The sequence below is a fragment of the Sceloporus occidentalis genome, unplaced genomic scaffold, assembly GCF_023333645.1.
Source record: "Sceloporus occidentalis isolate IW3139 unplaced genomic scaffold, rSceOcc1.0.p SCAF_55, whole genome shotgun sequence".
Taxonomy (NCBI): Eukaryota; Metazoa; Chordata; class Lepidosauria; order Squamata; family Phrynosomatidae; genus Sceloporus; species Sceloporus occidentalis.
Genome location: NW_028317035.1, coordinates 1,890,517 through 2,034,695, shown reverse-complemented (window position 1 = coordinate 2,034,695; position 144,179 = coordinate 1,890,517). Strand labels below are relative to the sequence as shown.

The 144,179-nt window shown below is 40.1% G+C and overlaps 3 protein-coding genes and 2 non-coding genes across 5 annotated transcripts; 2 read left to right on the top strand and 3 right to left on the bottom strand.

Moving 5' to 3' along the window:
- Positions 1 to 25,829: 25,829 nt before the first annotated feature.
- LOC149287903 (phosphatidylinositol 4-phosphate 3-kinase C2 domain-containing subunit beta-like) lies at positions 25,830 to 85,123 on the bottom strand. The gene is made up of 34 exons (XM_089492271.1): positions 84,676 to 85,123; positions 62,708 to 63,459; positions 60,884 to 60,984; positions 60,634 to 60,788; positions 60,044 to 60,164; positions 58,072 to 58,183; positions 57,729 to 57,808; positions 57,353 to 57,416; positions 56,293 to 56,439; positions 54,864 to 54,897; positions 53,972 to 54,167; positions 52,326 to 52,448; positions 46,168 to 46,335; positions 45,044 to 45,152; positions 43,434 to 43,576; positions 41,324 to 41,381; positions 41,193 to 41,239; positions 40,299 to 40,392; positions 39,864 to 39,958; positions 39,531 to 39,711; positions 37,908 to 38,015; positions 37,065 to 37,157; positions 35,286 to 35,415; positions 34,692 to 34,828; positions 34,370 to 34,539; positions 33,938 to 34,094; positions 33,608 to 33,717; positions 33,098 to 33,299; positions 32,651 to 32,775; positions 30,659 to 30,776; positions 28,416 to 28,497; positions 27,699 to 27,811; positions 27,126 to 27,251; positions 25,830 to 26,018 (listed from the first exon to the last, which is right to left on the bottom strand). The coding sequence occupies exons 1-34, from the start codon at positions 85,121 to 85,123 to the stop codon at positions 25,830 to 25,832; spliced, it is 5,088 nt and encodes a 1,695-aa protein (XP_089348397.1).
- Positions 85,124 to 100,087: 14,964 nt separating this feature from the next.
- Positions 100,088 to 122,057, top strand: LOC149287900 (protein Mdm4-like). The gene is made up of 11 exons (XM_089492270.1): positions 100,088 to 100,187; positions 104,750 to 104,859; positions 106,720 to 106,794; positions 115,526 to 115,659; positions 115,906 to 115,955; positions 117,320 to 117,381; positions 117,930 to 118,029; positions 118,688 to 118,839; positions 119,215 to 119,367; positions 119,914 to 119,994; positions 121,521 to 122,057. The coding sequence occupies exons 1-11, from the start codon at positions 100,088 to 100,090 to the stop codon at positions 122,055 to 122,057; spliced, it is 1,554 nt and encodes a 517-aa protein (XP_089348396.1).
- TRNAK-UUU (transfer RNA lysine (anticodon UUU)) lies at positions 101,408 to 101,480 on the top strand. The gene has a single exon. It is a non-coding gene; the product is annotated as a tRNA-Lys (tRNA).
- Positions 101,811 to 101,883, bottom strand: TRNAK-UUU (transfer RNA lysine (anticodon UUU)). Its single transcript has one exon. It is a non-coding gene; the product is annotated as a tRNA-Lys (tRNA).
- Positions 122,058 to 135,539: 13,482 nt separating the features above from the next.
- LOC149287899 (leucine-rich repeat neuronal protein 2-like) lies at positions 135,540 to 137,615 on the bottom strand. The gene has a single exon (XM_089492269.1). The coding sequence runs from the start codon at positions 137,613 to 137,615 to the stop codon at positions 135,540 to 135,542; it is 2,076 nt and encodes a 691-aa protein (XP_089348395.1).
- Positions 137,616 to 144,179: the final 6,564 nt, after the last annotated feature.

Sequence of the window (144,179 nt, the reverse complement as noted above, 5' to 3'; positions counted from 1 at the left end):
GCGTGCTCAGCATTTCTTTTTGGGGAAGTAAGCAGTGACAGTGCCCCTGTTCAAGCTGTGCTGAGGAGGGCCTGGTGATGTCATTAACAGAAGAAATGGGCTAATTTATGTAAAAAAAAATAAAAAATTGGGGGACTATTATGACCTGTGCTATACCCATGGAAATAAGACTGTTGAAATTACAACCCTCCTTAAAACTCTCCTATATATCCCAGTCCAAAGGCTGCTAAATAATAATTATTATTTATATAGCTAAATTTTTGGCTAATAAAGACAGTTAAATACCCATTTTAGCATGTAGTGCATTTTTCTAGTTCTTAAACTGGTATCTGCATCACATTTTATTGAATTTCACCACTTCCATTTTTTTCTTTTTCCAGTCGTTTTGGAAGGCTGTATTATAAACATTTTGAGTGGCTGCAGAAGTACAAGGGAGGTAATTAATCAAGAGCAGGTATACTGCAAGAACCCAGTTACCCAGCAAAATATTTAGACTTGCTCACTCACTTAATGAAAAAAACTCTCCCGTCGCTCATCACTCCATAGGTCCAGTTATCGGGCAGGTCCAGCCACCCCATATCTTCAGACATGGCTGATACCTTTTATTAATGATGTAAAAAGCCGTCAGCCACAGTCTTCATCTGAAGTCTCCCACTTGTGCGTTTGCCTACAGAAAGATTGTTCTATAGCCCCTTTTTTAAGCAAGAGACCGGACTCTGAAGATCTCCTTTCTGGTCTAGATCACTGTAGACAACTCAGCGTGTCTGCCTAAAACAATAAAAATCCATTCTGTAGATTTCATAAAGCAAGGTTACATACATTAAAGTTCTTAGTTATGTTTATGTGATCCTATTCAAAAAACAACAGGTCACTAAAAGGTATTATGAATTCCTTTATATTAAACAAATATAGACTGTGTTTGATGACTTCTTTGAAGAAACATAACTTTAAAAGTCTCCAATTTTTCATACGCAATGCCTATAAAAAAACATATTCAGACCTTTCACGAATTATCTCATATTACTGGGACATTGGTTTTATTTTATTTTGTGACATGATAACAAAAAGAGTGCAAGCAGCAGTAAAGACAGGTGTTCATGAGATGTAGGTGGGAGAGGGGAGGGCAGCAATGTGAGCTGCATGGTTGAGGGGAGAGGGGGGCGAGTAGTAGTGTGCCTGTATGTATAGTTTTAAAGTCAATGTGTGTGCGTATACATGTATAGTATGTCTATAGTGTTAGATAGTGTGTGTATGTGTATTAGAATGTGCTGAGTGTTTGGGTGTGTGTGTCAGCACATGGTAATAGAGTGTGTGTTAGTGTTGTTTGTTTGCGTGGTGTGTTACTGTAAGATTAGTGTCTGAGGCTGAGCGCATATTGTGTTAGCATACGTTTATGTTACCTTATTGGTGTTAGGGTGTGTATAATGTCAATATATGTGTTCGCATGTGTGTGGGTGTCAACATATGGTGCTAGCATGCGTGTGTGTCAGCATGTAGTTGAGCTTAGGGGATTTAGGAGAGGGACATGAGGATAGGGGAAAGTGTGTGTAAGTTTATGGTGTGGATGTAACAACAGGTTTACACATTAGTACAGTATGTGGGCGGGTTAGTTACGGGGGCATTGAAGAAATAATGTGCCCAGACGGTGCTAACCCTAGGTTTACCCCTGCATCTGATAAACATAATGAATTTCACAATTAATAAATAACCCATGCCTGTATATAGTAATATATTTATATATAACAGAAGGACTGTTTTTGCTTTTATTGTCAGGGGTACCTGTTCATATATAAAGGGCACTCCAGCCATCATATGCACTTTAATCATATAATAGCGGAGTTATCCCTTTAAATTTTCATGGTGTCCCCTTGCAAATTCTCTTTAGAATCACATTTTTAGAGCGAAATTTGGTAGTGCAGATCCATAGATTTAGGATATAAATTAATAAAGATAAATTACCTAAATAATGAAAAAAGGTGGATTTACATGATCCAATTTTAAACCAGCTACATCCAAAAATCATAACATACTATAACCCTTGTTATGAAAGCAGATGCTGGGTTAGTAACCATATGATTACATGATTTATAAGATTTACATGAACCCAGTAAGATGATACCAAGGATTCCTTTTTAATTTATGGGGGCATTTGGGCATTTTTTTATTTGTCAGGAAAAGACAACTGACGTTGAATGAATCTGTTGGGTAACACCCATGCCAACTTTAATTAGCTTTAACCTACCAATGAAAAAGAAGAACCAGTGCTACCTTGGCTCACTCATCAAAGAATGAAAGAGACCACTAAGGTAGGGTGACCAGGCGTCTCTGGTTTCCGGGGAAAGTTCCGGAATGCAGGGCCGTATTAACATTCACTCCTGCAGGAGCCCTGCTGCTACCTACGGAAGTCTGCGAGCGGGTAAGCGGGTGGGGGAGGTGTATGAAAGAGTATGTGTGATTGAGGGAATGAATCAGTATCTGTGAATTAGTGAATGAATGAGCATCTGTAAATGAGTATATGAATTAATTAATTAATGTTTGTGAATAAGTAAATAAATATATTTGTGTGATAGCACTGATATGTAAGTGGGGGGCACGGCACAGAGAGGCTGTTTGAGGCTAGGATGCCACATGGAGGCTGTTTGAGGTTAGGCTGTTTGAGGGCAAAGATGGTAAGTCCTATGCTTCCAATCTGGGTATAAGACAGTTTCTGTGGATGCAATCTGGGTGCCAGGGTTGACATGATACTAAAGGGGAGGCAATATGCAAGGGTGTGGGGGCATTAATTCACAAGGTGATGGTGGCTGGGGCCATCTCATAAATCAATACTAAAGGGGGGCTGGGTGTTGGGATGAATATACAATGTGGGGCTAGCTAGAGGCCCTCCTGCTTTATTACCCTGCCTCCCTTACCTGAAGCCTATGTCATTCACACCTGACCTAATGACCAGGCCTATATCTGGACACTCCCCTGTTTGTTAAGTGCCTTTACATTAAGACTACGATGACCTTACAGGCTGTGTAATCTGGCTCCTGATATCCTGTGATTAAACCTGCATTTACCTGACTAAAGAACCTGGTTCCATTGGAATTAAGATTACCAGACTCAACTACAGAAGCCTGTGTATCTTTATAAGAAGTCTTATTGGAACATCAACTCTGCTTCATTGATTCTGCTCATTAACTCTGCTTCATTGATTCTGCTCGTCATAGTTACACCTGCTACAGATTCCAATACTCCAATAGCTCCAATATCTCTTGCACTTTAGCTATTAATTCTGGGGTACGAGAACTGTAATCATCGGTGTATATCTGCCTACCTGCTTTCATAAACTATTGTTACTACAACAGCTCTAATTGGATTTTCTCATAGACTTCACGCTATGAACCTGCATGTTGGTTATCTTATGCTTTGCTTTATGAATTGTCTGCAACAAAAGATATAACTCACCTGCCTTGGATTAACTCATCTGTCTCTGGACTATTGTATGCCTTATTTTCCTTTTGTACTTGGTTCTCATTATGAATAAAGACAATCTGAATTAACCGTAAACCCTGATCTGAGACTCTTTCCTGACCTGATAAGGTTCATAACACTCCGATCAGCAGCAATATAGATCAAAGTGAAAAGGGGAAGAAACAGTGTTTCATCCTCTTTAAAAAAAAACATTTTAAACAAAAAAATATTAAAATGAATCAGTGGTATCTAATTTTGTGGAAGAAATCCTAATTAAAATAGTTTTTACTGTTTTTTTATATATTATTCATAACTAATGACAGAGTATACAAAAAAGTGGTAGAAAGTGCAAGCCCTATCTGTCCATGAAAAACTATTTCTGTGGATACATTAAACATGGAAAAGGGGAATGATGGTTGAACAAAGATATGCTAAATGTGACAAAAATGCTCCAGTGAAACACCTAGTAACATAGGGGTTAAAGGCATACATCCTCTTTACTTAGGGCTTGTTTCCACTTATCAAATTTTGGTATGTGACAGGAATTTAAATTGTTGAGTGAATTTATGTTTATGTAATATTTGAATTTAATGTTATTTTCCATTAACTCCTTAAACCCTTCTTTTACCGCAGCTGTTTTAACATTTCTGCTGTGTTTGTGTTTATTTATTTTTTCTTTCTCATTTAGCATACCCCCATACATTTAGGACAAAAAAGACTTTCTTTAGATACTATTATTTTAATCATATCATCTAATTTAATATAAATAAGAAAAATAAAATATGGTGAAAAATTTTATTGGAAAAATGTTTTACTCAACTACAAAAGCTAAAGAAAAAAATGTGAAATAGATTCTAAAAATTGCTCTGAATTTAGGGAAATAAGTAGCATATTGCTATTTTAAAAACTTTTTTAAAAAATATTGTCATTCTGCTTCCTATTTAGGACATCTTTGAAGATATCACCCACGCATAGATTTTTTTGAATTGTTTGCGGACTAAAAGGCCACATTTGGGAGACGCGTATTTCAGTTTTCAACTTGGAATTTTGACATCTGGTCATTCTGCCCCCATGGGACATATTTGAAGCTGGTCAATTCAATTTACCGCATCAAACCATTTATATTTTAAAACATAGACACTCCCAGGGTATTTCAAATGATGGTAGCTTAAAACTCTTCATACACTAATTCTACCACCAGCCATTGTCAAAGTTTGTGGTAGTATTTTTTTCTATTCTTTTCACACATTGTGTTTCAGGTATGACTGTACAGCTCCTAGTATATGTCCCTGCCAAATAACACCACAATCTGTATTCATCAACATCTTCAACATTCAGACACATCAAATTCAGTGATACCACCCATGCATAGGTTTGTCGGATTGTTTGGGAATTAAAAGGCAAGATTTCGGAGGTAAACTCTTTTCAATTTGGAATTTTGACATCTGGCCACTTTCCACCCATGTCCTATTTAGGACATATTTCAAGCTGGTCAATTTAATTTACCACAGTCAAACCAGCACCATAAGTTGCGCTGCATCACACTACCCGAGCGGGTAAAAAATTTGTATTATTTTTTAAATTGTTTTGAAACTTACATGGATGGTTCTCCTTATGATGCCATGGTGACATTACTGGAGTCTTTATCATTTTTAAACCTTATAAAAAAAATTTATTTTTTAACTTTTTATTTTATTAGATATATTTTATAGACTCAATCCAGTACCTGTGATGAACCTGAAGGGGTAGCTCAGAAGTCTCAGGAGGCCTCTGAGCCTCAAGATCAAGGAATTTGAGCAACCCCAGCTGTGTGAAAGTAGGGATAGTTGATCACTTCCTAAGCTCTTTGCAGCAGCCGTGGCACCTCCATCCTCAATATGGCAATTGTGATCTCTCCGGATGGTGATCACAGGGCCCTGCAGATATTTTGGTGTTGCTAAACACTTTGATATCGAGGCATTGTGCAATATCGCCTGAGCTAAGAAAGCGTTTTTTGATCCTTTACAGCATGTTTTTCTGTGATGTTTACTAAACATGTTGCAGTGTTTAGTAAAATGCTGCAGCCTTTACAGTCCAACACCTGCCTCTATGGATTTATTTTAATGAGTTTCATTAATTTCAAAATCTTTAGTCAAAGGCAGTCACCTAAAAATGATGTAGCCATAAAAATAAAGATACTTGCACCACCAATATGCTTTTTAGGAGCTATGCAGAGTATCCAAGAAGCTGGGCCACAGTGCATGCCACGCTGTTTAGGCACTCAAAGGTTAAACATATAAAGCCCTTTATGTGAATCCCTTAAATAGCATAGATTAACTGAAGATCACTGTTGAGATAAAATCTCCACCTAAAGGATTTGCTCTCAAGAAGAAAAAACACAAAAATGTTGACAATTACAGATTACAAATATGCATTTAGCTTTTCATTGCTATGGTTAATATTGCCACATATAATAATACCCTCAGTTTTAAGATATGGCTTTGGAATAGTCAAACTCATTTTATCATTTCAACAGTAATAATAATTCTAATTAATAATAATCTGTCCTGGGTAATTCACTAAGGATGAAGGTGTAGATCACTTCCATGGAGTTGATACATTAACCCCTTCGCGACCTTTGCCGGTTCAGGACCGTCATAACAAGAAGGTCACTAAATGACCTTTGACGGTCCTGAACCGTCAAAAAATTAAATAAGCTTAGAAAGTGATCAAGGATCACTTTCTTCGCTTAAACGGCCTTGCTGCAATGCCTCGATGTCGAGGCATTCAGCAAGGCCGAGATCGGCATCGGGGGCCATGTCTGGCCCCTCCCCGGGGCGTCAACAGCCGCCATACATTGTATGGCGGCGGACGCCCGTTTTAAAAGCGTTTAAATGGTGTCGCTGGAATGCCTCGATCAGGATGGGGTGGGCTGGGTGGGCTGTGACCGCTCCGGAGAGCGGTCACAGCCGCCGCTGCCGGTGATCTTCGCCATCAAGCAAGATGGCGGCGGCCCGGGAAATAAAACAATAAAGACGAAAAAGTTCGCTAGAGGACTCTAGAGAACTGGCTCCACTTGCTGGTTGAATACAGGTACTGCATTCAACCATGCAAGTCAATGGAGCCCAGCTTTCTAATCACTATGTGATTAGTAAAATATTAAAAAAAAATAAAAATAAATAAAAAATGGAAAAAAAAAAAAAAATGTGCTAACATTTAAAAATAATTATGCAGTGATGTCACTAGATGAACCATCCAGTACCAGCAAAATGTGTAAAAAAAAATATAAAAAGAGTATTAAAAAAATAAAATAAAATTAAAAAATAAAGTTTATTATTTTGAGCAAGTGCTAAAAATTCTCAAAAATCTCAACAAAGAGTTAAAATAAAAGCACTTCAAATACCCAAGGGGTGTCTAATATATAAAAAAATGGCTGATGGGGTAAATTGGAGTGGCCTAGCTCAAATATAGGGCATAGGTACAGACTGACCAAAATGGAGAAAATAAGCGCACTTCCCAAATGTGGCATTTTAAATCTGAAACAACCCGACAAACCCATGCATGTCGGGTATCACTGCACTCAGGAGATGTTCCTGAACACACATTGGCGTGTTGTTTGACAGTGGCATATACCAGGACCTGTATATCTATAACTAAAGTACAATTTGTGTGAAAAAAAAAAAAAAAAAATACTATTACAAAGTTTGACAAAGTGTAGTTCTATAATTGGTGCATGGAAAGGGTTAAAATAACAGCATTTGGAATACCCTGGGGTGTCTAGTTTTCAAAAATATATGGTTTGAATGGGTTAAATTGAGTTAACCGGCTTCAAAGATATTCCAAAGAGGAGAGGGAGGCACAATGACCAAATGACCACCTGAATTACGCATGCCCCAAAAGTAGCCTTTTACCAGCCAAACAATCTGACAAACCCATGCATGTGGGGTATCGCTGTACTCAGGAGATGTTGCTGAACACATATTGGGGTGTTGTTTGACAGTGACATATACCAGCACCTGTATATCTATAACTAAAGTACAATTTGTGTGGAAAAAAAATTAAAAAAAATTACTATTACAAAGTTTGACAAAGTGTAGTTGTATAATTGGTGCATGGAAAGGGTTAAAATAACAGCATTTGGAATACCCTGGGGTGTCTAGTTTTCAAAAATATATGGTTTGAATGGGTTAAATTGAGTTAACCGGCTTCAAAGATGTTCCAAAGAGGAGATGGAGGCAGACTGACCAGATTTGTTAAAAAAGATTTGGAAATCATAAAACGCTGCTTGTACTTATTGCCCTATAACTTACAAAAAACAGCAAAAAAACATAAAAACATTGGGTATTTCTAAACTCAGGACAAGTAGTAGAATCTATTTAGCTAGTTTTTTTACTTGCTTTTTTAGGTGAGTAAAAGATTTTTCAAATAAAAGTCATAAAATGTGTTTTTTTTTCAATTTTTCACCATGTTTTTTTTATTTTTTTTATAGTAAATAAGATGATACGATCAAAATAATGGTATCTGAAGAAAGCCCATCTTGTCCTGAAAAAAACAATATATAACTTATGTGGGTACACTAAATGGGTGAGGAGAAAATTACAGCTGAACACAAGCACCACAAAAGTGTCAAAACAGCCTCGGTCCCACAGGGTACAAAACGAAAAATGAGCCCGGTCCTTAAGGGGTTAAGTTTTACATTTGTTATATTTGTTTTACAGAGGTCACAATTTAAAAAAAGAAGTGAGCTGAACTAAACGTAAAGAAAATGTACTGATGTGAAATCATATACAAAATAAGACTAGTGATTTACAGAAGTAATGCTTTGACTTCCTACAGAAAAGATAACAGTAATTTTGCTTGAATTCTCACAACAGTGTATAAATAATATAGAACAACAATTACAGTGCTGCTACCACAACATGGATCTGAAAGTCACAACAATGGTAGAAAGGTATACCAGATTGAGTATAGGGGATTTTTGTAAAAAGGACTTAAAATTGATGCGGACACAAATAAACCCTATTGCACAAAATAAAAGCAATATAAAGCAAGGAATTATTGAAGTTTAAATGACATTGTGTTAAAAGTACATGGCACCTAAAGCGGTTTTATATAATCTATATTATGTATATTATGCACAAAAGATGACATGCACCACTACAGATAGTTTCTGAAAGTTATGAATCCTGCCACGAGGTTAACTAACATCAAATTATACGATTACCCTGTAATTCATTACATATATTAAGATTTTTACCCCAATAGGAACCTTTACACTAAACCAGGGGTTTGGGTTAAAACATTTCAATATACTGTCTCGTTATACCCACTTAGTTCCTTTCTCTGCCAGAAGGGATGGATAAAATGAATCCATTACTAAACATTTAAATTACTGACATTACTTGAATGTCACCCCGTCATTAGGGACGCCAACTCTCATAATAATATATTGTGGAATTGGGGAACTTTCATCCCAGTAGGAATCTATCCAAACAAAATACTGCGTACAGTAATTGGTAAGAAGATAAAAGTTATCATAAACATATAACCTCTTCCTTCTAAATGTTGTTCTGAAAGTCCCTTTAAAATACAAGGAATATTTTGAATGTTTCCTACTTACCGGGCCATCAAAACAATATATTAGGGAAATGTTTGGTGCCAAGTTGTCTGCAGTTTTTTACACTGTGAAAGGTTTTGCGGCTAGCATAGTTCTAACTACTTATTTTGCACCTGGGGCAAATTCCTAGAGTTTCCACCCCTATTGACAAAACACATACATAAACCTATGTTATGCGCAGTAACCTAGACATATGTAGATCTCTAAATAGATCACAAAATTATACGCCAGTATTTGGGCTAAAAAAGGCAGAAAAATATAGTTGAAATATTAGGAGAGGTAGAAGCCCTTAGAACAGATAGACTGAAACATAGTTTAGTTTCCATGTCTGGTACCTGGGTAGAGAGATGAAGCGTCCTCCTTAGATGAGAAAGTATCCGATGAATATCTTGTCATGGAAGTATACCGATCAGAAATTTGGTAATGAAAGAGCTGTGTGTGACCACAATCTGTGTGTATAGGGTGTGAGTCATGGATGCCCTATTTGCCACACAGAGGTGACAGGCATACCTTATCCTACACCTTTCCAAGACACTCCTCCCATTTTAATTACAGGCTTCTGCCTTCTTCAAAATTCCCTCCACCCTTGGCCCTGATATTCTGGATTTTATTTCCAGGTCATTACAAACATGGAGGAGGTTAATGACCTGTATTAGATTTTTATAAGAACAGTGGATTTTGATATCACATAAACCTTGTGATTTGACACATTTCCAACTATTATTTTATTATGTATTTTTTTTATAATATCAGCATTGTTGTGACTTTTGAGAAAACTCATCTATTGCTCCAGATTTAGTAAAACACAATCATATTTTAATTCTCAATGCCTAAGGAAAAAGCTCTCCGGCTGAGGAATCCACATGTTAGTACTGCAGCAGCACAGGAATGAATCTCTAATGACATGCTTCAATTAAACACCCTTCGGGTTTGTGCAGGATAGGAATTCAAAATCAGCAGTAAAGCAGTTCTGCCACATTCCTGACAGTCATACATCGCCCCCTTGCGTTTGCCAGTGTGTAATACATGTTAGAGACAGTACAGACTTTCCCTTCTAGCTGCAGGATGGTATTTTTGCACGGTACACCGATGTATACCTTACAAACAGTCTCTTATGTGCTACATAACATTTTGAATTCAGCACAAGTTCCAAATAGCCCGATAAACATCATAACCACCAAGCCATTAAATAGGCCTATTTTCATACAATCAACTTGTTGTAAGAACACCTTTTTTCGCTATTATAGCTGTTTTACTGTTTTTTGTTGCAAATGTATATTGTTATTGCATATTGCAATGAACTTGTGTAGAATAGCATATGATAATGATACAGTAAACAAAACATATTTAAAACATCTATTGACTATAAATAAGCCATTAAAAAAAATACTGGTGACAAGCAGAAATAACAAAAAATGTTTAAAACAAAGGTGTTGATTAAGGAAACCTTAGGATACCAGTTCAGACACTAAGGCTGTGGAAAGTCTTTCAAATATGGGATAGTTTGTTAAACTTGAATCAAACAATTCTCCCCATCTCCAAATTGCATGACAAGTGACTGGATAAGTAGTGATTAAAACATAGATTTTGAAATACAATCATAGAGATACAATGTACCCATCTCACCCGAGACTGGATTCTAGTCTGCTAACAGGTCAGCGTTGACCAACCGTCAGCCGGTTTTTCCAATATGCCATCAGCAAGCACCTCTTATGCCTATCTTAATTAGGACTTTATGACTTTAGCATTTATTATGTGTGTAGACATGCCTGAACTGGCCATCTGGCACACAGTGGAAATGCCTTGTGGGCCCCTGGCCTTATACAATATACAGAGTGTTGCACTATACAGCTACTGGCTGGAATGGCCATGCACCACGCTAAGCGGGCATAAAAATGTAACGTTTGACCATACATATGCAGCCATCAGCAGTACTTTCGTGATCAGGGGACCGCTGGCTTTAGAGTGGGTTGTGATTTGATTAGGTAACATTAAACATAATAAACAGCGACGCTCATAATTATTACATTTAACTTCAACGGAATGTAGAGTGTAGGGTTTAATCATGCTAATAATTGCGCGCTTCCTGGTATGTACAGATGCTTGGTGTTGCATAATGTTTAATTGAATTATTTTAATTATTGGTTTATACAAGTAATAGTAAAAAATAGTTGCACATTTACTGGTATGACAACCGATGTTAGTTGCACAATCTTTATTTCAATCATTTTGTACTATTATTACCATTTATTGATTTATATAAATAGTAGTAAAAGTAATTTGAGTTTGTCCTGGTATGTACAGCAGATGTTAGCTGTTGCACAATGTTTACTTCAATTATTTTTTACTAGAGTGATATTTTGAGATGCTGTATAGTTATATTAATAATCTCGCACTTTTAACTAACCGGAAGGTAGTAACAATCTTGGTATTTACTTGAACGTCCAGTTTTGGGGCATAAGTCCCTAAACACATCAGATGGTACAGTAGCCGCACCACATATTTGTGACGTGTGCATATGTGCCCCCAACTTTACAGAACGTGCCACACTGGCTTCAGAATTCCTTGATAGGAAATAGGATTCTTCATAAATTGCATCCTTTTCTTCTGAGGACAGGTCTTCATAAGGAACCGGATGAAGGCTCCCCTAAAGACATCCGGGTGATTTGCAGCAGAATGTTAAGGCTGAGAAGTGGCCGCTATAGCTTGAATATGGAGAAATGTAGACGTTAACTCAAAATTTTAACCACTGTATTTCATTCCTTTAAGAATCCTGATGGGTCTTCTTGCAGATGGAGCAGGCAGAATGCTTAGCCATGGCAGATGCTTGACGTGGAATCCTGCAGGCTTAATCTACATCTTTAAAATAAGTAGCTATTATCATGCACAAGAAAACAAAATATGACAGAAGATGGTTTCAAAAAAAATGTGCAAAAATCATAGCCTACGCGGGCATTAGCAAAAATAAAAATGCAGAAAAAATTGATATGGAGACACAAGGACATGGGTGTACTCCTGACTGCAGCACGACCAGCAAAAACAGGGTGAAGTAAAAAAACCCTAATATTTGTGCATGCACAGAAGCTGAAAAACCACACGCACAGATTTAACCAGGCTAAATAGGGAAGCGACATAGCTCCATTCTATAATGAAGCAGATGTACAGTTCCCACCAGGAAACCAGATAAGAGGCGAAGGTTACCTATCTGCTAAGGCAGGAAAAGACACGTGGGTGAAGAGAAATGGAAGGGTTGTATTGATTTTTTTTGTCCTAACTGAATGGGGTTAGGAGTCTCTCACCCGTCAATGCTGCCATGGATGGCAAGAGAAAGGTCATTAACATTAAAATAGAATCACACCTTTTCTGAAATCTAAGCCAACTGAAGAAACCTGTGTCTAGGGGTACTTTCTGTAAAGGGAACCAGACCAATATAACATTCTTACTGCCATATTCTTTAATTGGAAAAAGGAATTAAGATGCCCTCTGACAGTGGACACTGGGATCAAGTTATCTTACATACCACTAAATTGTTTAGCTGCACGACTCATCTGAAGTCTCTAAAAAGGGGTTATTAAGGTGGTGCCTTGTTCCCTCTATCACACTTGCCATTTTCTGGAGAAATACTTTTCTTTTTAATATGGCATTGTAAAGACAGGCAACCACAAGTAATAATGGAGTGTTTGCATAAAAAAATTCAAGATGTTTATGACAAAACATGAGCATACTGGGCAAATTCCTAACACCTTACCTCTTTATGATATGGGTTTAGGTCCAGGGCAGGTTTGTTAGGTGTTCATATTCAAATGGCTTAGCACAGTCTTTTTTTGTTGACACTAGACTTGTGCGTTCACATTGGTACAAATTTTATATGAATTGACAAAATTTTGTTAAATGTCCAAACACGAGGTCTCCCTACCTTCTCCACTGACTTCTTCCGGGGGGTATAGAAGCTAAAAACATTTAACATAAAAGTTACTGTGAAAAAGATATATATATATATTATAACCAAGTCCAAAAATGTTTACCAACCTTAGATTCTATAGAGAAGATAAAGGAGACAAGCACAACTACAGAGTGTCTTCATTTGCAAAATCAAAGTGCCTTGTTACATTTCAAGAAGCAAACCAGTCAGGTAGTTTCTGATGCGATACTTGTTGCCATAAAATACACATAACTACTGCAGCAGCTGCTTCAAAAAAAAAGTCAGATGGCATTCCAGGTATGATTTTCTTAGTGCATTTAATCCACCCTGAACCCCTGATCTCCTGCTATGACAGCTTGTTTTCACCTGGTGTGTCTTTATCCTACCTGTCACCATACCCTGCTGACTTCCAAGGGTTAACTTTGGCACACTCTTGTTTAGCTTGCTTGCAATAGTTAAGGTGATTTCATGTAGGATGCAGATGTTTCACACCTTATCTGACCACTTGTGAGGTAGCCCTATAAAATTCCTAAGCTTCACTTGGAAACATAGCTGCAGGGGCCTCATCCCCAATGGACGCCTTATAAACAGAAAGGAGAGTTACAACGGAGTTAAACTGGAGGGAAACTGCAACACCATCATCCCGTGCAATCCTCAGGGTAACCCAAACACCCTAATCCCCCCTACTCTAAATATATTTTAACCCCCTTTCCACTTAACACCTACATAGTCCACATCTCTTGATCCCTTCTCCCATCACCCTACCTTCTCTCCTTTTCTCATAGCTTCCCCACCACTAACCACTCAGGTGAAGGCATCCCCATCATTGGTTTTTATTTTAATTATTGTGATTAAAACAACGCTACACTGCTGGCACTATATAAAATATAATGTAGAGTTCCCATTTTGTCTTCTAAAGCCCACCTCATTGAAAGTACAACCCATTTATAATTTATTTATTTTTTTGGGGGGGGGGAAGGAGTTGAACAGGAGACAGATACTACAAATACTCGAATACTAAGCAGAGGTTTATTAAATTAGAATTATTTTTACAAAGAAATATCTTTAACACTTTTTTGTAAAGTTTCTCTTGCAAAATATAAAAAAATTCAGGGATTTCATTTCATTTTTCTAAACATGCACTGCTTGATCCTGAAGGGATATACAGAGGATGTGGGCTACGATAGCTAGTGGCCAATGACGCAAAGTCAGTGTATACACAAAAATTTTACTGAGCTTATGTTTATGTCATACTTTCCTGCTGCATTTACACTAAAGGAAACAGTGTATTAAAGAGATATATTTAAAACAAGTAACTCCTAGATTTGCCTGGAATCTACCCTGTAAATCCAGAACCATGAATGTAGGCAACTGTTACGGAAGAAACGAGAACACAAATAGAAAGCTAGAACATAGTTTTGTTCTTTTAACTTTAGGTTGGTATTTTTATTTGTATATCTTAATTACTTGCTACTGAATAGGAAAAAACACAGCGTGATACTAATTATATATATATATATATATATATATACATATACACACACACACACACATCTATTGCCAAGTCACCAATGTACATTAGTTACATAAAAATACAGTTGCATCTAGGCAACATGATAGTTTGTCATAGATGAACAAAACCTTCAAGGCGCATTGTGAAATGTGAAGTTCTGGTAAGGGTAACCAAGTAGTATAAAGTGCTCCAAACAGTGCAGTTAAAGGATGTTCTGCAAGGCAGTTCTATCCTACTATAGGTTTTCATAACACAGGACAAAATGCCCCGCCACAAAGTTTGTCCATACAGCCATGACCGTTTCACTGTTTAGGAAACCTAACATCTGGTGGAGCTCCTGTACTTCATCTATGAGAAACTAATGGTGCAAGAACCCGAGGGCCAATTCTGCATGGCTAAAAACAACTATCCCGGGCCAATATGGCATGCATTCTTTTGCACAATAGACATGTTTATATATATTATACACATGTACATATAGACATCTGTGTGTAAAATAACCTGCTGTGGAAAGGGGATAATCTAATTTCCATTAGCGAGTCTGTCCCCACTGTTTGATTATCAAGCACATATCCTCCAAAGATATTTGCATGGCAAACAGAACTGGTTTGTATTCAGTAAACAAGTTTGTACGCAACAGCTGCTAGATTACCGTGCATACAAGTCTCAAGGGTTGATATGTTCTATAAATTTAAAATGGATTAGATTTTTTTTACTTGTGTCTTAAAAAGTACAGTTAATGGCAACTGTACTATGTTTTGCCTTTTCATATTTGTCCCATCTATGCAAAGAATGCATATTCAGGATTGCCTGATCAGCCGCTTTTAACAGGACACCTAAGCATTCTACACGGTGCAGGCAAACCTACAACAAATACTGTTTGCCAGTAAGTAGAATTGTTGCCATGATATTAAGGCAATATAAAATATATGTACTGCCATTCGGAATACAACAGAATAAAATAAATAGGGTCTTCAGTTTTATAGGAAGGCTCTAGGCTTAAATCTCCTTTTCACTCGGCACTTTGACAGGGAAATGTGAAATCAAAAAGGGTATAAAGCATATAGATGCATAGAGTTTAATCCGGCATCAATGAGACACTTTAAATGGCGATCACCGCTTTAAATTATAAAAATATAAGTCAGGCTTTAATTTCAGTTGTGAAAAGTGTAAAGCACCACTGGTAGTTTGCGGACTACAAAAATAAAAATAGATTTTCTTCTAATATGGCTCCCTTTCTTCCCAAAATATGCCTTTTAGCCACTTAAATATTAAATTTACTATCATAAATAATTAAAAATCAAACTAACCTAACATCCCAAACCTAGGAATCGTATTTAAATCAAGACACGGTAAGCAATACACAGTTCAGGCTTCTCTTTTAGATTCAGAGAGTAGCCTGATATACAGTGTATGATTTTAACTGTAATCGCCATGCTTTAAAATTTAGAAGCAATGCAGGGTTCATAGATTACATGACAGATTTGTACAGAATAGTGAAGCATCAGAAGGTGCTATTTTGGAAAGCAAAGAAAAAGTAGTAACATTGCCATGACCGACATTACAGTTCGTAAACAAAAGTGCCTGAAGTAAAACGGGCAATTCTTCCATTTCTGGCTGCTGGAGGAATATACGTTTACTCCTTCCCTCTACGCAGAGATTTCAGAACGAGATGTAAAATTTTAAAATGGCAGAAGGGAAAAAACTTCTGCAAGGAGCCTAATGATTACGGTCTGCTAACTACCCCATGTCTCTCTCATACTGTCCCAAATTTTTTGTCTGTGATCTGAAGTCAAGCAGTGTCCAATCACAGCTTCTGTTTCTTGTATGCGCCTCTGGAATCTGCATCGATCCCTGGCAAATTCCTCCCAGGGGCCTTTCCGGTCCTCTTCGCTGCACAGGTTGTACACAGTAACTTCATCGTTGAAGGTCACCTATAAAAGACAACATACATGGTGAGAGAAGCAAGACCAAAAGATGCCTCTCAAACATGTTAACATCACACAGCCCCACAGGTGACAGGATTAGTAATTCTACAGCAAATGCCGATTATGTATTGCACAGTCGGACTCTAGTCATAGGAGTCTTCTGTAGGTTTAACAGTCGTGTATACCTGCGAGTTGCTCCGTTTTCAGGGGAGTTACTCTTATAAGAAAACCACATTATCTTTTCCATCAAGTTGTTGGAGAGGCCTCAAAATTGCAGCGTCACGCAACAGCTTGGTTAGGAGGATAAGCTTAACTGTTCAAAATAATGCTGACTAAACCATGTTGTACCAATCTGCAGTCATCAACTCCCGATATTAAAAAGCTCAAGTGACGCTCCAATCAAACCAGGCAGTAACCTACAATGCGTAACATCTTCGTACAGCCACAGGTTTTGGGAGATAATGGATGGGAGGTGTACTGCAACAGATGGCCAGTCAGGGAGAACACACACACTTAACACTTTTCACTAATTTCAGCAACAATGCCCCCTACTGTCATTAGTACACGTTAGGGCAGATATTATAGGTACCTTCGCTCACATCCCTTAAGGCTTAGGTTTGGCATATTTCTTACTACTCGTAACACACCTCTGTTGACTTTGCATTTTGCCCGTTTGCACGCAGAGCGCTATATCCCTGCGGAGTTCCGTGTCTGTCCTATAGTTACATCAGCCTTCTCCCACCGTGGGTTTTCGGTTTCAGTCCTTTGCATCAGTCTGTGGTTTACCTCTTGGGACATTATTACCAGGGACTCTGTATCATGGCTTCTAGAGTTACAATAATAACTACTTGGCAGCAGAGTTGCTTCCACCGAGAACAATTCCAAGCCGTCAATGGCTAAACATGGCCTACCAATTGTCAACAATGAGGACTTTATTGTATCTGAGAGAGCCTTACCCCATGCCCCAAGTCCACTTAAATGGTCAGGGCAACGTATATGGCTTCAAACAGCAAAATTAAACATAATGCACACAACTGATCACCAATTTAGAGAAAGTCAGGGTTTTAAATACATTTAAGGGATGTGTAAGCGTGATTTATATTGTGAGAATCTCCTCTGGTAAATTCCATTTTCTGAATTGAACTACAATTAGCATTATATCAAAACACATGAGTATCTGTCACAAGACCAACTGCTTATAAAAGCTCCAAACATCATGACGGATGCCGGTTTCACCAAAAGAAATCTGCTACTTCAGCAAGACTAAGAAGAGCTGCCGTTAGTATAATGACAGCCCTATTACACATATACTAAATAAAATGTAGCAATATTGTGATTGTATAATACTGTGAAACTGGTTTAAGCTTAAAAACCTCCGTGAGTCACAGTCTGGCATCTGGAATAAAGAATATGCCTATAGCTGGTTTAGTATCTCATGTTACCCCTGTCGCCAAAATGTGTCAAAGCAAAAAAAAAATAAAAAAACCTGGTATCTCACTTCTTTTGCTAGCAAAGAAGGTTACTAACGACTTTAGAAAAAAAAAAAAAAAAGCCTAAAATATCCACTATATTAACAAGGCTTGTTATAACGAGTTCAATTGCTTTATTTTTTTTTTAACACTATGGAGAAGGATTGCTTTAAATTATGCATAGCGCCAAATAAATTTTGTGACAAGGCAACATGCATAAACTTACGTTAAATTAAAAAAATAAAAATGAAGCAACGTCCTTTTAAAAGTAACAATTCCACTGATTAGGTAACATCGTTAGATAATGTCTCATAAAGAAGAACATATGAGCAGGTCCCACGGTCATTCAAGTAATTCTGTCATACCCTTTCAATGTATGTATGGTAAGAATTGCAACATAAATAAAAAAGTATTTCTTCATTTAACATTTTGTCTAGAATTAGGAAAAATAGAAACTATAAGCTTACCGTTCTGTTAATGTTTCACCTACTATGGCAGATGAGTCAAACATATGTTACAAATGCCATCACCACCAAGCCTAAACCTCATTTTAACTAACCTTCATCATAAAACTATAATTAGCACTATTAGCCACAAGACTAAACAAGAAATGTCTTAGCACTAAGACAAATATAGTGGATTGGAATGTCCTCAAAGTTATTCACAATCCATCAATTTGTGGCACACTTGACGCTCAGTCGCCTGAATGCTCTTTAGAATGCTGATAGCTTAGGCTTCCTACAAATACTTAACCCACGTGATAATTCACATTTTGGAACATTATGCCACACATCAAGAGGGTCCTCGAGCTGCATGCTGTATAGTAGATGAATATTTAACACAAAGAATAGGATATAAGCAAAATGCTATATGGCTAGAATTGGATAATAATTCTTAGCTTGCTCATTAGGTATTACAACTGTGTGACTGCTAACTGCTGCATGCAAGACCGGCATGCTGGCATTTTCATTGCATTGATACATTTTTCTAACATCAAAATAATCTATTCCAACCAAATGACTTGAAAGGTTATGCATACCTTTTTCTGCGGAGGATTGGCACTATTAGCGTCCACTTGCTGGACATGCTTGTTATCAGTCTGCGGAAACAGGGAGACATCAGCGTGGCAAAAACTTGACAGCGTGCTGTTCTGGGGGCTTGCAGAGGTAAATTCTGTGTATTTGCTAATGGTTTCTGTGTTGTGATTCTTTTTCACGAAAGACTGAACGGAGGCCTTAAAGCATAAAGGATTATAAGGGTCATCGAAGTTGTTGAAAGCGTTCCAAAGTTTGAGATTCTCCTCTTCATCTGCACTATATTCATCCTCACTGTCACTTGCAGACAGAGCATCACTGTCACACCACGACTCCTGATCAGAAGGGATGTCCTCGTTTTCCACTGCCAGGTGGGATACTTCCTCTGCTGTAGTACCTGTATGCAATATGGCAGTGAAGTTTTGAGGGTTATAGGGGTCCATTGTGTAAAAGGAATTCCAGAGTTCCACTCCTTCTGCATCTTGATCCTCGCAATCTGTTTCAGACACTGACCCTTCACTGTCAAAGCCATCATCATCATCCTCAGCAGCTACAGAGTGTTCACTGTCAGAGCAAGAGCTTTTATCATCATCATCATCCTCATCACTGGATACTGTCCCCAAAATATATCTGATATGCTTGTTGGCACACACAGGACGGGTAAAACCAGGTAGTTCTTCAAGATCAGAATCATCCCCATCACAATCACTAGAATTGGATAGCTCTGTTGTGCTTGCACAAGGATTTTGATGTTCATAGTCTGCCACAATTGTGCATGACTGGTGGATTGGAATATTCTCACAATTAATATTTGACCAATCTTCCAAGCTAAAGTACCCTTGGTCTTGGTCTGGGCTAGGCAGATCCTTTACCAGGCCACTTTCGGCAAGATCTCGATTGTGCAACAGAACTGACAACCGGGGGCAACTTTTAAGCTCCTTGTATGTTTCTAGTTCACCAGCTTCTAAAATATTAGGCAGCAATGGTTTGTGTGTCATATCTTGTAGGGTTCCAGGATGGTGAGGCACTGAAGTCTCCACACTTTGGTCATATGCTGGCGGCTCAGAATACTGCTCCCAGTCACAAGAAAGTGGGTCTTTATTACAGTTATATTGTTTTGGGACCTCTTCCTGACACTTGGAATTTTCTTTCGGTTGTTCGTGCTGGTGTTGTTGGTCTATTACATGTTTAACACCATCCGAAGCCTGGTTCTGCTGCAGGAACCAGAGCCTTTTATCACGAATATGTTGAAAATCAACCGTAGATTTACTTCCACAAGAGATTTCAGAAAAAGAATCTTTAATGTGCAGCATGTCTTCGTTTCCAGATGAAACCCAGGTAAACAGAGCAGCTTGGCCTGCACCGAGAATGCACGACACTATGCCGAAGTTAGGTAGATGGGAGCTGTTCATTTCACTGTGCGTTATGTATACGTTACGATCATGAAATTGTGGGTCAAGGTTAAAAGCAGACAGCGGAGCTTTAAAAGAGCCATCACTTTCCTCTATAGGAGGGCCCTCAAAATCCTTGCAGGAACCCACACCTGGCTCCCATGTTTCTTGCATGGTTACCTTTTGCCGGGAGCGATCTTCACAACAGGTTTTCCATGCATTCTGACCTTTGCTTCCAGACACAAAACCAAAGGAACTAAGCAGTTCTTCCTCCCATGAACTCTGTGCCGAGGATGGGACCACCAGCTCCTTCCAAGGGCCAAGATCTTCAAGACATTCCTCCAGCTCCTCCCAGGGCCCTGGACCCAAACCTTTCAACATCTCGGGGAACTCCGTGGCAGTTACCTGCCTATGAACGATCCATCCAGGGGTCAGGAAGGAAGAGATGGAGGTGCCCCATGCTCCCGTCAGGTAAGACCAAGCTGCCCCTACCAGCTGGAAGAGGCGGTACTGGAGCAGGCCGTACAGGAAGCGGCCTACTAGCGCCCGGAGCCCCCGCGAGGAGACTGTGCCTCGGTCAGCAGACATCAGGCTGGATCTACACACCGGCGAGATTTGAAGAATCGGATATGCGCCGCCATGAAGAATTCATGGACACACCGCGAGCCCCAATACCGGCCCGAAACCAGACATGACAGTGAGTGCAGCAGCAGGGAGGAAGCGGCTAAAGAAAGCGTATGACGAGCGGGCGTGGGGAAGCAACGCAAGGTCACGCCCAGTGGCGTATTGTGGGGGCGTGGAGAATATTTAGCGCTCCCCTGTGTCACTTTAGGGCAAATTGCCAGCGAGCGCGAGGGGGAGGGGAAAATGCACCATGTTTATAAAATAATATAATAAATAGCAGAGAGGCAAAGCATTGGTTTCCAAAGGTCTGTCTAGACAACGCCAGCTGACTTGTTTTTTCCTTTGAACTGTATAGTTTGTTTTTTTGTGTGAAATACATACATGCGGGTGTAGTATATTAATAGCTATTTTAATTGAACAGAAAAACGTTTATAACACGATGCCGCCCTAAACCCGCCCTCCTGCTCAATATTTCTCGTGTCGCCGCCCGCACTTATATTGTAAAGTTGCATCAGCCGGGGAGAGCGAGCATGCGCAGTTCACCGTGGGCGCCTGTACATGACGCTGTGTACTGTAGGAGGTGAAATGAGGTGTTGGCGTTTACCGGCATAAGAGGATCTGTCGTTATGGATTTACGCTTCTCTTCCCGCCGCTTCTCTCAAACTTCGATCAATCCAGATTCGGTTCATGGTTGACCACGTCCTCATTAACTCCCATCAACATTTTATTTTATTGCTAGTATCACCTTATAAAGTATTTTTTTCCCCCTCAGCCTATTTCACCTGATGTGTTATCTAAGCCCAATGTACTAGACCAACGCAATAATTCCCTTTCATATTGCCTGTAGTAAACCATAGAATTCATTTATCTTAATTTCCCAGCTGGAACTCTAACGTCGATGTAGGAAAGGATTTTATTGGGCAAGACTCGATTAGCAGAGCCATAAAGAATTGACTCAATGTGATGGTCGATGAGGGAAAGTCACCCAAATCCAGAATGAGGTGGCAGCCTCCAGTTTTGCCAATTCAAGGAAGTTTACTGGAACAAAGTTAAATTAAATGAAAGTGTTACTTACAGAGTACTTTAATATGTACTCTATAGCAGGAGTATCTGGCACATTACACTTACTAGTATTTAATCCCCTTTTTTTTTTTAAATTACTGGCACGAGTTAAGAAAAAAAAAAAAGTTTCCAATGGAAATTGCTAAAGGGCTCACCTGTTGATAGCACATTCTTTGGCTCCAGTATTAACCAAAGCAAACCGTATGTAAAGATGTATTTCTCCTCGACCCCATTAAATGCAACGTATAATACACACATCCATATTTTATACATAACAATTCTGTTGGTTAAGTGCTAAAATGTGTCAGATAATACAATATATTTATAGTACAAGATCAGGGGGACTGTTGCTGGGTGCATTAACCACATGTAATAAACAACTGTCTGCTTTATGTATCCAAATACATTGTCTTTTGTATAAATCACACGGTGCAAATGCCAGAACAGATTCATCATTGAAACCGATATGGTTATTGTTCCCCCATGATAACATTGCTTTAATTGACAAACAATACATGACCGTGTGAATAATAAAGGCATCTGTTTAATTTGCAGAACTCAAATTAAGGATTTAATGATGTGCCTATGCTGTGTATAAAAAGTGTGTGAATAAGCAATTAACGGATCTAAGCAAGAGAAGTCTAAATTAAATTAATTAGTAAATTGTACACTCGTTTGACAAAGGCCCTCAACACTTGTTTCCGTGAGTGAAATTGTTATGTTATGCACTACCGTACTTGTTTTGTCATGTCTGCCCATTGTACAGCACTGCAAAATATGATGGTGCTATAATAAGTAACAATAATACAACCTAATCAGTGTATTTTCTGTTTAAAATGTTGTGCAGAATATTATTTATACCCATTGTATGTATTTAGTGTTTGAACCACTTTGGTTTTATTCCTTTGACATCACATAATCTCCTTTTTTTTTTTTTTTTTTTGCTTACACAGTTTACACAAAAGAAAAAATATCTTCAGATACTCTTGAGCAAGAAGCACTGCTAAATCCTTCAATACTCATGGTTGTTTGTCCAGCACTTACATATTAGTGCTTGGGTTTAATTTTTTGTGCTGGAGGAAGTTTATACCGTATTTGCTCGATTATAAGACGACCCTGATTATAAGACGACCCCCCAAAATCTGAATATTAACTTAGGAAAAAAGAAAAAGCCTGAATATAAGACGACCCTAAAGGAAAAAAGTTTTACCAGTAAATGTTAATTCATGTAAACTATTTTTTTTAATAAAAGCTATGATTGAGAAAAATATTTTTTTTGTTTTTATTTCTTGTATTTTCCAGCCTGTCCCCCAGTTACGCACATCTGCCCCCAGGCTTGCCACACCAATATGGCACTGTGGCCCATGATATGCCTTTTAACCCTCTATATGCCACTGTGCCCCATGGTATGCCTTTTGACCCCCTATATGCCACTCTGCCTCCAGAAATGCCTTATACCCCTATATCCCATTCTGGCATTTAGGGGGTTAAAATGCATATTATGGGGCAGAGTGGCATATAGGGAGGTATAAGGCATTTCAGGAGGCAGAGTGGCATTAAGGGAGTTAAAAGGCATTGTATAGAGCACTCTGCCTCCAGAAATGCCTTATACCCCTATATGCCACTCTGGCATTTAGGGGGTTAAAAGGCATATTATGGGGCAGAGTGGCATATAGGGAGGTATAAGGCATTTCAGGAGGCAGAGTGCTCTATTAAATGCCCCCTTAACGCCACTCCAGAAATGCCCTATGCCCCCATTTAACTAACACACACACACACACTCTCTCCCCCCCCTCCCCTCCCCTCCCCTCCCCTCCCCTCCCCTCCCCTCCCTCTCCTCTCTCCTCTCTCCCCTCTCAGCCCTCTCTTACCGGTGCTTCCAGCCGGGGCAGCGGGTTGACATCGCCTTCTGCTGCAGCCGGAAGGAGGTGGAGTTGGCAGCGGGGGTTTGTATGCGTCCGTCGCGTATACTTTCCCCGGCTGTCAGAGATCAGAGATCTCTGACAGTCGGGGAAGGTCTACGCGACGGACGCAGACAACCCCCGCTGCTAGCCACACCTCCTTCCGGCTGCAGCAGACGTTGTCTACGCGGATCGCGTAGACGTCAACCCGCTGCCCCGGCAATACAGCAGGAAGCACCGGTAAGTGTGTATGATGGGGGGGGGGGGGTGAGACAGGAGGATCCAGGTCCCCTGCAGCGGTGCGGGGGATCTGGATCTTAGTCTCCTAATCAGACTCTATTTGAGGTCTGATTAGAAGACGACCCCGATTAGAAGACGAGGGGTATTTTTCAGAGCATTTGCTCTGAAAAAAACCTCGTCTTATAATCGAGCAAATACGGTAATTCAAAACGCACTAATAATTACACAAATAACATGACAACAAGAACAGATCAAGTAATTTATTCAGCACATACACATTCCAAAGACATAACATTTGTGGTCAGTATTAGGCAGGGGCAGATGAATTACTACCCTCATTAAAACCAGCTCTCCTTGGGAAGCAATTTGTTTAAATTGTACAGTGGAACAGTATGTGAGCCTCATCTCTAACCTTTGGAGAATCACAGATGTCCCTCCCTCAGGCTCCACCATACTTTGGTGAATAAAACATGCTGGAAATGCACTGCACATTGTTTCAAAGAATAGATTAGGATTATCTATCCTTATTCAACATCTGAGGACGTAGTCCATGAAATTCCTTATTTCTTGGCATCATGCAGGAGTGTGCACATAGGATATCACTCTATTGAAACATTCTACGTACCCTATGTTTATTTGTACACTATACATATAATTTTAATGGGGGGATTGAGGAATTTTTACGTATTTAGGTGGAAATACATCTGCAATATTATGTCAGCTTATAAAGCTTCATTGATCAACCGGAAGAGTCGTCATCATCACAAAAAAGTTAAGGTAAATTGTGATTTGATGACCCTCTATCCCACAATTATGTTTATTGTTTAGCACCTACAGATATAAATCATAGGAGTTCAGACATATCTGAAAATAATTATTCCCTCTATCATCTACAGGGAACAAGATTATATTAAAAAAAACCAAAAACATCACTTTTTGCGTTTTAATAGTAAAACAAATATAACATTTCTCAGTGCCTTAATGGGTCTAGTTTAGCTCCTGCTCTTACTATTTTTTTTCAATGATACTGGGTTACTTGATAATGTCTACAGGCTCTCTCTTTTTACTTCTATTAGTTACAAATAAGTGTTTGATTACAAGGAAGACAGATGTGCAAGGGAGTCCTTAAAATTCGATTCTTTGTCATTAAATAAATATGAACAAAATATGGAGAGGAAAATGAAAAGCATGTACACCCGTCATACTCCTGTAATCTACATTCAAATGTTAAATCATTGTTAATTAAATTGTCCATTAATTTAATTCCTTTAATTGAATTACTTCACCCACCCTAATAATTGCCTCTTGGATATTTAATTTTTATTTAAAAAAACAAACAAAAAAACCAAACTGGTATACCAATCTACTACAAGACTCCCATAATTTCCTCTGAACCAAAACTGCCCCACATATATTTCCACAGCCCATCATCTCCTAATCTGGTTCCCTTGACACAAGGTAAACTTAAACTAAATAATTCCAGTCTTTCTCCAAAACCCTTCTCTAGAAGGAAGTCTGTATTTGCAGTGTTTCTAATTCCCTTTTAAAAAGAAAATACTCATATTAGCTGTCAGTTAAAATAAAAACTCCTTGAGCTTGTTTCTGAATCGCCTTATTTAAAACTAAAACAAGGTGTTGTGAAGCCGTCACCGATTGGTGACACACGCTTATTTTTATGATAAGTTACAGATTGCAATTAGACAGCTGCCTGGCTGGCAAAACCCAGCTGAAACCAGCAGACCTTTGCTCGGGTGAGGTCCAGGTCTCGCAGCTTGATGCTGACTTCCCCAAGCAGTATATTTTCCCAGAACCCCACCTCACTCAGTACAGAAAGATGAATCTCACGTCGTTGGAGGTCACCTTTAGGAATCCCATCGTAAACCAACTGTAAGAAAAAAATGGCAAATATTAGAAAAACATAGCTAGTGATTATGTAAATAAATAAAATCAGACTTTGGAGATTCTAGCCCCACTAAACAGTTTGAAGAGAAATCCAGGAAAATACTTATAACCTATTTTGCATACAGACCAATGTTACAGCTGTGTTAGAACAAAGGGCAAGGATTATTTATCATGACAGTTATGTCGAAGAAGCAGATTTTTATAGGACAAAATGGAAGAAAGTATTGTGTATTCTTCCTTTTTATTAGTGGTAGATTTATTCACGTTTCACTCCATAGCAAAGAAGTAGTGTGGTGAATAAAACACCCCCTTCTAATTAATCAAATAGAACCAATTTAAGAAGAATGTATTGTTTATCAACTTATTACTAGCTTTGCACTACCACACTTGGTGATAAAATGTTATTCTCAAACATCTGCAACTGGCAATAGAAAGGGAAAAGGAGAGCCTTTCACAAAACTGTGTAATGTAGAGGAATGGGTTGCATAAAACACATAGCATCCCCCTGAACTGCTGTTGGAGCCAGTTGGTTAGATCACAGAATCTCTGCAGACTAGCTTCTGCTCTGTAGAAACAATTGAGGTTTGTGCTTTTGCAGCACATATACCAGTCACAGGCCACCTCGCCATCTATTAAGACTGCGGGGATAGGACTTGGTATCTCTGAGCTCCACATCAAGGAACTGTCCCTTTAAATGTTTCCATCTGCTTACATCTTAAAGGGCTATTATATTATCAAAATATCTATAAAATACCTGCTTTTTAACAGCATCAGTAGTACTTACTGTGTAGAGGAAGTCTTAATCACAGTTAATTTAGTATAGTTTTTTTTTTGTTTTTTTTACATATTACCACTAATAATTATTGTGTTTTAAGTATTTCTATGACTTTAAAAGAAGTCATGACCAAAACAATATATACTTTGTGTCGGTACCTCAAATATGGAAAAGGGAAATCATGGTTTAACAGACATAGGGTAAAAATGACTAAAGAGTCCAGTCATTAGGGCAAGAAAAAACCCTGGTCGCGAAGGAGTTAAATAGTAAGCCCAAAGAACAGTTTAATATTTATTTTCATAGACTGCTTTGTACCATTTCATTGTATGTGGGGTTGCAAGTTTTTCGAGCTACTTTAGTCTTCCTCTTGGTGGTCTTCTGTGGGTCCGGCAAGAGGTAAATCTTAACATAAGGATTCGGCTCATTGTTATCCTGAAGAGGCTGTTAAAGAATGTTGACATTACTTGATTTTCTTTAAACATTTTATTAAAATAGTAGGCAGTGTAATACTTGGAAAGATGTACATAGGCTGGTATTAAAAAAAAAAAATATTATCAAAATGAATATTAAAAGGAGGAATATCACATAAAGAAGCCCAACAGGAGCATTTATTTGGTGCAAGGGGCGCTAAAAAATTAGCTCCAGATCAGCAAATCAAATCAAATGTGACAATAAGTAGCAAAATCTGTCTTTAGGTTTGTACCGGCAGCAAGATTTCCGATTATTCCCTTGTTGCACGTTTTTTCTTTAAAGACTGAGCTCTAGTTTTCAACTATGCATAATCAAATTTATTTGGTGTACTCATCAAGATATTGGGGCTGCATCTTGACGATATCATGAGTTAAACAGCTCTAGATGTCTGAATATGAATAGAGACCAAAGGCAGACAATTACCAGACCACGGATGTGCATAACCATAATAAACAGCTTGTCATTCTTGTATGATATGGAGAGTTTAACCTCTCCTCCAACTGTACCAACCGGTACAGACCAAGTTGCATCTGAAAAATAAAACAAAGTTCAACAGACCGTAATTTCCAGATCCGACTACAAAATTGACATGTTGAGGATTAACAATATTTAAACTATAGCAAATTACCACCAACCAAAGCAGTACTGAAAATCGGTTAATTCAACGGGAGTAGAATTGGACATGTGAAAAAGTAAGCTTTTTAATAATTTCAATTACAAGTAAAGCAGCACAGCCTTGGCTGATCCCTGACTGCCTGTCACAATGAACTAGCACTGGAGGCGCATATTCATGTGATCCAGAGCGTACGTTCCCCTTGTGGAACCATGCTCCACTGGGTCATTGGCCAACTGTATGCGTCCCTCACTTACAGATTCCCACTGCATTGGTGTCTCATCACAACACACTGGAAATGTAGGACAACTTCCATTTGTTATACATAAATGTAAAACACAGTGATATCGTTTTGGGCCCGCACTGATAAGATGGTGGGGTGGCAGCACTAATAGATCATCTTCTATGTTACTAAGGAAGTAGGGGTAGGAGAAGAAATAGTTGCACTAGGTCATTAAAAGCCCCAGGGACGGCCAGGTTCTGGATCAAACTCAGGAATAAAATAAGATTTAATATTTTACCTGAAGGCCTCTGAGCTGCAGCATTACCAATGTTTTTCTCATCACGAGGAAGTGGATGGAAGAAGGTATAAACCAAATCACACTGTAGAAAGAACACAGACATATATATATATGGCTATATATTTGCACACAACATGTGTTTTCCCGTTATCTATCAAGTCAGCGATAGGTATCGATAAACCTTTATTCAGGTACTGATAAAATCTAGAATATTACATTCTTCCATTGTTTTAATTCTTGTCTGGTTCATATCCATCTTAATTTGTTAGCCAATCTCCCATATGGCTGTATACTGGCATTTCAGTGTTAAGCACATCATATATACATACTGCAAATCTTCTACACAAAATAATATCAGGTTTTTTTTTTGTATTGGTAAACAATAATAAAATACATCTTACAAAAAAAAAATGGTGAGTAAAATCAGTAGCGACTCAACTTACTACAAAGAGTAATCAGTCTAATATGTTTGAGTAAAAAAAAAATATTACTTTTGTAACTTTCTTCATTTTACAATATTATATATACACACATACATACATAAATATTATTCAATTGATGTTTGATTGTGGCAAGATGTTTTACAGCAAGTTCTTGAATGCTAAGTTGTTGAAGTATATTGTGCTTTATTTCTATGAAAGTGAAATTATATACACTATCTACTGATCTCGATTTATGTGATTTTTAGCCTCAAGGGTAAAATCCTTGATGGATTATATTGCCTCAGCTGCAACACACTGTGGTAGTTCATATCATTTGTGTTGCTCTAACACTCAGTTACCACTAATATTGATTAAAATAAGTGATTATAATAAAGGAGAGCAATCTCTTCAAAATGAATTCATTATATGGCAGAATCAAAGCAATGTATGCGACACAGTGATCATACGAACTAAACGACAGATTAGATGGTAAAATGTTACCAAGCTGACAGCAGTGCATTATGGGTGCTCAGCACAAGCTAATGGCCAGGAGCGCTGAACTGCAAACAATGTAACAGGTTTAGTGTACACTAGCAGGTGGCTGCACCATGGTGAAACATTAACCTCTAATCACCCTTTTCCAGGTACAGCTAGTACACAATAAAGGAGGTCGTAAAGGTCAATGCATAATTAAAGGAACCATATATAGTAAGTTGACCAGATTTTAATAAATAATCACACATGCATCACACAATAGACGCCCCTGAATACATAACAAGAAGCCTAAATAGCCTTACCGCAGTCATTCCCTTATTTGCCTTTGAGCACACCTGCTATATGCACCATCATCGTTATCTGTGCACTCTGTATGACACATGCTTACATCAGCCTCGCTTCCATGCAATACTGACTCCCTCGACACACAATTAATTTCCCTCGTTTTACATCAGTCATTTCAGCTCACATAAACCGGACACTTATGTTTAAAAGGAACCTACCAACAAAACATTGTATAAAACACAGCTTCATATTGGATATTAAAAAAAAAAGTTGTTCACAGTTTTATAGGTATATAAAATTATACACAACTAGCATAAAAAATATCAAAAATATATTTGTTAACTTGCCCTGATTTGGAAGCCAAGCTTTATTCCTATATATGTTTATTTTAAGTTTTCTATTTTTTAAATCCTTTTAGGGTCAGATTACACAAAAAAAATAAACACAAGCCTTGAGACCCAGGGAATCACTGTTTCTTACTGTTCGCTATCTCTCTCCAAAGTGGTACTTTTCTGGGCTCAGACTGCTATATTTGGAGCCAAATCCCCTATTTTCTCCCTGATGTCCCTGCTTTGTAGAAGGCCGGAATCCTTACTGAGCATGACTGTATCAGTGCTCTACAGCCCTAAATCTCACAATAATATTTACAGAAACAGCAGGAAATGGGTTTATAAATAAAACTGTGTAAGCACACTAAAATGAAAATAAAATGGGGATGGGGGGCACCTGTGCCTGTGTTGCCATTTCGTTTAAGACCGGCCCTGCATAAGAGTGTGGCTCATTTTCAATATAAAACACATATATTACTATATATATATATCTATGAACATGGGAACACTACTTCCATAATGTACTGTTTTTTTCACAATAATAATAGGTATGCCTGCAAGGATAAGGACAATTTCACTGCATCTGCCACAAAACTAAAAAAAAAACAATTATGTGAGACCATGTATCTCATTAGTGGGTGCTCCAAACCAATATGGAATACTTATTTTATCTCATCGGTGTATAATGATCAGCTACAGGCTGCTGTCTCACCTCTGCCACCTCAGGAGTTGCATGGATCAAGTGCCAGATGTAACCATTCAACTCTTCCTTCCTGCGCTCTGCTGCTGCCTCCCCACGTGACCGACCAATCACAAAGCGACTAGGAAAACTGAAAGAGTATAAATATGCCCAGACATTAAAAAAAAAAAATATATATATATACACACACACATACATACATAATATATACACATATATATATATATATATATACACACACACACATATATATATATATATACACACACATAAATACATATATATATATATATATACACACACACAAAAATATTCACAAACAATTGAGCATTGAGTGTCTGGTGGACACTCACCAGATTCTCTTTATTTACCTTTCTTTTAACAATAAAATATATGATCTATGCAACCTATTTGGTCCTATTCTTGCTGGGAAACTTATTCAATGTATATTCTAAGCACAAAGAATAATTTTTTTCCACATTAATATTTATGTGAAAAAAGAAATGTTTTCTTTAAAAATGGCCAAATAACCTATACTCTCAACCAACTTCCTCCTTAACGTAAAAATGTCAATATCAAGGCTCACAACTTCCCAAGAAAACACTGCTTGGGAATCACTGATGTAAAAATACTTGATGTAAAAACTGGATATTCTAATCTATGAACAATCATCTACCTTAACTGTATCATATATGTTCACTTAATGTTGCGTTTTTAAACATGGCTTGGTTAATCAAAGAAGTTACTTAAAAATGATCAGGAAGGACTAAAAGAAAGCAGTGACAAAACATTTAAATAGTTAAAAGGATTTCACAGGGTACAGGATTGAAGTTTATTTTAAAAAAAAACAAAAAAAGGACTTGTTAGTAAAAGAGGTCAACCTACTACCAGAAAGTCAGAGGCTTAGATGTAATGTGAGGAAGTTTTACATTAAGAGGTTGGTACATAAATGGAACAGCCTTTCACAAAAAAGTCAGCGGGATAGGTATAAAGCTATCCTGAATGTATCACGAGAACTGATTAAGGTTTGAGTCTTTAAGAGAAACAATGGGCAGACTAAATGAGCCGAATTCAAATTCTATGTTTCGAGTTCTTCTGTTCCGGCATACTGTGTTTATATGTAAACATGGAACTATAAAGTCTTTGTATACACGTGAATGTTTACTGCCATGCTATTATGAAATATACAAGTAATAGGAGTTGCAATACATTTGAATATCAGGGCCCTGAGGATTGTATGTTTCGGGAACCTGGCGGAGACCAAGTTTCCAATGTGACAATCTATACTGTTGCAATGGTAATTAATAGAACATTAGGTTATACAAATGAATTACCCTTATATGATTTGCTGCTTTCCTGCGCCGGCAGGTGTGCCCCAACTATATTATAAATATGAAAAACGCTAAAACACAGCTCGGGCTGTCTTTAGGTAGATGAAGCGTCCCACTATAAATGACTGTGCAATACATTGGTGCTCTGTAACAACCCCTATATCTGCAGGGTACACAGGACCGGCCCAAGGCAAAATGCCGCCTGGGGCGAATTTTTAAATGCCGCCCCCCCCTTTTTTACCCATCCTCTCCCTCCGTCCCCCCCATTATCTACCCCCCCAATATTATCTACCCTTCCCCCCCCCCTTGTACTTACCTTTCAGCAGTCCTGCGGCAAATCTCCCTGTTCAGTCTCGGTGCCGGCTTGTAATGCTGAGCGCCGGAAATCTTCCGGCACTCAGCATTACAAGCCGGCACCGAGACTGAACAGGAAGACTCGCCGCAGAGGAGAGAGAGAGGGGCGCCGAGCGGGTACTGACAGCTTGGTAAGCGAAAACCACTCAGCGCCCCTTTCTCTCTCTTTCGCTTTAGAAAGAAAGAAAAAAAAAAAAAAGGGCTTGGGGCGGCGAAGTGCCGCCCCTTCAAAAGTGCCGCCTGGAGCGGGTGCCCCACTCGGCTCCATTGTCGGGCCGGCCCTGAGGGTACACATCAAATCACTCAGGTTAAGACCTACCTGGGGAGCTGTGATGATGGGAAGAGAAGCCTAAGCTTGGTGTGCAATTCTTGGAACTCTTCAAAAGATCTTTGAATGTGGGAGGTCTCTTGTGGGCTTTCTCTCACCACCCTAATGACAAAAACCTGTAGAGAGCAACATGGGTGCATATTACATACATAGCATAATATAAGATATAGGAGAGCAAAGTTAAGAATAAGTGCCATCGTTGATTTGTACTTTGGAGGTGGGATTGAGAGTTCAGGGTGAGGTCATGTAAATCATGGAAAAAGCATTTTCTCTTCTTAGTGCAGAATATTATTTGATTGGTGGGATTTAATTAGTACCCAATGTACAGACCTTAAATTTTATGTGTTAACATAACCACAGTTGGCAATCTTATTGGATGTGATCCTACAAACCTGTTAAGAGATATTGACGGACAAATGTTGAGGAAATGAAACTTACGTATCCTTTGTTGGGAGTGAAGATTTTCTTGTATCTTGTCAGGAACACATCACAGATCCTACCATCTGTCTTTATTGTGTATGTTCGTGGGGCAAAGGAGAGCACCAGTCGCTCATCTGAGCTGCTAAACTTCAGCTGTGCCAGGTTGTGAAAGAAAAAATTCAGTTTGGTAGCCACCGAACCAAGACTGGACTCAATAAGTCTGAGAGGATGAAGTGATAAAGAATTATTATAATACGTTACCCCAAGTCATTAACATTTATGGTCAATGGCCCAATCTATTGCTACTGCTGAGGCAATACTATGTAATTGTATTTTGCTTATTTCAAGTAATTTCTCAGATTACACCATATCTACCATTGCCTTTTGTATGATGTTATGTGCTCCCAACAATCTCTTTTATTCTATTATCTTTTTTTTTTACGCCAAGAACATCTTGACAAGTGTCTTCCTGACCAAAATCAGAATGCACAACATTCAAAAGAAAGCACAATAGTACACTACGATTACCTTGTAAAGTAGGTAGTGGCATCGGACTCTGAATCCTGAGGACGCAATGCATCGTACACATATTTCAGATCCTGCAAGTCTGAGAGCTCTGGAATCCCACAGGACAACATCTAAAGAACACAATGAGAAATGGCAGGTCCTCAGAGTAGTGCCTACATGGACTACTATAGTTAGGATTTTTTACATCAACCACCAAGAACAACATAGCAAAATCTATGTACGCCAGAAGACTTCATTCATTCAGACAGCCTTGTTCAGGAGCTGAATTAGTGAAAAAGCAGAATTAGAGATACTCAAGAGTGTGAGCAGACACTTTCCACTTTTACTCACCAGTCCCAGTAGATTGAGGAAGAGGTGGGTATGCTTTCGGATGAGATTGTATGCCTGGCAGCAGAGATCCACAAAGTCATGGAAGCGACTCGAAGTTTTGTCTCCGCCATTAATGACATATGCCATGTCTGATGTAAACACAAAGGGGGCCCGGTCGCTATAGAGCCGGAAGGTGTCAGTGAGAAGAGTAGAACAATAAACATTTATGCTTAATGTACTATATAAAGTGTGGTTTTTGAACAATTCTATAGAAACATGGTGGAACACTTAGTGAAATCTCTATCGCAAAATGTGTGCTATTGCCTATCCCTGGCGATAATGGGTGAATGCTAAAATCAGTATAACTACAAAAAGACAGAGACAAAAACATGTGAATGTGACATATGATGGTTATATCAAGAGGGAAAGCACCATTAAGCTTTCAAATCTTACCGTTTTATGTTTCCAAACATCTGTGCATGGCCCAGGAATCGCCCAAAGTCGATGTGAAACATGTGTCCACTGGTCTTAAGCATGATGTTGTCATTATGTCGATCGCAGATACCTAGGACATATGTTGCTACACAGCACCCAGCACATGAATAAATGAAATTTTCCACTGCCTAGATAAAAATAATGACTGCATCAGATATGACGTTTAGAGACACGGATATATAATGAAATATTAGCACATTAGCACCTTTCAGGTCTTTAAGTAAAATTTGTGAATCTCAACTACACTGATAATGAGCTTTACTACATTACAGATTTTTACCTTATCATACTCATCCTCTGTGGGATTGTGCTTTTTTAGCCATTCTGCCAGTGGGCGGTCTTTAAACGAGCCGGTCACCCCATGCTCCACTTGAATCTTTCTCAAGGTCTCAGCTGTTGGAATCATCTCCACCATCCCTGAAACAGACATCTCAGTGTTCAAGATACACAAAACAGGCAATTTCATTTCTACTAATAACACACATATACATGCTCCGTGATAAAAGTGAAGACGGGCAAATTTTCTGTGTGTGAGATGGCAAACCAGCAACCCAGTGTGCTACAAAAAAATGGCGCCTTCCTGAAACTGAAGGTTTTGCTTGGCTTCACAGTATGATCTATAATGCTCTAAACCTCCATATAAGCAACAAGAAATACTATAATACTGCATTTGCAATATATATCAAAATAGTGTTTTATTAGTATACTAATAAAAGCTATGTAATGTGCCAAGTCATAAGGGGGGCAGCAGCTTTGTGTACACATCTCCTTGCAAGGACAGCCAATGAGTTGCTCCAAGCAGAAATCCTCTTGAATATGTACTGCACAGATACATTTTGCAGGGGTGAAGGTTATACGAGCAGTTTGTACTCACCTCGCCCACGGCCTGTAGAGAAGCAGCGGAAGATCACCATGCGCATGTCAAGTCCTTCCTGTATCCAGATCTTATTCATGATGCGTATCATCTGCAAAGTCAACATGTCCTGTCTGAGGTCATCCCCACACTATAAAAAAAAATATATAGTGAGCCATTCTATTGTACAAGATAGCATGATAAAAGGGGTCAGCTTTTTTGCCTAGTAGATTGAGCTAAGATAACAGAGCTAGAACAGATACAAATGCAGCTGCCTAATAAACATTATGCTAAAACGTTTAACTCTTTGGTAAACAAATACAATAGCTTTGAAAACTTACTGTTAATATGATACTAGCACAGTGGAGGCTCCTCCATAGGAGCACATGCACACGTGAACCCCCACATGCAAAAGGAAAGAAAAATTTGTAAAATTCATCAAAAATCCATTTTAATTTAATTTAGATTAAAATGGATTTTGCTAATTTTTTTTTCCTTTTTTGCTTTGGGGTTCACGTGTGCATGAAGCCTCCTGTCCCCTCATGTAGCCTGTCTATGCCAAGAAAGAGCTATGAACAGGCAGCCTGTTCACAGTTCTTTCTTCTATCGCACTGCTGCAGCACACATGTGATAGAAGAAAGACCCTATTTGCTCAATTGCTGCGGCGCCGGCTGAGCCGCCCATTTTCCCCGTTTGCGCAGTAAAGGCTGTGCCAACAGGGGAGGAGCTCCCAGCCAACACACTCACCGAGCTCCGAGTCTCCCCGCCCTCCCCAGTGACTGACGCCAGCGGGGAGGCGGGGCTAGCAATGCAAGGCGTGAAGCGCCATTATTCTGTGTGTTCGTGGAGAGGGAACAGCAGCATGTGAACCCCCATTGGAATTACCCACCAGCCGCCACTGTTCTAGTAATTAAAAAATGATGGGCGTTTCCCCTTTAAGACATTTGTCACATAAAGACCAATTTTTTTCTTCTATTCCGTATTTTTTTTTCATTGTACCAAATCTCACTAAACACCCCTAAAGCCACATTCTCATGTTATCACTGCAGCATGCTTAGGGAAATTGTACTATTGCTCTAAATCTACTGTTGTTTAACCTATGTGTCACTGATATAAACTTGTCCAATTCATCAACTTAATGGTGTGGGGAGCACGTACATTTAACCTGTAGAGCCTTCAAGACAACTGTCCATGTAGGATAAGTATAAGAAGTTATAAAATTTACTTTGGGCTGTACTACACAGTTAGCGCTATAGTATCCATATTATGCAACACAATAACTTACATGAGTGAATGCCTGCCCAGCCCACAATGAATGAATGCATGAATGAATGTCTATGACAACAGTCACAAACTGATCACCACCTAGCAGCTAAACAATGTGTTTGGTAACCTTGACCACATTGTCAAGCCAGACAAATGTTTTAAGACGCAATGAGCCATAACAAATTACAATATAAAATGTTAATAAAAGGTGGTTTCTGTTATTTAAGTGATTCAAATGTAAACTGATAGATGTCAGAGACTTAAAATGCAAACTTTGTTCTCCCCTTTAAAACTTAAGCATTCAAACAGGATGTATGCCTCATCATCAAATGCAACATTTATATGCATAAACAAATTAACATAGTCCTATTGTCACAAATTAGAGGCAAAAGGCAATGGCGTGCATACATTTATAGGATTATGTAAGGGTTTTGTGTATCTTTTGTGTATATGAAAATAAATGTAGATGACACATTTTATCAAGTAAATCTTCAAGTTTCTCTCTACATCCTAATATACAAGATGGACAGGTACCTTAAATATAATGCGGATATTCTCCCCCAGTGGATCCACATTCTGGAAGGTGAGTTTGAGTGGCACAGCATTTGAGTTGAAGTGTGAGCAATCCTAGTGGATGTAAAAAAGAAGAGTCTAAGGTTATTAATCTTTAGTGAAAAATAATCTTATAATTAAGATAATTATACAATATCTTAACTACAACCATGGTCAGGCTTCAGCCTATCAACCTGTCACTTTGAACAAATAATACACAACGCAACAAGACCGGTTTGTCTGCAAGCCAGATCTTATGTGTGTAAAGGAGGCATGCATCTTACCAAATGACTCACCATGCATATTAACGTATTTGCTCGATTATAAGACAAGGTGTTTTTCAGAGCAAACAGAGGTCTGACTGTAAGACTAAGATCCAGATCCTCTCCTCCTCCCTTATAACCTCCGCTGCTGCCGGGACACTTCCGCCGGGGCTTGTATGACGGAGCGTCGGTGTGACATGACCTTCTGGTGCTCCATCATAGAAGCCCCGTTACTAACGGGCAGCAGAGGATGTTTACGCGCATGGCGCAGACGTTCACTGGCTGCCCCCACTAGACACCAGGGAGTCTGAAGCACGGGGGACAAGTCTAGGGATGCATTGGTAAGTCGGGGGGGGGCCTAATGATTACTCAGGAGTGTTTGGGGTGGCAACCCGCTGATAGAACTACTTAAAGAACAATTGCGAGTAGCCCTCTTGAGAAATTGGTACAGTTTAATGTATAGGTGAAAACAGACTATCGCGTTCCATCTAGTATCTGACTGCTGTCCAATGTGTAGTTCAAGAGGCAAGGTAAGATGTAGCTGAAAACAGAGGTAATTTACCTGTGGCACAATCCCTTTCACAAGGAGGCTGGGGCTCAGCGGTAGGCGACAGGAGCCACTGATGTTGAAAAACTGCTTGACATCTTCTAAACCATTCCTGAGAATATCCTACACAACACAAACACATGTTTGAGCCATCATCATCAAAAGCATATAACATCATCAATGTTAAGGATGAAAAAAAGAACCATTTTGGGATTTATTCACTTAATGGAGAGTTTACAGGGCAGGTGTTGTTTCAACTACTTGACGTCACCATACAGTAAAAAGGTCCTTCCCCAGTGAGATTCTACATCAGGAAGAGTTTTGCTGGCTCTGTGTAATGCATAGCTGAATTTGTGAGATTTCACAAAACCACAACACAATAAATTGCATTATATAGGGCCAGCTCAGCCCTTCGTGCTGGAGAAACTTGCCAGTGTTTACAATGAATAGTGAAATGAGTGTTAATTAGTGAATTTACTCCTTTGAGTGCCACACTCTCAATATCACGTACCCTCAAAATAAATCAAATAAGGGTTGTTGTGGTACATAGTAACCATATGCATGCTTCAATTCTTAGTATTTCTAAACATGTTTTAAGAAAAGTACACAATTATTCATATTCAGATTTATTAAGATGAGAAACATAAAAATAAGTTCTATAACGTGTTATGTATGCACAGGGGAATGAACTCTGCACTTAGTAGTGTCATAGGCCTCTGCTTCTAGATTGTTAGCTTCGTTGAGCCGGGTTTATGTCCTGTGTACCCACTGTGGAAAATGATGGCATTATATAAATCAATATTTATTATAGTATACTTCTCAGTATATATAAATATATGATCTAAAGTGCTTGTAATGTTCTTGTTGACATGCTTTTCTGGTATAAAACATACCAAATACTCTGTGTGATGTTGTTTCATCAGAAAAGAAAAGAAAAACGAATGACTGGAGTATCTCCCTTACCTAATGTCAAAACTTTTCTGGTATAAATTTGTTGTGTTGTAGGTTATAGTGATGCCAACCAGAGGAACCAGAAGCAGTTATATATGTTTCACATGATTAGGCAATGAATTAATATATTAAATATGTCAAGATTATTATTATTATTTAGTGTTTTATATAGCACCATCAGATTCCGCAGCACTGAACAAAAGGTAGACGGGACATAACAATTAGTATATAACTTATCAAGATGACATACAGAAAAAAAACAGGTGAGGAGATCTTGTCATATTTTGGTAGGTGCTGCCCAAGCACAGTCAGGCGTCGGAACATGTATGGAATATCATCTTATTGGTAGCTGGGGTAAATAATCTCTTTTCAGAAAAAGACATCTATTGAAGAGGGTGGAGGGATTTATTCTGAATAGTTTTAGAATATGTAAATTTGTTTTAAAACTGCTGGAATACTCAGGACAGTTAAAAACCATGTCATATATACCAAACAAACCACAATTTGTAAATAGTTTGAAATGGTTGAAATTGTTTAAAACTGCTTTAACAAATTATCTTGATATTTGGAATGATGATTAAAAGCCATGTTAGCGTCCTACCTAGAGGGTCACATTTCCAGGGGCAGACAAGAAATCATTAGCAATTCCTGAAAAGGGACAACCAGAACATATACACCATCTCTTACCGATCTGGAGGAGGGAGCACCTTCTCTGACTTTTTGAGCAAGCTTAGTTAAGGTATTTACAAGTCCACACTGACGGTCAAACTCCTCCCGCAGTCCTTTCCCGCAACAGCAAAGAAGAGCAGCCAGTAGATACTGGTAGCGAATACTGAACTGTGAATCTTTTAAGCAGTCTTTCAATAACCTGGACACATGGGTACACAAAGAATACCATGAGCAAAGGAGGTGTACACATCTTTACAACCAGGGAAACGTATGATGATACTAAAACCATTATTTAGGCCTTGACTGAAACAAAATAAATAACTGTTATCCGGCTCCATATTTCTTACTCACCAGAAAAAATAATGCGTGATTCTCAAGTCACAGATAGCTCGTTTGAGAAGGAACCGGACGAGCGGACTGTCCAGATAACACTCATATTTCAGAGCCTGTATAGACAGACAACAGAATAATAAAAAAAGACGGAGAAAAACAAACAAATGCTGACAATCTTTTATTTACTAAATACAATTCCTAGATAATTGATCCAATCTCAGATCGTAGCAAATAAAATTCATCAGATGCACTCTGTTGCATAATTATAGACTATAATGATTTCACCTCTATCAGTAAACATTCCCATGGCAACCAAAATATATCTCGCTAATTAATAAATCAACATTGCATTAGCTTCATAGCATTGATTTCAAGCTTAAGAACATCTCAGGGAGACAAATCTGTGCAATGTTAGGGGTACAAGTATTTTATAAGGTGACGTGCCATCCTCACCTGCACAAGCTGTGGAAGATAATCCAGGAGTTCACTGTCAGATATGGAATCGATCCACTGGACTGCTGTACGCCGAACATCCTGATCAGGGAATCTAGGTATAAATATAACTTGTGATTTCTTGCTGAGGTTCCCTGATGTCTGGACATTTCAATTTACACGTTTTCTAGATATTTTATTCCCAAGACACAACATTACTTATTTCTTCAACATATGAACTGCCTGTTATCAGAGTTATCAAAACTAACCAACATTTTTCAGCATAAAAAAAATTATCTTACAAAACTATTTGCAACATGTTGTTGAAGCCTAAAAGATAAGTGGGGAAGGATCACAATTGTGGTATATTATCAATCCTAATTCATTTTTGACAAAAAAACATGTTACATTGGAAAATGTTTAAAAAGTGAACGGTATATTCTAGCAAAATATTTTCTCTTTTTAAACATTACATTATTTATTTCATTTGAGAACTTTGGTTGAAAGAGCTATTTCTAAGAAGAGCAGTGTTCACTCTGAACAAAATGGCTCACTTGAAAAATTGGTGAAAAGTAGAGTCATGGCCATAAAGTGACAGAATCCTCAATATTTATGGCTTAGATAGGTTTTTTGAATGGTATTCACCCAGTATGTGCCAAATTCTTGCTTTGTTTTGTAAAGGAGAGCCAACTAGGTTTTCTAAAGGAGAGCCAACTATGTCTAATATACAATTAGAATAAAGTCTGGGTTATACAATTATATGAACTGATACAACTATTATAAACACCTGATGAACTTCTGGACAGCAGGAGTCAAAGATATGTTGCAGATCTTCAGAATAGTATTGATTACCGCTAGATATAACATAACAGTAGCAAAATAAAATAAGTGGCCCAAATCAATCCAAATACATACGTAGCATGAAGTAACCCCAGGGCATCCTGATGTTTCATGTGCGTCCACTGGCCCAGCAGGGCATAAATATCGGGCAGACAGGCCCATTCCCAACTAGGGGCACTTGCCAGTAACAAAGGCAGGGAGCTGACCTCAGAGTGGCAGTAATACCGCTTCTCCCATAAGCGCTTCTTATCTTGTTCTGTCAGCCTGAAATAATTCAACACAACATAACCATTAGGTACACAAACTATGCAGGCTGACCACAGAAAGCTCAGCGTAACGGTCCAGTATATAATAGCCAACAAACATTTGGTAGGCATTTAAAAAAACTCAACGCCAACCATTCCCGAAACTCAAACAGTGAACCAAATAATGTGATTATTTAAGGAATGCCTGCTTGGAAACTTTGCTTTATCCCTAGATTCCATGAGGCCACAAAAATAGTAGCCCGTGTTTTGTAACAACATAGAATTTGACAGCAGATAACCACTTGGCCCATCTAGTCTGCCCACTCCATGTATGTGCCTCCCTATTTACGACAATACAGTGCATATAGTAGTTAATGTCAATGACTGTTAATCCTTTTTTCGTGCAATACAATACACCTTTATTTTATTGGTCTATTCGACATTGCAGCAGTCAAGCGTTTCAATTTAATAGTGATTGCAGGAAAATTTAGTCTTGGTCTGTGAAGTAAAAGTCCATCTAAAGTAAATATACATATATTCAGTAAACAGTAATTGTAATTTTTGTCCAAGAGAGGGCAGTAGCAATGCATGCCAGTAGGATTGTGCTTGTGTTTATAGCAGCCTGGAGAGGCTTGTGACAGGTTTGTCCAACAATGCCTCACATCCAGGAAGTGACTGTTACCAATACTAATTTGGAGCGTGTGTACAGCGGTAACATATCTAACCCACCGTACTCCTACATTGCAACAGAAAGATAAAGGTATCATGGGCTGTTACATTTTAACGTAATAGTTACAAATGTTGAAAACGCATTTAACGTTTCCTTAAAAGCATCATTTCATAAAATATTTAGCTACACTAGAAATACTGTAAACTAAAACAGAACCATTCTATAGTAATATATATTTTATAACAATTCTGTATATATATATATATATTATATATATATATTTAAATTTTTTTTTTATTTGTTTTAAGTTAAAGCTCCATATTGAACCTATGTTTTGTATATTTCATTAACAGCATCTAAACATCAATTGTAATACAGAATATTCCTGACGGTATTCTGGTATTAGATACCAGGATATATCACCACATTCACGAAAACCAATTTAAATTTGAAAAAATAAAAATAACCGAACATTTATAATTTAAAAGAAAATTCACAATTCCTATGAATACATGATGTCTACCCTTAGTGAGTATGGTGGAATTCCATCTAATGTAGGTAGGTGTATTGCTATTATACAAGCTGAATATAAGCATTGTGACTTGTGGCTCCCTTGAGATCAAAGATCTGTGTACATCACTTTGTCAGTCTCAGGGTCTTAGAGGGTCTCGTATGACAATTTTGAAGTGACCAGACAGGTCCCTTTGTGAAATGTATTCCCATGCAGATAGAGGTGTTGAGTTACAGTCCGACAGCTGCAACATGTATGGGACTGTGTAGAACAACTACACTCACGTATTTACACACAACCTGACATCTGTACGGCGTAGGTCAAGTTAAGCAGTTTGGGGTAAAGTGACCATAGTCTCAAAGAGAGCAACCGTTTCTAATATAGAATGATTGGGTGTTGTGTTACATACTAGATGAGCACAGCAAGAGACAAAGTGGGGGAAAGCAATTCTTCATAATATTTCTGCAAAAACAGCCTCCACTGACATAAGATATAGCAGGTTATGGATACAGTGTATATTACATTCAAGAAAAAAGGGAAAACCAGAGTATTAAATAAAAGCATTTTTTTTTTTTTTTTACTAAACTCCGGTAGTACCCCCCCTTGCTGCAACACTTTGCTCTATGGCCTTCAGAAAGCCAGTGTGCCAAGGGCATGGACAAGCAGACCCCGCAGCGAGGCCTGCTAGGAAGTGAGGATGGACAGCCAGCACAGTGAAACAAGCTGGGTTTCTGAAGGAAACACCGCGGAAAGAAGGGCATAAGTACAGTTTAGTTTACACACTAAATGTAGCAAAACACCAAATGTCACACAATAATAGGTTTCCCAAACCAATGTGCCAAAGGCAATGTCCCTTTGTCTCAATAACATAACATGAACCATATCCTCACCAGTACAAAGACTCCTTTTGCATAGCTTCTTGAAGTTTGGAACGGTCTTCCTCACTCAGGCTGGAAAACTCGTATTTGGGACTAAAAGCCTCGATTTCTGGTTTTGTGAATTTTACATTAAAAGCAGAGGTGGGAAAATCAATCTGTGAAAATACCAAAAAAAAAATAAAAAAATCAGTGTAGGTAAGGAAAGAAAAGTTATAAAATGAACAAACTAAAGAGGAAACATCTCACAGCCCCCCTTCGATGCTGGTTTATATGATAAAATTAGAATAAATAACTGGAGACTGGCATTTGCTATCTAAACGGAAACTTCTTGCCTTTAAGAAAAAGACCTAAAAAAAAATATTAAAAATGCTTTGTCTGCATCATTTTTTTCAGTACATTCTTTAATTTTTTCTTCGACTGATTGTGGCAGTGTGATTACTTTAAACAGAGCCAGCAAACTTTGGATTAAGAAAAAGATTCATATTGTCGGTGACTGTGCGGTGGTTAAGGGAGGGCAGACTAATTCCACAGTAATAAGATTCTGGTTTTGTCAGAAATTTCTGTTATTAAAATCAGAAGACTTTGCACTCTCCAAGTTTCCTGGCACAGGGACCCCAGCAGCTGTTTTTTATTCTATTGATTAAAAAAAAAAAGAAAAAAAGCCGGTTCCCTTTTTCTCAATCCAAGGAATTGCTGCTCTTCTTCCAAATCCAGAGACCAGAGGACGTGGCAGAGTGCTGGCTTGATTCAAACACAAATTGGTAACCAATTAAAGCAGCAAGACCTATTTCAGTTTACAGTCCAATATTGATTTTTATTATATCATCGCAAAGTAAAATTACCCAACCCTTATACTATTTGCATCTTTACTCTACTGGTAACCTAATTTCTTAGTACCACTGTTTTTATAATTATCCATCAGTTTTTTCCTTTTTATTTCATGTAACTAAAGCACAAATCCCGTTCTGTACCTTTGTGATTAGGCAAACATTTACAGAAAAGCCAAGAACAATACCAACACATTTATTAATGGAGAACATGTCTTGTAGTGGTTGCGGTGAGAACTAACATAGGAGAGGCAAATATTTTCTGGAACCAAGCTCATTGACATTATGTGACATTATTTGTTCAATATGACAACAGCCCCCCCCACACACACACACACACATTGTATCTTGACCATCTCTGAAACGTGCGTTATGGAGAAGCTTCAGGACTTCCATTTTAAATCACTTTTACAGTGTAACATTTGATTAAAGTTGTGGAATATTAATGTTTTATTTCCCCATCACCGCCAGCAACAGAAACATTAAATATAAAACTTCACTGAAGGCAGAGGCCTCCTGGTTAAAACAAACCAGACACACAAAGCTCTTCCAGGTTTAGAACAGAGCAGCAAAACCATGAAAACTATAAACGGGCAGGCAGAAGTCAAGAATGCTTCTTTGAGATGTTTTTATCAAGACTGCTGAAATGCTATAACATGATAAAAAGAATCTCCATGCTATCAATGCAAATGAACATTTCACATGGCTTTTGTTCTACAGACTTGCACTAAGCAGCATAGTATGCTTCAAAGCAGACACGTCTGTAGATCTTTTGCCTTTGAATGTAAGCTTTACCTGCAGAATGATGCTATCGGGTTGGTTCACATTTGGTGTGCTGAAGTTGGTACTGCCATGCTTTGTAGTTGGCCACAATCCAAATAAACGCCGACCACAGGTTAAAAGTCTTCAGGGGAGAAGAATTACACGGTTATTTTTAAAGCCGATATTTAAAACAGTTACAAAGCGCTATTATGCTACTGATTACCTTGATCACAACAGAATATCTGTCTATACTTAGGTGACAACTTTATGAACAGGCTTCTACTATGGGAAATGATAGATGTATTTTATGGATGTTATCCATAGATGCCTAGTTTCAGGCAACCTTTGCATCACAATATAATGATACAAATACAAAAGAAAAAAATGTATGAGTTTGATCACATTGTACAAATACATACAAGGTCAGTATAAACAGCTCTCTAGTGATCTATTCACCAAGCGGTCTCTACAAAAGACACGGGGTCATCAGTTGGGACTTGAGGAAAGAAGATTTTAGCATCATCATAGGAAAGGGTTCTTCACAGTAAAAACGATAAGAATATGGAATTCTCTGCCTAAGGATGTTCTGTTATCTAACTCTGTGGATATTTTTAAGAAAGGTCTGGATGCTTATCTGGATAAGCATAACATAAAGGGCTACAACTGCTAAAAGGAAGTTGACCCAAGGAGTAATCTGATTGCCGCTTATATTTATATTTAACTATAGAAATAAAAAAAGTAGGGATGTTAAAATAAACGAACAACCACGGGCAGGCCCAGGGATACGGATAAAGAGGAAAGTCCCGACATCTGGACTTATTGCTTTATCTCCTTAACTTCCAGGAGGAGGCAGGGTCACGCAATGTTGCGAACACCCACACCTCCATCACCATAGCTCTATTTATTCATAACATAGGACTATCCTAGCTGTGACACACAGTCCACCAGGCTTCACTTTAGGAGAAAAACACAGCTCATCAACTAATAAAGCTGAGCTCTTTATACAAGGCTCGTCAAAGTAAAGTTGAGTGTTCATTTGCTTATTAACAGACTAGGTTAGCAAAACATGTTTGAGAACAATTGTCCTAGATGAAAGGGATGCAACAAACCAAACCACTTTGGTTTAAATTTATGTATGCTTTAAAACTAGGACCTACTGTCTGAAGTCAAAGAGGGGTGTGGTGACCCAACCCAGAGCCTCTGGATTTCTCCTCTGCTTGCTGGCTTCAGAAGAACTCCCTGGTGGAGGAACAGGAACTGCATAAAGAGTGACTGTGAGAAGGGTCTCCCGAGGCAGGTGGTTAATCTGGACTGGAAAGCAGATCCTAAATGAAGAAAAACAGAAAATAAATCACATCTCACAATTTCACAGCCACAAATGCAACTCTTTTTTTTGGGGGGGGGGGTACAAGGAATGCATATCCGCTGTACAAAAAGTAAAATCCAAATGTGTACATTTTATGACCTATACATGTTTACAGGTCACTACGACAGTTTCGGTACCAGTCAAAGCAAAAAAAACCCCAAAAAACAAAAGATTCAATCTTAAAAATGTTTTTCTCCCCAAGTCAAATATGATGGTTCTCATTGTATACCATACCATTCAGTATTCTTTTTAATGCCGGCACTATTTCTGTGAAAAATGGTATCTCACAAAAATGAACACTGAATAGCGTGTGATGGATATGGGGGAGAGAAAGAGTGATAGTAAAAGAAAGGAGGATAAACAGGCAAGCCTAACATTTAAGAGAGAAAGAAGAAGAAGAAATTAAGAGGTTTTGAAAAGATGAACGGATTAACTAATAACATTGAAAAGAACAAGCGGATCAGGACCCCCATATGTCAGTTATTTGGTCTAAATTGTTTTTTTTATTATTATTATTATTATTATTGGAAAAACAACAAGAAAGGGCAATTTCTCATTTTTCGATATATATGGGCTGGTGTAGAAGCAGAATATGTGGATATTAAGAATAAACAACAAGGAAGTAAAATGAAACACATGGAAAATAAAAGCAAAAAAAAAAAGTATATTCCTGCCAGAAGTGGAGGAATTTCCAGAATGTGTGACTACAAGCGAGATTAATACCAATGCTAACATCATGTAACATTACAGTATTTGAGATATATTCCACAAGCCCCATACAGAATACTAAAAAGACAAAAAAGTGCTTTCTCAGGAAACCGAACCAAATTAGCATTAAGAAAAGGGCACAAATGTTACAAACACAGTATGAGCTATGCAGATCTTTTCAACTATCATGAATGGTAGCAAATATATGTTAACTGCTGCCAATACTCTTTCTTGTGGAGGTTACCCATGTGAATGCCATATGCCTTGTGTACTTGTGTATTGGAAAAATGGTTTTATTTTCCCATGGAATACTAGACTAGCCACCTGTCAGGTGACCTCACTCAAGCAACCTCACATGACTTATACAGTATTATTAGCTACTGCACGTATACAGAAATATTCTTCTTCCAGTTCGTATCAACTCTGACAACTTCATTTCCCTTTTCACATGAAAAAAATCTATTGTTGGCCAACGCACAGCCATAATTGATTAGATAATGGCAAGAAATTTGTGGCTGAGGGGAAGACCACTGTGACCAAAGAATATCTGATTGTTATGTTCCCTGAACAGCCATTTCTTCAGCAGCTCAACCCCGAAATATTTGTTTAAATAATGCATGCAGTGTCAATGTGGCGAGACCAGGACCCATGTGTAGTATGTCAATGGGTTAATAATCTTGTGTGCTAACAATTAGTCAGACATGTTTGGATTATGATCAAGATGTGTAGAAACTGAAAATAAGTGAGTAATTTGTATGAATTATTACAGAGACGTGATTAAACAGATTTCAGAGGAATAACCTGGTAGACAGAATTCAATTCTAAAAGTAAATTTTGATGGACAAGAGAGTATGTGCACAAACACACAGTGATCAGCGTATCAGAGATGACAAGTTGGTCTACAGCTGATCCCCCACATTTCCGAGCACATGATCACTTCTACGGTGACTAAAATGCATGGGCAACATAAGATTACAAAGGCAATCCTTGTAAGTGTTGCCTTTGTCTATGATCTCTGCATCCCCGGTATATATATATATATATATATATATACACACACACACACACACACACACACAGCCGGCCCAAGGCAAAATGCCGCCTGGGGCGAATTTTAAAATGCCGCCCCCCCCCCATTATCTACCCTTCCTCTCCCCCCCATTATCTACCCTTCCTCTCCCTCCGTCCCTTCCCCCCCCCTGTACTTACCTTTCAGCAGTCCTGCGGCGAGTCTCCCTGTTCGGTCTCGGTGCCGGCTTGTAACACCGAGACCGAACAGGAAGACTCGCCGCAGAGGAGAGAGAGGCGCCGAGTGGGTACTGACAGCTTGGTAAGCGAAAACCACTCGGCGCCCCTTTCTCTCTCTTTCACTTTAAAAAAAAAAAAAAAAAGGGGCTTGGGGCGTTCAAAAGTGCTGCCTGGAGCAGTTGCCCCACTCAGCTCCATTGTCGGGCCGGCCCTGTATATATATATATTGTACATTACTTTTTGTTACATTTTTAAGATACTTTTTAGTTATAGTGGTGTGTGGTTAGGTCATGGTTAAAAAAGGAAAAGAAAAAAAAATCTTTGAAGATCATATAGGTCTGTAACACTGTAGGATCTGTGGAATATATTTTGAATATTCCAAGCATGTGAAGGCGTTATCTCTTCCAGGAGATTGTTGAACTGAGGAATTACCGTAACATCTCGCCCATCCATACCACACATAGCAGAGAAGGGTGCTTCTCCAACAACCAAGATCCTAGATGAATAGTCTCAACCCTTACTATTTACAACAAACCACTATTTCTGAAACTACTAGAAGGAACAAGAAGCTATGCATATAAAAACAAACAAGCCCTATATTTCAGGCCTTTATATTTGTCATAAAATGAAAGGCATGGTCAAGGATGGCTAACTTAAGAAATTACAATCTAAATTAAAATATAGAATAAAAATAATGTATTACCTACAGAATATGGTGGATATATAGATCGATCATGTGAAGGAAGGAAAATATAAAAGTAGACAGTTTTATTTTAGAGGTATATAGGCGCAAATCATGTGAAAGGCATAAAGATATTACTAAAAATGTAGACGTCTGGAAAAGTATCTCAAAATTGGTCACCTAGGTTGCATATTTTCAATGGAAATAGCTTACTGGTGTACCTTTAAAGATATTAATGAACATAATACACAGGGAATTTTAAGTGTTTACATGTAATATAACATGTCTCCCCACAGATCTTAACAACAGATTGGTGCATTATTAAAATGCTTTAAAAAATATGTAAAGATGGCGCCATCAGCCAAAAAAGCATTCGCCATATGTAATTTTAATAAATTTAGTTATACTCATTACTATGAAGGCATAGGGGAAAGATTAGATAGGTAAATGCTCAAAATCTGTGTTTGCTAACATTCTGCTGTACATTATAGTGAAGAAAAAAAAAAAAAAAAAAAAAAAAAAGAGTAGAAGTGCGCTCAGAAATAAAAAATTATAAAGTCCCCACCAAATGGTGTAGAAAAAATACATATATAAAGAAGGAATACAACCTTTCACAAATACAGGTCTTCTGCAATGCACCTATTTTCATAATTTTAAATCCGGGAATAACATGAAAAATACATAAAGAAAAAAACAATAGTGTGGTAAAAGACCTGTATTTGTGAAAATGTCGTATTCCCTCTTATTTTTATATATATATATTTTTTTATTTATTTTTTTTTCTTACAGCATTTGGTGGTGACTATAATTTTTCTTTTTTTTTTTTTAAGCACACTTTTACACTTTCTTATCCACTATATTGTATTTTCTGCTAATTTAGGGTTATTATGGTATTTGTTGCTGCTCCACACTAAGTTAAGCGCTGTGATCACTATCTTTTTTGTACATTCCGCTGCACATAACATACTTTTTCCAATAAGAAATTACCACTTTCAAACATGCAGGAATCCACCGGTAGATTTACCTTGGAGAGGGGATGACCCTTTACTGCTAGGCCCGGTGGTGCTTTTATGTTGTCACACATCAAACGATGTGTGACCTCCAGGAAGTCTCCATCTTTGATAATCACTTCCAATTAATTTTGCGACTGGGCACATCCCAACTCAGAAAAAGAGCTACAGAATTACGGCATTCAATATTCACCAAATCCAGCAAATGTTGCATAACCACTCTTCGTGATTACGAATGCATTCTTCTCAGAGGCAGTAACCATAAATTTTACACCTGGAGAGCCAAAACCTCAGGCTTTTCTAATACAACTCAATAACCCCATAATGTATCTTTCACTTCCACTTATACAATCTCCCTTACTCTCCTTCCAGAAAGAGAACAGGCACTTTCTAAGTTTATCCATGTGCCTGCGGCTGCTTCTCTGCTCAAAGCGGGGAGGGGAAAAGGGCTCAGAGTCAGTCCCACTCGGGCTATTTTGGGGACAGCTCATCTGACAACTGAACAGAAGCAGCAGCCAGAAGCTGCAAGGCAGTGGGTAGGGGCAAACATTCACCCTAAGAAACCATCCAAAATCATGCAGGGATCACATCCCCAGCTACAAATAGGCCCTGGCACCATCTTGGTAGAGTTGTCATCAATGAAAAATATAACTTCTTGCAATTCCAACAGCATTGGCAGTACTGATGCAGTTCAGGCCAAAAGTAGCTGCAAACTGCATCACTGCAGAAGTACCACAATGTAATCCTTTGTGTTGTCACATCAGATGTATACAAATATACTCTCTCATGCTCTTACACGTTTCATAGGTTTGTTAACCCCTTTCGTGACAATGGCTGTTTTAACATTTCTGTGCTGCTCGTGTTTAGCTGTAATGTTCTTCTTTCCCATTTACTGAACCCATACAAGTTATATATTGTGTTTTTCAGGTCAAGAAGGGCTTTCCTTAGATGTCATTATGTTGATTGTACCATATCATTTACTATAAAAAAAAATGCATTAAATATGGTGTAAAATTGAGGGGAAAAAAGAACGACTTCTGACTTTTACTTTTACTCATCTATAATGCTAATGAAAAACCTACTAAATAGATTCTACTATTTGTCATGAGTTTAGAAATAACCAATGTTTTTATGGGTTTTTTTTGCACGTTATGAGGCAATAAGTACAAGTAGCATTTTGCTATTTCAAAACCAATTTTTTCAAATCTGGTAATTCTTCCCCACATGTGCTATTTTGGGTATCTTTGAAGCTGGCCAATGCAATGCTTGCCCCACCAAACCATATATTTTTGAAGACTAGACAACCCCCCAGGATATTTCAAATGCTAATATCTTAACTCTTTCCATGCACCAATTCTACCACCAGTCTTTGTCAAACTATGCGGTAGTCAGTTGTTTTTTCCCACACACATTTTATTCAGGTATTGAATTAACAGGTCCTGTTACATGTCGCTGTCACACAACACCTCTATATGCGTTCAGCAACATCTCCCGAGTACAGTGATACCACCCATTCTTGGGTTTGCCTGGATGTTTGGGGGCAGAAGGGCCACATTTTGGGCATGCATATTTTTCAATGTTGAATTTTGACATTTGGTGATCCACTGCCCTACTTGGTACATCTTTGAGCCTGGCCAATTCAATATGCCCAATAAACAATATATTTTTTAAAACTAGACACCCCAGGGTATTTAAAATGCTGGTAATTTTAACTCTTTGCATGCACTAATTCTACCACCAGCCTTTGTCAATTTTTGCAGTAGTATTTTTTTTGTGTATTTTTCCTCTCACACGTTGTACTTTAGGTATAAATTTATAGCTCCTGGTATATCTGACTTTCACACAGCACCCCAATATGGCATTACAGCAACACTGTTTGGGTGCAGAAAGCGAACACAGATCGCTTTCTGCACACATTTAAAGCCATGACGGCCCTGGCACGTCAATTGTCACTAACTGGATGTTTATGCATGACGTGTCCAGGACCGTCAGTTGTCATCAAGGGGTTATTGAAAGGCACGCTACATACCACAATCAAAAAAGAAGAATATGGGAAAGGGTCAATGTTTTGGTGATTGAAAGCCATACAGGTTTAAAAAAAAATAAAAAAATTAAAAAAGGTGAATAAGTGTAAAATAATATCCAATTATGGTCTTCTTGTTTGAGTACAGGGATAACAATTACTGGCACGTTGACTGCCAGAATTATTTCAACGGAAAGCAAAATTTCATTTAACTCTTCGACTTTGCGAAAGGTACACATCTGAGTATCTGGAGTAACTAGCTAAGTAGGAAATCTTACATCTGGTCCCACACAAGGAGATGGAAGAGGTACTTGTAAACATGGATCTTGCGGGTTTGCAGGGGACTGCACAGTTCCTTCCCTCCATGACTCAAGGAGCAGGACACATAAAAATCCTCGTAACTGAAACAAGACAGTAGAATGTTACATTGGATGAAGACTCAACTTGCGCTAAATATGGCACCAGCCATACGTTAAAGACTTTAATGAATTGGTATGTAGGTGGCTGTTAACTATCCACATAAGGGTGTTTTCATACACATTTATCTATTAACCTTTTTGAACCTATGGTACAATGCACTGCTGCCACACATAAATATAAATATGAAGTGACTGTACCAGGACAGAAAGGATAGATACATTCAATGAAATTACACACAACAGTTATATAATCGGAAGGATAACTGGGACAGGCAACCTTGGGCAGTTAAGCCTGTAGACATGGACAGCAGTTATAGTTACAAGAAGCTTTCTGACCATGTTGAGAACGACTTATGATCAGACAATGAGATGGCTGTTTTCTAAACAGTCTTGTTTGATAGATTGTCTCTCTTTATAACAGTATTACACATGTGTCTTTCCTCCAAAGATTAGCTACACAGTAAAAATATAACACTGGTCAAACTCTGGTGACAGGTGTAGAGTGAGCAAAGAACAGAAAACACATTTATGGTGGAGGAACAGTATTCTTACTGATAAAGTACGATGGGGAGGAAGCAGTAAAAACTGTAGATAAAATAAATTGAAAAAGAAGAAATGGAGAAGGGAGAAGAGTGGACTTATGGGTATTGGAGAAAGATATAAGAACACTACTGACTGATTCACAGGGTGAGGAAGAGCATAGACTTTGAAAAGAAAAAAAGGAGCAAGGGTATTTGAGCTTTGGCAGGAGAGTGCCCAGCTGTATGTCTATATCCCCACCCCTTGCAACATTCACAAGGAAAGCTTTATTGAGGGCGGGAATGAGGGTGCGGAGTGAAATACCAAAGGTCATACCCCCCCTTGCCCCCACTCTGTTGCACCATGTTTTCTAATCTCTTTCTCTTCCCATTGTACAACAGAGAGAATGAGAAACAGACAAAGGGGAATGCCCCTCTCCCCATCCACTTCTCAAAGTCCCTGATACTGCAGCATGGGACTAGTAAAGCCTGGAACTGACCATCTGTCTTTGCCTAGAGAGGGAGGGGGTGCTGAAAAGGAGAGAGGCTGTGAGAATGAGGAAGCCATGGGATCAGCATAGAGAATTCCAGCACAGCTGTGAGCAGAGGGGAGCGGCGCACGGTACTGCTCCCTATTCATCTCATGCCTCTCACTCCCTGTAACTAACTAGGCACAAGACAGATTGTTCAATGAGAGAATGACAGGGTAAGAAGTAGGTGGATCGGCTAGCGATCAGGAATCCCCTACTGTGCTTCACATTAACATTTACAGTATCAGGGTTCATGGTAAAAAAAAGGGGGGGGCAAACATTTAACTATGCCTTTTTTTTATTTTGACATGGGGTGCTTTTGACAACATTTTGCAAACTTAATTCTGGACACTGCTTTTGGGATTTACAATATATAATTTATACTGATTAACACACACACTTGTCATTTGTATAGTGATTCAATGAAATACTGAGGTTTTGCAGGTTTTACCATTACCTGGCAACCCAGGAAATGGGGACGCGGTGTGCTGCATAGACTGTAAAGGCAAGAGGGCTTGTTATGAGCGAGGCATCCTGTGTTTGGCTCTGTTTTCTCTCTGCGTGAAGCACTGTCTGGAAGTCGGCATTGAATGTACTGCAATACAACTGCACCAGATCCAAGATGGCTGCTGTAAGACCCTCCACAACCTTCTCTGTAACATACATAACGTGAAACACACAAAGTCAAGCTTAGTCATTACCTAAATAGATGCCCCCAAAAAAAGATTTGCTCAGTTTTTTTAGAGATTAGAAAAATGTAATTATATATATATGTTATATATATAGTTACTGTCATGAAAGCATATGCAGCAGTTAATGTACTGGCTTTCAATGTTTAATTTAAATCACAAATGGATCAGAAATTGAGCCTCTGAATAAAACCTAGTTCCTGTAACAGTTCCATTTTTACATCAACACAGTGCCTTAAAATGATTACAACAAATATTTGCAAGGATCTGCATGACAACTTACCGACACCTAAGAAGAATTATGGAAGGAACCAAAAGATTTCTAGAGACCATTAAAACAAAAATATGTCCTGTTTTTGTGTCATTAGAATAATGGCTTTTTTAATACAGCTTGCAAAAAGAGCCGAAGCGCTTCGTATTATGCAGCTTTCATTAGTCCATAATATCTTCATCCTCTGACACATTTAATATGGTCAGTATGAACAATAAAATAAACTACAACATTGTAACACACAAGTGACTAAATGCTGTAACACCTCAAGAAAGGTAAACATTGACAAATGACAGCATGACACATGTATGTACATCCTTATTAAAGGAAGTGTCTAATCACAGGCTATGTACAAAACACACTCAGCAAAGGTCTGCAACAAACATTACCTCTGTTTTCTTCCTGCATTAGAAAATTGGGGTCCTGCAACAGAAAGAGAGATGTGAAATGAAATAAGAATTTAAATGAACTTTGCAGCTGCTTAAAAATGTCTGCTATATTACAGCATTGCTAATAAATGGAATTCATATACCGTATTGGCTCGGATATAGGCCGCCCCCGTATATAGGCCGCACCCTAAAAGTTTGGTGCTTTTTTAAAGAAAGTTTTTTTCTTTAAAAAAGCACCAAAAAATCATGCTGCCACTCTGTCTCCCCCCCCCCCGAGATATGCTGCCACTGTCCTTCCCCCCCCCGAGATATGCTGCCACTGTCCTCCTCCCCCCCGAGATATGCTGCCACTGTCCCGCCCCCCCCGAGATATGCTGCCACTGTCCTCCCCCCCGAGATATGCTGCCACTGTCCTCCCCCCCGAGATATGCTGCCACTGCCCCCCCCGAGATATGCTGCCACTGTCCTCCCCCCCCCCGAGATATGCTGCCACTGTCCTTCCCCCCCCGAGATATGCTGCCACTGTCCTCCCCCCCCGAGATATGCTGCCACTGTCCTCCCTCCCCCCCGAGATATGCTGCCACTGTCCCCCCCCCCAAGATATGCTGCCACTCTGCCCCCCCCGACTTACCAGGGCAGACTCCCGGGTATCTTGCGGGGCCAGCGGGGGACATCTAAGCGTATACAACTTCCGGTGCCGCAAGACACCCGGGAGTCTGCTCTGGTAAGTCTTGGGGGCAGAGGTAAAACGCATCGTGCGGACGGTCACCGGCTGTGACGATGCGCTTAGACAACCTCCCGTGCCGCCCCCCCCCGTGGAAAGTGCTGGCAGGGGAGGCTGTCTGAGCGTATCGGAGAGTAGGATGCAGGTCCCCTGCACCGCTGCGGGGGATCTGTATCCTAACCCCGCTGCCTGCCCGGCGCCCGGGACTGTATGTCCAGGGCGTCGGGCGCTAGACCCCGAATATAGGCCGCACCCCCACTTTAAAGACTTAAAGTGGAGGAAAAAAGTGCGGCCTATATTCGAGCCAATACGGTATAAATAATGCTACTATTCAATTCTCCTAGGGCATACTGATTACCTAAACTAGGAGCTTCCCAAAGGTGGAACTGTACCAATGATTGTTGTAATGTTTAGGTATCCTTAAAGCAAACTAGTGTGCTTATCTATGCTAGCTGAACATCGCAAATGTTACAGTTCAGCAATGCCATAACGGAAAGGCTAATTGCTGGTTGTCCATGTCTTACACCAATATATTCTTTATTTAATTTCTAACAAGGAACAAAATGATTGGGGAAGTTTTATGTATAAAAAGTGATTATAGTTGAAAAGGGGTCTTATCACAACAGCAACTGCTAAAACATTCCAGCAAACTGGTTCACTCCATTGTTATGTATTTTTTTTACCGCACTACCCCTATTAACTCACCTTACTTGACTTAATTTGTACACGAGAAGGGCAGGGAGGGAGTTGGTTCAGGGAATTGCTAATTTCTAAGGTTTCTACAGCTGCAAGAGCATTACAGATCGCTTTCACTGACTGCACCACCCGCTCTGCCCGAAGATGGAAGTCTGCCTGTGAATAGAAGATCAGGGCATGCAACTGAATGAGCGAAGGAAACATACACTATATGGAAATATATACACCACAGAGGAAAGTAGATCAAGAAATATATAGAGATCAGATATCTATATATTGATACAGTTCTAATGTATCACGTCATTAGGACCGCAATGCCCATAAATACATTATGTATGTACTGGTGGGGAGTAATGTATTTACTTTTGGGGCGGCCCTAGGCCTGAGGGGACATAATCAAAAGCAGTTTTTTCTTATAAAAATGATTTATTTTTTTAAATGCTGGGAGAAGGGTTTTAGAGTGTGGGGGCACAGGTGATGTCACAATCACTGATGTCTGAATATTAGCAGGGATCAGCAATTTTTACCAACGTGCTAGCCAGCTGATTGAACAACAGATCAGCTGGCAGCACGCCGTCTAATTATATTTTTCATGACTGATGCAATGGTGACATATTTGACTGATCTCTGCCTTCTCCTACTATTTTATTGTTGGAGATCTATTGATCAGCCTGACACCTTTTCTTTGTTACATTGTATTGCTCCACAATGGAACACTTAACTGTTTAATGCTTGTACAGTCAAACTTAGAGATTGTCGCCGGAAGGTGATGGGGGTGATGACTGCCAGCAGCTCCACTACAATCATGATAGCATTTCCTGCATAGCAATTTATTTCATGCTGCAAACTTCCCTCCCTTACAAAGGCTGTTAGAAGTAGCTAAGAAAAGGTGAACAATAACTATGAAACAAGACTGTGTGTGTGTGTGTGTATTTCAAAATGTCAATGATTTTACCAATATTCAAACTGTCACTATATTTTTGGAATATGAACATTTTGTTAGCTATGTGATGGCAGCAGAATCAGTCTCACAGAATCCACAAGATGCCCACACAGAAAACACACTCACCTCAGCTGCAACAAACTCCTCCACTTCATTATGGAAAGTGTCAAAGAGCAGGGTTAGAGCCTGTCTGAGAAAAGAAGCAAAGCTATCAGTTCCATCCAATACCGTCCCACAATTCCCAACCTCTAGCAACCATAGCAAATTATCCATTCATTGCAACACACCGTTCATATATCGATAGAAATAAAATAAAAATCTCAATAAGACATGGGCCTATAACACATGGCTAAATAAATGCCACCATTTTCTTCTTTTATAACTACAACACTCCTCAGCTTCTGTTGTGTCTTACAATATGAAATGTACAGCAAATGCAGTCTCATGCATTGTTATATTGAAACCTTTATATAAACACATACACATTTTTATATATGCTTACCTGGTGACAGTCTGTTTGACAGGTCTTTCCTGGAGGTGCACATGATGGTTTAGAGTAGAGGGACTTTGAGTGTCACTGGCCTGGGGAAAGACGTGAAACTTTAAATTGTCTGTACAGGAACACACCGATTAATCACAAATCTATAGAAGCTTTAAACTGGCAAATATTTTTATTATTGATAACTTTGGAATGTCACTGCCATGAAATGTCAGCGTTGGGAACTCTCTGTAAGGATCACGGACAAATGAACAGCTATATGCGCCACAAATATGCAGCATGTCAGCAGGCTGTATACTAAGTCTCTGTGTATAATCATGTTGTACACTTAGGAGGTCTCACTTACTGATCTTGCTAGGTCCCATCGAACGGCCTCCTTTTTCATCAGATGAAGCCGGACATCTACGTCAAACTTCCTACATTGCTGGATATATTCGTGGCTTCCCAAGGCTTGTTCACTAGGAAAAGGACAATACAAAAGAGAGAAAGCAGGAGAGGGGGGGAAAAACCGAGACATGATTTACAGAATCAGAGATATAATATGTTATAGGAGACAAAAATGAAAGACAAGAAACTCTCAATGAACCCTTTATTCATAAACAAAAACTTTTCTTTCCAGCTGTAGTTCTCTGGCTTTGCTCAGACAATTCCGACTACTGGCTTCTATTGTCTAGTGTATTCCGGCTGCCAAGGTCAGGGCCAGGGCAAAGTTACTGTAAGGATATTAATAAATAGTCACGATTGTTGTTTATCTCAAAATTCTAAATTTTACGGGGAATCTTGTAGTTACTGCTTGGGTCACATCCTGAAGCACGATGACACTTGCCTGAGAAAACGTTATAGTCTAGCATTAAGTTGAGTTTCTTCCGTTTCACTGTCAATATTATGAAATTGTTTCCATGATAACGCTACTTCCTAACCTACAGGACCTTCTTGTAGATTTCCCAGTTTTAGGCTTTCCTTATATAGAGTTTCTATCTGCCCGAAGATGCTGGGAAGCATATGCTCACATTTCTGAACATACATTGCCAGTCTTCTGGTTAATCTTAAGTATTCACACATAACTAAATTGTGAGTTCGTGGATATCTTAGGCGAGGCAAACACTTGTGTTGTGTCTAGCCAATGAGATTAATTAGCATTCTAATGTCCCAGGATTAATGTTAATGAACATGAAAGAACCAGGTAAGTACTCTCATATGCATTGTTCAAACTTAAAGGGAAAACAATTACTTACATTAGGGAGAAGAAGCAGGGCTAAACTTGTGTTTCACAGGTTGGGATACTCACAGTTTATCCAAGACCCTACAGATTCCTAGAATGAAACTGTGGCAGCATTTGCTATATGCTGCTCTAAATGAACTGTTGGTGCACCAGAGCTATCTAGAGCACTATGCACATTAAAGGGACAGTGTAATGTTCCATACTGTCCCACCTGTAGAAAACAGCCTTTAAATCACTGGCAGCAATTTCTGCACATCAACGTGGAGGGACTCGTTAGATGCAATGGAATTCTCACATAAGCCAGAACTTAAGTTGGCAGTGAGTATACGGTGTGCGCTGGTAGACAGATGTCTACTTTTCTTGGGTTTTGGGTATTAAATTAATAAAAAAATATCTCTAATATATTAAACACCTATGAAACTAGTAATAAAAAATAAAAAAAAAGGCCGCACATTTGAAATGATTTATTTATTGTTCAAAAAGGGGAGTATAGGTGAGTATAAAATCTGGTGGCAGAAACTGGCCTAGTAAGTGCCAGTTTATCACACTCAGGAAGTGGGCAGGATACCGCACCTAATAAAAGCTCACTCAGTCCCCTATCACTGCACCTTCTGCATCCTGTAACATTCAACAATGATGGGAGGGTACTAGATATTTACCACTTAAAGTGGCATTAAACCTATTTTCCACTCAAGAAATTAAGCAAGCCATCTTGAATTTTAAAAATATATACTTTGAAAGCCCCTTACTTAACCAGTGAGGAGCAAAGCCACTTGACTCTTTTATTGTCAGACCAGCTTGTGCAATGAAGACCTTACAGAAGACAGCAGGTGTAAATTAGCACCTTCTGGTTCATAAATAAAGACCCTTCGTAATGAAAAGGGAAAGTTTGAACTGCAACTCTCTTTAAAAACACCCCTGAAAACTCACTCTAGTGAATCAACCCCTTTGTGTAGAATCACCTACACACACTTTACAGTACTGAAGTAGCGGTCATTCCTAATTCCCCTGGGATCAATGAGGCAGACTACCCCGGTTCCAGTGTTCCTGACTTTCAAACTTGTATTGATTTCGGAATGATCCAGTTTGAACTCACTTCTGTAGGAACTCCTCCAACCCACAGAGCTTTAGCAGATAGTCAGACACATTAAGGTCCTCTAAATCGTCACTGGTAAAGCAAAGCGTTTGGTAAATCAGCAAGTCAACAGTTGATGAACCTAAAGAGAAACAAAAATGAAACAAAAAGTATTCAAAAACCAAGCACTGACAGATTAAACATTTTCCCTGAAAAAATATATTTTGATATGATGATGAATGGGCAACATCCAAATGTTAGTGGAAAAAAAGGAAAAAGTAATTTAATTTAAAACCTATGCACTGCAATTACTTCAAACACAATATGTATCATATCTAAGAGTTCAAGTGGTAGAATCATATCCCCCCACAAGTATGATGGTTAAGATTTTAGAATACTAAAATTATTTAATAAAACCTCAAATTCATAAAATCAAATCTACTCTATTTTTCTAAGCAATTTAAAATATAATTTGGCGCTGTTGCAATGTATCTATCTTCTGCATGTTCAGCATCTACATGTACAAAAATAACAGTCTGGTTAACTACATCCCAAATCCTCTGTATAAATTCAAAGAGTTGCATGAGAAAGCAGGTAAAAAAAACACTCACAATCACATGTAAAGGTCAAAGGATCTCTCAGCCCATCACATATCACTGTCACCTTCAAGCTTACTCCATGGCCGAGGTGCTCGGGGCTCAAGTTGACGGGACTCCAGACAATTCCAGTGTGTTTCTGATCTGTGATGCTATGTCTAGAGCGCAGGCTGTATTAATGGAAGAGATTACATTAGAAGTTAAATTACAATATTGCCTCTGTTCATGATGCTGAAAAGGCATTTATTGCAGCAGCACTACTCACATGTCTAGCATGTAACAGAACGCAGCAGTCTCTTCATCCCTCTGCTCTGACATTTCAAACAAGTTGCAGCCGTTCTGCTGAGGATTTGGGTTAAAAGAGTCCTGTGGCAGGTGGCAGGAGAAACGGGTACAGAAGTGTCAGAATGCCAAAAGTATCATTAATATACAAACATACAGGCATGTAGAACATTATTTTGATTAAATAATATATCCAGAATGCATAATCAGCAGGAAACAGGCAATATATCTCCCTTTCCTTCCCATTCAACCATAGTCCTTTCCGCTCTTGCTCCCTGCCAGACTCGCACCCAACCTTATGTGTGGGAAAAGCTAGACAGCCAGTAGGAAGCAGCATATGGTACCAAATAATACTTACAACTTGTTGTAAAGCAAACACTCTCTGAAATGTGCTGGAAGAGGGTCACAATAAAAAAAAACAAAAAAACAGGATCTAAGCCATATTTGGTACAGTATTAAAATGATTAGTCTTTGGAGCCTGGAAGAACAAAATAGGGGTTGATTTATAAGTGGTAAAAGTGGAGCAATCAATTGGTTGCACCACCCCCTTCACAGACTGGATTATCTGTAGGTCACTTAACAGAACATGGTCCTGTTAAATAAATATCTAAAATTCTTATCTATTAAGTATATTTTCTCTGTTTCTTTTCAATTGTTAACATGTGTTTTACATATAATTCACTGTGTATTCATATACTTGTTACAATGTTGCCCTTACACAATGACTTCTCCCTTGTTGCAATAAGTCCCTACTGCTTGTGTGACAATCCTAAGGTCTACTCTGTGCTCCACAGCTTGCAGTGTTCTCGTGAGCCGCTGGTGTCAACGAGAAACTGCAGGTCACCTATACAGGACAATGGACACTTCCCAGACCAATTTCCCATGTCACCCCTGTCCAGGTTTGAATCCACTGGGCAACTTGAAAGGAATCGAACTGTCATCTTTGAAGCCCTATTGGCCATATTTAGTGATAACAAAAACGTTTTGTCCCTTTTTCCAATAGTGATTCTTGTTTTCATGTATATAACTACCTTGTTTTCCCCAAATAAAAAAGTTAATCTGCTTTGCCCCTGAGCTTTTGTCGTTACTCTGGTAATTCGTTTGGAGCTTCTTTTACCCTGAGTATTCCAGAGTGAGGAAGGTCCCACTTCCCGCTAAATTGCTATTGTAGGGCTTACTCAAACACCACATTGTGGTGAGTGTTTAAAGCAATGCTAATGAAGTCCTGTTTATCTAAAATGGGGAAAGGGCTTCATATTTTTGTCAAACGACCCTCTGGGTAATTAAGACTGAACCATCCTATTGTCTCCAATAAAATATTAAGCAAAAGCTGTTGTTCTCAAACAGAACATACAATATTTAAAAAAACTATTTTTTTCAAAATGTGATACTAAAACAAAGTGGCTAGGGTTTAAACTGAAAATAGATGCATTGCAAATTGGTAAAATAACAATCAGGATCAAGATGTTGAGGGTTTTTTTTTTTTTGGAACGTAAGTTCACAAGCGCATGGCTCTCTTCTCCTTTTGTAGCAGTTTGTTATTGTGTGTGAATTTAAATTATTTTACCGACTCTTGTACCTGTGCTAGATAATCTGGGGTTATATAAATGTGATGTATTATGTGTCAAAGTGGAAAAATGTTTTTAAATAGTCACAACTCCAGTTGTCAATACTGTATGTTTTCAGGGGACTACTGCCCATTGAGTCATAATACCCTGCATCTTTTTCTCTGCAATCTGGTACTTCAATAGTGTCCATAGTATGAATTTCTGTAACATAAAAACAATCTTTTGTCTTTTATACTCACTGGACCAACTGAGCCTCTGAAACCTTTAGATGGCCCCCCAACTTTCTGTCCATAGGTGCGTGGTGGGACTTGGGGGGGAAGAGTGTTGCTTCGTGAAACTGGCTTTCCTGTTAGCTTTTTCCGCAGGCCCACCTCCTTCCAGTGTCCTTCAGCCTGGCGCAGTAATTCAGAATCATAGGTAGATGTCAAGTTTAAGTGTGTGATCGTGTCATTGATTCTTTCATATTCAAGGTCAGAGAATCCACTCCCTCTCCTCCCTTCTCTCTCAAATTCATACTTTTCCTCCATTTGTGAAATTGTACGCCTGAGAAGCTTCCCTTCAGCATCTCCGCTGTATACATTAACATCTCGGCTCTGGTAGCTTTTGTTTGTGTTGGTAGGAAGCAATTCTTTGCGCTGGGTCAAAATGTGAGTGCGTGGAGGCAGTGGAGGAGGGGACACATTTTTTGGAGAGCATCTTTCTTCTCCCCGGCCATTGCTATGGTACCCATCTCCATATATGTACAAGTAATCTTCAGATGGTGGAGGTTTGGTCCTTGGTGGTAAAGGGACAGTAGCAGGTGTCTGGGAGGCTACATCCCAAGAAATAAGGTGGCTCTCATTACTCCCAGGGGGCCTCTTTTCTTGACGGAGACGTGAAAGAGCATCATATTCCATTTGCAAAGCCTCTGCCAGAGCAAGTTCCTTCTGACTTATTCCCAAGGACTCCAGGCCCTGCCATTGCTCCCTGTTACCACCTGAGGTTGACATTACTGCAGATTATAAAGTGGAAAAAAGGGGATAACTGGGAGCTATCGCTGAAAGCAGTTTGTGACTTTAGACAGAGACATAATGTTGCAAAATCCCACCTGTAAAAAGTTTAAAATAAGAATGCGTAAGTGAAACTGAAAGCAGACATCATTACTGTTATTTCTCAAACAACATACAGACATTTCTCAGTAATAATGAAATAATGATATGAAGTAAGCTGTTTTTTTAATTCAGCAAAATACAGCAACAAGCAGAGCTCAACCTGCAAAACTTATTACAACCATGTACTGAACTTGCTACTCCACCATTTAAGGCCACTTACAAAGAGATAAATAACCATGTTAAAAGCTGCATGACCATCCTTGTGATGACTTGACTTGATTTCTACTGCATGCATGCTCGTCATATATCACATTTAAATGAATTTACATTGTACGCTGAACAAGCTGACATAGGATTCTGGAAACTGGTGTTTCCATTTTGACAGCAAACATTTAAAAGATGAGCCATATTATATGGCTGTATATAGGTTTTATTAAGTGTTTCTTCAATGACAACACATTGTAATCTTTACTAAAATGCTTTAACCGGGCACAATTACAATAACACTGGTTTATTCTGCTACCACATCACACATGCAACAATGAATCTGTAATTCAACTAGAGCGACCAATGTATGCAAGTCAAATTGTTAGTTATATACCCTACTACTTGTTACGTTCTGTCTGCCCATTGCTATGTAATATGACAGTGCTATATAAAACTATGTATATATATAAAAAAAAAATTACTTTGCCTGTTAACCCTTACAATGACTCATTTTCACATATCATGGATTGCTCTCTCTCTATCAGGACTAACATTAAAAGCTACTTAAAGTAAGCACAAGGGCTTCAGCATGGCTCACCATCTTGCTCATAATAATTAAAACAAAATACATTCTGCACTCAACATATATTCCTTTAACATACTCATAAAATATATGTAAAAACAAGAAAACATACCTAATGAGCTTATTAAGCGTCTTGCTTTACTGATGTCATGCCTCTACAGACATCCAGGAAATCTTAAAGCATAATACAACATAGATATTAATTCCGCCACGGTCCCTTAGTCCAAGGACAAATGTACTAAGCAGGAAATTTTCTGCAAGAATTTAGACGCGGAACAAAAAAAAAAAAAAAAAAACCTATCCTCCTCGATAAGCATAAAAAGATATTTCCATACATTTATAAATGTACAAACATTTTTTGTTTAGTATTATTTGGGGGAGGGTGAATATGACAGGTGAGGTGTACACTTACACTTTACATACCAAAAGTATCTGGACACCCCCTCCTAATTTAGGCATGTATGCAGTAATTTTCATAGCCAAACACTAGTAGAATGGGTCTTAACCCCTTGATGACAATTGCCGGTCCGGGCACGTCACGGAAATTCAAGTCGATAACGACAAATGACGTGCCAGGACCGGCACGTCATTAAACGGGTGCAGAAAGCGATCTATTTACGCTTTCTGCACCAAAACGGCGTTGCTGTAATGCCTCGACCTCGAGGCATTCAGCAACGCCATTATCGGCAGAAAGGGGCCATCTCTGGCCCCTCCCCGGGGCATCAACATCCGCCATACTTTGTATGGCGGCGGACGCCCGTTTTAAAAGCGTTTAGGAGGCGATCAACGATCGTCTCCTAAACTTAAATGGTGTCGCTGGAATGCCTCGATCAGGAGGCATCCAGCGACACCAAACACTTACCTGGGGATGGACTGTGACCGCTCCGGAGAGCGGTCACAGCCGCAGCTGCCGGTGATCTTCGCCATCAGCAAGATGGCGGCGGCCCGGGAAAAAAAATAATAAAGATGAAAAGGTTCGCTAGACGGTCTCCTGACCCTCTAGAGAACTCTGGCTCCACTTGCAGGTTGAATATAGGTACTGCATTCAACCATGCAAGTCAATGGAGCTCAGCTAATAAATTAAAAATAAAATGAATAATAATTAGAAAAAAAATAGTAAAAAAACAGTAAAATGTAAAAATAATTTCCCACTGATGTCACTATCAGGGGAACCTTCAAGTTGAAAAAAAATGTTAAAAAAATAAAAAAAGGCAAAAAAAATGTATATATATATAAAAAATATATTTTTGTGAGCAAGTCCTAAAATTAGAATATTAGCTTAAAACAATTCTCGCATGGAAAGAGTTAAAATACTGGCATATTAAATGCCCATGGGGTGTCTACTTTTAAAAAATGTATGATTTGATGGGGTAAATTGAATTGGCCGGGTTGAACAAGGTCCCAATTAACACGGGGGGGAAGGATGGCCACACATCTAATTTCCAATTAGAAAAATGCACACGTACCAAATGTGGCCTTTTAGTTCCCCCCAAAAATGACAAACCCATGCATGTGGGGTATCACTGTACTCAGGAGATGTTGCTGAACACATATTGGGGTGTCGTGTGACAGCGGCATATACCAGGAGCTGTAAATTCCTACATAAAGTAGGTGTGTGTGGGAAAAATACACACAAAAATACTACTGCAAACTTTGAAAAAATGCTGGTGGTAAAATGTGTGCATGCAAAGAGTTAAAATACCAGCATTTAAAATACCCTGGGGTGTCTAGTTTTCAAAAATATACTTTTTAATTCATACCTGAAGTAAAATGTGTGTGACAAAACAAATGCAAAAAAATGACTACCACAAAGTTTGACAAAGACTGGTGGTAAATATGGTGCATGGAAAGGGTTAAAATACCAGCATTTGGAATACCCTGGGCTGTCTAGTTTTCAAAAATATATGATTTGATGGGGTAAATTACATTGGCCGGCTTCAAAGATACCCGAAATGGCACATGGAGGGAAGAATTACCAGATTTGGAAAAAATGGCTTTGAAATAGCAAAATGCTACCTGTACTTATTGCTCCATAACGTGCAGAAAAAAAGCAAAAAAACATAAAAACATTGGGTATTTCTAAACTCAGGACAAATAGTAGAATCTATTTAGCAGGTTTTTTTATTACCTTTTATAGATGAGTAAAAGATTTTTCAACTAAAAGTTAGAAACAGTTTATATTCACCATATTTTATACTTTTTTTAATAGTAAATGATATGATACAATCAAAACAATGTCATCTAAAGAAAGCCCTTCTTGTCCTGAAAAAAACAATATATAATGTGTGTGGGTTCAGTAAACGGGAAAGAAGAAAATTACAGCTAAACACGAGCAGCGCAGAAATGTTAAAACGGCCATTGTCACGAAGGGTACAAAGTAAAATCAGCCTTTGTCACGAAGGGGTTAAATGAAGAGCTTAGGGACTTTAAATGTGGCACTGTCATGGGATGCCATCTTTGCCAGTCAGTTTGTGTAATTTCTGCCCTGGAAGAATGTAAGTAGAAGCATCCAGGAGTAACAACAGCTCAGTCACAAAGTGGTATATCATGCACTCCCAGAGCGGGTTTGCAGAGTGCTAAAGTGTGTACCCTGTAAAAGTCACCTGTCATCACCGACTACAGAGATCCAAACTGCCTCTGAAAGTAACATGAGCACAAGCACTGTGCGCTGTTTGCTTCATGAAATGGGTTTCCAAGGCATAGCAGCTGCACACAAGCCCAAGATCACTGTGAACAATGCCAAGCATCAGCTGGAGTAGTGTAAAGGCCTCTGGAGTGATGAATCACGCTTCACTATTTGGAAGCCTAAGAGATGAATCTTGGTTTAGTGACTGTTAGAAAAACGCTACCTACCGGAATGCATAGTGCCTAATGTAAAGTTTGGTGGAGGAGGGATAATGGTCTGTAGCTGTCACCAATTGCGAGCCAGGCCTTCTCATCTAACATTGGCTAACCTCACAAATGCTGTTTAAGCTGAATGGGTAGAATTCCAAAATCCCTGTAGAAAGCCTTCACAGAAGAGAGGAGGCTTTTATAGGTGTGGGGAGTGCCTACTCCATATAAATGCCCTTGGTTTTGGAATAAGATGTCCAACAAGCTCATATAGGTGTGATAAGGAGTCTATGTACATTTGGTTTTATATAGAATTTTCTAATTGACCATTTAATTAAAAATGTGTTACATTATTACATCATCATTTACAAGCTCAAAGCACAGTGCCTAGTAGCCTCCTGACAAAATGCCCTTCTTAAAGAGGAACTCTGGAAAAAATCTGAGCATTAAGTACAGTGCTGTATACTGTAATATAGATTAGAATTGACAAACCTTGATTTTAACTCATTTTGTTCCAATAAACTTTATCTCATGAACTGGAAGGCCTTCTTTGCCTAATATATTGGTTTGTCTAGTGCTAGAGAAAGTAACAGGGAGATGGAGTGGTGTACTGTCAGTGTGTATTTGTGTGTATGTATAGTGCCTGAGTCTGTAAGTGTGTGTATAGTTTTATAGTCAGTGTGTTCACATGTATATATGTATAGTTCCAGAGTGTACTATGTGTATAAAAGTGTGGTATTACTGTATGTGGTGTTTGCGCATACAGTGAAGGAAAAAAATATTAATAGTTTGCCCACTGACAAAGACTTGATCAGTCTATAATTTTAATGGTAGGTTTATTTAACCCCTTCGTGACAAAGGCTGATTCTATTTTTTGTACCCTTCGTGACAATGGCTGTTTTATCGTTTCTGCGGTGTTTGTGTTTAGCTGTAATTTTCTCTTAACCCATTTACTAAACCCACACAAGTTATATATTGTTTTTTTCAGTACAAGAAGGGCTTTCTTCAGACACCATTTTTTATATATGATGTAATTTTCTATAATAAAAATAATAAAATATGACGAAAAATTGAAAAAAAAAAATAATTTCTCACTTTTATTTGAAAAATCTTTTATTCATCATAAAAAACTACTGAAAAAACCTGCTAAATAGATTCTACTATTCGTCCCGAGTTTAGAAATACCCAATGTTTTTATGTTTTTTTGCTTTCTTCTACACGTTATGGGGCAATAAGTACAAGTAGCGTTTTGCTATTTCAAAACCATTTTTCTCTGAATCTGGTAATTCTGTCTCCATGTGGTATTTGGGGCATCTTTGAAGCCAGCAAATTAAATTTACCCCACCAAACCATATATTTTTGAAAACTAGACACCCCAGGGTATTTTAGATGCTGATAGTTTAACCCTTTCCATGCACTAATCCTACCACCAACCCTTGTCAAAGTTTGTGATAGTAATTGTTTTTGCTGTTTTTTAAACATACTTTGTGCTTCAGGTGTAAAATTACAGCTCCTGGTATGTTGTTGCTGTCACACAACACCCCGATATGTGTTCAGCAACATCTCCTGAGTACATTGATACCCCACATGCATGGGTTTGTCAGATTGTTTGGGGGCAAAAGGGCCAAATTTGGAACATGCCTCCTCAGCCGTATACCGCTGCATGGCAACAATTGCAGCAAAAATAGTGGGGAAGGAAAGGGTTAATGGCTCTAATAAAAAAAATAAAAAAAAAACCCTAAAAAAAAAGTACAAAAAAAAAAGTAAAAAAAAATGTAAAAAAAAAGAACCCCAAAAACAATTGCCACTATGCAAGATCACTGTTTATGCAGTGATCAATGGCAATGAAGGGGTTAATATTAAATGGGTGGCTCTTATAAGAGCCTTTGGATCAATATATATATATATTATTGAGAATACCTGAAAACACACTGATCTGTCTCTCTCCCTCACTAGAAGCAAGTGAAGGAGGGAGGCAGATCCAATACTGATCAAAGGCAATGTTTAGAAAACATTGCCTTTGATTTAGCAAATCATGATCACTCTTATGAGTGATCTGACCACTAGGGGTGTTATTCACTGGATGTCCATGACATCCAGCAACACCCCCCCCGATGATGACAGCAGGCTCCGCCCCCGGCTTGATGGGCGCCGCCATCTTGAAACACCGCGTGTGTTTTGAAGACGCCGGTACCGGGAAGGTAAGTTAAGCATTTAGGAAGCGATCGCGGGTCGCTTCCTTTGCTAAACAGGTGTTGCAAAGATGCCTCGATACTGAGGCATCTTAGCAACACCAGCTAAGCAAAGGAAGCGACTCGCGATCGCTTCCTAAACCCGTTTTTCGGCGGCGGGCGCCGCCATGTTTGAAAGACATGCAGTCTTTCAAACATGTTTTTTATTTGCGATCGGGGGGGGGCCGGGAATGTTTTTTTTGGTGTTGCTCAATGCCTCGATGTCGAGGCATTAGAGCAACACCGTTTGAGTGAAAAAAATCGATCACGGATCGATTTTTTCACCCGTTTAAAGACGTGCCGGTCCTGGCACGTCAATTGTCATAATCGTCACGATTTTCGGTGACGTGTCCGGACCGGCAATTGTCATCAAGGGGTTAAACAGTGAGAGACAGAATAACAAAACAAAAAAAAACAACAGAATAATGCATTTTACTCAGTGAAATAAGTATTTGACTCATTTGCAAAACATGACTTAGTACTTAGTGGCAAATTACAGAAATCAGACGTTTCTTGTAGTTGGCCACCAGGTTTGGACACAACTCAGGAGGGATTTTTGTCCCACTCCTCTTTGCAGATCCTCTCCAAGTCATTGAAAGGAGAAGGTAGATATGACAAACTAAGGATAAGGAAATAAGAACATGATCTTGGGAACAAAACTGGCTCCTACATTTTTTGGCTGACTCATGGATCCAAACCAAATTTGTCGACCCCTGTTTTACTTTGATATTTTAAGTTGAACACACATCAGTAGTGTAAATCATAGTCGTCAATATTTACTAACCAATATTCACGTATATCGTTAGAGGGCTAATTTCTGGGAGGGGGGCCGGTATAAGCAAACATTCTTTTGCCAAGAAGGGCTGACTTTGTAAAACAATCATGTGGGTCAGAATAAAAGATATCTGTCTGTATGTTGCAGACTTGTAAGGATTAGTAGTGAATAGTTAGTAAAAACAAAACATGGCAACCTTAGCTGAATGTGTCATATTGCTTATATAATTTACCTTTCATGTATACTTAAATAGCATGCTTTTTCTAGTAATTATAATAACCAGTACCCACTCCGCAATAAATGCCCCCTGGGAAACCACCTGACAGTGGGTGTAAACGGTAAATCAAGAACCAAGATACGGGAAGAGCAATGTTCAAAAAGAGAAAGATAAATACACCCTAGCATACACAGTGCTATAGACCTTGAAGCGATGATCTGTTTGCACAGAAAGAGCTAAGTAGAGAAATAGATTTGTGCAGAGGGCAATTTACATGGAAAACAGGTACAGGAAGAAAAAAAACAAAAAAAAAAACAAAAACATAGAAACCATTCTGCCCCATCTAAGTCTTGCTGGGTTTTTCTGATATTTCCTGACAATCAGTTCCTGGCCTTGTGGATAAACAAGTCTTTTCTATGTTTAAGTGCCCTCTACTTATCTATCACCCTCTGACACTCACACAAAATGCATATTTATAAACAAAAGCTATGCTATATACCTGGGGTTGACAGATCCCAGGAGCTCCTAAATGTATGCCATTTATTTTTATCTCTATGGGTATCTACCCTTTTCCAGCTCATAAAGAAATATCAAGTTCACACATCTGTGTGTCTAGCTTCTACCTTCTACATAAGTCTACCCAGCCCTGATGCATACAAATAATGAAACACTTATTGTAATCCCTTTAAATAGTAAATAGCATGACAGAGAAACAAACAAAAATCAAAGATTAACATAGATTTGAGGTTCTAGACTAATACCTGCCATTTAACATTAAACATAGATTAAAGGGCACGTAGAAAATACTCTCATCCATAGTCGTTCACGTGGTTTTGAAACAGAACCACAAACCGACCCAGAAACCACTTTTTGTGAGACAGACGAAACAAGACATACTAAACAAGCGAAAACGAAACCACACAGACATATAATTATGCAGATATTAACAATACATGGTCAGGACAACCCAACAAACACACTAAATTCTAAAGCATTCCTTCTAACTAAAGCTTTATTCTCTACACAACCTCTTTAATTCTCAACAAAAGCGTATTTAACAAAATATCAGGCCTGTGGCTTCATTGAAGGACAGCATAACTCCATGCATGTTCGGAAAATCATTTGCTCCCTCACAAACTGTACAGAGGTATGAAGTAGATAGTTAAATAATTGAGTTCTACATACATATTACCATATTTGCTCGATTATAAGATGACCCCCCAAAATTTGAATATTGATTTATAAAAAAAAAAAGAAAAACTGACTATAAGACTAGCCTATAGGAAAAAAGGTTATTAGTAAATGTAAACTATTTTTTCATATTTAATAAAAAACTATGATTGAGAAAAATGCATTCTTTGTTTTTATTTCCTTTTATTTGCCAACCTGTCCTGCAATTATGCACATCTGCCCCCCGATATGCCTTATACCCCCCTATATGCCACTCTGCCCCCCCAGATATGCCTTATAAGACGAGGGGTATTTTTCAGAGCATTTACGCTGTAAAAAACCTTGTTTTATAATCTAGCAAATACGGTAATTTATCGCTCATTATATCTAAAATTGGGCAGACTGGACCTCAGAGATCTCCCAGCTAAGCTTTTAAACACAAGACGAAGAAATACGGGAAGACACGTGTATATCATAAAGGGCAAAATGTAAAATTAAATTAATACGCTATTCAGAAAACAGCATCTCTTCACAAATCTGCACAATGCTCGGATGTGTTTCAGAGTTTTATTACCATATTTATGAAAGTGTTAATATTTAGTAAAAGTAGAATGTATGAAACCTTTTCAGTGCTTGGAGTTCTATTCTGTAATGTAAACCCATTTACATAGATGATGTAATGCACTGGGAAGTAGCTACATCTTGAATGGGACTGAAACAGTCCCCATCAGAATCCAGACCAGTTTCGCTGTCACATGGTGCAAGTGTTGCTTGTTTATCCTGAGGCAGTGTCGGTCACTGCTCAGGATTCGAGAACCCTCTCCATACTAGTTTTCTGTTGTCCGCGCTATCTAAATACATTCACAAAGATTCTTTCCTGAATGAACATCTGTCCTTCAAATTACCAGTGTAGTATACATATATCCAATGATCTTGATCTGGATGGTCTTTATTAATTGCTTGCTTTCAGCCAAATTCAATAACTACGAATTCCCTAGTAAGTTTGGAGCAAGGCTAAATAAATAATGGTTATAAGTTTTAACTCTGGCATGGAGCCATATTTCCTTAATACATTTTTGCCTGTAATGTTTGCTATATAAAAAGGCTCCCATGGATACTTTTAGTCTGTGTTCTCTTGATATTTCTTAATCTTACGTGCCACTAGCTCAAGGTGCTAGGGGATTATGTGCAGTCTGTTACAATAATGCATATTCAATGTAAAACTACTTGGGCTCATGGTAGGATTTAATAGAGGGAACATAGCGTATGATGGAAAATGTGCTTGAAAGTCCTTGGCTCTGCCTTTGCTGAGAAAAACGAAAATCAGGAAAACGGCGGAAAATGAAATCAGCATTATCTTCGAATGGAACATTAAATAAGTATGATAACCAAAGTGAAACTGAAAAGCTTTTAGTGTATAATTCAATTATGGTTTTATCACAGATGGGTCTTTAGAATCAACTCATAAATCGTCAACAGTACATTCAATGACATATGCTGACGTATATGTCAGAGACTGTAAACATTAAAACACAGCCTGTGATAGCTCCTGCAAAAGACAAAACAACAAAAAAAGTCAAAATGTATGTATATCTGGTACGGCAATAAATTTGGATTGCAGCCAGTGGACTAATTTAAAGAATAATGCCTTGTTTGATTATTTACTTGATGTCTGTAAGAGCATTTCATCACTCCCCTTCCCCCAGTATTCCCAGGGTATCTTCTCTAATGACCACCAGTGGGAGGGGAGGAGGGGGGTTACCCATCTGTGTATAAGCAGCAGCACAAGTCACGGAGTGGGGAGGGGAAGAGGGTCACACTGTATGATCACAATCCTCCGCCTGATGCCTCTGTCCTGCACCTGCTGCCCCAGCTCTGTAGATGAATCAAGCGGAAAATTCAACACAATGTCTGTGGGAATGTTTATAAGCCTGCATTTTCTCCCATGCTTATATGAGACCTTTACTACTCTGCTTATTTGTAGAAAAGCCCCTCTTTCCCAATATTAGTACGAAACAGGACTCCTTCAATTACAGATATTGTATAATAAACTAAAAACTTTTTGAAAAATAAAGTGCTAAAAGGAAGATAACAAAATGGGATACCAAATATATATATTTTTTCTTTTTTCCCCATTTTAAGAGGAAAAGTCTGAATACAAACTATCAATAAATAAAATATAAATGCCCTTAGGGATAGTCATTTTATGCTATCCCTATTAAGCCATCTTGAAAAGCTTATATTCAGTCTAGGGTTTGACCAGCTTTCCTGTAAGTGCCAAGTGATAACTAGAGTGGATGCGGTGGAGGGCAGTATAGCCAAGGAGGTTTAAGTCTGTTTGGAAAGGAGGGTTAGCATGTATTATTATGAGTATGTCCTGATAATAGTGTATTATTTAAAAGTGAAGTAACTCCCATGGAAACAGTTCCTCTGTCTAGTTGTTTTAAACACTTTTGTCAGCAGAATCATTAAAGAAAGGCCAAAACAACCTTTAGCAGTGACGTGTCATCCAATCAATGTTATATGACTGACACAGCTCACACATCTTCAGAACTCTACTCATAAAAGGAAGCAGTATAAGAGACAAACAGCAGGGTTAAAATATAATAATAAAAGCTAAAAACAATACATTAAGGAATTTTTGCAAGAAAAAGGTGAAACACCTCACATTAAGCCAAGATGAGGCTTATCTCAAATGGCTTAAAACACATCAGGGTCATCGACCTAAATATGCCCCCGCCACCACAAGGGAATTATTCCCAGAGGCAAGGGACGGTACATTTCTTCTAATCACTGTCCACTTGTGGTCAGATGTCATTTTCCGTGCTAATGGAATAGATTCCACACAGCAATGTAAAAGCTTGAGAAAAAAAATCATTATGACTGACATTCTTTTAATGCAGCAAAACAAATCCAAATGTATTTTAGACAGAAGCTTTAGTGAAATATTAGTTAAAATCTAAAGTGCACATCACAGCTGCTCACAGAAACAAACTCGGTGAAATAATCATGTTGGCCAAACGAGTCTGCAAGCAGGTTCTGCTGGACCTTTTGCCAAGTATAGCACTAATAGCTCATCTAGTTCTTTAATAATTCCCATTCTCAGCAAACACTTTTATTTGATATACAATCTTATATTGCCATGTATGATCTAACACTGACTTTCCACGCTGCCCAGACTATGAGGTTATGGAATTTATGATTATTTGTCTTAAAAAAAAAAAAATCTATTCAAAAAATGTTAAGGAAGGCAAGAATCCTCAGGCCACAGAGGAAATGGGCCGTTGCAGAGCTGCGGCTTCTACGTGAGATAAGTTTTTTTGTTTCTGAAAGATGCATATTAAAGTACTTCATATAGATACTCCATATAGAGTTCCTTAACCTCTTCATAACTAATAGTTTATTGTCCCCAAAGGACCTAAGCTAGTTAGCCAATTTTAGCTTGTGTGTTCAACAGGTTTAGCGTACCCTGTTGCCCCATCACATGACTCTGGCTGGCTCTCATGTACTAGGAATCAGCTGCCATATTTCCAGTAGTGGTCCTTGCAAACCATTTTTTACGATGTGGAACAGTACCTCATAGGGGGTCAAACCCTAACATGTTTCCCTAAAGCCTGCATTATTTGAAAATAAATTAAAAATAGTTTTTTCAGATTAAAAAAAACAACCTGTGTTATGCTTCCGACCAGACCAGAATAGCTGGTGCCTTTTACCGCTAAAAAGGTGTGCCATATTTTAACCTTGTGCATTTCCGGCTTCGGTTAGGAGGTCAGCATGCAGAATTCAAGCATAGAGGCTATGATTAAAAACAAAATTATAGTATGCACACATCGGTGTCATTACGCAACATGTTATTCTAAAATGAGCTCCGGTAAACAGGGATTTACTGAGAACTCTCCTCAGCTGGTGGCAATCTGGCCCTCGGAACACTGAATAATTTTATAGTTCTCACAGACACATTGGTACAATTAAAAATATGTAAAAAAAAAATGTTTTTCACTAAAAGGGTGGCACATAAAAAGAATGTAGAGACCAATACAGTGCAGATATTTCAGGTTAACTGTAAAGCCACCTTATTGGGACACTCCAATTATCCCCCTTAACCTAATGTCTATCTTAGTTTATTAATACTAGTTCTGTAATTACTCTTGAATATGTATTGTAAGAAGGGCTGCATAAATTGTTGGTTACAAGATAATGATTATTAAAAGATAATAATCATATGGACTTCAATGAATAACTGCAATATCTCTTTCGATTTTTGTGACAAAAAAAAAAGAGTTATACTATTAGAATAATAATCCAAAGCTAATTTTACTAAATCAAGTAGGAAACAGATAAAAATCTAATTGCTCAATGCCCTGAAAGCCAAGTATGTGTTCGGGGGAGCAAATCCATGCCCTTCGTATTAAGCAATCAAAACAAGAGCTCTGAATCTTGTGATGTGCTGGCCAAATAAGGTTGTTTTACTGCCTCATCACAGCAGCAGATGCTGCCTCTCCCTCTGTACAAATCCTTGCTTCATCTACAGATTGTAAGCCTGCAAGCAGGGCTCCCTTTACCTAATGTAATGGTTCGTCAGTCTGCAAATTATAGTACCCTTTGAACACATATACTTTAAGAAGCCCCGCAAAAAAAAAATTAAAAAAAATTTATATATATATATATATATAAAAACTATATTCAGATATAGTTACCTTTGGGAGAACCTGTAGCTCCAGAGCAGCCAATCAGTGGCAGGAAGCAATTCCACTGAAGCTAAGGAGTGCTTTCTGTGCTTGCACAGGTCTTTCAGAGCCAGTGTAGGAGTGACGGTGAGTACACCGCTTGGGCACAAGCAGCAGTAGTTACATTTAGTTAAGTACATCTCCTTCATAGGTGCTGAAGGGGGGGAAACATTGGAGGGGGAGGTTCTAAAAATTCCCTCCATGCAATTGCAGACACCTTATCTGACCGCAAAATTAAAGAATGCATAGTAATCAGTGGCAGGAAAGCGTTCCAATTAAAATCAATAGTAGCACTTCCAACACGTGGCAATAGACCTCTGCACACAATGTTCACTAAGCCAGCACTGGAGCTGACTGGTGGTAAATACGTCAAATGCTGAGAACATTTCCGGCGCGGAAAATATCTGGGAGATGGGCAAAGGGAAAATACATATGACAGGATTCTGCAAAATCCCTGATGCATCTGCAAGGCAGAAACCATGGAAATGGAAACCATGATGGTCGGCGTGTCTTTATTGCTGCCTTGCAGGGGAATGGGGGGGGGGCAAGGCTCCATATTATGTATTGCTTTGACATGATTTTTACAGCCACTGGAAATAGCAGAAAATAGGTCACATATTTTATGGTGACTAAACACATTAAATGCCTTTTCTGAGACCACTGACAATGTGCTATCGATGATGACTGACTTCTACAAGTAAGCAATTCAATAATACCTTGAACGGTTCACAAGGTCTGCCCCAAAGCTGGTGCCCAATAACGTGTATATATTGGCATTAGCTAAAACACACTCCAGTGAGTAATATTTGCCCCTATATTTGCCTAACAATGTGGGCTCCTTAACATTTTTATGGCTGACAATTGTTAGCATAAGGCTAGGTTTCCACTTGGGTTTTTGTCCTGCGTTTTTTTTCTTGATGAAAAACGCCAAGAAAACTGCCACTGCATTTTTCTGCGTTTTGGCGTTTTTTTCTGGAGTTTTTTCTGGCGTTTTAGCCTTTCTGTGGAAATTGCTTTTTTTGACCTTAGGCAGTTTTTCCAGCCTTTACAAGTTAGAGGTTTCACCCAGCTAAAAGGGATTAGGATAAATGGCAAGTATCTGCCCCCTGATGTCATTTACTTGGTAGAGTTCTACTTAAACGCCCCGGCGGACCCTTTTGTCACTTTTCTGTGGTTTGTAAGGCGTGCTTTATTCCGAATGTCTGCTCCTATAGGAAGATTGGCCCCAAATGATGGTGCAAATTGTTTGCTGTTGCTTTTGGCACGCAGGATCCAGTTGATGCGTTGCGTATGTTTGTTTGTAATGGCATGTTTGTTCCAAATGGTGTAGAATTCAATATGAACTTTGTTTTGTGTGAAACTGTTTGTTTCCAGCCTATTTCTCGTAGGACACACAGATACTGGGTCCATCCTCTGCATTGTAACTGTGGAAAAAACGCCATAAAAAACGCCAAGGCAATAAACCCACATGGCTTTTTCATGGCGTTTTTTCTCTCCCATAGACTTCTATTGGAGAAAAACGCCAAGATTTCCTTGCAAAAAACGCCAGAGTGTCAACATGCTGCGATTTTGAAAAACTGCCACAGAGCCCAAAAAAGCAGAAAAACGCCAAAGAGGACTGAAAAAACGCCAAACAGAAAAACGCCAAGTGGATATGGCATTCTGCGATTTCCTATTGAAGAACAGCTAACATCTGGCTGCAACGTTTTTTCACAAAAAAAACGCCAGGTGGCGCTATTGGCGTTTTAATGGGCGTGGAAACCTAGCCTAACCATTGTGTTTGCACTAAAAAAACAGTTTTTAATACAGATAAATATTCTGGTCTAATTGTTAACAATAAACATGGAAGCAACAGTAAAGCATTTGCATGACACACCTGCACCTTGTTAAAGTGGTACATTTAAACACCAGATCGATTGTAAGCTCCTAAAACCAGAGTCCTCTCCCCCTTCTCTACCAGTGTGTACTAACGTATGTTAATATTATTGTCATTGTAAATTATCTGTTAAATTAGATTATCCTTATAGCAAATAGTCAGTATGCACAAGGTAACCCAATATGCAACCCATTCTGTACAAATATATTTAAAAAAAACACGCTACAATGTGATGCTACCGCCACAGTCAGTGAGATCCTTACTGTCAACCCTGTTGATAACTTGTATTATTTTCGTTCTTGTTTTTAATAAACAAAATAATCTATTAGCGTCTCCCAAAAAAAGATCTGAGTATTAAGTGAGGTTAATAGAATATGTAAACAATGAATAGAAGCAGAATTTACATAATGTACTACAAGAAGCAAGTGTTGGGTCTATCATAAAACAAGTATCCATACACAAGCCAAAATGACTAAAACAATGACTGCTCCTTGCCATTACACAGAATGCTTAATTATTGTTGCTTTGCCTGTGTAGTTTATTTTATTTTTTTGGCCATATAAATAATGCACTGTTTATACTGTCCTGCAATTCCCCTTAAACAGAGGCTGGATTAACTGCAGGATATCAGATTTTATCATATACACACACGTTACACAAGATACTCACCTTTAGTACACAGAAATCTCTAAACTGGTATTGCAGGATTTAACCTGAACGCACAATACTTTTCAGATTTATAATACAGGAAAGATACACCCACCTCGCAACCTGAAGTACGCAGAAATGCCAAACCTGGATTTGTCAACAAGTGTTTTAAGCCATTTTCTTACTCATCACAGATTCGCCCAAATAATGAAACTGGCGTCCATTGAAATCAGCTAATTTTGCAGCAGTTATATCCCTGCCATCAACTTCAGATTTAAAACACAATGTGTAAATAATATGAAACCTTTACTAAATGGAGTTCATCCCAAATCAATAAAAAAAGAACTCATGAAAACAACGATTGCACAAATGTGACTAGATTTTTTTTTTTGACAGCGACCAAAATAGACTTTTCAGGCTACAACAGCAAAATAGCTGTACTTTTTTCTCTCAATATAAATGTTTACGTTATCTTTAAAAGTACAGACCCAATTTGACTTGTCTGGATGTTAATTAGGCAATAAGTTGATTGGACTGAGACAGGATGGCTAGTAGCTGCCACAGTGGATATGGAGACTGGCCTCTGCACTGTAAAATAGTCTTTCACATGATGATGATAAAGGGCTCCCTGGACATGTGAGGATCCCTTTGTGAAGCAGACGCATCCCGAAGGGAATAACCCGGTTCCTTTGTCAACACTTTCAAAATGGATAAACACTGTTGCTATGCTGCTGGCCGGTGTGTGAGTCCCCTGCTCAGATACCAGCACTGTCTGTCACCTTCACAAACCATACAACAGACACAGCACTTCCCAACACACAGTCAAACCGACACAGCACCAGAGCCCCATAGCAGTTTAACAACTCATAGACAACCCACATATGCAACACGTCTGTGTGAGGAACACTGCAGCTATTACTACTATTATACAATGTTACAATATGCACTAAGCTCATGCCCTATGCATTGTCTCCCTGTGTACGTCTGCTTAATGTATACATACATACATACATACATACATACATACATACATACATACATACATACATACATACATACATACATACTCACACTGCAGTGCAGTTCATGGTTGCGTATCTATCAAACACGCCCTACTTACTGTTATGGAGTCACCCGGCTTAACCCTCCCAATCTCCACGCAGGTGCCTTCATGAAGGCTAATTTGTGGGAAATGGCTGTACCGAAACCATGCATCCGGGCGTCCCATTATCTAGCCTTACATCCGAACCTACATTACACGCCTTAGCCCTTCCTCACCTGGCCTTTTACGCAGCACACAGGATCAGGGTTTTCCAGGACAGGCTAGCGTTGAGCGTTCTCCTCGAAGAACAAGCAATCCCACCGAAGAAAAGGGGGTAGCTGGGAAAGGGTGAGAGACGGAGAAGGGTGTGCAGGCAGCAGTGAGCACACTGAACGATGCACAGGCAAACAATAGCTTGCGCCCACGTGCCACGCCATCTAGTGGATTGTGGCTGAACTACAGCCACAGACGTACTGTACATCAAGCATCCCCCATTTTACTGAGGTGAAGGAAGGTTTTCATGTAGTCAATAGTGCACACCAGACCCCACAACATGTAACTTTTCGTTTGTTTGCAAAATATTTTGATATATATATATATAGTCTGTACATTTTATAGGGTCAGTACTGCCTCTGCTGGCATAGATCTGATATATATCATTGTGCAATAAGTAATAATATACCTGTGGCAGGCAGTCTAAGTTGAGCCTAGGGTCAGCGGTGCCTACGTGCAGTATTTCTACCTATAGCCCATAAATAACATGCATAGGTTCTAACACCATATGCACATTCTTTCTCCAGCTCCTCTTCTCTCTCTCACACACGGACACTATACATAAACACACATACAAACACACACACTACAACTCATGCCCTCTCCCATCATCCATACAACTTACATTTCTGTCGCTGTCAGTGACCCCACTGGGCACCTCAGTTACCAAGTGCTATGCACAAGAAACACACAGCACTGATATGTATATATATATATATATATATATATATATAACGCACTCACTTGACTGGAAACAGTTGTAATATGCCCAGGTGCTAACAATCCAAAAGTATATACAGCATGCAAATAAAGTTGATGCACTCAGCGGGTCTTCTTTTTATAAAGTTTATTGGCTTAGTAATTGCATATATATATATATATAAATATTACATTAAATACATTGGTGTTAATGAGGTTAACATTATCATCCATCTGTTGCATCCATTTCCCGAAGGGACTCTATAGATTTCTGAAGGCAGTTTCTGAATCTGCCATGCCACTGCCTCTTGGATGGTGTAAGAAATTTTGACCCTCTTACAGGGTTATTCTTTTAGGGAATGTGTGACGAATAAAGCACAAATACAAACGTATAGAAAAATGTATATTGATATTGAATTAGGCTACTGTTACCGGTTATAAAACATATAACATACAGAAAACGTTTGATAATAATACAAAACAAAAGGGATACTTAAGCACATTCTTAGGAAACCTCTCTCAGCTCACAGGCTTCTCCCGAACGCCATCTTGCGCAGCTTTGTTCTGAGTCTCCTGACCCAGGACACTTCTGTTCACTGCGCTCTTTCTCTGTCTCTTCTTTCTCCGACTCTCCTTTCTCTCTTACTCTTCTTTCTCCGACTCTTCTTTCTCTCAGACTCTCCTTTTCTCAGACTGCTCTTTCTCCTGCAGCCCCTAACTAGTCATCCCAGAATTCCTTGTACCTCCCAGAAAGTGGTTCACCCAACCCCTCTTTTCAGACATTTCCTGTATGACCCAATTATGGAGGAGACAGGTAGTCTATGCAAACATGCACACAGTTATGTTAATATACATCGGCTTCAGTTGTCTGACCCCCTGTGGGGTATCCCACCTCTGTTGGAGCCTTTGTTCCAAACCCTTTGTAATGCATTACTATGCAAATTACCTTACATTGTAAAACCAGATATCTCACCTTATAGAAACCCAAATCGTCCGCAAAACATTATGCAATAAATGTAATGTCCCATTTTAAAGGCACCCTTAATTTCTTACAGTCCCCACCTAGAGGGCGAATGACTCCCATAGAAAATGAGCCCTCTCAAATAAATGAGTACATTCAGAGCCGGCCTTAGGCGTTGTGGCGCCCTGTGCGGACTACTCCTCTGGCGCCCCCCTCACTGCCCCTTCAAACTACCCCCCCATGCCCCTCAAACTACCCCTCCCCTCTGCCCCTTCAAACTACCCCCCCTGTCCATTCAAACTACACCCCCCCTGTCCCTTCAAACTACACCCCCCCTGCCCCTTCAAACTACACCCCCCCTCTGCCCCTTCAAACTACACCCCCCCCTCTGCCCCTTCAAACTACACCCTTCAAACTACACCCCCCCCCCCCACTTACCTTGTTGCCGGAGTCCTGCGGTGAGAGCGGGAGGCATCCGTCTTCTCTCTCTGCCGCGGTGCCGGCATTTCATGTTGAGAGCCGGAATAGTCCGGCGCTCAACATGAGATGCCGGCACAGCGACGGAGTCACGGAGAGTAAGGGGCGCCGAGCGGTTGCCGAGAACTTCACGAGCAACCGCTCGGCGCCCCTGACCGGGACTTAGATTTAAGCATCATTTTTTTTTTAAACTTTATTTAACATGAATGATGTTAAATAAAGTTTTAAAAAAAACACAAAAAAAAACAAAACGATGCTTTAATCTAAGTCCCAGTCAGGCGCCCCTGCAACCATGGCGCCCTGTGCGGTCGCACAGGTCGCACACCCCTAAGGCCGGCCCTGAGTACATTTACCACGTGTGCTTTGAAGATTGTATGTTTTCACTGAGACACGAGTGACCTGACAACCACAGATATTTAAAATTTAGGGTACTGTAAGGCATATTTTATCCAAATCATAGAGGCACTCACAGTTATCATTTTTCACTAATAGTTTGAATTCCTTCAGCCATATCTTTAACTTTCCATTACCCTCACAGACTTGGCATCACTGCAACCATTTGTGTTCACTCCCATCACTCTCAGGTACCTGTGCCACCAACGCTGCTCCCACCATAGCTTCCTTTAACCCTCAAATTGCATGCCTTGTTCTAGGCCTCTGACCTCTCCCCACCGTGACATCTGGTGTATTTTCACACCAACAGCATTCCCTTTGCTGTTCACTTACACAGTGTATCGAAGAGACCACACCAGAGAGAAACTCGGTTTATTGAATGTGTGTAGTGGTAATACTCGTGAAGGTGTTTGCGCACGTTTACTGAAACCTGTATAGCTGGAGTGGGTTTGTGCTTCAGCCCTTGAAGGTGTTTGATACTTCGCCCATGGCTTCTGGAAATTAAAAGATACTCTACACAGAAAGTGTGTATTGTTATCTTGCCCAAATTACTAGTGGTTCTCTTATCCTTCTTGTCTCAGCATTAATATCTGGTTTTACAGATCTAAAACATTGTAAACACATAAAATACACAAAGCATACATACAGTACATAACAGATACTAAAATACTAAGACTTCCCATAACAGTAACCTTGTGGTGTCTTCGGCATCCACTTTGAGAATGTTAATTTTAACCAATCCCTACGAAGATGGAGAGAGAACAAAAAGGTGACTGAATGCTACCATTACATTCACAATGTCTTGGCAGAATGCAATCTATATAAAATAAAATATAAAAAGTCTGTTGCCATTCAGAAATATGAATAAAAATCAGATTGAGGCTATATTTTGTTTGTAACCAAAAATTAAAACAAAACAAAAATCTAGAGCAGCAAAAATATATACTGCTGAAGACCAACAATAATGTTACATAATCACATCTCTCCACTGTGATCAAAACATAAACCCCATATTGGCAACAATTCACCTAATCTATGATTTTAAATGTATTTAATCCAGCAACAAACAAAAATTAAGGTATCTGTAGCTGGCAGTGCAGGCGTCCTAAACTAATAAAACAAAAATCATTTGAAATTTTGCCCACCTGACTGTACTGAACAAATTTAGAGGCTTATCCTTAAGAAAAATAAAAATAGATATTAAGGTCCTCTATTAATATTTTGAATTTCCTGCAAGAAATCACACGTGTTAATGTCCCGATCTCCTCACAGGTTTGTCTCCTTTCTTTTTTCCTTTTTCATTTAGTATCGTCTCTTTGTCTGAAAAACAAAACTTTAAACAAATAAATTAGCATCATATGTTACAACAAATCTAGAAGAGCACACTAGTTTTCTTCTGATTTAGCTATCTTTTTGTTTCCTAGCATTTCTTTTATTCTGGACACTTCTGTCTTTACAGTGTCCAGTTCCTTCATATACTCTGTTACTTTACACTGTAGCTCATTTTTCTCTTTTTCTACTCTTTCTTTGTGTGCCTTAATAACCTTGTAAGGAACCCAGGGCTTCATGTAGTCTTTTCTAACACCATTACCTCTTCCCTGAGATCCCCACCTAGTATAATTAAAACAAATCTTATCTCCCTGCCTCCAATTATCAACCATGGCTCTTTCCTGAACATGGTGTTCTTTGGCAGAGCGAGAGTGGCAATTTCTGGCAAAATGCCCTACTTTACCACAAGCAAAACATTTAAAGGCTTCCCTTTTACCTATGGGTCCTTGATTGTTTTGGAGCCTGCTTTGATATAACTGTCTCTGAAGCGAGGGGCTTAATATAGACACAGGCTTTGCAATGGTTTTGCTGTGATTTCGGATGACTTTATGATTAGCATTATTGTGCTTCTCATCTAAACCTTGCCCATCTATTTCATTCACATCATCATTTTTTAACACTTTGACTGCAGCCACAACATCATTTCTTTTCTGTAGCTGTACATTTAAGGTGTTACCATTAGCTGTGCAATGCACACGATCAGCCTCCCTCTTACTGCAAGCTGCCAGGGTCCTAATCTCCCCCTCTGCATCCCTTAGCCTCTGAGTAAGCCGCTCATTTGCACTACGCAATTCCTCATTTTCCTGCAAAGTCTGCTGGTTGCTTACACATAAAGCTGCAGCATTCTGTGCAAAAATCTTACACTTTTCAAGTTCAATGTTCAAATTTACAACTTTTGCTTCCAAAAGTTCTTTTTGCTCTTTCATTGATTTGTACTGCTCCGCTATCCAACGGGCAGCAAAATCCAGAACAGTTTTCCCCTTTGATTTGGATAATTTCTTTTCATAAATTGCCTTGGCCACATACTCCTGAGCTTGGAACCATGGATCTGAGGTTCCTACTATATACTGAATAATACCATCGGGGTTTGTGGCCCTAGCAACCTTTTTCAATAAACCCTCCATCATTAACAAAGCAGAATTCACTGAAATTTGTATATGCAAAACCCGAACACTATCCCAATTCAACACACAATATATACACTTATAAATATACTCATAAATCACACTAAATCCCTCCTGCCTGGCTCGCCAATATGTAAGAAATTTTGACCCTCTTACAGGGTTATTCTTTTAGGGAATGTGTGACGAATAAAGCACAAATACAAACGTATAGAAAAATGTATATTGATATTGAATTAGGCTACTGTTACCGGTTATAAAACATATAACATACAGAAAACGTTTGATAATAATACAAAACAAAAGGGATACTTAAGCACATTCTTGGGAAACCTCTCTCAGCTCACAGGCTTCTCCCGAACGCCATCTTGCGCAGCTTTGTTCTGAGTCTCCTGACCCAGGACACTTCTGTTCACTGCGCTCTTTCTCTGTCTCTTCTTTCTCCGACTCTCCTTTCTCTCTTACTCTTCTTTCTCCGACTCTTCTTTCTCTCAGACTCTCCTTTTCTCAGACTGCTCTTTCTCCTGCAGCCCCTAACTAGTCATCCCAGAATTCCTTGTACCTCCCAGAAAGTGGTTCACCCAACCCCTCTTTTCAGACATTTCCTGTATGACCCAATTATGGAGGAGACAGGTAGTCTATGCAAACATGCACACAGTTATGTTAATATACATCGGCTTCAGTTGTCTGACCCCCTGTGGGGTATCCCACCTCTGTTGGAGCCTTTGTTCCAAACCCTTTGTAATGCATTACTATGCAAATTACCTTACATTGTAAAACCAGATATCTCACCTTATAGAAACCCAAATCGTCCCCAAAACATTATGCAATAAATGTAATGTCCCATTTTAAAGGCACCCTTAATTTCTTACAATGGGCGTGCATTGTTATTGGTGTCCTTCAGCTATAAATGCTTCAATAATATATAGGCAGAAGAAAATGTAAACTGTAGAAGCCAAAATGCATTTTTCTTCTCCTGGATGTCATATACAATTACAAGGTCTCTTAAAAACAAAAGTGCCCCCCTTTGGCCAGTTGAAATGCCAAGACTGGCAATTAGCACTCTAGGCCAACATGCAATAACCCTCAGGCAGCCATGTAATAATTTAGCCAGCCACCTGCTGGATATACCGATACTGCTGGATACACAGATACTGCCTATCATTCTACGTCTAGACTGAGGCAAAAGTGTAGGGAACAGCCCCATGTATACAGCATGTAGCCCCCTTGCCCATATGCTACGGACTGCTCCCTTTAAAGTGCCAGAATCCATTTTAGGTCACAGACCAATATTGTTGGGAGGCATGGTGGAGACCTGCTGTTGCTAGCAATGAGGCAGCCATGACTCAATAGTAAACTATACTTCCCAACATTTAAAAAGACCCTTTTTAGGGGGTGGTGTTAGAGGTTTTGGGAATTCAGAAAAGAGGAAGATGGGAAAAATAGAGGGACAAAGGATTTAGGTCCCAAAAGAGGGACTGTCACTCTTAAAAGGGGGTACTTGAAAAATATGAGAAACACAGCCAACAAGGCTAAAAGGAGGCAACATCATTGCCTTACATTTTTCTCTTAAACTGAATAGTTTGCACAAGTTAATACATTTTTATATAAATACCAAACGGACATTACCAACAAAACTAATCTAAGCGAGTGCGGACATGTGTATTAAAGGACCAGCATTAGTAAAGCTAAGTGACCTTGGCCACTGTCATTTCAATTCTATAGAGTGTCTTCAGCAATTAGCCTGCACTTTTTACGTTGTCACATTGAGGTGGGTCTTATTATGGTGTTATGGTATTTGCACAGAAATTATGCGTAACATCATGTTTGTTCTCTGCAATTGCACATATTTGTCCCATAAATCATTATTTACTATCTAATAAACACACACATGCTATTTACAGTTTGACTCATATATTATGGTGATTGCAGACTGACACCAACTAATTTGATGTCACCCCAAACACATGCTTCTATAGTCTAATAGAAATGTATCCCACACATATAGAATGGAAGGGTATGCTGGTATTCTTCAGACATTATTGCAGTTAATTTTACTTTTGTGAAACTCTTTAGTAAAGTTAGGACCAACCATCGGAACCGAGGCTCTAGTCGAATTATCCTTAAATCACTTTAATTTTTTCATCCTCTACACAGGTGGTGATGATGGATACCATCTGCACACCTTCTCCAAACTGAGGTATTAAATGCTTCCTTTCTGCACATGCAAAGAGTGGTCTAAAAGGACCCCTACCCACTGGAGGAGCAGCGCTCACCCGGCAATCTCCGGGTCAAACCCAGAGAGTTCCCAGGTATGCTAATAAATTTACATGCACTATCATAAATATGATAAGATTAGTGTTACCTGATAATTGTGTGTTTTTTTAAATGTACATAAATGTAAAGAGATTCATTAGAATCCTCTCTATGCATTTGGCATATTTTCCCACTTCAAAAATCCAGGAAATGCGTTTGTCCGAACATATCTCCTGATCAGAAATGGACAAGTATTCCCTTCTATCCAGCTTTCTAGATTTCCAGGGGTCTAAAGAGCCTCCCCTGACACATGGGTGTGCATTGAGAGCTCCCATTGATTTCAATGTGTGCTTTCCTGCACAGTGATTGCCTCCCTCAAGCAGTCAGAACTGTATGGGGCATTCCCATTCAGCTCTGCAGCTACACAGTTTGAACAAGGTAAGTGTTGATGGTTTTCTCAAAGTCATATTTAAGTATGTTAATACACATTCATGTTTGGTAAGACTATTTGGGACAATAGACCGTACTTTAAATGTATGTTAGATGTTTCCACTTTCTATAAATGTGTCAGTATTTACCATTCTGTTAAAAATTAAAGATACTATCATTACTTGTGAAATGTGGTATTACAACCTGTAAAATATATTTTGAAGTTATCCATTAACTATGTAATGTGGTTCTTAAACTTATCTTACTAGGAAATCATTTCTCTTTGGAATGCTATGTGGTATCACATAAACAAGGTATTGAAATGTATTATAGCATTTTATTGACTCCCTATTGTTTAATTATTAGTTGCAAAATATTTGCTTGGATGATGAAAATTAAACAATCTTATTGGTATGGAACTTAATGGAAATACACAACATCCTTCACATGCAGTGCTGCCTACCACCTTGAAGTTTTCTAATGGTTGTGGTCCATAGAAAATGTATATGTTGTTGCCTGCCAACCCACCAGTTTGTTTAGGTTCAAGGATTTAAAGCAGTATGGGTAGCTGTGACATAACTCAGCCTGAGTACACTATACCTCCCAACATTTCAAAATGTGATAGAGGGACACATTTTTTTAATCGCTTTCGTGGAACTGGCCAATACAATTGCAATTTACAATGCGGTGCTTGCATCGTTACATAAAACATGCTACATTTTTGTCAGCACAGTCATGCATACTAAAAATAAAGAACACATCAAATTCCCATGAGGCTCAGCCAGACGTACTACTTCCATGATGCTGGCTGAGCATCATTGTTAGTGCAGTCAACAGTAAAGCTGCAGATGCTAGCTGTGAACTACAATTTCAATTCCAGGTGGCCACCGTAATGCTGGCTGAGTATCATTGGAAGAGTAGTCAACAGAAGAGATTTGTTTTTTTAATTAAAAAAAGGCTAATGTTAGCCTCCCTCCCATGACCTTTACACACGGCCTTTACACACACCTGCCCATAAAAACACATATACACATACAAATACACTGTCCTTACACACACACATATACATACACTGCCCTTACACACACATATACATATACACTGCCCTTACACACCTGTCCATACACACACATACAGTGCCCTCACACACACCTGCCCATAAACATACACACGTACAGTGCCCTTACACACACACATATACACATATACTGCCCTTACACACACCTGCTCATAAACACACATACACATACACTGTCCTTACACACATATAAACATATACTGCCCTTACACACACATATACACATGCATTGTGCTTACACACACATATACACATATACTGCCCTTACACACAACTTACAAATACCTATACTCCTCTTACACACGCCTGTCCATACACACACAAGCTGCCATTACACCCCTTTCTCCGTATCTCTTACCTCTTCCACCATCCTTCTTCCTTCATTCTTTATCCTCCATCCTGTGGTGGGAGCACGAGGCCTGTCACTTCAGACCTCACTTTACTGCTCCCTCATCACTACGCGCCGGCTATTGCTGTAGAGCACAGGGATGATGTCATATCCCCGCGCTCGGCATTATTTGCCGGTGCGTAGTGATTAGGGAGCAGTAAAGTGAGGTCTGAAGTCACAGACTCCGTGCTCCTTAATGTTGAGCCGTCTAGAGGGAGATTGCGATCTCCCAGCTAGGCTGCATCTGCTGATTGGGCGGCTGTGCGCCCTCCCCGCAGCTGCACCTGAGGTGAGTATCGCTCTCGCCTCACCCTTACTCTGCCCCTGCAAAGCGGGACAGAGAAAGGGATAGGCGGGACAGAGACCCAAAATCGTGACTGTCCCGTCCAAATCGGGACAGTTGAGGGGCATGGTACACATCAGTTGCTCTGATACCTTCTGTAGTGCCCAGTGGCCATTTTATAGTGCATATGAGGAATTTAATGTACAATCACAATTATCTGAAGGATTGCACCATGGATAGGCTTGCCCTTTACCCTGTGGTAGAAGGCACTAGATGGACAAATTAGTGAGATAGCAATCTGCAGGGGTATGCATTATTAGGCATTCTGGTATATACTTTACTAAATTGGCCCATATGCACCAGACATCCACAAGCCTTGTTACAGACATTGATGTCTATGTACCGAAACTTTGCCTATGTGTTAATCATTCACTATTTGGATGATTTTTTATGTGTGGGCCCTTCGGGCTCTCCGCTTTGCCGGGGTGCTGTTGTCCACCATTCAGTGGGTGATGGGTCATTATCCCCAGATAAGACAGAGGGCCCTTTGTCAACCATCACATTTTTAGGTATTGAGCTGGATTTGGATGCCATGGAGTGCCGTTTGCCACAGGATAAGCTGGAAGTTTTGAGGTGTCTAAATTGTGGGCTTTTCGTAAGGTTCAATTGCGCCGGCTCCAGTCCCTGCTGTGCAAGCTTCATTTCACTTGCCGGATTATACCCATGGGTCATATTTTCTGTCGCCGCCTAGCACATTATGTTCGCCTGACGGCTGACCACAAGGCTGACCTGGCTGTTTGGGATATCCGGCGCTACTTGCAATCTAGATTGTCGTGGCAGTTGTAGTTTGGGGTTCTTTCCTTCGGAACAGGAAAGTTACCTTTTGGTGTGACAACCTTGCGGTCGTGCAGGCGATCAATAGTATTTCAGCATTGTCTCCTCCAGTAATTTCTTTGCTGCAGCAGTTGGTACAGTTGGCAGTTATTGTCTTGACCTGAATCTGTGGGTGCGGGCTGTGCATGTTCCTGGGGTCAAGAATAACATTGCTGATTCCTTGCCTCGGCAGCAGTGGGGTCATTTTCGGCAGTTGGCCCCCAAGGTGGATGCGCAGGCTACCAGTTATCCAGATAGGGTCTGGATGATGGGAGGAGACATGCCATGACGTTGATACACCGTTCCATGGCGCCTACCACATGGTCCGCGTACGAAATGTGGCTGCTGTGGCCTTACCCCAAGTGGACTCTTCATAAGTGGCCACTTAAGAGTTACACTGGAGTTAAACCGGAGGGAAACGGCATACCAAGTACCACTCCCGTATTCAGGATTTCACCCGCTCCACACCCCTCCTGTAGAATTCCCTTCCCTGTTCCGTTCAGACTTTCTGCCTCATACGCATCTTTCAAAACCTCTCTGAAAACCCACCTGTTCAGGGAAGCGTACAACATTTTTTCCAGTACTCCCAACCATCATAATCAAGCCATCTGAACAATCAACAGCTTCAACACATCATTGGAACCAGATCAGCTCATCTCCATCCAAGCAGTCCTCTCCAATTGTCTCACTTACCCCTCAACCACTGACTAGATTGTAAGCTCGCAAGAGCAGGGCCCTCCTCTTCTTTGCACCAGTTTGTTATTGTACGTGTTTTTGTATGTGAAATTGTTCTACTGACTGTAACAGCGCTGCGGAATCTGCCGGCACTTTATAAATAAATGTAATGTAATGAGAAGGTCTGGGCGCAGTGGCGTGGCTTTCTGGAGTCGGCAAGTAGTCCCATAAGGGTAGGAGATCGGTCCTGTTGTGGTTCATTGGGAAAATTTTGCAGAGGGGGTTTCAGTCCCAGCTCTGAACCGGAGGATGGCGGCTTTGGCCTCCTTCTTTAAGTTTGCGGGGCAGCCCGATCTCACTAAGGAATTTCTGATTAGGCAGGCCCTGCACGGCTATTGCAAGGGTTTCTGTCAGAGTTGATCACCAGTCTCATTTGCTCAGTTATCCAGGATGGTGGGGATATTGCCATATATTTCCAAGTCCTCCTTTAAAGTGTTGTTGTTTTCTCTTTTGTTTATATGGGCATTTTGGGGGGCTTTCCGCATACTAGGGACTGTTGTGGTGGCCTTATGCTGTCGGATGTGGGATGTTCGGATGATTCTGTGGATATTGTTATCTGGCAATTGAAGATGGATCAACAGGGAAAAGGTTTGAGGGTGTCATTGCTATTTTTTCCTGGCTCCCCAGTGTGCCTGGTGGGTGCTTTCAAGGTATTTATTAGACTTGGGCACCAGGGGGCTCTTCGTGTTCGTCTTCGTGCTCGTCTTCGGGGGAAAAAAAATCTTCGTATTCCGCGAATATTCGCCCGTTCCTGTCTTCTCTTCGGGTGAATATTCGTGGACATTCTTCGTGCTCGTTTGATCTTCGTTTCCCTCCCGGTTGCCTAGCAGGGGTTAATACGGGGTTAACAACAGATCGGAGCAGCAGCAGCTGCCGTGAAGGTACGTGTGTGCAACTCTATTGGTCGTTTCGGCAGGGGGCTGGTCTGGCATCAACGAGTAAATTGCAGAACGCACTTCATTCGTCGATGGCAGGCGAGCCCCCTGCCGAAACGACCAATAGAGTTGCACACACGTTCCGAGGGGTACTGTACACAAAATGACCTAGACAAATGCTCCAAGGAACTTGGCCTCCTTTTTATCATACACAGTCACACATCCATAGATGTTTAATAAAAGAATAGGGATTATTTTACATTTTTAAATTGATTTTGGACCACTTGTAATACATGCCTAACATTTGCTACCTATTTACAATGGCATACTTTGCAACCACCCCACTTTTACTGGAAAGGACTGGAAAAAAGCAGGACTGTCCACCAAAATCTTGGGCGTGTTGGCAGGTATGCGGATGGAAAAATGAACTAAAAAATAGCTTAGGGTTAATGTACGGTTATGTTTAAGATTAGCAGCAGTGCACTGGTTTGGTTAAAGATGTATTATGTCTAAATAATAATTTCATTTTAAGTTTAATGTTTAAAAAAAAAAATAATAGGGGTTTATTTAAATGTATTTTAAAGTTAGATTTATTATTTAGTACTTTATTATATTTATTTAATGTTTATACTAGTGCTACCTACCGAGCTATAACTACCTATGTGTATTTACATACCTAGTTTAGCTAAATTAGATGGGACAGGACTGGAAAAAAGCAGGACTGTCCCTGAAAAAGTTGGGTCTGTTGGCAGGTATGTGGATGGAAAAATGTTATAGGATGAAGTGTGAGTTATAGCGTTAATGCTAGTGAGTATAGAAGTGAAGGCCAGGACAAATAACAAGAGGAAAGGTCCTTGTGATTTGTGCATTGTACGTGTATGTGTTATGTGTTATGTCACTATGTTATATGTGTTATGTGTTATGTCACTGTGTTATTTGTGTTATTGTGTGTGTTATGTTTGGTTGGTTGTGTATCAGAAGGAAAATAATGAAATGGAAATGGAAAAGGAAATGGAAAAGGCGAATGAGTGGGCAATTGGCGACCCACTCACCTGTTTCACCCCAGAGCAAAGCATCCAAACACTGTCAGTCTTAGACGTTTGGCAGCAGACTTCCAGAGCTCAGACACAAGGCCCTAGCGTAAGCTGGCTACTCCGGCGGAGGTAGCAAGCGTTGCCACACCGCAAACAGACGCAGCCAGGGGGGAGAAACTGCCCTTACCATTAGGGACATTTTGGGCATGACTCTAGCCAGGAAGTGAACTGGCATTGAAGAGACGCTGGCACCACCACCAGCAGCAGCAGCAGCATTGGGAAAGGCGAATGAGTGGCAATTGGCGACCCACTCATCTGTTTCACCCCAGGGCAAAGCACCCAAACACTGTCAGTCTTAGACGTTTGGCAGCAGACTTCCAGAGCTCAGACACTAGGCCCTAGCGTAAGCTGGCCACTCTGGCGGAGGTAGCAGGCGTTGCCACACCGCAGACAGAGGCAGCCAGGGGGGAGAAACTGCCCTTACCATTAGGGACATTTGAGGCATGACACTAGCCAGGAAGCGAACTGGCAGAGAAGAGACGCTGGCACCACCACCACCACCAGCAGCATTGAAAAATGGGAAAGGCGAATGAGTGGGCAATTGGCGACCCCTTCACCTGTTTCACCCCAGAGCAAAGCATCTAAACACTGTCAGCCCTTGGCGTTTGGGAGCGGACTTACAGAACTCAGACACTAGGCCCTAGCGTAAATTGGCTACACTGGCGGAGGTAGCAGGCATTGCCACACCGCAAACACGTACAACCAGGGGGAGAAACTACCTTGAACATTTTGGACATTTGAGGCATGATTTCAGCCAGGAAGTGAACTGGCAGAGAAGAGACGCTGGCACCACCACCAGCAGCAGAATTGGGAAAGGTGAATGAGTGGGCAATTGACGACCCGCTCACCTGTTTCACCCCAGGGCAAAGCATCCGAACACTGTCAGCCCTTGGCGTTTGGGAGCGGACTTACAGAACTCAGACACCCTAGCGTAAATTGGCTACACCGGCGGAGGTAGCAGACGTTGCCACACCACAAACACGTGCAACCAGGGGGAGAAACTACCTTAAACATTAGAGAGAAAAAAAATTCACTTTCCAAGCTAAGAGCTGGGTAACCCAACTTGGGCAGATTGAATTTAAGAAAGGCAATCTGCTCCATCAGATGAGGTGCCATGCGTGAGCGCTGTGTATGTTTCCAGTCATAGAAAACACGCGCTCACTTTGAACAGTGGTTGGCGGACATGATAGAAGCTGCTGCGCAACCCATGAGTGCAGGCCACACACTCTTCTTTTCATCCCAGTAGCTAAGAGGATCAACATTAGGCGCAGAAGGAACTTCACAGAGGTAAAGTTTGACCATTTCAGCAGCACTACTCTCCTTTCTGCTGCTAGCTCTGTCAGATGGTGCAACTATACTCCCAAGTGCCTCTTCCCAAAACGCAGCTGCTCCACTCAGCTGTGTTGTGCTGCTTGTGGCACTGCTGCTGATGCTGCTGCTAGGAGTAGCAGACCACATCATCTCTTCCTCCTCCTGCACCTCTCCCTCCTCGGACAGCATTCCCATTTTACCCTGCCAGTCACGCACCTTGTTGACCAATTGCTCCCGGTAGCTACTGAGAACATTAAATTTCAAAGCTAGCTTTCCCTTAATTCTTGGATCGCAAAGGCACGCTAGCATCATTTCGGGACTCTCTTCCATGCGTTTGCGAAGGTGTACTTTTAGCAGATCCTTCAGCTTCCTGACTATGGCTGCTACGTCAGGATGTAGAGTGCCACCTTGAACAGCCTCACGGTTTTCAAGGAACACATCCATCTTGCTGCCTAGATGGGAGAACACTTGGATTACCTGGGCAGTGTTTGAGCTTAAATTTTCTGTGGCATCCCTGAATGGTTTAAGGACTGCCACTAGCTGGGCGATGACTGTCCAATCCTCCCTATTCAATGGAGATGTAATCCCAATATTGTGCTCTGAGGCAAGATTATGGATTGCCCTCTGCTGCTCCAAAATCCTCTCCAGCATGTCTAACGTGGAGTTCCACCGTGTACTGACATCCTGACGTAGGCAGTGTACGGGAAGACCTGACCTCTCTTGCTCTTCCCTCAAAAGTTGGCTAGCCTTAACACTATGGTGAAAGTGCCCAGCGATCTTTCTGCAGCGGGACAGAACTACTGCTGCCACATTAGTTCCTTCTGACATTGCTGCCTTCACTACAAGATGGATGATGTGGGCTGCACAGCGCACACCAACAATATGACCATCTCGCAGCGCTTTCACCATATTGGCACCTCCGTCAGTTACCACAAAACCAACTTCAACATTGGTGCCCGCCTCTACTCCCACCCAAAGGCTAAACATTTTCCTCATTGCATGCAGAATATTTTGGGAAGTGTGCTTTTCATCCATCACTTCTGCATGGAGAAGGAAAGATCGGTAGCCTGCTGCAGCAGCTTCCTTAGACACATCGGGCTGCCACCAGTGTGCTGTCAAAGAAAGAAAGGCATGCTGGCCGCTAGGTGCACTCCACAAATCTGTAGTGAAATGAACACACTGACCAACAGCCTTGGAAAGCTCCTCTTTCACTGCTGCAACACAGGACCGATACAATGAGGGGACAATGTTCCTGCTGAAAGTGGAACGTGACAGAACTGTATATTGTGGAGCCACAGCCGCCATCGATTGTTTGAAAGGCTCCCCTTCGATCATAGAGAAGGATGCCCCATCAACAGCAATGAACTGACCAATCAGTCGCGTTACTTTATTGGCCTGCTGCTTGGGCATTGACCTTTTGGATTGGAATGCCACAAATTGTTCCAGGGTGGGCTGGACATGCAGTGCTCCAACCTGCCTTGGTCTCTGGCTGCCAGCACTAGCTGCTGCTGCTGCTGCTGCTATTGGCTCAGAAGAAGCAGCTGTTGGGGTTTTTCCACGGCCACCAGCTATGCTGCCTGCACTAAGTTTTACTTCTGCATCTTTCCCCAATAGCACAGCGTTGTGTTGAGTGATGCTTCATGCTAGCACTGGTAAAATGGCCAGACACTTTCCCTCTGCTTATTAGCTTCCCACAATGTTTGCACTTTCCATAGCGCCCTTCTTCAACATTTTCAAAGTGCTCCCAAATTGGGTGCTGCTCCTACTGCTCGGGGTGGATGAACAGAGGCAGAACTAGTGGTGGTGGGACTGGTGGTAACAGTACTGGCCATAGTGGGACTGCTAATTGCTTTAGCTTTAGATTTGCTAGGTTTTGCTTTTGCTGGTGGTGGTGATGGTGATGATCATAGCGGAGAAGGTTGAGGCTCAGGGGAAAATTGTGCACTAGTCATTTGGACACTGCTCCCTGAGGAATCTGATTCCTGACCACTCATCTCCTCTACTTCCTCTGGCTCATAGTCTAGTTCTTCATTAGCCAGATCGAATGGAATTCCTGCTAGGCTGGAGCTAAGACTGATATCGTCGTGAGACTCGTGACTAGTAGTGGTGCGAGCAGGAAGAACAGACTCTGCACTTGGCCTCTCAGTCTCAGGCTCCTCTGCTACCTCGCTAGGTGGAGTTCCACTATGTGTAGCCCTCTCTCTGTCTTTCAAAAATTTTGTAAGGACTTGGTGGCTTGCTAGAGGTACTAGGAGGACATGGCGTGGCCGTTACCGGTGGGAACAGTAGGCGCAGCACTAGTGGTGGTAGAGGCGGTAGAGGTGGGGGTGGTGGTGGTGGTTTTCCCTACAAAGGAATGTGATCGCTTTGGTTTGGGACCCCTCTGAGTCTTGCTGCTAATTTGGCTCTGCTTGGTACCTTGCATGCTGCTCGTGGATGGGGAAGATGCTGCTTGGGGCAAAAGGCACTTCTTTTTACTCACTGGGCTAGTAGAAGTACTAGTTGTGCTACCCTTTAACTTTGAACGTGCTTCTGGTGCTTTAGGCTTTCCGTAAAAAACCATAGAGCTTGTGGGCCTAGCCGCACTACTACTGCCTGCTTTTGGTGCCTTTCCTTTACTTGATGATCCTTCAAGCAATGCTTCCCCAAATGATAAGCGAGAGCTTGGCCTACTTGGCAGACTAGACTGACGCAAAGGCTGCATCTTAGAACTGGTGGTGGTGCTGGTGGTGCTGCTGGTGGTGCTGCTGGTGGTGGTGGTAGATGGAGCTTGTCCCTCCTTAGTCCCAAAAGGAGGATCCATTTCAAATTTTGTGTTGTGTGTGTAGTGTAGTGTTTAAAAAAACTTAAAAAAAATAAAAAAGGGGGGGGGGATAAAAAATTAAAGACTTTGAATTTACACGGGCCTAAGAGCCTATCCTACTACAATGCTAAACCTAAAGCTATAATAGTATTCTAGTCTAACTCTAGGCAGACGCTCTCAAGCCCACTAAGCTAAAGTGAGGTTAAATTATATATAATATTATATTATTGATAGATTAGAATTACTTATATTAGGGATTATAGATAGACTATAGTTTATGAATTAGAAAGAATTACTTATATATATTATAGATTATGAATTAGAATTTATATTATATTATATAATATATTATAGATTAAGAAGATTAAAGATTAGAATTATTTTAGTACTACAGCTAGTAGCTTGAAGCTTTGCTTAGTACAGTTGTCGTCACACAGTCAATTTTTCTTGAAAAGAAATTAGAAATAAAATAAAATGTCACAGCAAAACAGTTAGCTTCACTGCTTGCTGAAACACACAGCACTTATGCGGCTGCACTCACTAGCCCAACAAGTTCACTTCACTGATGGACTGAGGTGAGCAAAACAAATGAAATAAAATGAAAGATTATTAATGAAGAAAAATTGACTTGGCCTCTTGCTGTTGCTAAAACAAAGCACAAACTATAGAGCTGCAGCACCAATACTAATAAGATTAACTGAACTATACGCTAGTAGTAATTAATTAATATTATTACTTTTATTTATAGCTAATTTAATTAACTATTAAGATAAGAATTATAGAATTATTGATATTAATTAATGATTTTATTTTAGACACTAGTAGATGTCTTGAATGTCTACAGTACACTCTACACTAGTATACTATTACTAACTATAGTATATATAACTGACAAATATATATATCATTTTATAATGTATTCAATTATTAATTATTAATATTACTGATTTTAGATTAGACACTAGTAGATGTCTTGAATGTCTACAGTATATAATATATATATGACTGACAAATATATATATATATAATATTATAATGTACTATTAAATTATTATATATTCTATTAAATTATTATTTATAAATTCTATTATTTAATTTATTTAAGCAGGACAGGCAGTAGGCACTAGTGCCAGCCCAGGGCAAGGGCACCCCAGTGCCACTGAGGCACTGGGTGCACTGTCAACTCAACAGCACTATACACTACAGTTGATGACAAATTAAATAAAAAAATTATTAAATTAATCAAATTATTATTATTAAATATATTAATTAAGTAGAACTGAAGTGAGGATGAAGTACACTGTGAGAAATGGCAGGCTGAGGCTTACCAGTCTCACACAGAACAGAACAATCTCTCTCTGTAACGCTTGGATGCAGCACAGCAGTGTTGCCAAAGCAGTCACAGCGAAAAATGAATGGATCTCTCAGGCAAGCTCTGGCCTTATAAATTCAAAAAACAGCAGCACAGGCATTGGACGAGACCCTTAGCGTGACATCATAAGAGTGAGCTAATTGGAGAGACGAGGATTAGCTCACTCCTGTTTGAAATTTTGGCGGCTGCACGGCAAAAACGAAGACGATCTTTGATTCTTCGTGGTTGTGAGTCTTCGTCTTCTCCTACGTTTTGCCAGCACTGTATTCCCTTCGGCGTGTCTTCGGAACGAACAAAAAAACGGCCTCTTCATGCTCGTTTTCATGTTCGCCCGAAGACGAATGCGCAAGTCTAGTATTTATGGCTGTAAAGCCTGCTGGTGAACATTCACTGTTGGTCCATTCTGATTGTTCTTCCCTCTCTCTTTGCAGTTTTTAAGGGGTACTTGTCTCATCTTGGCCTCTCCTCTTCGGACTATGGCACTCAATCTTTTTGCATTGGGCCGGCCCAAGGCAAAATTCCGCCTGGGGCGAATTTTAAAATGCCGCCCCCCCCTTATCTACCCTTCCTCTCCCTCTGTCCCTGCCGCCCCCCCATTATCTACCCTTCTCCCCCCCCTTGTACTTACCTTTCAGCAGTCCTGCGGCGAGTCTCCCTGTTCGGTCTCGGTGCCGGCTTGTAATGCTGAGCGCCGGAAATCTTCCGGCACTCAGCATTACAAGCCGGCACCGAGACCGAACAGGGAGACTCGCCGCAGAGGAGAGAGAGAGGGGCGCCGAGCGGGTACTGACAGCTTGGTAAGTGAAAACCACTCGGCGCCCCTCTCTCTCTTTCTCTCTCTTAAAAAAAAAAAAAAGGGCTTCAAAAGTGCCGCCTGGAGCGGTTGCCCCACTTGGCTCCATTGTCGGGCCGGCCCTGGGCGCCACCAAGGCTGCTAGATGGGGTTTGTTGGATTCAATCATGCGTCGTATCAGACTCTTTTCCGTTCATATGTTTGTCCTCACCTTGTGGAATACGGCTGGTAGATGGGTTGTTGCCTTTCTGCCTTGTCCTTAACCATCCCGCACCATGTGGTTGCTTTAGTGCTGTCTGTTCTGTTCTGTGGTCTGTTATGTTACTTGTGTTTATTCTTGTTCAAGTAATATGATGTAATAAAATAAATTAAATAAAAATAAATAAATATATAACAAACAAATTCAACCAAATAGTTAGATAACTACCAAGGTTGCATTTCTTATAGACACCGCTCTTAACATCGTTTACGCCTGTGCCGGCATTCCCGGTGCATCCCGTCCTAGTAAGCTCATTGGTTATGCTTTTTATTATGATGTTATTAGCTGGGCTAATAGCGGGATATTAATATATGTGTACATGTTTGAAGTTTACGTTTATGTATGTTGCAGGTGTTTTTAATAAAATCTGTGACCATTTTCAAATCCAGGAGGTCTCCTTGTCTTTATTGGGTGATTGATGATCGGCCATGCCCATGTCAAGTCTGTGGGGAAAGTTGCTGTGTATGCTGCTAAAGAGAAAGGCACTGAGCAGGTGAAGGTGTCTGCCTCGGCTCATGGTGAGGTATATATTTGTTTTGAGTGTCCTTTGGTGGGCCCATCTTAAGACGAAGGTGAAGGAAAAAAAAATACAAGGGCGAATATGTTAAAATATTTTCCTTGCTTCCGTTGGAGAGATTTAATCTGGATAGGGGTTCTAACAAAGATGAGAGTAAGAAGGAAGAAGAGGAAAAGAGACGGTACAGGCTTATTCCACGTACTTTCCCAAAATGGTTGCAGACTTTTACCATTTTAGCGATTGTGATTGGTGAAAAGGAGCTGGATAATTGTTCGGGTCTGTTTTGTTATCTGGATAGTACAAATGAAGCGTACCAGGTTTATGGGAGACAAGCATGGCTGCGTTATGATGAACCGTTTTAGCAGTGCAAGGTGGTGTGTCCTTTCATTAGGTGGGATCACAAGGACATTGCTGTATGGTTGAAGGCTACTGCCCCTGTGAGAGCTGTTGGGCAGTAGCCCATAAACAAATTTAGTGGTGATGTGGCTCGGGGAAGACAGCTGTCTATCCGGAGGTTAGTCCAGTCTGTCACGCCAACTTGTGTAGTAGATACATGGACTTGCTACCTGGTAGAGATGGTATGGTCAATTTCAGCATGAGAGGGGTTAATTCGATTGAATACGCATGTGGTGCCAAAAGGTCTTTTGAAGCTGGGACTCCAACCAGGGCCCTCTGCAAGGTGTGAAATGTTACAGAGGAGAAGCGTGAATAGCACAGAATGACCAGATTTGGAAAAACAATGGCTTTGAAATACACTACTTGTACTTATTGTCCTATGGAAAGATCACATTTCCAGTAGAAGCATTTTTTATATATTACCTCCACTGAATCATTGTAACAGATGTATAGAATCAGTACAGCTGCTAGGAAGAGGTTCCTGAACCTGATCCCTGCAGTGCAGCTGCTTCCCACCAAGACCTACAGAGACCACAAGCGTGAGGCAGAGTGGGAGCCCTGCTTCCCAAACTAAAGATGAAGGCATCATGCAGATTCCCTGTGGGGCACAGCTGTATTGCAGATCAATGTTCACCCGTTAAACACAGGATGTGTATGCCTTCTCACTACAATCACTGGTCAGGTGACATATCAAAATGTTAATAATGACTACAATGATTTAGATTTACTTCATGGAAACCTGGTCTAATTTCATACTTTATAAAATAAAAATCCACAGTTCACTTATTAACTACTACAGAACACTCAGGTCATGTGCCAATGAGCGCCCGGATAGCTCAGTCGGTAGAGCATCAGACTTTTAATCTGAGGGTCCAGGGTTCAAGTCCCTGTTCGGGCGTTTCTTGCATTTTGTCCCACGGTGTTAAAATGTTGGATTGTTATGCACTTTATGCTTTGCATAGTTTTTTTTCTTAGTATAACTATGGATTCGGATACCAAAATATTCTCTTTTCCAATGTGGAAATTTCAAATGTTTTTTGTTTTCTATAAAATGCCAAACATAAACATCTCAAACATTCCTCCTGATTACATTTAATTATAAACGTTTACTTCATCGCACGATTTATTTAACATTTCAAAAGAGCTTCTACTACATTAGTGGTTTCTTTTTATGAAGAGCACCGCATTATATATGAAAGTGCAGTAAATACAAAAAAAGGGAACGAGTCGCCCGAACAGGGACTTGAACCCTGGACCCTCAGATTAAAAGTCTGATGCTCTACCGACTGAGCTATCCGGGCTCGTTAGACTCTAAGAGACCACGTAGTCAGTATGTGATGCGTCCTCTACTTCCAAACGACGAACTACTGCAAACGCGTGACCATTAGGGCATTTTGTAATCTATTCAAAGAAAAGGTCATTAAAGCGATGCGGGCTGTATTATACATTGTCTGTATGGAATTTACAACTATGTACAGATAGCAAATACAAACTCTGTAATAGTAATCAAAGACAGCTTGTGGGGCCCAACATGTGTACTAACTTCGCTGGAATAATTTAAACGCTGTCAGTGGTCGGTTATGTCTTAAATGTACGGTATTGTGGATACGAATATGCAGCGTATCTCGTATTCAGCTAGTAAAAAGCTGTCATTCTCAGCGCTTAAATCTGATTGGATTACTCTACATTCCGTTATTGCCACTATGAGAGTAAAAGCTCTGAATTGTTAGGACTGTTAGCCATTTGAACAACCAGTGCTTAAACCAGGGGGTGTTTGCAGAGGATTTTGTACATCCCAGAGCCAGTAAGTTGTAAGAAAGAAGACTGCCTCTCTAGCTTCATACTTCTCTATTGTCAAGATTCCGATCCCTCCCACAGCAAAGTGCTAAAATGGCCACTATGTTGAAATCACCTTATGGTATTCGTGCTATTTCAAACGTACCGGAAGTGTGCTATTCCGCCATGATGCGGAAGCTGATGTTCCGTGGGAGATGGCGCCCTTCTATCTTTTACTTTTTGTGAGAGAGGAGAGAAGCATCCTCTGGGGCAAGATGCGGGGCATAAGGGAGCGTATGTAGGGTGAGAGACTTGTTAAATACTGTGCTATTTTAACTGCGTCATACCAATTGCCGCAGACTTCTCAGGCGCCCCAACTCATGCCTGCGTTTTTATAAAATATATAATTGCCTTAATGAGTGGATTTTTTTTTCTGGCGCTGAGTCGTTCGACTATTGAGGCCCCATCATATCTATCCTCCTTTTAAAAATCAGATTATTTTGACCTGCTACATTTCATGCTCTCAAGTCTGTCGGTATTTTAGCGGCGCCCTCATTCTTGCAACTTTGTTTAACACTTATCTATTAAAAGGCGAACATCTTATATTTTAGTCTTCTAATTTACAGGTCGCTGATTTAAATGCACCAATGCTCACGTGTCTGAATGGGAGTAATCCATAGGCAGCAATATTCCATCATGTGGTGGAAGGTCTTCCAACAATAGCAAGGGTACCAAGGGACCACTTCTATTAATACCCCTGAGTTAGGAAAAGATGCTTGATGAGCAGGTGTCTGCATACTTTGACCATCTAAAGAACTTATTTAATGGAACATTACTTGAGGACTTTGCATTGATCAGGAATAGTCTCTGTGCCCTTCGTAAGATCTGATGCATGGCTTGTTCTAAACTAGACATTGAACTTGTCAGGATAGATGTTACATTTTATATAACTTAATTGGTACGGTCAAAATGGAACATATAAGCTATTCTGTAGCACATAGGTCTAAAACTGCTGAACCGGGAGTTGGTTATTGGTTTAGTCCCCTTTCACTTTGGTTCCCCTTTTCAGTTTGTAACCACACAAATTCTGTTTTGTTCTTTTTTTTTCTTTCTTCCTTCAGAACAAATAGGGCTTTAATTTGAATCCATAGAAACATGCAAATTATTTTTGAATAACTTTTTCCTTTATTGGAAAAAGGAGAAATATTGCTCTTTACAATATTCACACCACTCTCAGCTGCATTGGTTAATGTGGTGAGCAAACAAGTCTCCATTGACTTGCTTTGATGATCACAATGCATGTGATTGGCCTGCAGGCCTGCATGGTCTAGACCCTGCAATGGAGATGCTGTCCTCCTGTGACCTTCCAGTTGATGTTTGGAGTATTGTCTTTGGGAAGGGAATGCCTGGTCGCACTCTTGACGGGCGCCATTGCAAACAGTCAGCAGGAAGCACCTTGGGGTGTGAATATATATATATACATATATCTGTTTAGGATATGCTCCCCTTTTTGTCAATAATTGTTGAAAACTTTTGGCACTTGATTAATTCTTGAATATGATGCAGAAGTATTCATTCTAAGCATCATTGAACTGAATGTGTCAATATATACCGTTCGTGAAATGGCGTATTGAGGTCACAATCAACTTTTATCACCAAAAATAAAGTTTCTTGGTTTACAGAGAAGATGTAAAGATGTTTATGGATAAAGGAACATTATATAAAATATCAATCTTTATTTGCTACCTTACACGTTATAAAGTTGCCACCCAAATACACCTATTGCAAAACTACAAATAACATCCTGGCCTTCCAGAGGAAATACTGCTGTATGGTTTAAATCTGACATTGAGTTTTTTGTTTTGTTTTTTTGCCTCGGCTCATTTACATCTCTCAACCCCATGTCCTTCAGAAACGCACAAGGTTAATAATTTGAACATCAGATCATAGCATGCCTTGAAATGTCAATGGCTTCAAGCCAGTTGTAGCCATGCGAGCATGGATACATTCCCAGGGAACTCCCAATACTGAACTTTTAAGCTGTATCTTTGCATCACGTAGCACTTTCTGACTTTTATATTGAGGGATGGTACTCTGCCTAAAATATTTACATATTAAATGGGGGAAAAAATAGAGATGGGAAAAACACCAGTGCTTTGTGGTTATGTTAACAGGGATGCATAGTGAGGATATTACACACATTTACACACATTGATTATTCACTTCTCAATTGAACTTTATTCTAAATCACTGGATTCATCATTAATATTCCTTGTTGCATGGTATGTATTTCAGTCTTGGGATGTCTTTTGTATTTTGCATAACAGTATTTAATTTAATACAATTTAATTTTCCTAACCCTAATCAGTGCTTGTTTTTTTTCCTATTTAGGTACAAACTCATCCAGCGTAATCACTGCCAGAATGTCTTCTACCTCCACTCAACAACTAACGGAAAGGGATTCTTCCCTTCGAAGTATATCAGGCGCTGAAGGGAACCCGGTATGTATTTCTAGAAATACTGCACTGTTCTTAGGTTTTTTTTTTCTTTCTTTCTTGGATCATAAAAAAAAAATACCATATTTGCTCGATTACAAGAGAAGGTTTTTTTCAGAGCAAATGCTCTTAAAAAAATCCTCGTCTTATAATCAGACCTCAAATAGGCCTGACTATAAGACTAAGATCCAGATACCCCACAGCCCTGCAGGGGACCTGGATCCTCCTGTCTTATGCCCCCCATTTAACACTCCCCCCGCTCCCCCCAACTTACCGGTGCTTCTGACTCCCTGTTGTATAGTCAGGGCAGTGGGTAGACGTCTACGCCATTCGCGTAGGCAACTTCCGCTGGAGCCGGGAGGAGGTGCCGTTAGCAGTGGGGGTTGTCTGCGTCCATCGCACATACACCCTCCGGCTGTCAGAGAGGAGAGTTCCCCACACCGCTGCTAACGGCACCTCCTTCCGGCTGCAGTGGAAGTTGTTTACGCAAATGGGGCAGTGGGTAGACGTCTACGTCGACTACACACCAGGGAGTCAGAAGCACCGGTAAGTTTGGGGGGGGGGGGGGGGGGAGTGTTAAATGGGGGGCATAAAGCATTTCTGTAGGCAGAGTGCTCTGATATGCCTTTTTAACCCCCTTAATGCCACTTTGCCTCCAGAAATGCCTTTTTACCCTCTATACGCCACTCTGCCTCCCGAAATGCCTTATACCTCCCGAAATGCCACTCTGCCCCATAATATACCTTTTAACCCCCTAAATGCCAGTGTGGCATATAGGGATATAAGGCATTTCTGGAGGCAGAGTGGCACATAGGGGGTCAAAAGGCATATAATGGGGCACAGTGGCATATAGGGGGTATAAGGCACTTCTGGGGCAGAGTGGCAAGCCTGAGGGCAGATGTGCCTAACTGGGGGGGCAGGTTGGAAAATAAAAGGAAATAAAAACTAAATATTTTTCTCAATCATAGCTTTTATTAAAAAAAAATAGTTAACATTTGCTGGTAAAACTTTTTCCCTATAGGGTCGTCTTAAATTCAGGCTTTTTCTTTTTTTTCCCCCCTAAATTTATATTCTGATTTTGGGGGTCGTCTTATAATCGAGCAAATACGGTAGTTTCTCTCAGCTATAGCAGCTTTTTACTTAGAAATGTTCTTTCGGTTATCTGGTGGCATCCCGATCGGTGTACAGCTGCTTAAAAGAATAATATATTTATTAATGGGGACCAGAGGGTGTTAGCCATCGTCCTGTGTATTTCTCCAACACAGACTCAGTACAACTTGGGTTCTTGGGTTAAGCTGTACTAAGAGAATAAATACTTAAGTGATATGTTAGGGATTTCTTAAGTGACTCAGTCTATTCCGTAGTGTAAGATTAGAATTATTATTAGAATTAACTTTTAAATCTTTATTGGTTTCTAAATGTATTAAACTACCACTTGAGTGGAACATTCATAACACACACAACAGCAAGTTTTAAAACTAGGTGGTGGTGGTGAAGAAATTTCTTGACACTTCGTGTTTTACAAAATACCAGGGAGAGAGATTGTAGTTTGAACTCTGCAACATCACTATACGTTAGCAAGGTCCATCCCTAATGAACTTTTGCCGCTAGAGGAGCTTGGTTGTCTGTGTAGTACATGGTTACCAACAAGACTTCTTAAGGTATGCATTGTTCAGGGACAGTTTAGCACTTCATGCCAGGTATGGCCCTAAATTATGCTTAATTCAGGAAGTTGAAATCTCAACTCCTGCCAATCCGCTTGTCAAATGCAAATGTGTCTGTGGCATGTACCAGGATTCAGGAGTGCACACAGGGTACGTTTCTTTTTTTTTGTTTTAGTAAAATGTTTTTCTGTTGTATACACAGGTACGACCACAGCCAGCACTACTGAAGCTTCTGCAGACAGTGGGAGCAAGAGGAGACACATTTACCTTAAAACAGGTAAGACCTGAAGGCTAACACATCAAATAGCTTTATTTTGAGACATTTTCTATGCAGAGGTTCACTAATGGGAGGCAAAAATAATGACCTCCCACACACCTTTAATAAAAAAAAAAAAGCCACACTTTTATTAAAAGTAACACACCAAAATTGGACAACAAAAAATTAAATAACATTATTATATATATATATATATATATATATATATATATATATATATATATATATATATATATATATATATATATATATATGATTAACAGCAATCACATCTATCATGCCCAGGCATACCCAGATTACAGCATGTACTGGTTGCCTGGGCATGTTAAGAGTGTGATTGCTGTTAATCATATGTAAATATTGTTATTGAATTTCTGTCCAATTTTGGTGTGTTACTCAATAGCAGTGATATAAAAGTCAATTTATTGAGTGGTTTTCTGGCATTTAAGACATTTGATATAAAGTACTAACTTCCTCCTTCATGCTGTATGCAATCATAAAAAGGAAATGCATAAACGGCTTAAACTTAAGGTACATTCCAGCTATCATAAGCACTTTGATGCATATGATTGATGTGTGGTCCCTATACATTTTCCTGTGGTCTGTTTTGCAAAGAAGTGAGTGATTTTGCTAATGCATTAGCCCTTTTATCCCACCCCAGCTAAATGCCCTGCAAGAGATGCACTCAATGAACACAGTTAAATATGTTAGTGTGTTTATTAGCATATGATTTTAGCATGTGTGTCTGTTTAGCAATTTAATATTTTCAGTTGTCCTGATTTGCTAATTTAATATATTAATCACCTTATGAAATTGATAAATGTAATAACTGATTTAGGGCTGCAACCAATTGTACATTTTTCATTTAAAATAACTTAATATGTTTGTTTTTATTTCCCAATCTGCCCCCCCCCCCCCCCAGTCATGCACATTTGAGCCTAGGCTTCCCACACTGCCTTCCGGATATGCCACACTGCCTCCCGGATATGTCAATCCGCCCTCCCCACATATGCCTTATATGCCCAGATATGCCACATACCCCCAGATATGCCACTCCGCCCTCCCCACATGTGCCTTATACTCCCTGATATGCTTTATACCCCAGATATGCCACTCCGTCCTTCCCAGATATGCCAAGGTGCCCTCATAGATTCAGACTCGTTCACAGCACACTGAAACAATACTTCTATAAATAAGTACTGGGTTAATCTTCACTGCAAAGACCACTAGGGGGCGCTCGTGTATACCGGTTGGACAAAGTAAAATAAAAAATAAACCAGAAAAAATAACAATGATCCACCAAGGGATGTTAAAAAGCAAATGAAAAGTCCAATAGGAAGTTGTAAAAAGAGCTCTATAAAATCCTCAACGCGTTTCGCCAAGTGTGTGGCTTCATCAGGAGTATCTTCTATATCGATGTGCGGTTCTTTTCATTTGCTTTTTAACATCCCTTGGTGGATTATTATTTAGTTTTTATTTTGGCATATAGCCTCGAATAAATAGTGTTTACTTTTACCCCACTATATTGTGGATTCAGCTTAATTTACACTGGGAAGTATCCAGAGACGTTGGAGGAAAGCAGAGGAGCAGCACTTGATACATATGGGCATCATACCTTCACACTAAGTGTAAGTGTATTTCTACATTTGCATGCTGTAAGAATTGTTTGATATCACACCATTGTGGTCCCCATCTGTTTTCTGCTTCCCTACACATATTGGCTACACATCTACCCGGAGGATTTGATGTTAAGGAAGCCTGAATAAGACGTACACATTGTGAGTGCATAAATAGACACATAGTGTCATCATCTGTGCATAATACTACACCATCTTTTTTTTTCTGGTTTATTTTTTATTTTACTTTGTCCAACCGGTATACACGAGCGCCCCCTAGTGGTCTTTGTTGGAATTTCAAAACACCCGGAGAGTGTTTTACGGGTTGCAGCTGGGTATCCGGTTCAGTAACATTAAGGAAAGTATTTGGAACATTCTTTTTGTTCTATATACCTTATTTCACACTGGTTTTCATTACCCTTTTCTCACACATATATAATTAATCTTCACTGCCCCAGGATTTAGATTCCCCTTAGTCCCCCCCCTTTTACCTCTAACTGCACCTGAAGTGAACCTTATTAAATTAACCCTCAGTCCTCAGCATTGAATTAACCCTAAAGACCCCATCAACCATAACTGCCCCTAAATTAACTCTAAAGACCCCATTAACCATAACTGCCCCTAAATTAACCCTAAACACCCCATTAACCATAACCACCCCATCAACCATAACTGCCCCTAAATTAACCCTAAATGTTGATGGAGGAATCTATAGAGATGTTTAGGACTTTAACCCTGGATTTCTATTATCATATACTAAGCCACACAATATGTTACGACCAGGAGGACATGCTTATCTTCAAACAGAATATTACTAAAGAAGCACATTTAAAAAATAAATAAATCTCAATCTTTATTTTTCTGTGAACCGGTATTTGCTGGCTCTGGGTTACAGGAGGAGGTGGCTCTCCTTATTGGAGGAAATCGTCCGAGTCTGCAGGAGGCCTTCCTGTAACGGTTCCTGTACTGGCGCGATGCCAGGATATAGCGGTTTGTCTTGTACCGGCGGGATGCCGGGGACAGCGGTTTGTCTTGTACCGGCGGGATGCCGGGGTACAGCGGTTTATCTTGTACCGGCGGGATGCCGGGGTACAGCGGTTTATCTTGTACCGGCGGGATGCCGGGGTACAGCGGTTTGTCTTGTACCGGCGGGATGCCGGGGTACAGCGGTTTGTCTTGTACCGGCGGGATGCCGTGGTACAGTGGTTTGTCTTGTAGTAAAACAACTTTAGAATTAATGAGTTTCTGTACCTGTATCGAGTGGAGAGAGCTGAACAACTTACAGCCTGTGCTTTAGTAACCAGATTTCTGTGGTTACTCACAGTATGAGCAAGAAAAAGTATGTGGTACATGGTCCAAGGAACATGCTTGGGCAAGGTCTGTGCTGGCTTAACATAGCTGCCCCCTTTTGCCCTGCATTAAAGTTGGCCCAAATTCTTTTTAGTCTAGATCCGTAAAGCAGCAGAGATCAGTCTCTTAATTGCTTTATTTATAAGTATTTGCTGTACCATTAAAAATGAAAATTGAAGCACAGAAACAGAGCAACTGCCTTTCAAGCTAAAGCCAAAGAAGCAGCTGTTGATGCAGCAGAATTAGGGATTAATCTAGCCTTGATGTAGAATTAATCTAAATTTTATTAAAGACAGGAGGCGAGTATTTTGCATAACCTTCTTTACTGATTACCTCCAGCAGCAAAAGAAGTTAACAAACAATAAAAACAACCAATCAGAAACAAGTAAAGTCTATATCAATCTCGGCAAACTGCTCCTCCTCTTTCTTTGCGAAGATGTCGAACAGGAACAAAACGAGAACGGAACAGGATTCTTCGGAAGAAGGAAGGAAAACCTCAGCATCCCGCAGTTGGCAATCTAAGTCGCGGAAGGACGACCTGAAAGGAGAAGCGCAGAATGAGAGCACCAGGCGAACTGGAGAACAGAGCAGGCATAAATATAGGAACAAGTGCAAACGTACAACAATGGAAACCAGCCCACACGAAAGAGACAATAAAGTACGCACGTGAAATACGCACAACAATAATAATACGACTACAAGGACAGGGTAGAAAGAAAATGAAAGGGGGGAAAATACTCGCCTCCTGTCTTTAATAAAATTTAGATTAATTCTACACCAAGGTTAGATTAATTCCTAATTTTATAGCAAGACAGGAGGCTTCATATTTTGCATTTTTAACGCCCCGAAAGAAGAGAAAGCGGCGTGCGCAGTGGGGCGAAAGTAAAAGGTCCGGAACATAGATTCCCGAGACCAATCCACCGCCGCCAGAACGTCCGACAGGGAACATCCCGCGGAGAAAGCAGCCAAAGCTGCAGCGCCCCTGACTGAATGCGCCCCGAAAGCCTCGTCGATACTGGCGAGACTAAGGATCCACCTAGAGAACCGGAAGGAGAGGGGCGAAAAGGGCGAGAAACGGAAAGATAGGACTGAACGTAGTGAGCGACACAAAGACGCGGGCGATCCGGGAAATAAGGATGAGAGACGGAAAAAGAATGAGACTTAGTCCCGCGCCTGACCGAAACCAGGACGCCCTCTGGGGAAAAATAATTAACGTCAAATGCACGGACGTTCGACACCTGCCGAAAAGACACGAGACATAGGAGAAGCGCCGTTTTAGCGGAGAGTTGTCTGAAGGACAGGCGGCCATTATCCGGCCAACCCTCCAGAAAGTCAAGAACGTCCCAAAAGGTGGTGTAACGAGCCGATGGGGGACGCGAAGCGCGAATGCTGCGGAGGAAACGGCAAACCGAAGGGTCCTTGCCAATACCAAGGCCATGCAACGGAACATGAGCCGCAGAGATGGCCGAGCGAAATAAGGAGCCCAGGATCCCCAGAGTAGGTCGCGAGCTGTTGTCGATACGCCTGACACATTCCAGGAACCCCTGAAACAGTCCAGGCCACGAGAAGCAATCGGTCCTGGAGAACGAGGGGATGTGGGTTCCCCTCGGGATCCAGAAGCAGATCCCATGACCCTGGAAGAATTAGAGGATCCTCGCATGACATCTCCAACAATAGGGGAAACCAAGGTTAAGACCGCCAAAGCCGAGTCACCAAAACAATCGTCACCCCCTGCCTGACGAGGTTGTGGAGAGTCCTGAGGATCATGGCGAAGGGGGGAAAGGCGTAGGCTCCCTGGGGAGGCCATGTCTGGAGAAACGCGTCCACTGCTAGGGAGAGGGGATCCGGCAGCCAGCTGAAGAATGCGTCGGTCTGCCTGTTGGCCCAGGATGCGAAAAGGTCTAAGTGGAGAGGGCCGCGAGAGAGATGAAGGGAGTGAAACACGCTGGGAAGGAGACGCCAGTCGCTCGCATCCCTCCAGTGGCGAGAGAACCAATCCGCCACCTGGTTGTCCTTGCCGGGAAGGTATTCCGCCCGTATGGACAAGTGGCTGACCAGGCAGTATTGGTAAAGGTCCTTGGTAAGCTCTGTAAGGAGTTTGGACCTGGGGCCCCAAGGTGGTTGATATAACGCACCGTGGACACGTTGTCCATGCGAAGGACAAGGGAACAGTGGGTAACATTCTTTGTGAAGCTTCGTACCGCGAAAGTCCCGGCCATCAACTCCAGGGTGTAAGTCTCGCTCCTCGAGGGTCCAGAGACCCCCTGTAGCAGAGTCTCCGCAAGCCGCCCCCCAGGCTTGCGTCCGAATCGAGGACGAAGTCTGGGGACGAACCGAAAATGGCCCTGCCGTTCCAGGCGTGTGTGAGTCAACCACCAACGAAGCTTCAAGCGAGCCTCAACTGACAGAGGAATCACACGGTCGTAGGACAGGGACTCGCGAAGGTGCCGCGTCTTCAGACGCTGAAGGGCCCTGTAGTGCAACGGGCCCGGGAAGATGGCCTGAATGGACGCGGAGAGTAAACCTATCACCCTGGCCAGGTCCCTGAGGGAAACAAGGGACCGCCTGAGCAGACGCCGAATCTCCTTCTTGATAGAGAGGACCTTGGAAGGGGGAAGTCTGAGCACCGACGCCAACAGAGTCCATGGTGAAGCCGAGGAACTGAATGGTCTGAGTGGGGACTAGGACAGATTTCGCTTGGTTGATGACAAACCCCAGGTCCTGAAAGAGCTGGACCTTGAGGGAGGTGTCCCGTAGCAGAGTATCCGCGTCGTGAGCCATAAGGAGCACGTCGTCGAGATAGATAATGGAGCGGGCGCGGAGGGACTCCATGACCGGCTTGAGTGGTTTGGTAAAGCACCATGGCGCGGAATTTAGGCCGAAGGGGAGGCACGTGAACTGCCATAGCCAGTCTGACCAACGGAACTGGAGAAATCTCCGGTCGTCTACATGAATGGGCACCGCAAGGTAAGCATCCTTTAGGTTGAGGCGGGTAAACCAATCGTTTTCCCTGAGGATGTCGCGCAACAGATGGATGCCCTCCATCTTGAAATGCCTGTACACTATGTGCGAGTTGAGGGAGCGCAGGTTGATGACGGGGTGGAACTCGCCTGACTTCTTGCACACGAGAAAGACGTTGCTGAGGAAGCAGGCCGGGCCCGAAACCCGTTCTATCGCCCCCTTGACGCGCAGGGAAGCAAGCTCCCCGTGCACTAGCGCCGCAGCGTCGCGAGAGCCTGGGGAAAGACGGAGGGGAGGACTGAAAAGGAACCGAAAGGAACGCGAGATGAAAACCCGCAATGGTCTGAAGGACCCAGGGATCTGAGGTGAGGGAAGACCACACATGATATGAGGGGATATGAGGGAGAAAAGGAACAAAGCTTACCAGCCGATGATCTCCCGCGGAAGGACGTGTAGCCTCGTCCTCTGTAGGCACCACGCGTGGCTGGGTAGCTGTACTGCGTGCAGTACGTAGTTGAAGCTTCCGAGAAACGGGGTCTTGCGGCGAATGAGGCTGCTCTGCTGGTGGCACGACCCCTCTGCCGACCAGCCTTGGGGGAAAAACGATTCCCAGAATGAAAAACTCGCCGCATGGACACCTGCGCCTTGTTGACAGATGTAAACATGTTCACATGTTGATTCAGATCCTTGAGGAAACGTTCACCAAACAGGCCGTTGGCATTGGGACCCAACTCCTTGGGAGCCAGTTCCGCTAGCTTGGCATCCATCTTGAATAGGGCCGCTTTACAACGTTCAGTCGAAATAGCGCAGTTGGCGTTCCCCAAGAGACAAACAGCCCGTTGGATCCAGTCACGGACCAGACCTGGGTCAAGTGGTGATACATCAGTCAACGCTTCATCGGCCATTTGGAAAACTTGAGTGAGCGAACCCGCCACATCCAGGAGCTTGTCCTGCGCGGTCCGCATGCCCAATTCAATCCCCTTGCGGGGGTCCTTGCCGTTCCTGGTAAGGAAGGTTACAAAGGTCTGGTCAAATTCAGGTGTATTTGACACCTTGGCCGGGATGGTAAGGCGCCCGCACTCCGACTGGAGCCTTTGACGAACCTCTTTGTCGAGCGGGCGGCGAGGCCAATACTTGAGGAACTCGGCGATGTGGGTGGAAGGGGTCCACTCCGCCGAACGTGGGTGGCGTAGTTCTCGTGGATCAAATAAGGGCAAGCCAGCTTCATCCGTTATGTTGAAAAGTTTATCCTGGACTGCCGTAGAGGGACCGGCGCGTTCTGGGACGGGATCCCTTCCTGGATCAGCAGTAGGAGGGGAAGCGAGACCCGAAGAACCTGCATGGTATTCATCAAGGGTTTCGTATTCCGCGGCTAGGTCATGGAATGGCGAAACATCGGGCTCCTGGGCGGAGGTGAGAGCCACGCTCCTAACTTTCTTCAGGGGGGCTTTGCCCTTGTCTGCAGTGGAAGGAATGTAATTCCAAGCCCGTTTGCGCGAGCCCTCCGGGTCTGCCGGGGAGAAAGAGGCGTCCGCCTCAGAACCATCGGCCCGAATGGGGGAGGCAATAGGGGCATCAGGGCGTGAAGATTGAGCTTCAGCCAAGGCGACGGGCAGAGAGGCAGCCAAGGCAGAGCGGAGCCAGGCCTGAAAAGCGGCAGGAATCTGAGTGTTGGATTCGTCAGCCATAGTATACGTTTAATGTGTATCTGTGGTAGAAAAAACAGAACACAGGGTTAAATGATGAATACTGGGGGTTGACCCCTGAAGCGTGCGTGGGGTTCACCCGGGAGCAAGAGTACGTGGCAGACAAAAGGGGTTCACCCTTGGAGCGCAGAAGGACAATAGTAAATGGCCGTAGGCAAACAGAGGGGATCACCCCAAATGGCAAAGAGGAAAGACCCAGGTCAACCTCTGGAGCAAGCTAGGCCGGAGCCTAGACACATACAGGGATATAGGGTTCACCCATACAAAGTAAATAATAATGCAACATATATATATATATGTGTAGATTTGTAAAATAAAAAACCTAAAGGCAAAAGACAAAAAAACACTAGGCTAACAGGAAGGGAGAAAAGAAAAACAGCAGCCTCACCAAAGGGGTCTGAGGAAAGTTTCCAGGAGAGAAGAAAAACCTCACCTCAAGACGGAAGAACCGCCGCTGGAGGAGAGATGAGGGGACAGCAAACCATGTGGACCGGCGGGGCGGGACCACGTGGAAGATAAAGGGAGTAGAGTACCCGAGAACAAGCAGGTAGAATAGAGTATCGGCTATGTAAAAAAGAAACAAATGGAAATAAAAACAGGATATAAAATAGGAGATAGAACAGCAACTATATGGAAAAAGAAATCAAGTATTAGAAAACGAACAACCTAAAAGAGGCTCAATAAGGAATAAAAAATAATAATAATTAAGTACAAGAAAAAAGGACAATATGCATATATGGAAAATATAGCAATATCAAATAACATGGAAAGTTCTCACCTTTGGAGGCAAGCAGCAAAGAAAGAGGAGGAGCTGCAGTTTGCTGAGATATAGACTTTACTTGTTTCTGATTGGTTGTTTTTATTGTTTGTTGTTAACTCCTTTGCTGCTGGAGGTAATCGGTAAAGAAGGTTATGCAAAATATGAAGCCTCCTGTCTTGCTGTAAAATTATATTTGCACTCAAGCTATGACATTGTTTGGCCCCAAAACTTGTAAAATGGTCCTAATGGGTGTAAGAAATTTTGATAGGGACTATTAATTTGCTTGTGTGCCTGGGTCATATGTATGAATCAACATATAATGTTGTTCTTCTTTGTAGGTTATGCATTATCTGGGACAATATATCATGGTTAAACAGCTCTTTGACAAGCAACAGCAGCATATTGTCCATTGTGGCGCTGATGAGCTTGGTGAATTGCTGGGCATTACAACCTTCTCTGTGAAGGACCCAAGGTGAGTTTGGTAAAAATCCTGCAAATGTACTTGTGGTTCTGCATTGTTCCTAACATTGTACCCAACCACAAAGTATATAGCTTCTGTACAGCAAGAACTGCACCCTGTCCTACTGACCCTGTTTAAGTGGAAGGAGGTCTAGGGTGGTATGTGTGAGGGGTGACTGCAAGTGTGTACTTGTAGGCCTCTGTCTATAATCAATGGAATTGATGATGTATTTCTGATGATTCTCTCTTCTTGTTACAGTCCCTTGTATGAAATGCTGAAGAAGAATCTATATCGAATAGCTTGCACAGGTAGATACGCTAATTCACGCTCATTCAGTGTCCCCGCTTAATGCTTTTACAATATGCTTCAAACCATATCAGTGCAATAGTTTAATATCACAAAGAATAGGTTGTGCCGTTATGCAGCACATAAGATGTACGAGACTGATGTGAGTATGTATCGTGTGAGAACATTGTCACTACATGAAGCTAATTTAGTATTGGTGCAATATTTGTCAAGGTTTTCTTATTTAAACATTTGGTACATTAATTATTTAGAAGGTTAAACTGATTTTATTTTTAGAAATTTGGACATTTTCCTGTTTAAACTGCCAATTTGAGAAAAGCAAATGCACTCTGTATTGTATTCTCACAGTATTCACCTTTGTTTTGAATATGTACCCTGAATACTGATTGCTGAAACAATCGAGCCCCCCAAATTCACCTATATATTAGGAGTTCTATTTCTTTTTTATTATGAAAGCTCATTTAAAAGTGGAAGTCATACCAAACAATATCATTCATACAGCTTATATCTGTAGTGAACATAAGCATGCATTGTTTATGCTTAGTTTTCAGCTTACTATACATGCACAAGTGCTTAAGTGGAGGGGCTTAGGGGCAAAGTCTTGAAATTCTAACGTATGGTAGGGTAACTTCTATAGTTCAATAAAACGCCGGAAAACATCCTGAAATCTCTTAAACAGATTAAATAGAACACTCTACGATACCAATTGTCCCTAGTTGCTCGGCTATCAGTAAGCGCTCCGCCTAAAAAAAAATTGAATAAGTATAAATCAGTCCTACAATTTGGAAATTGTCTACAATCTTAAGGTAAATACATTTACCACCAGGGCTGTGTCCTAGGTTTAAAATATTTCAATAACAATATATTAAAAAGCTTCTTGTTTAAAGACATCGCCCTGTGGGTCACTCTTACTACAACATTTTTAATTCGCCCCCATTAGACGGACCTCATGGCTGATTGCTAAGATTTTTGTTTCCTCCAAGAGTACTATAACACTATGGTTGTCTTATTAACAGGTTGAACAGCCTCTATTTTGAGTTATGCTTAACTGATTTCCTCATGTTTTTTGTGTCATGAAATCTAGGAACCATTCATTTAAAAAAAAAAAAAAAAATTTTTTTTTTAATGAGTGCATGATGTTGAGAAGTCGTATCTAACAAAATACCAAAGACTATCGATCTGATAGCACATTTTTAGTTATGCTACCGAGGCCTTCGCAGCTGAAGTAGAAGAACTGGTCATCTTGCTTTAGCAGCACCTTCTGGATCTGTTGTATCCCTACCTTTTCCTTTCTTGGAAAAGCTTGCAAAAGGATTGTAAGAACATATGTTACCAGGGAAGGGCTTTTTTCCCATTCGTTTCACAGATGCCGCAGACAGTTCCTCAAGTGACCAAACACAGGATACGGGCGGTTTCGAGCCAGAGAAGGTAAAACCTGGTATTTGTTGACCCTGTACAGAGCCTCCCCTTCTCTGTACCTGCCGGCGTTGGATCTCCAGACCACTTTTCAAACCATTCAGGTTCTTCTGGAGTCCACGGAGCAGGGACAGAGTGACCCTTCTCTGTTCCCATACTGCTCTCACAGCTTCCGCCTCCAGGCTGTGTGAGTGATGTAGCAGTTCTACCAGCCACAAAGTCACCACTTCTATAACTGCCTCCTCCTTTACAGTAACTTGGATTGTGTATTAGGGATTTCAGTGGATTTAAAGGACCAGATTGCCATTGACCTAAAGCTAGCTTGCTTAATGTGTTTTTTAACATAATGGAATTTTAAGTTGATAATTTTGTATTTGCTAATTATCAAAATATACCCATTAAAGTATGAAATCTTGACTTCATGCTTGCAGTTACGGATAAAATGCTGCCTCTTTTATTACAAAAGTGGTTGGATGTGGCTGGTATATAACTGCTGCATCTCCTTCTGCAACATCACAAAATAAAAGCTCTAATTTGCTTTCATTTCATTTTTCTCTTAGACGCTTAAACAAGGAATTGGCATTGGTGATGGAAGTAGACCGTTAAGTGACAATACAAATGAAGCTGCTTGTTCATCTTTTCTCAAACGCCATGCAGAAAGTATGCTTGTATTTTCATGCTATTTATGTGATATTTATAACTATATCAAACCAATGTCTAAAGGTATCAGCTTCTCAGATCATTATAGAAGATGTAAATTTGTATATCTGCAAACGCTCAGACATTATATAAATGTTAAATTGCCTGGACAAAGTATGAGTTGATACAACCCACATTAAACAGCTCCCTAATGTACAGAATGGTGGTGATCAAAAAGTTTTAATGGTTTTTTTCATCTGATAAATGAAGATGTGCAACAGTCAAACTATAATTCCTAGCTTAATCAGTCAACACGTAGTAGAGGGAATGACACATCAAATGTAATCATTTAGGTGTTATCATTCATATTATTAAATTGTTTCACTTCCAATATATTAAGTACTGTGCTTTGGGGCACTAAAGGGAAGTTGGCGTAGGTTGTATTGCTATTTTCTGAAGACACTGCAGGGAAACGTTCCTTCCCTGAAAACACAATTCTATGAATTACATTTTTGTTGCACCTAAATGAGCAGGAGTGCCTTACATTACCTTATATGTGGGTAGGTATGACTGTGAATCCTTGAAATTAAAAAAGCAAACTTAATAATTAGTTCAATTAAACTATGGAGCTGTGTTGATTTTTGGCATAACCCCGCTAATTTATTTCCTCCATCACCAGATGTTGAAGATCCAGAAAATTCCAAACAGCCACGTCTGGACTTGGCATTTGAAGAGTGGGATGGAGCTGGCTTGCCCTGGTGGTTTTTAGGGAATTTGAGGGCAAATTATAGTCCACAGAGTAAAGGATCCACGGACATCCCTTCCAATCAGGTACAGATGTGCATCTGAGTGTTCGTCCAACTCTGTCTTTGTGAACCCAGTAAAACTAGAATCGCTGCTAAGTATACCAAAGGGGAATGATTTTAGGAGCCAAATGATTGTGGCTCTTAATAGAAATAAGCCGCTAAGGCCTAATGTTTTGTGCTACTGAATTTAAGACTGACTGACCTAGGCAAATAGTGAAATCTTTTTTAATACGTAAGCCTCAGTTAACATTCATTTTAACTTGTTGGTATGTTTGCAAAGTGACTATACTCTAGGTAGATTAATTTACTTATTGGCTTTTCCAGCTTACCTACTAAGTGGCTTGTGTGCCATTCAGCATATGCTCGTGATGAAATGACAAGAAGCCTTTCTTTCTTATAGGATATCGACACAGCCCTTGTGTCAGACAGCACTGATGACCTGTGGTTCCTTAATGACTGCCGCTCTGATCAGATCAATGTGGAGGTTAAAGTAGAGACTCTAGACTCACAAGATAGTGAAGGGAAGGAAGTCAAGGAAGATGAAGGCAAAAAGGTCAGTATAACAGCATTTAATTAAATTAATGCACAGAACGCAGGTCTTGTACAATGTATTGTTAAATCTGTGAGATTATTTCAAACACTCTATTGTTTTATTATGTAAGGGATGTATTATGATTTATATGAGACAAGTTATTTAATTGGGTCATACAGTAAAGATGGAAAGACACATTAACAAATATTTGGGCGCCCCCCCAAAAAAACAGAATCTTTGAAAACATTTAGAAAATCCCTTCCTTTTGGAATTTAGGTAAACATTGTTACCATCAAATATATTTTGTTCATGTTGGTTGACAAAAACGTTTATCTCAGAAATCTTAGAAAAACGGTAAACGAAAGAGAAATGTATATACTACACTCGTACGCATGTTAAAAAGTATTTAAGGGAAGTTTTTAAGTGCAGTAGTACCTTAAAGGGGGAGACAAGGATGAATAGAAGAGAGATGCTCAAGCAATAGGGGACCGTGTTTTGTGACGGGTAAAAAGAAATTAATTCAGCTGTGAGGATGTTTTTATGTAGCATTATCCTTTTTGTTCTCAGGTGATCGAATTAACCATTAATGAGGATGATCTGGAGGACACTCAGAGTCTAAGTGATACAGACACAGAGCTCACTTCTGAGGTTTGTCACATTTGATTTTGTCACCTTTTGATTTTAGTTCACATTTTCCTATATAATATTATGAGTCATTCTTGTGTACAGTAGCTTTAATACTGTAACTGTCTTTTGAATATAACCCCCTTCACGACTCAGCCCGTATATGTGCGGACTCACGATGCATGAATATGTACATGCTGCTTTAAAATTGCAGCAATCGGCAGCTTTGCCGCATCCATGGAAGCCTCAAAAGTGAGGCTATCCGAAGATACTGGGAGGAAAGCCCTTACCCTGAAAAGAATGGCTGCCACTGAACCTATCAGCAAAGATGGGCGGCAGCTAAAACAGAACTTAAGTGATCAGCAATCACTTCTTAACCATAATCAGTGTTGATGAAGTGCCTGGATATCTACGCATTCAGCAACACAACCCCTCCAAAGAGTAACCACAAGTGCCATCGGTGAGTAACATTGTTGCCATACTCAAGATGAAAAGCTAACGTGTTCAGAGGTACTCAATCTGAAGTCAATGAAGGAAGTCAGTGGAGCCCAGCTTACAAATCGCAAGGTGGTTAGTAAAACAAAGTTTTTTTTCTTTTTTTTTTTTTTCTTTAATGAGCAAGTTCTAAAACTTGTGCTATATCTTCGCAGATTCTTGCATGGAAAGAGTAAAAATGCTGGTATTATAAATTCCCATGGGTTTTTTTTTGTGTATGATTTTATGGGATAAATACACAGACTGACCAGATGTCAAAATTCCAAACAAGTGCACACCTTGCAAAGGTGACCTTTTACCTCCTAAATTACCTGACATACCATGCATGGGGGGTATCACTGTACTCAAGAGATGCTGCTTACAACATATTGGGATGTTGTGTGAAAGTGACATATACCAGGAGCTGTAAAATCATACCTAAAGTAGGTGTTGAAAAAACGCACGGAAAAAAACTATGGCAAATTTTCATAAAGATTGGTAGTAAAATGTGTGCATGGAAAAAGTTAACATACCAGCATTTGAAATACCCTGGGGTGTCTAGTTTTCAAACATATGGTTTGATGGAATAAAATCAATTGACCTTCTTCAAAGATGTCCCAAATGACACATGGGGAGAATTTTCAAGATGTCCAACTTGAAAAATGGGCACTCTTCCCAAATGTGGCCTTTTTAGCTCCTATACAACCCAATAAACCCATGCATGGGATTGTTTTTAAAGGTTTTGAAATGGCAATATGCTTATTTTACCTTTTTTTTGTTTGTTTTTGTTTTTTGTCTTGGGGAAAAAAAACTGGGTGAACTAAATGAGAAGAAAATTACAGCTAAACCAGCAACAGCATGGCAAAAATGTTAAAGTGTACATGTAAAAAACATTCTTATCGTTAAATATACCTCTATAGACTGGTGTATGCATACCTTGAGGATTTTTTCTCTCCAATATGATGCTAAAGCGTGGCAAATGTAGTAATGGCTGCATTTCTTCTATACACTTTTCAAATTAACTTTTTCCTTTGATAAGCAAAAGTATAAACATTAGCCATTTTTTATTTTTTTAGGATTGCTGGCAGTGTTCGAATTGCCACAAATTTAACTCGCCAGTGAAACGTTACTGCTTTCGATGCTGGGCACTAAGGAAGGACTGGTACGCAGACTGTCCTCGTCTCGTGCATACTTTGTCAACACCTGTAATTCCTGCCAAGTCCTGTGCTGGAGAAGACAAGGATGGAATTGACATTCCTGACTGCCGCAGAACTGTCTCTGCACCAATGGTGAGGCCACAAGTAGCTTACAGCAGACCTCCCTCATCCTCGCTGGACTCATTAGACCTTGCAGCAAGTTCCAAAACTTTATCAGCAAGCACAGATACACTACTCAGTTTCCAGTCAGAGGAGGTGACCCTAGAATCCAGTCGTCCTTTACTACAGCCGTGCCAGCTCTGCCAGAGAAGGCCTCGTAATGGCAATGTGGTACATGGACGCACTGCTCACATGGTAGCATGTTTTACGTGTGCACGTAGCCTTCAGAAGACTCGTAAAGGATGTCCTGTGTGTCAGAAACCCATACAGATGGTGGTGAAAACATATGTGGCCTAACTGGAGGGCATTATAAAGTACTTTTTTTTTTTTTTTGGTCTCTTCGCCTATCACTTCCTGCTGCCATCACAGCTGGGGCCGATGGAAATCCTATATGGAACCATTCTATGCATTTTAAGCTCTTTGTGTTTTGTCCCTCAAGCACCTTTTATTTTGAAGACCATGAAGGGTTTTGCTCTGAAGTTCAATAAAGGAAGAACTTGTATTTTGTTTACTTGGGGTGTTGGGAGTCTTAGCTCACAAACTCCTAGAAGGCACTGGAGGTATAATTTCTTTTGTCTTCAACATAAGACCATGCATTATCACTGCCATGAAGTGTTTGTTGTACAATACTGCTCACCAACAATTGCCAAGGTGACTACTGTGGTTCAACGTTTTCAGTGATTATTAAATTAAAATATTAGTATTTTTCCAAGCTTGTATAGTTTATAATGGAAAATCTATTGTCATTTTTACCCCTGGAAGGCTTTACCAGTGGTACTTAAGTTGGTTCTGTAACAACTAAACAAACCAGCTATTAACAGAATGTTTTTCTTCTTTCAGAATTGTGCTTTTTGTTTGTCTTTAGTTAGTCCACTTGCTCTATGGAACTTATTGATCACATGCTTCATCAAGGAAACTACTCCTCCATATACATTTAATCCATTTGCATGAATTATACTTAAGATGCAGTGAATATGAATGGGCGAGGAGGCATTTTCTTCAAAGCTTTTGGCAGCTATTTATTTACTTGCATACATTTAGGGGTGCGCTTCACATGAAAACCTTGGTCGTTGAGTATAAGGTAGAAATCGCCAACTTGCCATTTCTGCATTATTTGTGCGAAATGGAATGTGTCCTGCTGGAAATATTCGTTAGTTTTGCTGTGTGTATTTGTAATTGCACTTATGATCTTGGGTGAGTCTGTTTTAAGCTCTCCAAATGTTTTATCCTAAATATATTGTCAAGCTATAATCTGTGCCAATGAATCAAAGATCTGCTTAGCTTAAAGGTTCCTCTGAACTTAACCTCTGACATTTTGCTACATCCCCTAGTATTGACTGGGTTAGAAAAGCGATTTATGCTGACTTGGCTAGTGTTTTGGATGCAGCACTAATGTTTTAATTTGCCTCTTATTGGCTTGCTTTCTAGTCTCTCTGAACAACCAAAGTGAACACAGAAAATAGATTTTTTTTTTTTTATCCATGTTTGGCACTCTTATCTACTGTTTCCGTAAAGCGTACATTTTACGTCTTAGACTGCATTTTCAACTGCTATAAAAGTAAAACTTTATTTTTAAATCCTCTTACTGAGGTGGCTTTTTAATGCTGGTGGTCACTGTTTCAAGTGCTGTAAGTACCTCAGTGGAAAGGCTAACTTGTTCAACTGATTCAATCTACTTGAGTGAAGGTTCAGTTTACTTGCACCAGGTACAAAATGGCAGATGTTTTGCGGGAGGATTCTATCAGAGGGCTATGTAAGAAGGCTTTAAATAATATCTTATTAACAGAAGTTATAACAATTGGTAGGTTTTAGTCTCGCAAAAAGAATAAAGCCACCAAAGTGTGCAATCCATTGTACAGCAAAAACCTCTAGAGACTTATTTGCACTATTATAAAATTCTGTCGTTCTTCTGCCTGTGAATGGAGTGCAATAATGTTTAACTTGGTGGTTTTGAGTGATGTTTATGGAATATTTTCGATCTTTTTGAAAATAAAGACCGCAATAGTGGTGGTAAGGGAATATTTGTGAGGATTAGGGTTAAAATGTTTGTATTAAGCCTGTACAGTTGTGGATGAAAGAAAAAAAATAAATACCTTAGCTCTTTGTTGCTAACTTACCTGATTTAATGTTAAACTTTAACATTCAGTAGCTGCAGCTGATCGCTCAGACAGGATTTAAGGGAAACACCCAACGTTTTCTTTTTTGTTTTCAAACTGGTAGATTAAAAAAAAATTCAAACATTTTGTGCAAAATTTCCTTTTTAAAACTGTTGTAAATGTGACATATGTTTACAGGATACAGTATATTACCTATTATAGCTGTTAGCCCAATCTACTAAACACATTATACTGTATATTCACCCACAATTGATGCAGCACTTCTTACAATACATACATTCAAAGATATGACAAAGCTAGAATTGACAGAATAAGGCAAACCGATACGTTGGGTAAAGAGGGCCTTGCTTGCAAACTTTACTCCGTGTACAGCCAGAACCTCTGACTGATAAATGTGTGTGGAAGAACAAACTTCATCGACTCAGTGTAGTGTTTGAGCCGGGAAGTCCCAAATAGACAAAATTTTTATAGTAAATTTCTTTGCCCCGACACTAAGTGGCAGCATACCCACAGGTTTCTTCCTCGCTCCTTCAGCAGGACAGGAACCTAATAAAAACATAAGTTAAGTATACTTCCCACCTCCTCTTACCAGCACAAATTGCAACAGCAACTCCCCAGAAGTAACAAGCCAAACACAAGAGTGCAGAACAAACTTGATTTATTAAGGAGAGGATCAAGTGCTGCAATTTTGTGTCGAGGAAAATAAGTTTACAGTAAGAAATTGTCTTCACCCTTCCCCAAGCGGCAGCATACCTTTAGCACGTAGCAAGATAAGTTAAGAAGGGTGGGGAGAGTGTGTAACTACTGCCTGCAGGACCTTACACCCAAAAGCAGCATCCTCAAAGGCCTGTAATCCTTGGCAAAGGTGTGTGGAGATGATCACGTGGCAGCTTTATAAATCTGGCCAGGTAAGGCAGTTGCAGGTTCCGCCCAGCAGGTGGCAACAGCTCTAGTAGAATGAGCCAAAATAGAGAATTAAGGAGAGCCCTTCCAAAACGTAAAACAGTTTAATAGTCTCTTAGGCACTGAGCGATAGATGACTGAGACTGAAACTGAGAAGTCCTATCCAAATAAACAGACAATATTTAACATCCAGGGAGTGAGAAGCAGGATTTGGACAAAAGGAAGTCAACACGACTTCCTGACTAATAGGAAGGAAGCAACTTTTGCACGAAAGTGTAACGTTCCTAAAACTACCTTTCTTGATGGAAAATATGAGGTGGTTTACATGACAAGGCCTGCAGTTCTCTCACTCTTTTGGCTGAAGTTATGGCAACTAAAAATGACGTTTTCTGACTAAGCCTTTGTAAGGTGCAATCTGTGAGGTGTTCAAAAGGCAGTCCACACAGCTTATGCAAAACCAGGGTTGTGTTCCAAGAAAGCGATCGGAAATTCGGAGACATTCGCAATAGCTTTGACAAATCTAACCAATGTTTTTTGAGCCAAAGAACGGTCTGCAATAGAATTAATAACAGAAATGTGTACTTTAATTGTTGATGATCTGAGACCTCCTTGATATCCCATTTGTAAAAATTGTAGCATTTGAGGAACTGAGGCTTGTAGAGGGGATATACCCAAAGATGAACACCATCCGAAAAAACATTTCCTGAATCTGTTATAAATGATGGAAGTAGACGAGTTTCGGGTTAGAACCCCTGTCGGCTGCCAAAGATCTAATTCTTTGAAGGGGAGTTCCACATGCTCTAATATGTCTGCTGACAGGGTAGGTCTGCAAAACCTTCCTTGGGATAGGAAGAGATTGGTGAACCAGGTTCTGGCATTATGACAATTACATGTTTTTTTCCTCCCAAATCTGTGTATCGGAAGACTGGGAGAGAAGACATAAGCCAGGCTGTGGTTCCTTGGAAAGGCCTTTAACAAACAAACTGAACCGCAGAAGAGCCTTCCACACTGCTTTGAGTTCCTGAAAATTTGAAGACCGTCTCTGATCTTTTGATCCCCACAATCCTAACCTATCCTGGAGGCTTCTGTTGTAATGTGGCACCATAAGCCTTGATAGAGGAGCAAACACTAGCCACCAAGTAAGGTTTGCCTTCAACAGTCTGGGTATGGGTTATCCAGAGTGTGAGGTTGTCTGTCCCAGGATTTTAGGATTACAGTCTGTAGAGGCCGCATGTGTGCCTTTGCCCAAGGGACCCTTGGAGTGGCAGCCACAATAAGGCCCAATACCCTGGGAGTCTACCCGCATACCTAGGAATCAGATTCTTTAGGATGGAATGAGAGAAGACTTTTCAAGAATTACAATCCGTGAGCCTTCAAGGAAGCAATGACGATATATGGACACTGAGCAAAAATATAGTCTTCCTCCAACCTGCAGCCTAAACTTTTTCTCCATATTGGCTGTTTTTGCCTTGAATCTCCCAAAATATATTTTGGAGAAAGACTGACCAAGCTGACAAAGCTTTTAAGGGAGGCATCACAAAGAAAATCACTGGCCATTTTAATATTTTCAAAAAGTTGGTCCTTGGGACCATGCGTTTTTTTTTTTTTGTTTTTTGTTTTTTTTACTTCTAGTTTGGCTAAACAAACACATTGAGCCCTAGAGACTGTAGAAGTCATAAGCAGTGGTTTGCACTGAGGACCTAAGGCCAGATAAGTTCTCAAGACTCAAGTCTCCTTATCCAACAAAAATAATTAAAATATCAGGGTATTACCATTCCAACGGCATAGTTTCTTTAAACAATGAATGTAAAGGAGGCAAAAAGGTGCCCTGTACTGGTGTGTCAACATATTCAATAACAGTTTGAACAGCCTTGATCAATCTACAGAAAAAAAACACAAATCAATTTTCCGTCCTAATGATGATAAGACACTTCCTCTTTGGAGACTAGTAAAGTCTGATTCCTGTTCAGAGGAAATATCCAAGCATTCATTAAATTTACATTTAACAGGCAGGCCACTAAACTGAGAGATGGGAAGGGACTGGCGCATTTCAGTAAAGGCTTGCTGCAAATTAGACTTAAGCCATGACATAAATTCAGACATTTCAGTCTTTTTTTAGCCATCAAGCAAAGGTTGATCACAGGAGGAACAAATCAAATGTGTGGACTTCGAGGAAACTTTGCCTTTTGATTTATTACAAGGATCCAGAGGAGGATCATTACAGACATCATAAAAACAAGTCAAAACAATTTAAAAACAGCCTTTAATAAATTACACTAGACCTAGTGTATAAATAGTTCCAAAAGGTAATCAAATAAACAGGATACCTGTTAGCTTAAGGAGCTATACCAAAACACAGCAGTATACTGCTTCAGGGATCACAGTCGGCTTTTAAAGTTTGAGATTCGCACCAAAACTTGTCTGCTGACGTCACCAGGGGGTGCCCACGAGACACTACAGTTCAGGCAATCATACACTACAGTTCAGGCAATCATGCACAACCGTCCATGCGCCTGAACGCCTCCAAACTCCATAAAAATGGTGGACGTCTTTGGCAGCTTTGTTTAAGAAGCTGCAAGAGGTGGGAGCTGAACCTGTCCTGGAGTCGACCGGAGGATCTTCATTACTTGCCTGATCAGGAGGCACCTCTGCGGACCTCCGAGCCAAACGACCCAGTTAAGTACCTGCAAAGGAAAAAAAAGTGATCTGTCCTTCCTGCCCAGTACTGGAAAATACTGGGGAGTTGCTGTTGCCGGGGGGGAATTTATGCTGGCAGGAGGGGGAAAATGTACTCAAATTATGTTTTTTTTTCAGGTTCCTGTCTTGCCTGAAGGAGCAAGGAAGAAACCCAAAGGTATGCTGCTGCTTGGGGGAAGAGGAAATATCACATCTGAGAACAGCTGTCTCTAGGTCTGGAGACAAAGGAATTTTATTAGAACAAATTGATATATAACAAGGTTTTTTTCGGTACTAATCTACATTACTGTATACAGCATTGTATTTAATGCTTTAGGACAGAAAAAATAATTTTGTCTGCATTTGGAGCATGGGGAACCAATAAAAGAACTTCACTTTAGCAGAAAAAATACATATATAGGGCTAGGAGATTTGATTATCAGAGAACTAAAAAAATAACAGCCAGTAGTCTAATATCAAGCAAATAACACCTTACAAAGCTGTCACTTTTATTTCTTTGTTCTGAACGTTCAATAGCATAACGAGACAAAAAAACCTTAAGAAATACTTTTCCATTTTTATGGTAAAACCTATCCTTTCCCGCTTTTATGTCGTGCTGCAACTAATTATCCTCTGACAAACTAAGAACAAGGCAGAATATTACACCAAAGAATTATTTCTGGGAAGGGTTCGGGCATTCAAGCAGTACTAGGAATGATATTTCTAATGCTGCATTTTGTTACAAAACTGTACATCGGGAAAAAATGGGCAGACTATATGGGTAAATGGTTTGTATCTGCTGTCACGTTTCTATATTCTAGAACAGGTGAAACAGCGCCTTTTAAAAATAAAAACATTTTTAACATTAATTCTTCCTGTTGAGAGGAAGGAAATATGTTTAATGTCTGTAAATGGAACTTCGGTAAACTTTTAGGGAAATATAGTAAGTTATGGGGCCTATTGTGGACCTGCTCAGTATATGACTGACCTGGCTGCATTCTATATCCTATTTGCTCTTATTTCACTTTTGTGATATTCCTGTGTTTGCTTTTAGTTATCTCGTAGTACACCTACATTATAGTATACATATAACCAAAACCTCTCATTTATATTATGTTTATATATTTGTTGCCAACTTTATTAGGGTGAGAAGCGCAGACAGTATTTTGTTTTTTGTATACATTGTACAGCCAACACACTGTATTTGCAGCATGCTCACACTGTTTGGTAGGCCTCATATTATACATTTGTATTATTTGAGCCTGAGACTAGCTTAGCGCACCGACATTTTTTCTTTTCCCTGTTTGCACATATTTGAGGTTGTTGGCTCCTCATCAGTCTGGTTGCAGCTTGCTGTCCAGGGGTTAAATGGGAGGAGGTTTAATTGCACCTCCCCCAACACATTAATAAGGTTTTGGTAGCAGTATAAACTGCTTTGTGTGCCCACTATGTAGGAGGTGAGAGTAGGATCTCACCCTATTGAGAGTGTGCCTTGACGTGGCGGGTGAGCTTAATTATGCTTTGGCCAATTCATATAACCAAAACCTCTCATTTATATTATGTTTATATATTTGTTGCCAACTTTATTAGGGTGAGAAGCGCAGACAGTATTTTGTTTTAACCCCTTCGCGACCTTTGCCGGTTCAGGACCGTCATGACATGAAGGTCACTAAATGACCTTTGACGGTCCTGAACCGTCAAAAAGTAAAATAAGCTTAGAAAGTGATCAACGATCACTTTCTTCGCTTAAACGGCGTTACTGTAATGCCTCGATGTCGAGGCATTCAGTAACGCCGAGATCGGCATCGGGGGCCATGTCTGGCCCCTCCCCGAGGCGTCAACAACCGCCATACATTGTATGGCGGCGGACGCCCGTTTTAAAAGCGTTTAGGAGGCGATTGTTGGAATGCCTCGATCAGGAGGCATCCAGCGACACCAAACACTTACCTCTGGGTGGGCTGTGACTGCTCCGGAGAGCGGTCACAGCCGCAGCTGCCGGTGTTCTTCGCCATCAACAAGATGGCGGCCGCCCTGTAAAAGAAACAAACAAGTTTTTAAAGTTCGCTAGATGGTCTAGAGAACTCTGGCTCCACTTGCAGGTTGAATACAGGTACTGCATTCAACCATGCAAGTCAATGGAGCCCAGCTTTCTAATCACAATGTGATTAGTAAAATATTAAAAAAAAAAAAAAAAAATATGGAAAAAATTAAAAGTGCTAACATTTAAAAATAATTATGCAGTGATGTCACTAGATGAACCATCCAGCAAAATGTGTAAAAAAAAATATTAAAAAAAAGTATTAAAAAAATAAAATAAAAAAATAAAGTTTATTATTTTGAGCAAGTGCTAAAATTTCTCAAAAATCTCAACAAAGAGTTAAAATAAAAGCACTTCAAATACCCAAGGGGTGTCTAATATAAAAAAAAATGGCTGATGGGGTAAATTGGAGTGGCTGAGCTCAAAGATAGGGCATAGGTACAGACTTTCCAAAATGGACAAAAAAAGCGCACTTCCCAAATGTGGCATTTTAAATCTCAAACAGCACGACAAATCCATGCATGTCGGGTATCACTGCACTCAGGAGATGTTCCTGAACACACATTGGGGTGTTGTTTGACAGTGGCATATACCAGGACCTGTATATCTATAAGGCTAGGTTTCCACTTGGTTTTTTTTTGCTAAAAACGCCCATGCAGCCAGATGTTAGCTGTTCTTCAATAGGAAATCGCACAATGCCATATCCACTTGGCGTTTTTCTGTTTGGCGTTTTTTCAGTCCTCTTCGGCGTTTTTCTGCTTTTTTGGGCTCTGTGGCAGTTTTTCAAAATCGCAGCATGTTGACACTCTGGCGTTTTTTGCAAGGAAACCTTGGCGTTTTTCTCCAATAGAAGTCTATGGGAGAGAAAAAACGCCATGAAAAAGCCATGTGGGTTTATTGCCTTGGCGTTTTTATGGCGTTTTTTCCACAGTTACAATGCAGAGGATGGACCCAGTATCTGTGTGTCCTACGAGAAATAGGCTGGAAACAAACAGTTTCACACAAAACAAAGTTCATATTGAATTCTACACCATTTGGAACAAACATGCCATTACAAACAAACATACGCGACGCATCAACCGGATCCTGCCTGCCAAAAGCAACAGCAAACAATTTGCACCATCATTTGGGGTTCCAATCTTCCTAGAGGAGCAGACATTCGGAATAAAGCATGTCTTACAAACCACAGAAAAGTGACAAAAGGGTCCGCCGGGGCGTTTAAGCAGAACTCTACCAAGTAAATTACATCAGGGGGCAGATACTTGCCATTTATCCTAATCCCTTTTTTAGCTGGGTGAAACTTCTAACTTGTAAAGGCTGGAAAAACTGCCTAAGGTCAAAAAAAGCAATTTCCACAGAAAGGCTAAAACGCCAGAAAAAACTCCAGAAAAACACACCAAAACGCAGGAAAATGCAGTGGCAGTTTTCTTGGCAGGACAAAAACCCAAGTGGAAACCTAGCCTAACTAAAGTACAATTTGTGTGAAAAAAAATTACTATTACAAAGTTTGACAAAGTGTAGTTGTATAATTGGTGCATGGAAAGGGTTAAAATAACAGCATTTGGAATACCCTGGGGTGTCTAGTTTTCAAAAATATATGGTTTGAATGGGTTAAATTGAGTTAACCGGCTTCAAAGATGTTCCAAAGAGGAGATGGAGGCAGAATGACCAGATTTGTTAAAAAAGATTTGGAAATCATAAAACGCTGCTTGTACTTATTGCCCTATAACTTACAAAAAACAGCAAAAAAACATAAAAACATTGGGTATTTCTAAACTCAGGACAAGTAGTAGAATCTATTTAGCTAGTTTTTTTACTTGCTTTTTTAGGTGAGTAAAAGATTTTTCAAATAAAAGTCATAAAATGTGTTTTTTTTCAATTTTTCACCATGTTTTTTTTATAGTAAATAAGATGATACGATCAAAATAATGGTATCTGAAGAAAGCCCATCTTGTCCTGAAAAAAACAATATATAACTTATGTGGGTACACTAAATGGGTGAGGAGAAAATTACAGCTGAACACAAGCACCACAAAAATATTAAAACAGCCTCGGTCCCGCAGGGTACAAAACGAAAAATGAGCCCGGTCCTTAAGGGGTTAAATATATCTTTGATATGTTTGTGTGTGTGTGTGTGTGTATGTATATGTATATATATATATATATATATATATATACACTACTTCATATTTAAGATAATGGGGTGAGATGTTTGTGTCAAAATTGGAATCATCCTGTAGCCAATGGTGGATACACAGCAATATTTACAGCCCCATTCTCATGAAATTTTTTCAGCAAGTTTGCTCTTAGTCCATTGACGTATAACGTTGTGTAAGCAGGTCTGTATCTGTGTTTGCCTCTGTGTCCCTTGAGTCTCAATGCGCATATCTCTCCATTTTTGTCAGTGTCTGTGATGAGTTATTTAAACTTAAGCTCACATATTTAGCTACTGTATGCGTTATGAATCAATCTTAGCCCAGCTTTCAGGGAAAACTCACTCACTGCGACTCTCCCTCACAAAATCTTAATTTTGCTTACCCTATTTGCACGTAACAAAGTGTGCCGCTACTTATCTCATAAGGGAACTCCCACCAAGACTTTGTATTACAAGTAACACATGAAAAAAATACTGTTTATAAAACAACTTGTTGTGTGTGTTCTAGCTCTGTTTTCTTCGCCCAGTATACCAAACAACCTGACTCCTTATCAAACTGGTAAACGGAAGAATGTCTCACACTAATCATATTCTGGGATTCTCTTACATTATTTAATTAGCATTGCCTTAACCAAAAAAGTCAACTAAAGTTAATGTGACTGCTTAAAATGGCAACCTGCAGCACTATTTAATACTAAAAAAAAAGTTTATTGGGAGCATCAGGGCCGGCCCTACAATGGAGCCGACTGCAATTGCCCCAGGCGGCACTTCAGAAGGGGCGGCACTTTGCCGCCCCCAGCGGTTTTTTTTTGGTTTTTTTGAAGCGGAGGAGAGAGAGAGGGGCACCGAGTGGTTTTCGCTTACCCGCTCGGCGCCCCTCTCTCTCTCCTCTGCGGTGAGTTTCCCTGTTCGGTCTCGGTGCCGGCTTGTAATGCAGAGCGCCGGAAGTGACGTGAATTTCCGGCGCTCAGCATTACAAGCCGGCACCGTGGCAGCACAGGGAGACTCGCCGCAGGACTGTTTAAGGGTAAGTACCGGTGGGGGGGGGTAGATAATGCCGCCCCCCCCCCGGCGTCGGGCGGCATTTTAAACTTCGCCCCAGGCGGCGTTAAGTCTTCGGCCGGCCCTGGGGAGCATCATTAAAAATACTGAGATGTCAACTTCCAGTAGCTGAAATTTTCATCAAGCTGCACCCAAATATGTCCTTCAATGTTATAATATATATTAATGTAATAATCTTAACCTTCTTTCCTTTCATTTTGGTAAATTTGATGATTCATACGAAGCTCCAAAAACGAGGCTAGACCCCTCCCCCATGAATTGGATGAAACTAAGGAAAAATCTCTGAATTTGTGTCTGAAATTTGTGGGCCTACATTCACTCACACTCTCATTCTCGTTCACTCTCTCATACGCTCTCTAAATGTTTCCCTACCTTCTTTGCCAACTACTGCCGATTGCACATCATCTTCTGACTTCTCCCTTCTCTACAATTTGCTATTTTTGTCCGCATCTCAGCAGGCATAACCCAGTGGGAACTCAAATATATATATAATCACAATCAGGTATGGATTAACGGTGGAGCGCATGGAGCAATTGCTCCAGGAACCTGGCTTTCTGACAAAGCAGCGATCCGATCAGGCACTGTGACATGCAGCAATCACCCTCCCTCACTGGCACAGCATGCCGAAAAGTGATGTCCTTTCTGGGTTCGCAACACAGTGAGGGAGCTACAGGCAACAAGGAACATATGGGAGGTAATTGGAGGGTGCAGTGTATTTGCTCCATTATAAGATGACCCCCCCCAAAAATTAAATATTCATTTAAGAAAAAAAAATGCCTGAATATAAGACTACCCTATAGGAAAAAGTTTTATTAGTAAATATTAATTCACATATAAACTATTTGTTCATATTTAATAAAAACTATGAGAAAATTAGTTTTTTGTTTTTACTTCCTTTTGTCAACCTGCCCCCCAGTTATGCCTTATACCCCCTTGTATGCCACTCTGCCCCCCAGAAACTCCTTATACCCCCCTATATGCCACTCTGCCTCTCAGATATGTCTTATACCCTCCCTATATTCCACTCTGCCTCCAGAAATCCCATATACCCCCCGATATGCCACTCTTACACCCCCCCTTTCGACCTAGACTCCCTGGTGTCTAGTGGGAGGCAACCTCCGCTGCTGCTGGCCGGTACTTCCACCAGGGCTTCTATGACATAGCACGAGCGTGACACGACCTTCCGGCTGGTGCTCAGTCATTGAAGCCCCAGAGGTGCCGGCAGCAGCGGAGGTTGTCTTTGCGCATCCTGCAGAGGTCTCCTGCAGCGTTGCAGGGGATCTGGATCTTAGTCTTGTAGTCAGACCTCTATTTGAGCATTTGCTCTGAAAAAAACCTAATCTTATAATCGAAAATGCGGTATATATACTGTGTGTGTCTGTGTGTACATATGTATGTTTGAGGGGAGTAGAATAGAAGTTACAAAGAGGATGAACATTGTAAAAGGCAGACAAGCTAGATAAAAGAAAAGGGGAAAGATGTCAGCAAGTGAGGTACCAAAAAGAGATAGGGCAAAAGAAATTGCCAAAGAGAAGGGAAAGGATAGAACTGACGGAATAAAGACTACAAGAGACAGCAAAAGCAGCAAAAAAGAGCTTGCTAAAGGCAGGAAATCCAGAGAAGGGGTTCTTCCTGTATAATTGTTCCATGGCCCAAAGTGTCTTAATCTCACCTTGATGGAAATGTTCTAACTTTGAAATGGAATGTGAATTGCAGGTATCACATATCATGATACTGTGCTATACAGTGCGTAAAAAAAGTTTTCTAAAAACTAAAATGCAGTTAATAGTTGTGCAAGGACACACTTTTTAGAGATATAACTGCTTCTCTATCAAAGCTAGAATATACACCTTGTGTTTTTCTATGTGTTCAAATGTATGCAGTGCCTTCACTCCTGTATCTTAATGTATCAATTTCTGTTGTATCATGAGGTGGGGATTATGCCAACATGTATAGCTGTTTACCCTTTCTCCACTCCAGCTTGTGGTGAATACACAAACAAACAAAAAAATTGTAAAAAAAACAAACGCCAAAAAAGGCCATATTGTCGCCTTAGACAAAACCAGTCCCCAAGAATGCTGCTCACAGCTTTATTTTAACAATCACAATTTTACATGTTGCTTGGGAAGGCAGAGATCTGTTAAGTCTTATTTCATATTTATTGGCTGAAAAGATGGACTAACTTTGCCTCCTTCCTGCAAAGTTGGTCATTTAAGGATGGATTCCATTTGGTAGTAGTTCGCTTTTCCCTGTTTGTCTTTTTAGAACAGAAGGTCCTGCATGAGACACATTTTTCATATCTGGTATGCAGAGTAGTCAAATCCTGGAAAAGTGGGTAGTGAAGTTTAATCCTACATCAAAACATCACAGTATTTGTGTAACGCATACATCACAGTACACCTGTAGCGCTGTGTGTCATCATGTGTTGACATGTTAAATATCATGGATCACCATCTAATCCATGGTGTCTTTGTGTACACATTTGTATATGATTGTGTGTGAACAAAGCCTTTATACAGGTTTGTGTAATGTTTTGGTTGCAAAAACAAACCTGCAAAACAAATCTCCAACAAAGTAGCTGTGTGCGTGTGTGCATACATGTAGTTATGCAGGTTTTCCGTTATGTAAGTTATCCTGTATTTATGGGTCTCCTGGCATCAGTACAAGTCTTTGTGCCCACATAGCTTCTTTGCTTTTTTGCCTCTGCATGTGAATTTTAAGGCTTTCTGCCATTAGTCCCTGCAAAGGCACTACTTGCTCCAACTTAACCTCTTGTTCTCTCCTTTTATTTAGAAGAGAGTCCTTAGGGGAACACAGTTGCGAGTTTATTAGCACAGGCTGGTGGCTGGGGCATTAATGCTTAACAGACATTCTTCCTTTTTGTTCTGGTCCCACTGATGTATAACTGGTGGGTAAATAACCCTTCCAGAAAGTGGCCATGGGGAGAGGGAGTCAGATCTGCCTCCAGGGCGATAGCGTGCAAGTAACCCAATCATAGTAAGAAGAAAGCAGAACACCAGCGCTGTCAGTGCTTTTTGTCCTCTGTGTCTGAAGCTTGTTGCAGTCTCTCTAGTCCTGGCACTGGCACAAGCCGTTCTTACTTGGCCTCCCAGAACTGATACCCGCAGACATACTCTGCATTCTTCCCCTGGTAGGAGTCTTGTAACATTGTAAGAGTGCAGTCCCACAGGCAGCCTTGCACGTTCCACACTGGCACCAGGTGTCAAGCAGCTCCATCTTAAGCTGCATCCTAATGTGTTAAGAGGTGGATTCCAAGAAAGCAATAGGTGACGCTCTCCTATTTCACCAACTCGTAGCTGGACAGGACCATCTCTGGCAGGGTATAGTTGGTTAACCATCAAGTGGACACTCTTATAATCAGCTCCCACAAGATTCTGTGCTACACAAGTATAAAGTCCAGCATGAGCTGATGATACCCCTTGGATTTCCAGTGTCCCTTCCTGTTGCACCCTGTAGCCACCACACTCTGCTGACACTCCAAGGCGCTCCCCTGAAGGTGTGACCCAGAAAATCTGGGGCTCTGGTTCTGCAAGTGCTCGACAGTGTAATGTGATACTCTGTCCACTAGTTGCCCGTATTCTAGGTGCAAAGGTTGATACAGGAATAAGTGGCAAGCAGTGATCGCTCATCTCCCGGAAAGGGACCAGTCTTAGCTGTGTGCGCCTTAATTCAGGAGGTTCCACACACAGTGTAGATTGAGGTTCCATAAAGCGTACATGAGGAGCAGTCGTATTGACCCAACGGATTACACAATCACATCTCAGTGGGTTGCCATGCATGGCAATTTCTTGCAAATTAGGTAATGATTCCACGGTCTCCCTGTGCAGAGAGCTTAGAGCATTATTGTTGAGCATCAGTGTTTCCATTCGAGGCAACCTTTGAAAAGCTCTTGGATGGATGAAAGAAAGTTTAGGGTTATTTGTGACTTCTAACTTGGTAAGCTCTGGCAAGTTGATAAGTGCTAGCTCGTCTATAGATACCAACTCTTCCATGCTGTTTAACCCAAGCTCTTTTAGCTGAGCCATGTCAGCAAAATCCTTTTGTTGAATTCTACTTAAAGGGTTCTTGTTAAGGTCCAAGAACTTTAGTCCAGGTACTCTCTGCAGGGCTCTCTTGGGCACTTTGACAAATTTGTTATCATAAAAAGAGAGACTTTCTAGGTTCACCAGGCCCTCCAGAGAATAGTCAGATATTTCCTTCAGTCCCATACCAGCCAAAACAAGACTCCTGAGGTTTGAGAGTGGCTGAAAATTCATATCTGGAATGGAGCTCACTTTGTTGCCACCAACCATTAATACTTCTAGTGCTGGCAACTCCCTAAACCAGCGATTATCCAGGCTTCTCAGTAAGTTAGAGTTGAGGTGCAAGCGAAGCAAACGTTGTAGGCCATAAAAGGCTTTGGGGGATATAATAGAAAGTTGGTTGTGGTTAAGATACAACTCTTCTAGACTTTTCAGCCCAGAAAAGCTATGGTCGGGTAATTGGGTCAACTGGTTCTCCTCCAGATGTAGACTGACAAGACTGGGAAGGTATCTAGCATTGAAGTCATGGACACTGCAAAAACTGTTTTGAGACAGGTCAAGTTCTGTCAGGTTTTCTAGGTAACTCAGATCTTGCTGTTCCAGGTGTGCAATATTGTTGCTTTGTAGAAGAAGGGTGTGAGTTCCTGCTGGAAGCCCTCTGGGAACTTTTGAAACAAACAAGTCATTGCAGTCCACAGTGTTAGCTTCTCTATAAGCTGATCTTGGGGTGTACCAGGGGCGGATCTGACAGACACACTGTGATGGGCATGCCACCCTCCAGGGAACAGCTGGGATGCCTGCTAGAGCTGAGGATGCAAAAAGATGCCATAGAAGGACTAACTCCAAACCAAGAAGTCCCATTATGGAGCTGCAAAATGAGTCTATGCTACCCCCTTAATATGGGTTGATGTGCAAAGATGATACAGCAAAAAGGGCAGGTTGATGTATATCCTGTAGACTCAGTCAGCTGCTGTTTGAGTTAGCACATGTCTTCTGTCATAATGAACTTTAAGCCAAAGGGCTTTTCCTCTCTTTGAAAGTGATGACATCATTCACCATCCAATGTGTTGATGGCTTCTGTGAATATAAAATGGTTGTAGTTAGAATACAGGTTATCTGTGTAACTATACCACATTTATTATTATTTATTGTTTATATAGCGCCATCAAATTCCGTAGCACTGTACAATGGGTAGATAGGACATAACAAGTAGTATGTAACATAACAGTTTGATTTACAGAGACAACAGGTGAGGAGGGCCCTGCTCAAACGAGCTTACAATCTAGAAACTCATAAGTATACAAACTTCTAAAATGCCATAACAATCACATAATGACATTCTTGTACTTTAAGGATGACTGTGAGTACCAAACATGCTTGGCTTGCTAAAACAGATTAAAGAGTTGAATTTCAAAAATTAGTTTAGGGTGTTTCAGCAGTTTAGAGCACTGGCAGCCTCAAAAGACCAGTGTCACTGTATTCTGTTAGAAATAGGGCTGCAACTAACAATTTTTTTCATAATCGATTAGTTGGCCGATTATTTTTTCGATTAATCGGAAAAAAAAGAAATGTACATTTTTCATTTATTTAAAAAAATTTAATAAACAAACAGGATGTTAAAAACAAATGGCAGAATAAAAAAACTTTGATAAAAATGCATTTCTTTTTTTATTTCCCAACCTGCCCCCCAGTTATGCACATTTGAGCCCACGCTTGCCACTCCGCCCCCTCCCAAGATAAACTACATACCCCCAAATATGCCACATACCTCCAGATATGCCACACTGCCTCCAGACTTGCCACATGCCTCCGAGATATGCCACTCTGCCCTCCCCACATATACCTTATATACCCTATATGACAGGTATCAAGTGTTTAAATTTTGCTAAGATGCACCATTTGATTGTGAACACACAACCCCCTTTTCTCTACTTAACACTAAATAACAAAAAAAATTGCATTAGCTGACTGAAAGGAATAAGAATCTTCAGGCAAATGAGCAAAGTATATTAAGTGTTTTAATTTTGCTAAGATGCACAGTTTGCTTGTACTACTACTAGTAGGGCTACTAGGCTGTAGCTGCCTAATTTATAATTGTTTCAAAATTTTCTAAATATTTATTTATATATATATATATATATATATATATATAATATATTAAATATGGGGAAAAAAATAGCTAACCTTGTAACAAATAGCAATCTTTGTAACAATTTTTTTTTCTTAAATACTGAAAAAAAATTGGACCCTAGGCAAGAAATTCCATGGGTCCCCCTCCACGCTCACTAGCATGCAATCACTTCCACCACTACACCAAAAAAAAAAATATTTGCCACACTGACTGCAAATTAGGGAAAGACTGTGAGAGTCAGTGCAGTCTTCCCTCCTTCTAACCCCCTTTGCCTTCCTCCCTGAAGTTCAGGTATAGATCAAATAAACAACACATGTAAACAGCACCTGAACACAGAGTCAGTGTTGCACGTAAGTTTTATTGTGTGCGTTTTTTTCTGTTAAGGAGGAGAGCAAGATTACATGGTAGAGAGTGTGTGTGTGTGTGGGGGGGGGGGTTGAAGCAAATGCTTACTCAGGGACCAATAAGAATTAAAGACAGCCCTGCTTCTAATATCAAATCCAGCATTTCTATACTTTGCTTTGTTTTGGCCCTATTGGCACCCATCCCTATCAATGGGTCAAAATCTCTAAAAAAAACAACCCATTGAGCTACCCAGAGACAAAAAGTGAACTGAAAGTGCTGTGCTAGACAGGGAATGCCTCTAAATATCTTACAATTACAGCACATGGGTACTGTGGAATCTTAGGATGTGGAGAGTATGGGTAATAAGAGGTTACATGTTTTCTGGATTGTGGTGATAAACTTATGATGCTCTGGGAGGTAGTATTCTTCTGTAGAAGATCATTTTATATATATGGTAGAGGGTATAGGTCAAATTATACAGCTGAATTAGTTGGCGAGAAACTGGACCATAAGTGTAGACTAGGGGTCAACTTCAGGGCAAAGGATGTCTGCTTAATATTACTGAAAACCAACCCATGTCATACATATTAATGTTATGTAGGATAAGCCTTTTGCCTTTTGTACAGTAGTAAAAAGCAGAGTTATTTTAATTGTGCCAACCTTTAGTAGGAGTGTACAATTTTCTTTTGTGATCAATGTATATATATTGTGTGAAATTGTAAAGCTGTCAGACCTGCCTGCTTTTCTGCAGGTCTCCCTGCAGCTGCTTGTATCCGGAATAAACTTTTATACATTCAAAGAAGTCTGGTGGAGATTACAATGTTTAATTTCCACAACAGTATATACATCAAATAGAGTAAATAGGCTTAATACATAGAAAATAACAACACATTACATAGGCAAATTTTTTATGACATCACATTTTTGCCTCACTCTTGCTTCCTCCACACTAGTGTTGCTTTGTTTTTCCTGCTCTGCCTCCATACTTAATTTTCACAGCCTTTTCTTATATTTTCTGTCCACAGTCTTTTCTTCTATGGCTCTTTCTTTCCAAAAGAGCTCTTTGCTGGCTGTTACCATAGATACAGACCAGTAAGTAAGACATGTTGAGTTTGCCTAGAGATATTGTTTTAGTTTCCCAGAAAGATAAGTGTTGAGTGATTGGACCTTTGTGAGATATAAAAAGAGTTCTAGATTATGTTCTATGACAGAACATTATTTTGCTTGAGTCATAAAAAGCAATTTTTTGGCACTGCCAAGAAATTTAGTCTGAGAGCAGAAAATACAATTTGTATACTAATTACAATATGAACCATGAATATGCTATGAATGTGCTTTTTGCAGTAGTTTCTTGAGTGTACAGAAATACAAAGGCATGTCTAAAGTAATTATCATGACCAATAAGACTGGAGCTTGACATGCGCAATAATTTAGATTCAGTTTAATAGAAATTTGTGTAGACCAGAAATAAGTATAAAGCATAGAAAGATAAGACCCCCCCAAAAAATTTTTGTCTATTTGTCTATTTAAGCTGCTTAAGCACCTCATTGGAGCAGTTCACAAATGCTCCAGAACAGAAGAATGCAATGAAATTTATAGTAGATGGTAGTGCCAAAAACAGTTAGGACTTCTATACAATGTATAAGTTCAAACTTACTATTTATTACTGAACATCAGTTCAGGTTTGTACATAGTGATTGCAGATAACCTAATCTGTTTCGTCTGACGGCTTTGTCAGAGGTACATGTATAACTTATAAATGAATGGAAACTTGTTATTGTTTTTAAAAATGTGGTTAAAAGATAAGATGATTTGTGTGAGGTCAAATTCCTGTTTATCTAGTTTTCAAAAGTATTCTATGAGCAGCTTACGTTCCTAGGGTGATCCGCTAGCGGCAAGTTTGTTGGCGTTAGCCTAAACCTTGTCTCACTAATATGGAGTCACTCGCTGTGTCAGGAAAATACATTGAAGGATTCTGCAGAATCCACCCACATGTATTTGTCCCTTTGCCCACCCTCCACCTATTTGATGTGTGGTGGGATGTGTTCAGCGGAACACATCTCCTGCCAGTTAGACCAGAGGTCTAACCAGCCTGTCCTGCATTCACTCACTTGGTAACAAAGGTAAGAACCTAATGAAAGCACAGTTTACCTGCTTAGTGCCATGGTAGTAGCCTAGGTTGCCTATATGTTAGGCCAGCTGTCGGTATTCCAATTTGCCCACATTTTAAGAATGTTAACCTGAAGTGCAATTTCCAAGAATATAAAATAGTTATTTCTAACCAACTGACGTCAGTGGGACTGCCCACCCACATCCGTCAAGGGGATGGCTCCAGAGTTTCCAGGTATGATGACAAGGTCCTCTTCAAGTATTCACTATTATAAGTATATATATATGTTCACTTACTGGCATACCTTATAGCCATGAAGGCTTTAAATTGCTTGAGAGTTTCTTTTGGGTTGAAAAGTCCCACTGATTCAACTCCTTGGTAAGCAACATTCTTGCTTTGTTTTGTGTACTTATTGGTCATTATTATTCTAGCGGCAATCTGAATGTGTATGCCTTTTATTCTTTTTAGGTTATGTACTCTCCTATTATGTATATATCCCACAGCCATACCTGGGAACTCACTAAGCGTCACCAGGAGTCTCTAAGACAAGCACCATTTCTGTTCACTCAAATCCAACTGGGACTAGCCATACCCCCTGTTCACAGTTACCTTGATGTCCCCCTCATCACAATCACAAGCCCACAAAATGGGGAGCTCTGGGCAGGCAACCCTAGGAAGGTTCCCAGATTTAACTATGCATTATACAGAGGCTGTCAAGGTCTTCCTGCAGAATGAGCTCTTCATAAGAAAGAAAGCTGTAACAGTTACACCTTTGTCCACTGTGAACTTTGTGATTGGTGCTTTTACCTGGGATAAACATTTTGTGGGACAAAAAATTAGAGAGGCATCTGCATAAAAACCCCATCTCCTTCCTCAGACTAAACTAAAAGGCAGTGGTAATTTATAACCCCTAGCAGCAACATTAACTATGAAGGATTGGGGGACAGCGAGCCTCGTAGCCAAAATATATGTACAGCTGAAGCAGAGCAGGGATGGGAAGTCTGGGATGTAATAAAACACCAAACAGTACGTATGATAAAACATAGATTGGAAAGTCATTGAGTATTGAATGAGTTTAGAGAATGAATGAATTAGTGTGTGTATGAATTGTGCGAATGAGTGAGAGTATAAATTAACCTGTGGATGAATTGTGTGAATGAGTGAGAGAATGAATGCATTAATGTGTGGATGAATAGTCTGAATGAGTGAGAGTATTAATTAATGTGTGGATGATTTGTCTGAAAGAAGGAGAGAATTTATGAATTTGTGAGAATGCATTAATGAATATGTGTATATGATTTGTGTGAAGAGTGAGAGAATAAATGATTGTGTGAATGAATTATGTGAATTAAAGAGTGAATGACTGTAAAAGTGATTGTGTGCATCACTGATGTATAATTGATTTGTGGAAAGGCAAAGATGGCACAAGCAGGGTATTTGACCCTTGGGGACAAAGATGACACAGACAGCGTGTTTATGGGACAAAGATGGCATAGGACGGGCTGTTTGGGGACAAAGTTGACTCATGCTGGGCTGTTTTTGGACAAAGATGGCAAGTCCTATGTGTGTTATCTGGGTGCTGGTCAAGTTCTATGTGGGCAGTATGGACACCAGGCTTTGGGATTTTATCTATACCTTTAATGCTTTTTATGTGAATTTCAATTGATCTATACCTGCAAAGCTGGGTTTGTGTATTATTCTGTTGATCCGTATCTGCTATGCTATGTTTCCATACATTATTTATATATACCTGCAAATACAGGGTTTGTATGTCTTATTCAGTTGATCAATACCTACAATGATGTTTCCATGTGTTTATTTGATCTATACCCCCAGTGCTGAGTTTACAAGGGATTTCCAGTTGAGCTATACCTGCAATGCTGGGCTTGTCTGTTGATCTATACCCGCAATGCTATGTTTCCATACATTATTATGGTATACCTGCAAATACAGGATTTGTATGTCTGATTCTATGCCTTCAGTGCTGAGTTCACATGTTAATTTCAATTGATCTATACATGCAAAGCTGAGTTTGTGTGTTTGATTTATACCTGCTATGCTGTTTCCATACATTATTTATGTATACCTGCAAATATAAGGTTTGTATGTCTTATTCAGTTGATCTATACATGCAAGTGCTGTTTTATGTATTGTTTATTTGATCTATACCTATTTTCTGGTGCGGGAACGGAGAGAGTGCTAGGGAGCGTGGCCTAAGGAATTCAATATAAAATCTATTGTCAGCAGGGGCTAATATTTATAAACCATATTTGCTTGATTATAAGATGACCCTGATTATTATAATCAGGGTCATCTTAATATTAATTATTATTAATTTATCATCTGAATATTAATTTAGGAAAAAAAGAAAAAGCATAAATATAAGACAACCCTATAGGAAAAAAGTTTTACTAGTAAATGGAAATTCATGTAAACTATTTTTTTTTTAAATAAAAGCTATGATTGAGAAAAAAAATAAATTTGTTTTTATTTCATTTTATTTTCCAACCTGCCTTCCAGTTATGCACATCTGCCCCCAGGCTTGCCACTCTGCTCCAGAAATGCCTTATACCCCCCATATGCCAATGTGCCCCATGATATGCCTTTTAACCCTCTAAATGCCACTGTGCCCCATGATATGCCTTTTAACCCTCTATATGCCACTGTGCCCCATGATATGCCTTTTGACCCCCTATGTGCCACTCTGCCACCAGAAATGCCTTATACCCCTATATGCCACTCTGGCATTTAGGGGGTTAAAAGGCATATTATGGTACAGAGTGGCATATAGGGAGGTATAAGACATTTCTGGAGGCAGAGTGTGCTGGTATTTTAACTC

Excerpts from the sequence above, each read along its gene's own strand:
- LOC149287899 (XM_089492269.1), bottom strand. The coding sequence starts at position 137,615 with ATGGGACTTCTTGGTTTGGAGTTAGTCCTTCTATGGCATCTTTTTGCA.
- LOC149287900 (XM_089492270.1), top strand. The coding sequence starts at position 100,088 with ATGATCGGCCATGCCCATGTCAAGTCTGTGGGGAAAGTTGCTGTGTAT. Across the intron at positions 118,840-119,214 it reads CGGACATCCCTTCCAATCAG|GATATCGACACAGCCCTTGT; the intron begins GTACAGATGTGC and ends TCTTTCTTATAG. Across the intron at positions 119,995-121,520 it reads ACACAGAGCTCACTTCTGAG|GATTGCTGGCAGTGTTCGAA; the intron begins GTTTGTCACATT and ends TTATTTTTTTAG.
- LOC149287903 (XM_089492271.1), bottom strand. The coding sequence starts at position 85,123 with ATGGAGGGTTTATTGAAAAAGGTTGCTAGGGCCACAAACCCCGATGGT. Across the intron at positions 52,449-53,971 it reads CCCATTTCCTGGGTTGCCAG|TTACGAGGATTTTTATGTGT; the intron begins GTAATGGTAAAA and ends GTCTTGTTTCAG. Across the intron at positions 43,577-45,043 it reads CCGATAGCATCATTCTGCAG|ATTGATTTTCCCACCTCTGC; the intron begins GTAAAGCTTACA and ends GTATTTTCACAG.